Here is a 144179-nt window from a genome sequence, read left to right on the forward strand (position 1 = left end):
AAGTTTATGTTGTGATAAGCTCATCCAAGTATGTTGGTGATTATATAATGCTATGTGCTCAACATATTTGATTAAGTGAATATGATAAGCAAATTTACTTAAATAGATGGAACGTGTGTATGTACATCTGCTTGAATAAGTGAAATTAGTATGTTCATATGATAGAATCTTATGTTTAATTGTTAAATTAAAGATAATAAGATATTTTGTTTTATGTCTAAACCATGAATATTATAATAGTATGAAAAATTGAATTGGAAGTCAAATTGAGTTGAACGCAGGAATGAGTACTTTCGTTCAGTGATATGTGATGAATTGACGGAAAAGACCATGGTTTGACCATGGCAACATGTGAACATGTGATTATGTGATTCCGTGTAAGACCATAGCTGGGCTGTGGCATCGGTAAGTGATATGTGATTTCGTGTAAGACCATAGCTGGGCTATGGCATCGGTATGTGATTTGTGATTACGTGTAAGACCATAGTTGGACTATGGCATCGAGAAAACGAAGTACTCAATTCCGTAAGACGTTCTCTAATTTGGCAAATGTCGGTAAGTAAAATAGAAGCCAAGTATTGGAATTTAATTAGATATTAACATTGAGCTTGAGTAAGTAAATTCGTTGTGTGAAATTGTGAGTGACAGAAAACATTTGTAATAAATAGATGTGTTAATTTGCTTGGAATGAATTACGTGGTTTTGATGGTATTACATTGATGATGAATACAAAATCATATATATATATATATGTATCTATGAGAGCAAGTTGAAAGATTTATGACTTCACCATCACCCCCTTATCAGTATTGTTCTATGACGAAAATTATCTTGATGAGACAGATATGTTTTTCAACTGAGTTAATTCTAATAGTATAGAAATAAATACTAAAATGTTTGAGTGAAAATGTATTGATTATGAGTTGAAACTCATAAAAGTATGGATCAAAGAATAAAACATTTTTTTTATTTGATGAATGTTATAATTATACAAGCATATGAGTTATGATATTTGGATTATGATGCTATATAGAAATTTTGATTGTGAATTAGTGATTTGAGTTAGAATTTTGTGTTGAGAACAAAAGTGATTAAAAGCAAATGTTTATTAAATGCTTTGAGAATGTGAACTTAGTAATGAATTGGCTATTTGTGATGGTATGTGTTATGCGCATTTATGTGTAAGATAAATTTGAGGCTTTACTACACTCACCCCCATATTAGTAAAATGTTACAATGAAATTTGTGAGATTTTGGTTGAATAAACTTACGAGTGTAGTGTTACAGAAGTTCGTGTACGGAAGAATAATAATGTGGTCGGAAAAGTGAATGAATTAGAAAATGAGGACAATATAAAAAGAGAGAAATATTTGATAGTTCTGAAAACTACTCAGGTTATCAAAATGGATATCATTCTATATGGATTGTAATTTTTCGATACTTTGTGTAGCTTCAGATGCTGAAATATCGCTATCCTGATTTTCTTATAAATCTATGTGATTATCTGTAAAAGATATGAAAATCCAAAATCATGTGTGAATTTGAAATATACTGTGGAAGTAAATCATTAACCTACCATCTGGTAAGATTTTCGGGGACGAAAATCCCTAAAGGGGGGGAGAGTTGTAATAGCCCGATTTTAGGCTTAATCGGAACAGTGGTTTCGGGACCACAAATCCGACGAAAAAAAATGTAATGGCTTGAATTTTCAGAGGTGTTGGAACGGTGATTCGAGATCACTAAATTCGACAAATGGGTAGAAAATATTATTAATTTAGTAAGTATAAGTTAAATATGAAGTTAGGAAAATTTTTGAAATAGTGAATAGTGCACTAGAAATAAATATTAAAATAATTAGAATCGAAATGAGGTATCAAGACCTCGGGGATTTTAAACTGAGCCATAAATATTTTTATAAATATTTATGGAGTGTTAAAAAGTTAGTATTAAAGTTTCGTTAAGAAATTTTGAAGTTCCGATAATTAATTGAACTAAAAGGACTAAATTGTAACAAATGCAAAATTTTGGGAAATGATTAAATAGCTTAAATGATAAAAGGAAGAGGGCTTAAAAGGCAAATAGACCCAAGGTCTATTTGGGCTGGACGGCAGAGGCATGAAATCAGCAAGAAAGTAAGGAGAATTAAGGGCAAAATTGGAAAATTGCAAAATTTGCTTAATAAAGTTAGGACCCAAGTGGAATTATCTAGATTTCTCTTCATTTTTCTGAATTCTCATCAGCTAAAACACCATGGAAGGGCTTCTTCAAGCTGGTTCTTCATATTTTATTACAAGTAAGTTCAATTCTTGACTATTTCTTGAAATTTTTGTATTTTTATGACTTTTACAACTAGGCCCACTTATTAAATTCATTAGTTTTTGATTTTATGAAAGAAGTTGAAAGTTGATATGAATATGTGCTGGAAGTATATGATGATTTAGCATGAAATTAGAGCTTTAAATTGTTCATATGCTGATTTTATTGAAAGAATTGAATAGAAAGTGAATGTTTGGGACCTAATAGTAAAAGAGTTTGAAGATAGAGTTATATGTGGAAATTCTGAATTTCAATAGTTGTGTAACAACTTATAATGTCTAGTAAAGTACTAATTGAGAAAATTAGATTAATTGAGGGGTTAATTGAGAAAGGACCGAATTGTATAAACTGTGAAATTTGGGGCAAAATGGAAATCAACATTTTGCACTAAAGCAGTTTTGGACAGCAGCAGTAGTGTAACTTTGAAAAATCACCAAAAATTGTATAGATTGAATTAGAGGATGAATAAAATATGAAACTAAAGCTTATTGAGTCTAGTTTCTTATAAAAGAAATGATGTGAGCAATGGAATTGTAAATCATGAGATATAATAGATTTTGTGAGACAAGGTCAGAATGAATTCGGGTTCCCCTGTTCTGACTTTGGAAAATCATTAAAAATTGTACAAAAATGATTATGAGTTATAGTTTATATGGTTAGAATCCTTAATGAGTCTATTTTAGAAGAAACAAGCTAAAACATCATCCGAATTCTGTACAATGAGATAATTAATTTTTAGTGAAAAGTGGTCGGAACTGTCAGACAGCAAAACAGGGGAAACTTTAAAGAATAAACTGTACTATTTGGCTGAACCAAAAATTATGAAAATTTTATGGTATGAAGATATGTGAGTCTAGTTTCAGGAAAAATTAACGGATCTTAATTTGGAGCTCTGTAGCTCCGGATAAAAATAATTTAGTGACTCTGACTCGGATAAACAGCTTTGAATATACATGTTAGTGAATATTGAAATTATGGTTAATGTTGTTTAAGTGTGTTATACACATTAAGGATGTGGAATGGAGAGGAGGAGGAGGAAAAATTGGGAAATATATGAATGATTCGTGTATAAATGGCCATATGTTTGATTATAACTCATAAACGATGAAATATGAATGATGCTTATTTTTGTGCATTATTGATCATGGTTTAAGCTCATGCGTGAAAATAAAGTTTCATAGTATGTGTGTATGGTATATTCAGTATATGATTTGGCATGAAATAATACCATGAATGGTTTATGAATTAACACATGTTGGTAAGCCTGATATATGAATAAATGATCAAATTGAGCGGAACGCCGGATTTGAGTACTTCTGATCAAGTGACAAAGTGATAAGTGGTAGCTTTAGCTACACTTATCTGATCAAGTGACAAGTGGAAAGTGATAAGTAATAGCTTCGGCTATACTTATCTGATCAAGTGACAAAGTGATAAGTGATAGCTTCGGCTACACTTATCTGATCAAGTGACAAGTGAAAAGTGATAAGTGATAGCTTCGGCTATACTTATCTGATCAAGAGACAAAGTGATAAGTGATAGCTTTAGCTACACTTATCTGATCAAGAGACAAAGTGATAAGTGGCTACACTTATCTGATCAAGAAACAAAGTGATAAGTGGCTACACTTATCTGATCAAGAAACAAAGTGATAAGTGGCTACACTTATCTGATCAAGAAACAAAGTGATAGGTGGCTACACTTATCTGATCAGGGACAAGTGATAAGTGATCATACGTAAGACCATAGTTATACTATGGCAAAGTGAAAGTGAAGTACTCAATTTTCCGTGACCGTTCTCTAATTTGATTAAGGATGGTAAGTGACAAATGGGCCCAAAAGAATTAAAGTAAATGGATAAGTGGTAGTGTATTTATATCAGGACGATGTTGTTATTCAAACTAAAGTGATATTTTCATTGCTAAATTGAGAATTTCATAAATGTGTTATTGAATGGTATAATCAATAAACATTGAGTTAAATGGTAAATACGTATTAGTTTTGAATTTGATGTCATTGAATTGTACGTGAATTAAATGGAAATTGCTAGTGATATGATTTAAATTATGAGCATGAGAAATTGCGAATTGAATGAAATGGAAATGAAGCATTAAATTGCATGAGTATGTATCGGGTCTCGCAGGCCCTAATTATTATGATTATAATATTTTGAGGATATATTGTGAAAAGTTATAGAAACATGTTAATTATTTTGAAAGTTTTAATTTTGATGAAATTTTATAACTCGGTTAAATACGTTTACAAGTGTATGTGTTTTGGTAATGCCTCGTACCCTATTCCGGTGTTGGATACGGGTAAGGGGTGTTTTGGATACGTTTACAAGTGTATGTGTTATGCGCATTTATGTGTAAGATAAATTTGAGGCTTTACTACACTCACCCCTATATTAGTAAAATGTTACAATGAAATTTGTGAGATTTTGGTTAAATAAGCTTACGAGTGTAGTGTTACAGAAGTTCGTGTACGGGAGAATAATAATGTGGTCGGAAAAGTGAATGAATTAGAAAATGAGGACAATATAAAAAGAGAGAAATATTTGATAGTTCTGAAAACTACTCAGGTTATCAAAATAGATATCATTCTATATGGATTGTAATTTTTCGATACTTTGTGTAGCTTCAGATGCTGAAATATCGCTATCCTGATTTTCTTATGAATCTATGTGATTATCTGTAAAAGATATGAAAATCTAAAATCATGTGTGAATTTGAAATATACTGTGGAAGTAAATCATTAACCTACCATCTGGTAAGATTTTCGGGGACGAAAATCCCTAAAGGGGGGGAGAGTTGTAATAGCCCGATTTTAGGCTTAGTCGGAACAGTGGTTTCGGGATCACAAATCCGACGAAAAAAAATGTAATGGCTTGAATTTTCAGAGGTGTCGAAACGGTGATTCGAGATCACTAAATTCGACAAATGGGTAGAAAATATTATTAATTTAGTAAGTATAAGTTAAATATGAAGTTAGGAAAATTTTTGAAATAGTGAATAGTGCACTAGAAATAAATATTAAAATAATTAGAATCGAAATGAGGTATCAAGACCTCGGGGATTTTAAACTGAGCCATAAATATTTTATAAATATTCATGGAGTGTTAAAAAGTTAGTATTAAAGTATCGTTAAGAAATTTTAAAGTTCCGATAATTAATTGAACAAAGGACTAAATTGTAACAAATACAAAATTTTGGGAAATGATTAAATAGCTTAAATGATAAAAGGAAGAGGGCTTTAAAGGCAAATAGACCCAAGGTCTATTTGGGCTGGACGGCAGAGGCATGAAATCAGCAAGAAAGTAAGGAGAATTAAGGGCAAAATTGGAAAATTGGAAAATTTGCTTAATAAAGTTAGGACCCAAGTGGAATTATCTAGATTTCTCTTCATTTTTCTGAATTCTCATCAGCTAAAACACCATGGAAGGGCTTCTTCAAGCTGGTTCTTCATATTTTTATTACAAGTAAGTTCAATTCTTGACTATTTCTTGAAATTTTTGTATTTTTATGACTTTTACAACTAGGCCCACTTGTTAAATCCATTAGTTTTTGATTTTATGAAAGAAGTTGAAAGTTGATATGAATATGTGCTGGAAGTATATGATGATTTAGCATGAAATTAGAGCTTTAAATTGTTCATATGCTGATTTTATTGAAAGAATTGAATAGAAAGTGAATGTTTGGGACCTAATAGTAAAAGAGTTTGAAGATAGAGTTATATGTGGAAATTCTGAATTTCAATAGTTGTGTAACAACTTATAATGTCTAGTAAAGTACTAATTGAGAAAATTAGATTAATTGAGGGGTTAATTGAGAAAGGACCGAATTGTATAAACTGTGAAATTTGGGGCAAAATGGAAATCAACATTTTGCACTAAAGCAGTTTTGGACAGCAGCAGTAGTGTAACTTTGAAAAATCACCAAAAATTGTAGAGATTGAATTAGAGGATGAATAAAATATGAAATTAAAGCTTATTGAGTCTAGTTTCTTATAAAAGAAATGATGTGAGCAATGGAATTGTAAATCATGAGATATAATAGATTTTGTGAGACAAGGTCAGAATGAATTCGGGTTCCCCTGTTCTGACTTTGGAAAATCATTAAAAATTGTACAGAAATTATTATGAGTTATAGTTTATATGGTTAGAATCCTTAATGAGTCTATTTTTAGAATAAACAAGCTAAAACATCATCCGAATTCTGTACAATGAGATAATTAATTTTTAGTGAAGAGTGGTCGGAACTGTCAGACAGCGAAACAGGGGAAACTTTAAAGAATAAACTGTACTATTTGGCTGAACCAAAAATTATGAAAATTTTATGGTATGAAGATATGTGAGTCTAGTTTCAGAGAAAATTAACGGATCTTAATTTGGAGCTCTGTAGCTCCGGATAAAAATAATTTAGTGACTCTGACTCGGATAAACAGCTTTGAATATACATGTTAGTGAATATTGAAATTATGGTTAATGTTGTTTAAGTGTGTTATACACATTAAGGATGTGGAATGGAGAGGAGGAGGAGGAAAATTGGGAAATATATGAATGATTCGTGTATAAATGGTCATATGTTTGATTATAACTCATAAACGATGAAATATGAATGATGCTTATTTTTGTGCATTATTGGTCATGGTTTAAGCTCATGTGTGAAAATAAAGTTTCATAGTATGTGTGTATGGTATATTCAGTATATGATTTGGCATGAAATAATACCATGAATGGTTTATGAATTAACACATGTTGGTAAGCCTGATATATGAATAAATGATCAAATTGAGCGGAACGCCGGATTTGAGTACTTCTGATCAAGTGATAAAGTGATAAGTGGTAGCTTTAGCTACACTTATCTGATCAAGTGACAAGTGGAAAGTGATAAGTAATAGCTTCGGCTATACTTATCTGATCAAGTGATAAAGTGATAAGTGATAGCTTCGGCTATACTTATCTGATCAAGTGACAAAGTGATAAGTGATAGCTTCAGCTACACTTATCTGATCAAGTGACAAGTGGAAAGTGATAAGTGATAGCTTCGGCTACACTTATCTGATCAAGTGACAAGTGAAAAGTGATAAGTGATAGCTTCGTCTATACTTATCTGATCAAGAGACAAAGTGATAAGTGATAGCTTTAGCTACACTTATCTGATCAAGAGACAAAGTGATAAGTGGCTGCACTTATCTGATCAAGAAACAAAGTGATAAGTGGCTACACTTATCTGATCAAGAAACAAAGTGATAGTTGGCTACACTTATCTGATCAGGGACAAGTGATAAGTGATCATACGTAAGACCATAGTTATACTATGGCAAAGTGAAAGTGAAGTACTCAATTTTCCGTGACCGTTCCCTAATTTGATTAAAGATGGTAAGTGACAAATGGGCCCAAAAGAATTAAAGTAAATGGATAAGTGGTAGTGTATTTATATCAGGACGATGTTGTTATTCAAACTAAAGTGATATTTTCATTGCTAAATTGAGAATTTCATAAATGTGCTATTGAATGGTATAATCAATAAACATTGAGTTAAATGGTAAATACGTATTAGTTTTGAATTTGATGTCATTGAATTGTACATGAATTAAATGGAAATTGCTAGTGATATGATTTAAATTATGAGCATGAGAAATTGCGAATTGAATGAAATGGAAATGAAGCATTAAATTGCATGAGTATGTATCGGGTCTCGCAGGCCCTAATTATTATGATTATAATATTTTGAGGATATATTGTGAAAAGTTATAGAAACATGTTAATTATTTTGAAAGTTTTAATTTTGATGAAATTTTATAACTCGGTTAAATACGTTTACAAGTGTATGTGTTTTGGTAATGCCTCGTACCCTATTCCGGTGTTGGATACGGGTAAGGGGTGTTACATTTAGTTAATAGCCTGAATTTTTAGTGGTGTCGGAATGGTGATTCGAGATCACTAAATCTGACAAACGAGTAGAAAATATTATAAATTTAGTAAGTATAAGTTAAATGTGAAGTTAGGAAAATTTTTGAAATAGTGAATAGTGTACTAGGAATAAATATTAAAATAATTAAAATAAAAAAACGAGGTATCGAGACCTCGAAGATTTTCAACCGAGCCATAAATATTTTTATAAATATTTATAGAGTGTCATTGAGTTGGTATTAAAGTTTCGTTAGAAAATTTTAAAGTTCCGATAATTAATTGAACTAAAAGGACTAAATTGTAACAAATGCAAAATTTTGGGAAATGATTAAATAGCTTAAATGATAAAAGGAAGAGGGCTTAAAAGGCAAATAGACCCAAGGTCTATTTGGGCTGGACGGCAGAGGCATGAAATCAGCAAGAAAGTAAGGAGAATTAAGGGCAAAATTGGAAAATTGGAAAATTTGCTTAATAAAGTTAGGACCCAAGTGGAATTATCTAGATTTCTCTTCATTTTTCTGAATTCTCATCAGCTAAAACACCATGGAAGGGCTTCTTCAAGCTGGTTCTTCATATTTTTATTACAAGTAAGTTCAATTCTTGACTATTTCTTGAAATTTTTGTATTTTTATGACTTTTACAACTAGGCCCACTTGTTAAATCCATTAGTTTTTGATTTTATGAAAGAAGTTGAAAGTTGATATGAATATGTGCTGGAAGTATATGATGATTTAGCATGAAATTAGAGCTTTAAATTGTTCATATGCTGATTTTATTGAAAGAATTGAATAGAAAGTGAATGTTTGGGACCTAATAGTAAAAGAGTTTGAAGATAGAGTTATATGTGGAAATTCTGAATTTCAATAGTTGTGTAACAACTTATAATGTCTAGTAAAGTACTAATTGAGAAAATTAGATTAATTGAGGGGTTAATTGAGAAAGGACCGAATTGTATAAACTGTGAAATTTGGGGCAAAATGGAAATCAACATTTTGCACTAAAGCAGTTTTGGACAGCAGCAGTAGTGTAACTTTGAAAAATCACCAAAAATTGTAGAGATTGAATTAGAGGATGAATAAAATATGAAACTAAAGCTTATTGAGTCTAGTTTCTTATAAAAGAAATGATGTGAGCAATGGAATTGTAAATCATGAGATATAATAGATTTTGTGAGACAAGGTCAGAATGAATTCGGGTTCCCCTGTTCTGACTTTGGAAAATCATTAAAAATTGTACAAAAATGATTATGAGTTATAGTTTATATGGTTAGAATCCTTAATGAGTCTATTTTTAGAATAAACAAGCTAAAACATCATCCGAATTCTGTACAATGAGATAATTAATTTTTAGTGAAGAGTGGTCGGAACTGTCAGACAGCGAAACAGGGGAAACTTTAAAGAATAAACTGTACTATTTGGCTGAACCAAAAATTATGAAAATTTTATGGTATGAAGATATGTGAGTCTAGTTTCAGGAAAAATTAACGGATCTTAATTTGGAGCTCTGTAGCTCCGGATAAAAATAATTTAGTGACTCTGACTCGGATAAACAGCTTTGAATATACATGTTAGTGAATATTGAAATTATGGTTAATGTTGTTTAAGTGTGTTATACACATTAAGGATGTGGAATGGAGAGGAGGAGGAGGAAAATTGGGAAATATATGAATGATTCGTGTATAAATAGTCATATGTTTGATTATAACTCATAAACGATGAAATATGAATGATGCTTATTTTTGTGCATTATTGGTCATGGTTTAAGCTCATGTGTGAAAATAAAGTTTCATAGTATGTGTGTATGGTATAATCAATAAATATTGAGTTAAATGGTAAATACGTATTAGTTTTGAATTGATGTCATTGAATTGTACGTGAATTAAATGGAAATTGCTAGTGATATGATTTAAATTATGAGCATGAGAAATTGCGAATTGAATGAAATGGAAATGAAGCATTAAATTGCATGAGTATGTATCGGGTCTCGCAGGCCCTAATTATTATGATTATAATATTTTGAGGATATATTGTGAAAAGTTATAGAAACATGTTAATTATTTTGAAAGTTTTAATTTTGATGAAATTTTATAACTCGGTTAAATACGTTTACAAGTGTATGTGTTTTGGTAATGCCTCGTACCCTATTCCGGTGTTGGATACGGGTAAGGGGTGTTACAAAAGACACTATGGCATTATGTCAAAGATAAATAAGACCGTGGATGGAGACGTTATGACATCTATTGAACAATTGATATTCAGGTAATACGTATCAGATGACGAATGGTTATATGAAATGGTTGTGTGAAATGTTTACAAGAACTGGTCATATGGAAATATATGTACAAAATAGTTGTATGAAATAATTATGAAGATAGATAAACGAAATAAGTATAAGTACATGGAATATAATTTATGTTAAGTTTGATATAAACTATTACCAGAATAAATATACATAAAATATATGGAAATGATGGAGCATGAAATATTGATATAATGAAATGAATGATATATGCTTATGAAGAAACGGTAAGAGCATGATATATTTCATGACATGTACATATATGATTATCTTTGATATGTTGATATAAGGAAATTATGTAAGCTGAGACGACTATTAAACTCAAGTGCGATATGTCGAGAAAATAAGTATATCAATGTTGAATTTAGATGAAATATGTGCAAGTATAATAACAATGATGTTGTTTGACGCTTAGATAAGTGCCAAGCTATTGATTGAATGGTAACATGTTTAATTATAAGGAGCATTGAAATAGTAAGTACTTAGATGAAAATAAAATTTAAGATTTTGCGAAATTTTTTTCTATGATCCCGATTTAATTCCGGTTGGTTTCTAATGTATGTTTGGGGTTTCGAGGGCCCAATAGAGAGACATTATGATTATTTTCAAAATATGAATAATAAATGACTCAGAATTATCTGAAAATATTTAGTAAACTCCGGTAATGCCTCATACCCTATTCCGGCAATGGATACGGGTAGGGGGTGTTACAGTATGACCTAAATTTCTTCATGCCTTATAAGTCAGAGAGTTACACGAGTTAAGAGCACGGTCGTGTGAGCCACACGGCCTAATCACACGGGCGTGTGGGCATTGTATATAAGGAAAATTTTGTAAATTCGCGAAAAATTCTTAGTGTTTCCGTTTTAGTCCCAAATCATTTCTACTGTTCATATTGGGCTTCGAGGGTCCATTTAAGGGACTATATGATTATTATCGAATGTGAATAGTAATTTTGGCTCGATTTATCTGTAAACCCTGACAATACTCTATAACCCTGTTCCGGCGACGGATACGGGTTAAAGGTGTTACAATATGATGATTTGATTTTAATTTTTGTTACTTGTTTAGAAATATAAATTATGTACTATCAAACATAGAATTACAATCAGCTAGCCAAATACGTAGATAATTACAAGAGAATGTAATTACTACCTAATAATTGCACTTTAATTTAATTACTTTATGTTGTCCAAACAAACATTTTAAAAAATGTTAAGCAGCTCTTGTTTATTTAAATCAATGCTGAAGTAAATCTTAATTAAATATAAATCTAATTTTCAAAATTATCTATACATTAACAAATAAGAGTATTAAATGAAGAAAATCGATATAAGGAAAAACATAGATTTGAATCTTGGAGACAATATTGTTGGAAGGGACAACCTCAAACCCCAAATATAGATAGCAAAACAGACATGCATAATATAAAAAATATTGTAAAATAAATTTGCATTTTTAAAGGCTTATTTTCTCAAACTAATGAGAGCCTTGAATATGAAAAATTGAAAGCATAGTGTGAATAGAATAATGTAACGGTTAGGGTTTTTGCTAAGGTAACGGTCGGGTGATCGAAGCAAAACGGTTTTCCTTTAGGGGAGAATAGGATGATGCCAATATTCACACCGCTTACAACGCAAACCGCGCTCACTTTCTTCAACAAGCAATTGCAATGCTTCAAGAAAGTTACTTGCAGACTATTTTTATTTTCGAATTTGTTTATTTGAATTTTGCCTCTCGATGATGATGGGTTGGGTCACCTGTAAAGTCATCCAAAATGGAAGGGTTTGGACAAAATCTGATACCTGAAAAAATATGTTTAGGTATAATTTAAGGCACATTCTTTATATAAATGGGGTCTTGGGCAAAACTTTTTTGCCTAAGCTTGGTCAAGCTTGACTCAAATATATTATGTTATAAAAAAATATTATATTAATTTACTAACCAATAATAATTAAACACATTACCCAAAGCCTAAAAAGAAAACTTACCTAACTAAATAATTCAACCTAAAATATAAAATTTTAAAAATTATATTTAATATAATAAAATATTTATTATATTTATTTTTTTAATAAAATAAAATATTTATTATATTTATCGTAGTGTTTTTTAGCATAAATATTTTTAGTGAATTTTAATGTGTTGGAAAACTTTTAAATTAGTGCTTTTTAGTGGATTTAGTGTACTATATATTTTTTAAAATATATTTTTAAATAAAAATAATTTAAAAAATCGAATATGGGCAGGTCAGATTAGACCTGGATATATCGTTATCAAATTGAGCTAAGCTTAGGAAAAAAGTAAGCCCATTTTTCGATCCGAGCCAAATCTAGACTCAAAAAATTGATCTAAATGCCTTACAGCCCAACCTAAATCCAACCCAATCCATTACCATCTCAATTTAGTGATAGTGTCGCTTCTTTTGATTTGATTTAGAGGTGTCACCATTATTTATAATAAAAAAATTTATATGATTATGCTTTGACTATTTTTTTAAGTTGAATTTTTTATATTAAATAATATTCATAAAATTATTACATTAATATTCTCTTGTAAGGTTAATCATATATTATTAACAATGTACTAAACAATCATTTAATATTTCATTTGTAAGAAAATCAAAATTTATATCACATTACACACTTTATAAATTTGAATATTTTTTTTAAACATAGCACTGTTAAGAGAAAAATTACATAATCCCAAAATTTTTCTATTATAAAAAATTAATTAATTTCCTACCTATTGCTTATTTAAACCCATGCTTAAATAAGTCCTTGTAAGGATTGTGTGTGTTAGGAAATAATTAAACTTACCTTGTTTGTTTATTTTAGTAGCTCATAATTATGTATTCTTTGAAATCAGATGAAAATTCCTTATATTTATTAAAATTTATTAGAATAACTTATAAAAATTAAAATAAAATAATGATAATATCTTAATTTGCTTGTAAAATGGTAAGAGTATCAAAGAGGCCTTTATATTAAGAGTTAAATTATATTTTGCTCTCTTTCTATTCAAAAAATGGGTAAATTAATCATATGCGTTAGAAGAAATAGCAAATTATTAAAAATTGGTATGGCAAATAGAACAACCCGAAGTAACACATGACATGCCATGTGCCTCTCATAGTAACATATAGAAGCTAGTTTTTAACAATAGAAATGAATGAATTTTTGAATAGAATGACCAATTTGTTATTTGATCTAACGCACAATGACTAATTTACTCTCTTTTTTTGTAGAAAGGGCAAAATGCAATCCAACTAATAGTATAAGGGCCTTCATAATACTTTTACCCTTGTAAAGTAAGAATTTTTAACCACACACCATAGAGTAATTGTAAGAAAGTATAATTACAATGAATTTTAATTCTCTATGGTACTGTTTGGAAAACCATCTAGTAATTATTTGTAATTATACAGATGTGACATATTTGAATAATTATTATAAATAGTAAATTTCACTCAATTAAGTGTAATAAGAGCATTCCAATTTTACTTGAACTTGAAATAATTTAAACAAGTAATCTAACATTAGGTAATTTGATAATCATATGCAAATCACTTGAGCTTAGGTCCGTTTATCTATTCTATTAATAAAATCTCTAATTAAGTGGGTGTCAAGAGTCAACCAGGCTCCAACTCAATTAAGGAAATTACAAAATTGTCGTTTCATATTTAAAATAAGTTATATCATTCGAGAGTATTTTAGTCTTTTTTTTAAAAAATAAAAATGTACATTCGATGAGATTTGAACCCATGTTAATTACATTTGGAAAACATTAAATTTACCATTCAATTAAGGTTTTATTTTGATTTGTTTATACATTTTAATTTTATTATGTATACTTTATTAATTTCAAACCATACATTTCATTATTTATTGTGTGATATTTTTAAACACGAATCTATGTTTCAAATACGTAGTTTTCACATGCGTACATGTGTGATAAAGTTTTTAGTATGAATTATTTCTCTGTTATATAGTTTGTCGGCTTTGTATTATTTTTTTTATATCTCATGTGATATTTTATTGTCCAGAAGTGTAAACGAAATATTGTGTTCATAAGTTATTCGAATTATTTTTGAAAAATAATTTAGTTCAATTTGGTGATTGTCAAGTTTAAGACGGAGTAATTTGAGCCATTGAATCATTCAGTTTCAAGTATTTTATTTCTTGATTGAATAGGTCAAACCTTTTTATAATTAGAATTAAAAATTATTCAATTCGAACTCAAAGTCAAGCAAAAACAATTTAATCTATTTGAATTTTTTCTCAAATCAAGCTTAACTTTTAAAAATAAAACTTGATTGAGTTCAAAATAAGTTTTAATCCTTAAATTTCAAATTAAGCGTAAGCTCAATTTAATTTGATTACCTAATAATTACACACGTTCATTTAATTATTCTATGTTGTTCGAATAAACTTTTTAAAAATTTTTAGGCAACTCTTGTTTATTTAAATCCATTCTTAATTAAATATAAATCTAATTTCCGTAACTATATATATCCTTACATAAAAGTTATCCCAAAACCATAAATCTAATTTTCAAAATTATCTATACATTAACAAATATTAATCTTAAATTAAGAAAATTCATATAAGGAAAAAACGTAGATTCGAATTTTTGAGATAATATTATTGGAAGGGGTAACCCCAAACATACATAATATAAAAAAGATTTTAAAACAAATTTACATTTTTAAAGACTATTTTCTCAAACTAAAGAGAACCTTGAATAAAGAAAACTGAAAGCATAGTGTGAACAAAATAATGTAACGGTTAGGGTTTTTGCTAAGGTAACAGTCAGGTGATAGAAGCAAAACGGTTTTCCTTTAGGGGAGATTTGGATGATGTCAATATTCACACCGCTTACAATTGAAACCTCGCTCACTTTCTTCAACAAACCATTGCAACGCTTCGAGAAAGTTACTTGCCGACTGTTTTCATTTTTGAATTTGTTTATTTGAATTTCACCCCACGATGTTGATGAACCGAGTAACCTGTTTAGGTTGGAAAGTCATCCGACAGTGGCGGAGCCAAGGGGGGCTGGTAGGGACCCTAGCCCTCCCTAAAATGGAAAATTTTCCATTTAAACCATTTATAATTTATCAAATTTTAAATTAGTAATGGTAAAATTGTAGTTTCCCTCCCAAAAAGTAATAAAAATTTGATTGAATCTTTTAACAATTATAAAGATATAAATTATTAAAATGATGAAATTTATATTTTTACTAATGTATAAATATACAATTTAATTATGATCCCCAAAAAATTTTTTTTGGCTCCACCACTGTCATCTGAAAATGGGAGAGTTTGGATAAAAGTTGGAGCCTGAAAAATAGAGTTGGATAAAATTTAGACTTGTTTTTATATGAATTGGGTCTTGGGAAAAACTTTTTTCTTGAGCTTAGTCCGGCCCGGCTTGAATATATTATGTTATAAAAAATATTATATATATATTAATTCACTAACCCAATAATAATTAAATACATTACCCAAAACTTAAAAAAAAAATTACCTAACTAAATAATCCAACTCAAAATATAAAATTTTAAAATTTTATTTAATAAAATATTATTATATTTATTTGTGTTTTTTAATACAATAAAACATTGATTATATATTATGGTAGTGTTTTTTTAGTATAATATTTTTAATAAAATTTTAATGTATTAGAAAACTTTTAATTTAGCATTTTTAGTGAATTTTAGTGTACTATATTTTTTTAAAATTATTTTTAAATAAAAATAATTTAAAAAATCAAATATGAGCAGGTCAAGTTAGGCCTAGATTTATTTTTATTAAATTGGGTCGAGCTTAGGAAAAAAATAAATCTACTTTTCAATTCGAGTCAACCTGAACTCAAAAAATTGATCTGAATAGTTTATAGCCTAACGCGAACCCAACTCAACTCATAAACACGTTACTTCTTTTGGTTTAATTTAAGGGTAAGAAAATTTATTTAAGATTATGCTTTGCCTCTTTTCTTTTTTTTTTAAGTTGAATTTTTAGTGTTAAATAATATTCATAAAATTATTACATTAATATTCTCTTGTAAGGTTAATAATATACATTAACAATGTACTAAATAATCCATTTAATATTTCATTTATAAAAAAAATCAAAATCTATATCACATTACACATTTTATAAATTTGAAATTTAATTATTTTTAAACATGGCACTGATAATTTAAGAGAAAAATTACATAATCCCCAAATTTTTTCCTTAGAAAAAAAATTAATTAATTGCCTACCTATTGCTTATTTAAACCCATGCTTAATTAAGTCCTTGTAAGGATTTTGTGTATTAGGAAATAATTAAAGTTTCCTTGTTTGTTTATTTTAGTAGCTCATAATTATGTATCCTTTGAAACTAGATGGAAATTCTTGATATTTATTAAATTTTATTAGAATAACTTATAAAAATTAAAATAAAATAATGACAATATCTTAATTTACTTGTAAAATGGTAAAAATATTAGGGACGCCTTTATATTAAGAGTTAAATTGTATTTTTTTTCTATTTCTAGTAAAAAATAGATAAATTAATCATATGCATTAGAACAAATAGCAATTTATTAAAAATTGATGATTGTCGAGTTAATTTTGAAAAATAATTTAGTTTAGTTTGATGATTGTCGAGTTTAAGATGGAGTAATTTGAGTCATTGAATCATTCAATTACAAGTATTTAATTGTTTGATTGAATAGTTAAAACCCTTTTATAATTAGTATTAAAAAATTTCAATTCGAACTCAAATTCAAGCAAAAATAATCGAACTTGGTTGTGTTGAAACCAAGTTTTAATCCTCAAATTTCAAGTCAAGCATAAGCTCAATTTAATTTGATTACTTCGTTAATTTTAACTATTATTTTGTTCTTATTGTATTTATTATATTTATTAATTTTATTTTTAAAAAATAATTTTATTATAAATTTTGATCATATATGCTATTTTTGACATAATGTCTAGAACTATCGATAGCCCATTCTAACTCATAAATAAGAGAATAATACGCTTCAGTACACTCGAACACATATCCTCCTGTATTGGCAACAATACCCATGCCAATTGAGATAATATTCAAATCGACTTATCTTGAGATAAGTCGTGGACTTGCCTAAATTATTTTAATTTTTCATTAAAATATATTTCAATTATCAACCAATTAAATCTCAACTTAATTATAATTAGGATCGCAATTCAAATTAAAAAAATGCCTAACAAACTTTTAAAAATTAAACCTTTCCTAATTTTCTTTTACCAAAATTTTTAATTATCTTAATTATTTTTAAGTGTCTAAAAAAATTATATATATTTTTTATTTTTTATATTTACTTTATTATCTATATTTGAGATTCACTATTGTCACTTCTAATATTATATGTTTCTCTTGTACAAGAATCTTCCTTTTCTTTGTATTTTATATGATTCATTTTCGAAATTTATGTTTGTCCATTTTCAACAATGTGTCTTTAAAATTTAAATTTACATTCTCTCTTTAATAGGATAATATGACTTAATATTGTACCCAACAAGCTCACTTCTCCATATTCTTTATTATATATTAAAAAAAATGGAAAAAAGCGAAACGACAGCGTTTTATACTTCCAAAGTGTGCATTTATGCCAAAGCATCTTCTTCACCACCTCAATTTTTTCCTCTCTAGAAAAAAGTCATTAAATTGGTTGTTTTTATTATAAACTTCGTTTTCCAATCCTTTCGCCTCCTTCTCTTACACTCTTTTTTCGATTCAATAGTTAAATTTATAGCTGGAAAAGAGAATCGATTCAAATTTTTCAACAAATTCATGGTTTTTACATAAAATTTCCTTTAAAGTTCTCTCTTTTTCCCCTTTTTACCCCCTTTTCTTTTTCTGTGTTTTGAGATATTATAACAAGAACAATAATAATTTATCATAGTAGAGATAAAATTTGGGTTCGTGTTTGATTGATCGATCTGTCGATGGAGGATTGTGCGAGCAGCGATGAAGATTACTATGATTCTTCCGATCGAGATTCCCTCGACGGTCTCGAGAATGAGGATTCCGATTTACAGTGGGCCCCTTCAAGGGGTCCCACTACCAAGGTCAATTCTTTTTCTTCCATTTCCCCCTTTCTAGTATTTTTTTCGGAATTCAATTTCTTGTTTCAATTGTCATTGATTCATGGATTCTTGGTTTTGGGTCTTTTTTTGGTCTTTCGATTGCGTAAAAGGATGGGTTTTTGGGTGTATTGTGGATTACTTGGAAATGATGTTGAAAGAATCTTTGTTAATTGCTCAATTTATTGGGTTGTGGATTTTGAGAAGATAGGGCAATTTGAAGGAGCTTTTAGAATTTTGATTTTTTTGTGGGGATTTAGTTTTTGCATGCTCATTAGGGAGTTCTTTAATTTTACAGGCAGAGGAGCTGCTGATCGTCGAATTTGATCGATTCTTTTTCCCCCTATATGATGTGTATAACCTCTTGCTTATGTTGTGTGTTTTGTTATACTATATAGCATCATGTATATTGAAAATTAAGCTTTAATCTTGATGGGAAAAACCATAAAGAAGAAAAGGTTACATAATTTTCTATGAAGTCTTATATTCATCTTTGCTTTTGGCTCCTATTTGTGCATGATTCTTAGAATGGACTTGTGTTGTAACCCTTTCTGGTATTATGCAGGTTATTACTAAGGAATCACTTTTAGCTGCTCAGGTAAGAATTTATTCCTTTCCCTTTTCCGGGTTTTCCGTGCTCGTGCGTTTTATTTTATAGGATTTACGGTGACTGAATTGATTGTTTTGGTATTTTTTTGGCAGAGGGAGGATTTACGGAGAGTAATGGAGATGCTATCTCTTAGAGAGTACCATGCTCGGACTCTACTAATTCATTACCGGTGGGATGTTGAGAAATTGCTTGCCGTACTTGTGGAGAAGGGAAAAGCGGACTTGTTCTCTGAAGCAGGTGTTTCTGTTGTTGAGAGTGAGGATACAGTGACACCACTGTCATCTTCATCTACAGCAATGTGTGACATATGCATAGAGGAGTTACCTGGTGCTAAGATGACGAAAATGGACTGCGGCCATGCCTTTTGCAATGACTGTAAGCATCCTCCTCAATCTGCAGCTTCTTCTTGAAGCATGCATTTATATCACGTCCCCACATAACATCAGCATGCGAACAATACTGAGAAACTAGACATCGATAATGTGTGCTTAAAGTAATTGAAGTTGTAACAGCTTGCACATTTGAGTCTATTGAGTTGATTTATTTCTCTTTTCTTTTTCCAGGTTGGACAGAACATTTTGTTGTGAAGATAAATGAGGGTCAAAGTAAGCGCATAAGGTGCATGGCACATAAGTGCAATGCTATTTGTGATGAAGCTGTTGTTAGAAATCTAGTTGGTAAAAGGCATCCTGATCTAGCGGAGAAATTTGATCGTTTTCTTCTCGAGTCATACATTGAAGATAATAGGATGGTTAAATGGTGCCCTAGTACTCCTCATTGTGGAAATGCAATACGTGTTGAGGATGATGAATTTTGTGAGGTAGAGTGTTCTTGTGGTGTACAGTTTTGTTTCAGTTGCTTATCAGAAGCACACTCACCATGTTCATGCATGATGTGGGAACTTTGGATGAAGAAGTGCCGAGATGAATCAGAAACAGTCAATTGGATCACTGTTCATACAAAGCCTTGTCCGAAGTGCCACAAACCTGTGGAGAAGAATGGTGGGTGTAATCTGGTGAGCTGTATCTGCGGACAAGCATTTTGGTAAGGATTTCCTTCTATGTTAATTACAGTTTGCCAAGTTCATAATGTGGTGACAATTAGTTCTCTAGATTTAAGTGTTCCATTCTTTAACAAGAGCATAAGTGACTTTTTTCCTCTTCCCTGTGTTAATTGATTTATAATTATATTATTTGGCTTGTTTACATGATTTATACATTTCTCTCTTTTCCAAATAATGCAGTTGGCTGTGTGGTGGTGCTACTGGACGGGACCATACTTGGTCAAGAATTGCTGGTCACAGCTGTGGTCGCTACATAGAAGATCGTGAGAAAAAGACTGAACGAGCAAAACGAGATCTTTATCGGTATATGCACTATCATAACCGTTATAAAGCTCATACAGATTCCTTTAAGCTTGAGAGTAAACTCAAGGAGACTATACTGGAGAAGGTATCAATTTCGGAAGAAAGGGAATCCAGACTTAGAGATTTCAGCTGGGTAACTAATGGACTCTGTAGACTTTTCAGATCAAGGCGTGTTCTTTCATATTCATACCCATTTGCCTTCTACATGTTTGGAGAAGAACTATTCAAGGATGAGATGACAAATGAGGAAAGGGAAATAAAACAGCATCTATTTGAGGATCAGCAGCAGCAACTTGAGGCAAATGTTGAGAAACTTTCTAAGTTTTTGGAAGAGCCCTTTGATCAATATACTGATGATAAAGTTATGGAGATACGAATGCAAGTAATCAATCTTTCTGTGATCATTGATTCCCTTTGTAAGAAAATGTAAGTACAGTAATTAGTTATTACATATGAACAGTTTATGAGAGTGTTCTAAATTCACTTCCGAGGCTATTGCTTGCAGGTATGAGTGCATTGAGAATGATTTGCTGGGTTCTCTCCAACGAAATACCCATAATATCGCTCCATACAAATCCAAGGGCATTGAGAAAGCATCAGAGCTTGCTGTCTGTTGGAATGGTAAAGCCAGTACTACTACTGGTAAATGCCATCCCTCAGATTGTGGCACTAGCGGTAAGTGCACTTCACTCTTTGGAGATCAGCATATGCACAAACACACACTTGCATGCTTTAAAGATTTTACTAACACATTGAAATTTAGGCAAACGTGACCGATCTTTCAGCTTTGGGACTTCAGACGACAAAGGTTGCCCATCACCAAAGCAACCTAAGAAGGAAAGTTATGGAGGTGGTTTCTTTGATCTCAACTTGCCAGCAGAAGTTCTTGACAGGAATTGATCTCTAAGTAGGCTTTTTTTTCTAGATAAGTACATATGTACATATCTAACTAGAGAGACCCTCATTTTATCTAAAATGGGAGTTGATAATTTATGGATTGAGCAGAGAACCGCTTAAATGCTTTTACTTCCCCTGCTTAGCATCTTTTTTGTCCCCCCCCCCATTTTGTACTTCCTTTCTATTTTAGATAGTCTGGAAGATGAATCATGGATGTCCATAGGTTCTTTTGTCTTTCAGAGGTTGTGTGAACTGAAAATCCATTTAATGTACAGAAGCCTTGGGCTTTTGAATATTTGAGTAATTTTCTCAACCCGAGATTTGAGATGTTCCAAAGTTTCCTCCTTTATTTACCATGCTTATGGAAAGATATTGATAATGTGCATCACCCATATATGATCATATAAAGTAAGTAGAGAAAAACTTGCCATATCTTTGACTATTATGTGAAAGGGATTGTGTCATAGGTAACTGGTTGAATGTCTGATATGCAAAATTTCTATAGCTTTTGAAAGTTCTTTAATGAGGAGGCCCATATAGAGTCAAACAACTCGCATGAAAAAGGTTTATGGATAGGTTGGTTGAAAGAAATAGCATGGAAACATTACTGATTTAAAAATTGTCATGGGTGAAATTCGGGTTTGAGGTTTGAGTTTTACTAGTTGAGTTATCGTGGGTTTTAATCATTTCATGTTCAAGTCATTTCGAATACTACTATTTCCAAGTGTGAATTTGGGTTAATTGAATTGAGTTTATGAATTCTCCTATTTCCAAGTGTGAATTTGGGTTAATTGAACTGAGTTTATGAATTCTCCTATTTCCAAGTGTGAATTTGGGTTAATTGAACTGAGTTTTTTCACATTATAATTAGATAAGATTTGATATAATTTTAATCCCTTTTAAGACATAGGACATCTTCTAATCCCTCATTTTCCTCCATTTTCAGACTTTTGATCTAAAATTTTGCAACTAAATCAAATATGTGGTAATAAACCATTAAAAGTTTTTAATTATCAATTACCCAAGAGTCAATTTTTCCTAATTTTTCTCCATTTGTAGCACTGTATCCGAAGAAAACAAAAGGCAACAAACTTTTCTGACAGAATTGGAAAAAAAATAAAAAGCAAGACCCTTTAATGGATTGAATTCTAATCCCCTCCCCCCCTTCCTCAAAGGGATTAAATTCCCACCAAAGCAGTCATTTCATATAAAAAAACATTGATATAATGTGTTTATTCTTTGACCTTCAACTTTCAGCCCTTTTGAGGTCTAGTTTCCTTTTCCTTTTAAGTGCTGACTCCCTTTTGGTTACTTTAAATGAAATGACAAATCACCCTAATTTCAGTTTTACGAGTAATTTTTATATATTTGGACATATAATCCAAACATATATCATACATTAGTGTCAAGAAATGATTTTGCATGCGTTCATGCACTAATTATTACTTTTTTTTTCTGTCATGAATCCATTAAAAACTCGTATAATTTTTGCATGCACAAAGCATTTTTTGGTGGAGACAAATCAAAGTGGATCCCCCTTAGCTTGAATGGTGTGGCACAACACAACAACAAAACTGGTTCACTTCTTTTAATGCAAATATGAAATAAAGGTGTCACCATTCCAAAAAGCTATCTTCAAAGGTGGTAAAAATGGACACCCCTTTTTAGCCTTTTAGCCACACCTAATTAATGCATATAGCTCTTCTACCTATGTAAACTGCTACTAGTTAAATGTTATGTTTTCCATATATCTTCTTAGGTTAATTTGTTTCTATGAGTAGTCTCATTCCATTAGATTGTTTTCTTGTGTACCTTTCTATAAACAGGTTTATATATATATATGTACACACTATATTCTGTCAATATCTGATGGTGCATTTAATGCTGTTTCGGTGAATTTAAAATTACCATTAATGTTACCATGCTTCACTTGAATATGCAAATGGAGTTCATGGAAGAAGCAACAACACACAAGCGCTCTAGCAGGTATCTTCGATGTTCTTAAAGCCGGATAACTCCATTTTCAGCTTGTAATAATGATTGGTATATATATATATTTGTTGAACCAGTTTCCCATTTCATAACACAATAAAGAGCCATGTTGATGCAAACAAGGATCAAATTTTCAACCCCAAAGTTCAACATTCATTAAAGCAAGAGGTAAAATCTGCCATATATATGTATGTATATATGCAAAGCTCAGTCACAATTTTTTTACTGCAGATTCTACAGCTTGAGGAACAATTGCAGGACCAATTTGTGGTTAGGCATGTATTAGAGAAGGCATTAAGTCCTAGGCCTTTTACCTATGATGTAGCAGTTGATGAGTTTCATTCATGTAAATTCCAGGCTGCTAAAGAACTAATCAAGGATATTGCAGTGGTAGAATTGGAAATAGCTTACTTAGAGAAGTATCTCCTTTCATTGTACCGTAAAATGTTCGATCGGCGATTCTCTTGTTTAAACATCATAGAGGAGAATCCAGAATCAACTTCGGTGGCACATGATATTAAGGAATGCAATAATGATGTTTGGGGTATTGAGACATTGTTAGATTCCGGTATTTATCGGAGTCATTCTTCGCTCTCTCGGCAATCGGCGTATACCATTGCTTCACACAAAACCGGTGTTTCCCATCATATTCCCGAAGCACCGAACCGGCTTTCCGAGGAGATGATCAAGACTGTTTCAAACATATATTTCGAACTTGCAGACCCACCATTGAATAACCATGATTGCTTTTCTTCTCCTATTTCATATCCATCATCAGTTAATGATACATGGAGCACCTCACAATGTTTCCATATTGATAACAACAGGGGACCTTACTGCAAAATGTTTAAGGTTCAAGGGATTTATAGAGACAGCAACAAGTTACAGGACATTGAACATAAGTTGCAATATTACAGGTCACCCTTCTTAACAAATCATATCTTTTTTTGTTTGTTTTTAATTTAATTGAAACATATAATTCATTGTTTTACAGGTCACTTGTTTATCAGCTTGAAGAAATCGATGTTAGAACGATGAAACATGAAGAAAAGCTAGCTTTCTGGATTAATGTACACAATTCTCTGGTGATGCATGTAATGTTTCTCAATCTTCATTACATTTTAATGTTTCAAACAAGACCCTTGTTAAAAAATGGGTTCTGCTTTGTTCATTTACAGGCATATTTGGTGTATGGCATTCCCAAGAACAGTACCAAGAGGTTCTCCTTATTACTCAAGGTGAAAACCGAACTTTTTCTAATTACTTTTAACACAAAAAAGATCGTGTAATGGAATCATGGATGATGATGATGATGATGATGATGAACCAGGCAGCATATAATGTTGGGGGCTACACCATGAGCATAGAAACAATACAGGGTTCTATTCTGGGATGTAAGTTGCAGAGACCAGGACAGGTGAAATCAGTTTCCTTTGAATTTTATCAACCGATTCTTATTTTGATTGGAACTGATACAAGTTTTTTTGACATTTTGATCTGTTTGTAGTGGCTATGATTTTTGTTTGCTTTGAAGACGAAATTTAAAGTTGGTGATCCTCGAAGAAACTATGCAATTGAATCCCCAGAACCTCTTCTTCATTTTGCACTTTGTTTGGGGAGTTCTTCGGATCCTGCGGTATACTCTTTGCTCTGAATTGTGATTTACATTATAATGCTTTCTATGCATGGCAGAAAATTAAGTTTTAGGCATTTTAATTCTGAACCAAAACCGAAAATTCTATCCAATTAACTCGATCAATTAAAAATTCAAACACAGAAAAATAACCTCAATCCAAACCATCAGAACTTAAAATGATGAAAATTCAAAATGATGACAAAAACTCAAGATGAGATGAATTTTAGTATTTAAGCCTAAATAACATTACTTGAAATAACTTGAATTTGAAAATTCAACCAATAAACTTCAACATCCCCAACCTTGAAATAACCTAATAAAGACCCCCAGAATTTTAAAATCATAATTAACCCGACTTAGATTAACCTAATATAAAGCCAACTTGACTCATACTTGGATATCCTAATATCTGCTTAAGCTCGATGGTCCGTCCAAAATTAGAGAGAGATTAGATAGAAATATTAGGTTAGAAAAATGGACTTAGGATGAAAAATTAAACACGTTTAAAATATAGGTCGAGCTAGTGCTCAACCATTCAATGCTTGAGCCTAACTCGACACGTTTTTTAAGTTTGTAATATATTGTATTATATATATAATGTAATTTATAAAACAAAAATTAAATGTATAATAATATATAGTATTATAATGAAAACATTAAAAAATTATTAAGTTGAATATATATAAAATTTTTATAAATGTAAAAACAAATATAAAATTATTGAGTATTAAATTAAAAACAATATAAATATTTTTGAAAAAAATTAAAAAAATTAAAAAAATAGATGTGTAAGTGGATAGATTTAACTAAATTTTAAATTCATATTTCAAGCTCGGTTAAACTTGAGGAAAGATAAAGTACATTAATATAATGGTAAGCTCAATTCAAACCCGGGCCATAAACAACTCTAGTTGTACAATTCTTTTAAATTAATTCTCAAATTTTATCACCATCTAGGTTCGAATATACACACCCAAGGAAGTGTTCCAGGAGCTAGAAGTTGCAAAAGAAGAGTACATACAGGCAAATTTTAGTGTCAACAAAGAAGAAAAAATCGAGTTACCAAAGATTATGGACTATTTTGCAAAAGATTCAGATGTTTGCTTAGCTGGTTTATTGCAGATGCTTCACCAATTTATGCCTCAGCCATTGAAGAAGAACCTTCAGCTATCTTGCAATAGGAAAAATGGGAAATGCATTGAGTGGATCCCTCATAACTTTGCATTTCAATACTTATTTTCAAAAGAATTATCATACTGATTCGGGTCAAGTAGTAAGAAATTCGATATAAATGTTATTTGGAATACAAATTAATCCGATATGAGAAATGAAAACTATAAGCAAATTTACTACTTTTATAAAACGTAATTCGATAGAGTAATTTTTTCTAATTCATTTAATATCAACAATATACAATTTATTAGAACGTGAGACGCTTTTTTTATTTTGGAACTTAAATAATTTTTATGTTTATATAGATACACAGAGTTATTTGTTTTACTCAATAATTTTACGATAAATTATATGGTATTTTTCTTAATTGGGATGTGCATTTTGAAATTTACTTGGTAACACGACTTGATGCTCCTTAAGCAAAGTCTCAAATTCGAGTCCTGTATATAAAAAAATAGTGTTGGGAGAGCTTCGGCTCTAACTCGACCCGTTCATAAGTTGGGTTATCCACTAAAACTCGAAAGCTAACCCAAAATATTAAAAAACTTGACAAGAAGTACAAAGCCTAAAAAATGAGCTTGGATAAAAAAAAAAAAACGAGATCCTTTTAATATATGTCGAACTTGAGCTTCAACATTTAAAACCTAAGCCGAGCTTAGCCTGTTTTAACTTTTGTAATATATGTTTGTTTTATTTTTATATATATTATGTAATTTATGGTATATTACATAATTTTAAATATATAACAATATAATACTATGTAAAAATTAAAAAATATGTTAAATTGTCTAAATTTAAAAATTATCTAAAATATTAAATATTAAATTAAAAATAATATATTTACTTAAAAAAAGCTTAGATTAATTATTTACAATGCGCGAATCAAACTTAGATAAACATAATGTGTACTGATATCATACATAAACTCAATTAAAACCAGACCAACCCATAAACACATCTGCCCATATCATATGATCCGTCAGTTGGATTTCAAGCTATAAAAAAAAGTCCTCCATGTGTTTAGAATGAGGTTTATTTTCGTACTTTCTGTCGGCTGGGACGTAAAGATGAGGAGAGGTCAACCCAACCTACGCTAGACCACATAATTTGTCAACATTTTTTATTAATTCCCATAGAAGAAAATTTCAAATTCACAACTCTTATCTAATTGGTCAAAGCCATCAATGTCAAGGCATTCAAAAAAGCTACCAAAAACAATGTTCTGTAAGCCAAGGCAAGCCCCTGGTTTTGAAACGTGGTGACTGATCGTATAATATAATCGATCAACAAAAAACATGGCTCCCCAATGCTTTGAAGAGTTAAGTTTATCACCACAGCATCTACTATATAAACATGGTGCAACTTTACAACTCTACAAATCAAATACCTACTGCAATTAAAATCCCGGAATTACTTAAACAACAATGGCTACCTATGAAGGTAAAGTTTTCACTGAAGAACAAGAAGCTTTGGTGGTCAAGTCATGGACTGTAATGAAGAAGAACGCAGCTGAATTGGGTCTTAAATTCTTCTTGAAGTAAGCTATTTTTGTTTCCTGTTTATGTGGTAAAAGTAGGAGGAAAGTTTGTGATTATCAGATTGCATTTTATATCTTTTACTTAAAAACTAGATAAATTAGTCTCTTTTGTTAAATATATCATCCATTAAATTGACGTGATTGACGGAAAAACTAGTTTCTAATAGAAAATGTATGGAATTTTTAACATAAGAACTATCGTACAATGATTAATTTGTCAATTTTTTTAGTAGAGAGAAACAAAATGCAATTTGACTATTGTTACTATAGCCACCATGAACTTTTACCCTGTATATATATACACGTATATGTATTGCCTTGTTTTTAATTAGGATTTTGATTGAATGGGGGCAGGATATTTGAGATTGCACCATCAGCCAAGAAACTATTCTCATTCTTGAGAGACTCCAATGTTCCATTGGAGCAAAACACAAAGCTGAAGCCCCATGCCATGTCTGTCTTTGTCATGGTAAGTAATAAAAACAGACACCATCTCTTTTACCATATTGAAATTTATCATTGGTATGTTCATGTTTATGAACAAGTTGAACATCCTTGTCGCAGACATGTGAATCTGCAGTGCAACTGCGTAAAGCAGGCAAAGTTACAGTGAGGGAATCAAATTTGAAGAAATTAGGAGCTACCCATTTTAAGTATGGGGTAGTTGATGAACATTTTGAGGTATGAATATATATTTATATATATATATATCAGCAGCATCAATGTTCCAAGGGACAAGGACTAATAAATGTGTGTTTTTGCAGGTAACAAAATTTGCTCTTTTGGAGACCATAAAAGAAGCAGTACCAGATATGTGGTCAGATGAGATGAAGAATGCATGGGGTGAAGCCTATGATCGTTTGGTCGCAGCCATTAAAATAGAAATGAAGGCATGCTCACAAGCTGCATGATTTCACAAGTTCCCTACATTATTGCTTGTTAATTTTGGGTCCAATAAGATTGAAAGTTTTCAATCATTTAAACATGTAATGTAACATAGCTATTGCTCATCACTACTGTTTTTTTCCCCTAGTTTGTTTGCTCCTGTTCTTTTTGTCCCCTTGTATCTTCATAAATAATTGGTAACGTAACATACTTTGTACTCTTCAAATTTTTAAAATTTAGTCCTTTAACTTTTATTTTCAAGAATTTAGTTTTTCCGCGTGTTCGTTAATTTGAGCATATGATGTTTTAATATTCGAAACTAGAAGCTAAATTCCTAAAATTAAAAGCAGAGGGACTAAATATAAAAAATCTGAAAAGTACAGAGGGTAGGGGCATAATTAGGCCTAATCAGAAAATGACAATATGAGCTCTCTTTCTTGGCTCCTACTTGAAGACACTTTCACATGAAATACCCTGAAAGCTTCTAACACCACCCTCTTCTAATCATAATCAAATTCATATTATATGATATTTTATACATATATACATATCATAGTAGATTTTTATAATAAGGGTCCCCTTCAATCCACCCTATACTTGCTCTCATGGCTTCTTTTGCGATAGAATCAAGTGGACTTAGGCACTCAAAGAAGACTTCAAAGCCTTGTAATGATCCTATACTTTTTGAATCCTTTCTTTAATCATCCACATGTCACATGTAACATACTGGAATTAAGCTTTGTCCAAATATGATGTATCTGCAGCTGTTTCTGAATGTAGAGAAACAGTTTTAGCACCCAATATGCTGCAAACAATATTCATCTAAAGTGGAGTTCATATAAACCAACTACCAATTTTATACTATATTATAGAACAGTTGAATCATAATTGAATAAAAGCATTGCACAAGTGAGCTTTTTAAAAATGCATAAAAAATGAAAATACAGAGGATATACAGCACATTTGCTTCTGCAAGATAAGGTTGCCATATAATAATAAATATGGAATGGAATAATTGCAGTAAACATCTCCAAATTATGAATTAGATTTAAACTCCCAAACATTCTAACTATTGATCAAATAGATCCTTCCCTTTTAGCTTGGGCATGGTTGTTCCACTGGATTGGACTAGGAATCAACCGGCATACACCGGAGCAAAGAAACGGTTGAATCAATTTTATAATTTTTATGAATTTTTAATATTTATTTAATTGAAATCGAATTGACAGTCAAACCAAAAATCAATGGCCTAACTAGTTCAATCACCGATCCGATTCCAAAAATCATAAATCAAGGCATCAAATGCCATGTTGGATCTGACATGGAGGATTGCTAAAAAATGTAAATCAAATTCAATATCTATCTTGTATACAAAATGTTTAAAAAATAAAAATCCTCTTAAATTTTAATTGAAGTTTGGAACCAATTTAGAAGTTGAATTATAGTTTAAGGACTCCATGTAAAATTAACCCTCTATATAAAAAAAATTTGACACCATGGTTTTATGCGCAACCATATAAATGAACTTCAATTTTGTGCAATTTTTATACATAAAATTTTAATTTGATCCAATTCTTGTAAATTATTAACATAATACATCGTTTTATGTTTATATATGACAGATAAATAATTATATTTAGCTAATATAAAAATAAATTGATGTACTAATTTCCTTAAATGTATATGATTAAATCAAAATTAAAATTTTAAATATATATTTAAATTACAATTCGAGTTTCACGTGTATAATTACACCAAATTAAAATTCATGTATCCAATTGCACATTAAATCAAAATTTATGTGTAATTTTGAGATTTATCCCAATTTTTAATATAATCTTCTCTTTCATTTCCAAAGCTTTAAACAAAGACTCTAGCTAGCATGAAACAATGGCTTGTGAGAAAATTTAAAAAAATATTTCTAGGGTCTAGAACACAACATTTCGGTTGCCAGACCTCACAGGGTATTTGAACCCAGTGCCAACTTTACAACTTCTTTTGTATGAGAATGGTGAAAATTTTTGTGAAGAGTAAGCTCTGTTCAAAAGAGAGATATATTCACTAGCCTTAATGGCAAGTGAACACAATTCTTGAAGAGAAAGTGTAGCTTCAGATTTAGACAGTGGCAGGAGGAAATAAATCTGATCCAGTTGGAGTAGTTCATCTCCGGGCACATGAGGCAATGGCGAGTTTATGTACATTAACTCTGAGTTGCAAAGGAAACAGCTCGGATTCTGAGAGAGAATAAGGCTGGCTTTAACAGGTTGCCTCAGTTCTTGAAGCTTTCCATCTGGATGTATGATTTTGGTCGTCGGGTGCGGCCACCTCAAGGTTCCGACCTTTTTCATCGAGTATTGAGAAGAAGCACAAATACCCATCCTTTTTCAAGAGAATAAAACAGAGCTTTGAAGATAAGAGAGTGGCTAAGACTGGAATGGAGGAAAAGGATGTGGCATTGAGCTTTATATAGAAAACAAAAAGCAATGGCAAAGATGCTCTAAGACCAATAGTATCTTACATTTTTTTTTAGCAACAAAAAGTTGAATTTGTTTTTATATTATAAAATTCTAGAAATGCATTAAATATGTGATTTGTGGCTGCTAAATAAAGCGAGGATAGATATGGTCAACGATAGGGTCAATAGGCAAAGGTTCTTTCAAGTCTTTTTATTAATTATTGTATTTGATACCATTGCTTTTCTAACTAGTTAACCGTCTTGTCCTAAAATAATGTAGTTTGAAGGTTAAAATAGCTTTATTGACTCCTTAATTAGTGGAAAATGATGTCATCGTCCCTCCTCCTTGAAGAAAACAAGACATCTCCCTTGTTAGGCATAACGGTAAAGCCTATTTTTAGAGGCTCTTTTTAAGCATATGAAAGAACTTAAATATACTTTTTGAATATATGAAAATAGTCATATAACTAACAAGTCTTAGGAAGGACAGTCACGAACTTTAAAAGGTTTAGTCTCATGGACTATAAAATGGACGGAGATTACCTACATTCCAACAAAAAAATAGCCTTGTATTCAGAGAATGTGTTCAATGAACCCGAAAGAACCAGTGATATAACTCTCCAAATCCAAATTCCAACATATAACCAGAAGAATGCATATTCAATTACATGACTAGTTTTATTCCAATAAAGGGACTAACAAGCAAGCACATAAACAACCTAATATGATTATGCATCGACTTCATACTAAAGCAGAAAAGGAACCTGGAACTTGCAAACTCTTTTCGTTCCAATTCCTTTCTCTTCTTGTCGATCAACTGCAACATGTAAGGAGGCAAAATCAGCAACAACCAATACAAAACAAAATTGCTAGTAAAGTGAAAGGACACACGCTAAGGGATAAAATAATGACTTTATCAATGATCCATCATCTAAAAGATAACTCAACTGTGGCTATTAAATATAGACTGAACCACTGTGGAATGGCAAAAGACTTGTGTTTAAGTCTTCATTTGACCAGAGGTTTGATCCCTGGACAACCCTTACCCTTACTTAAAGAAAAAGTGTGCTACTAAATGATTCACATAGTTACCAGATGAAGCAGTATATCTACCCAACCACTAAATTCAAATTAAAGGCATATAAGCAGTCATTAATACTAGCATGGAATCACAAATAGAAAATAGCATGTTAAGTAATTCCTTGAGGAAAAGGCAACTGAAGACAAAGCAACTAATTTTGATAAAGGAATCATTTTGAACAAAAGAAACAAAGAAAAATCTAAAAACAACTTAGACATGATATGTGATTCGTTTACAGTTATGCAAGTTTAGCAAAATAACCAGCTATCATACTATTTGGCAAGGGGAAAGGCACTAAGGCACACTTAGGCAAATAAATGGATAGGAAGAATGGCTTTCATAGCTATTAAAACGCGACCTACAAATAACAAGACAGTAAAAGTAAAACTTAAGGAAATCAACCGGATTGGCGTACCCGCAAAATAATGTTGTAATAGAAGACATCACCCCAAACCAATGAATCTACTCAAAATAACATTCAGAAAATTAAAAGTGCCCTTTGGAAGGCAATCAGAGTCCAGCTGCCGAAGGACAAAGAATATGCCTTTATTCTATCACTTCTTTCTTTCTTTCTTTCTTTCTTACTTTAAGTCTTAATTTCTAATCCATCACCAAAAATCCTTTCAATTACATTGCCTTCCTGAGTATAACTATTTGGAGAACTTTCAATTACATCAAATTAACTATATCCAAAACCTCTCCTTCCATTGCATCACTCAGATTGTCTCCCTAAACATGTCTTGCGCATACAAATATACTTATTCATATATGTAAAAAACCCACATAGCAAACAATACCCAGACCCCAAAATTGGCTCTTTTGACAGGAGAATAAGTCTTGATAAAGATATAGACTTAGATAAAGTCGAAGTCTTTTAACTTACCTGAAAAAGAATGAGAGATGACCTCTAGAACTCAATCTTGAGCTCTTCTTTTTCATCAGAGAGGTAATGAAGAATGTAAGGAGTGACACGAACAACAGCTACCCACACCCCAAACATGGCTACGTGTGCCTTCAACTGCTTCAAGGCTGCAGCCTTGTCTGGCTTGCGCATAAACATGCCTGGGAACATCGTTGCTTCTTTTTGATTTTTGTGTGCGCTGTAGATTGGAGTCTGCGTCAATGGAGAGAGAGGTTAAAACCCTAGATATTGTTGGGGTTTTAGTGCTACAGAGAGGAAGAAATGTGGCACCTCAGGTGTTCATGGGCTTGGGTTTTGTTTTTTAAACCTAGGGTCGGATTGGACTGACCCCATCTATTGTTCGAAAATTAAAAAATTATAAAAAATAATTTTATATTAATATTTATATATTTTTATTAATTTTTTAATTGGGAAATAAATTGTTTTAGCAAGATGATTGAGCTGAAGCTCGGTTTATAATCTTATATTTGATTTAAATAACAAAATATTATTTAAATTATATATTTTTCTAAGTTGGTATCTAAATTTTTCTTTTGTCATAAGTGGTCCGTTACCTAAATTATTTCAAAAAGACAATCCTTGTTAAAAAATTATTTTAATGAATTATTTTATGACACCTAACACTTTTAAATTAAAATTAATTTTTTTAAAAAAATCAAATCAAATCAAATTAAATTAAATTAAAACTTTTCAAATATATATTTTTACTCTCCCCTCCCACCACGATTATTTTTTCTCTTTTAATACACCTTTTTAACTGTTAAATAATTTTGATCTATAAATATCTAAAAATAAATAAAGAAAGTTATTTTTTTAAAAATAATACAGAGTAAGAAATGAATCGAAATCAGCGTTATAGAAAAAAAAAAGCTTACTGGAAATTAAGTTTTATAGTTGAAAACTGGATTTTGATAAAAAAAGATTTGACAGATTCTAGAATTTTTCATTATTAAAGTTCTTGTCTGAGAACAGAAAAAATGTATGTGTTTTTTAGTTTTTTTTACCTTTAGGATATGATTAAAAAATAACAATGGTTAACTTTTTGGGAAAATTTGGATAACCAACCCACTTATAATAATAAAAAGTTTTAATTACCAATTTAAGAAAAAAGATAAAAATTTATAAGTATCATTTTAAAACTTTATATATATCCTAAAATAATGTAATCCTTCTCATGATTATAGGCTATGTATAATATTAGTACTTTTTATGCTTATTCAAGTCTAATTTCATTTAAAATATGAGCATCAAAATTTATCCAAATTCACTTATATTTGTATAAATAATTAATTCAAATCCATTTTAAGCTCACCCATATTTGTTAAAATTTGCAATGTAGTCTTATATATATTTATTTTATATGAATTACATAATATATACTGTAAAGTAGAAAACAAAACATGCTGTACTTGAGCTTTGAATATTGGAGCCTAAGATGAACTCATATTTTAAACGGATCTAATTTTTTTGTCAAGTTCATTTTTCTAGTCTCATACTACTGTCCAAAACTCTCATATTTTGAGCGAGACTATGGGCTTAGACTCTAGCATAGGCATAATGGTAAGCCCATTTTTGGAAGCTCTTTTTAAGTACATGCAAGAACTTAATATACTTTTTTAAGTATCTGAAAATAAACTGTAAATGGTAAGACACAACACTCTAGGGAGAGAAGTCAAGTTTGAGTTCCCTCCTTAGAAATGACATTATTAGGAGAGGCAACCACAAATCACGAAAAGTTTAGTGTTGTAGATCATAAAATACATATGAAGAATACTTTCATTCCAACAAAAAAGATAGCCATATATTCAGAAAAGTGTTAATCTTAGGCTGTTAGATCTCAGCATGTGAAAATCTGGAACATCACTGCAATATCCAGTGCTATCACTCTCAAAATCCAAATACCAACAGATAACCAGTAAAATGCACATTTAACTAGATATGACTAGTTTCATTTCAATGAAAAGACTAACAAGCATGACCAAAGCAAGTACATAAACAACCTAATGTGATTACACATCGGCTTCATACTAAAGCGAAAAAGGAACCTGGAACTTGCAAATTCTTTTCATTCTCCAGTTCTCTACTTGTCAATCTACTGCACCATGTGAGGAGGTAAAATCAGCAACAAACAAACAATACAAAACAAAATTGCTAGTAAAGTGAATGCAGGACACACACTAAGAGCAAAAATAACGACTTTAACAATGATTCATTGTCTAAAAGATAACTCAATCGTGGCTACTAAATATCGACTGAACCACTAGTGGAGTGGCAGAAGACTTGTGTTTAAGTCTTCATTTGATTAAAAGGAAAAAATTTCAGCAATAAACAATATAAAACAAATTTGCAAGTAAAGGCAGGACACATGCTAATGGCTAAAATAACGACTTAAATAAATTATTCATCATCTAAAAGATAAATGTAGCTACTAAATATCAACTGAACTACTGGTGGAGTGGCAAAAGACGTGTGTTTAAGTCTTCATTTGACATCAGTCCTAGATTCAATCCCTGGACAACCCTTACCCTTATGTTTATAAAAAAGTGTGCTATTGAATGATTCACATAGTTACTGAATGGAGCAAAATGTCTTCCCAACCACTAAATTCAAATTAAAGGCATCAATTGACTGATTATCTTAAGCAAGGGTCACAGAAAAAAGCAAAAAACAATATTCCACTTTAATTGCCACCATAAAGTTGTCATTAATACTAACATGACATCATAAACAAAGAATAGCACATTAGGTAATTCCTAGAGGAAAAGGCAACAAAAGACAAAGCAACTAATTTTGATAATGGGATCATTCAGAACAAAAGAAACCAAGAAAAATCTAAAAACCAGCCGTCATACTATTTGGCAAAGGGGAAGGAACTAGAGCACACTTAGGCAGATGTATAGGAAGAATGGCTTTCATAGCTATTATAACACAATCTACTAGTAACAAGACACTAATCGTAAAACTCAAGGAAATCAACTATTATAATAGAAGACATCATCCCAAGCCAATGAATCTTACTCAAAATGACATTCAGAAAATTAAAAGTGCCCTTTGGGAGACAATCAGAGTCCAGCTTCCTATGGACAAAGAAAATGCCATTATTCTAGTAGTCCTTTTTTTCCCCCTTTCTTCCTTTCTTTCTTTAAGTCTTAATTTCTAATCTATTACCCAGAATTCCTTTCCAATTACATTGCCTTCTTGAGTACAACTATTTGGAGAACTTTCAATTACATCAAATTAACCATATCCAAAACCTCTCCTTCCATTGCATCACTCAGATTATCTCCCTAAACATGTCTTGAACATACAAATACTTGCAAAAATAATTCATATATGTAAAAACCCACATAGCAAACAATACCCAATCTCCAAAATTTGCCCTTTTCTTAAATTACCTGAAAAGAATGAGAGGTGGCCTCTAGAACTCAATCTTGAGCTCTTCTTTTTCATCAGAGAGGTAATGCAGAATGTAAGGAGTGACACGAACAACAGCTACCCACACTCCAAACATAGCTACGTGGACCTTCAACTGCTTCAAGGCCGCCGCCTTGTCTGGTTTGCGCATAAACATGCCTGGGAACATCGTTGCTTCTATTTGATTCTTGTGTGTACTGTAGATTAGAGTTTTGATCGATGGAGAGAGGGACTAAAACCCTAGATGAATTGGGGATTTTAGCGCTACGGAGAGGAAGAAATAAGCACGTGCCTCTTTTAAATTATCTAAATTTGTTAGTTTGTTATCTTAACCAACATTATCTAAACCTAACCACGAATAAATTATTAAAAATTATAATTATTAAAAAAGAATTATCTGTTAATTAGTTAAATTGTTCATTGCATCAAGTTTAGCCTGAGTTTGAGTCGCACTAGTTATATTGCTGATAGGACTTTATCTTGTCTTATAATTTTTTATTCAACATATATTAGATATTAATAAATGAAAAAAATAATGGAGTGGAGCGAAACCCAACAAAGAAAAAACAAATTACTCAATGAGGAAGCATTGAGAGATAATTTCGTTTAGAACAAGACTAAATTGACACAATATATAAATGTTGAGGGTTAAAGTTGTTATCAGGGTTGAAGTCAGAAAATTTTTTTATGGGGGGCCAGATGAAATTTTAATTTTTTATAGTTTATATTTTTATAATTTGTAAAGAATTAAATTGAATTTTTATAATTTTAGGGGGGCCAAAGTGTAATTTTACCTTTACTAATTTAAAATTTTTAAAAATTTCAAAAGCCTAAAATAAAAATTTTCATTTTAGGGGGGGGCAGGGCCCATGCCAGCCCCCCGGCTACGCCCCTAGTTGTTATTATATCAATTTTAAAAGCTGTCACGGCATCTTACTGTCTCAACTATTTAACAATTAGTTACCAAAAAAAAACGAATAGTTGAATAATCAATTTATAAGTTTTTTATAATTGAGTGATAAAAAAATTACTATATTGTTTACCCTAAAATACTTGAATAGTAAACATACCAATTTGACTAAATAGGGAAAAAACAATTATTCCTAAAATGTGTCAATACAAGAACCAATACATTAAACTATAATTGTAATAATATACAAGGAAAACAATGCAATAAAAAATACAGAACCTATAGGATTTCAATAAGCAAAGCCCAAGCAGGATAGACCAAAAGAAGAAGAATCCCAATTGTGTTTGATATTCCATGTGCCCTTGTGAATGAATTTCTGAACCCACCTGACGCTCTAATATGTTGTTGAAGTAAGTAACAAGCAATGGCAAGGCATATTATTACCCCAACCAAGCTGCTTCTTAATGTGCTTGAGAATAAGCTAGGAGCAACCACTATTAGAAGAACCAATGCTGCTGGTAATTCCAGCCAATCTGCACCAAAGTTGGGCAATTATCAAAACAAGACAATGTGGCCAACAAGTACCTCGATCAACCGAGGATGCAGAGCTAACAAACTAGTCACTAAGTAGATCAAGTAGACCCATGCACTAGTTGGGCCAAATGCTAGGTATAAGTTCGGCTCTCATTGGGAATGAAGCTAAAATTTTGGTTTAAGAAGGGCTAGAGATGAATCATAAATTTTGAGATTAAAATGTAATACTAATATATAATTTTATAAAAATTTAAGAGACTAAATGACAAATCCACCGCTACTTCTTTGCCCTTGCCCTTGGCTCTCAAATCTAACCATCTATACTTTTTGCTTGGTCTTGTATTGTAGTAAAATTCTCACTTTGGCCTTTTTACTATTGTCTACATATTCGTATTTGATTGGCTTAAATTGCCATATGGATTTTTTAAAGAAAATGATTAAGAAATTAACATGATGAACGGAATAAAAGCTAAAGAGGCAAAATGACTTTAAAGGGACCAAAATAGGTATTAAGTCTTTTTATTTCTTTATAGCCATAAACTATTTTATTTTCTTATTCCTATTTACTCACAGCTCGACCCATTTAGGAAATGGGCTTTATTTTTTATTTAAATTTACTTTTTATTCTATATTTTTCCCCAAAATCTCTCACTTTTCGAGTGAATTTTCAAGTTTAGACAGATAACTCGACTCATGATCAAGTCTAACTTAAACATAGGAGTGTATCTAGAAGCACAAGCTCCAACTCTTTCGAAGTTCACAGGGATATTCGACCCTTTGAACTTAATCTTCCATATCCTCCCGAAAGTTATATTCAAGCCAGATCCGTCATCAAGAAAGACATCGATATAGTGAAACAAGCATTATAAGTACCCGGGAAACGTCTAGGGAAGAACAAGCGCAAAACAACTGCAACAAAAGCAATCCATTTTCCAATGTCTCCCCTGCAACGACCAAAATAGTTCATTAACACTTGAGGTACAAGAATGAATCGTGTTTTTGCTCAAAACATGGATTTGTTTTACCTGAAGGCGCTGAAGAGTATCCCAGGAAGAGACAAGAAAATATATGGGATTAATAGTGTTGTAAGGATATTTGTTTTCCAATGTGTTCGGTCCAAGATTAATAAGTAACTGCATTAAACCACAAGGAAGAGCATAGTAAACCATTAGAATTCCTTAACCAATTGAGAAAAGGATCAGAAGAAATTCAAACTTGACTTAACTCGATTTGACTTAACTCGATTTGATTAAGTCAATCTAAATATGAATTAATTCACACCCAAACTGACCAAACTTGAAACTATGCAAAGGCAAAATAATTACAGCCTGAAATGACCAAATCTAAAACCCTAAACGACCTAAACATAAAATGATACGAACTTGTAACATTCGGCTTAAAAAACTTGAACCTCAAACCAGGGGCAGGAGATGGCAATGGCCCTGACTCTCTTAAAATGTAAAATTTCACTTTTGAACCTTTAAATTTTACAAAATTTTAATTTAGTAAATAGTAGAATTACACTTTACCCAAAAATGATAAATTTTAATTTAATCCTTTAAAAATTATAAATATATAAATTACTAAAATCGTAAAATTATATTTTATTTCTAATAAAAATATAAACTTAATTCTGGCTTCCACAAAAAATTTTCTAACCGAATAACTCTAATCTAAAACGATGTGAACTCGAAACAGCCCTTTTCAGAAAATTGAAACTCAAGCTCGAACAAACTCAACTTGATCCTAGAAAGTCAACCTAAATTGAATTAATTCAAACCCAAATTGACCAAATTTGAAACTATCCTGACCCAAAACAATCCAGCTAGAGTAACCGCAACTCAAATTGATCCAAAACTTGTAAAATTCGACTCGAAAAACTCAAACCTCAAATTCGAATAACCTAATAAAAAACAAATTGAATCCAAAACAAATTCAAAAAATTTTAAACTCAAATTCATCAGAGTAAAAAACAACAGAGTATTACAGAGTATCAAACTGTTAAATCTGTGTAATCCTTTAATTCATACCAAAACCCATGAACTATTATATTCAATCTAACAGCAGAAAACTACCAGATATATTAGGATTTAATTAAGCATAGAGAAAAATTTGGGAATAAAGTTATGAACAAAAGAAAGAAATAAAAAGAGAAAGTGGGCATACATGGCAGCAAAAGAAGCGATCCATTCAAGAAATGAAACCCCAAATCCCAAAGAACCCAATTTGATGGCATGATTTGCAAGCTTTTTAGCAGCAAAGACTAGCTCTTTGTAATCAGAACTGAGCTGATAAGTTGCTTCTTGCTGAGTCCTCATTGCCAAGTAACTCATCTTTTTCCAATCACTATTGATTGACAAATAGTTTCAGTGATTTACAAAGAAAGGAAATTGGATAATAAAAAAACGAAGAAGCGAAGCTTACAAGTTATAATGGGTATGGAGACGACAAAGAGTTGACAAATGGAAAGCCTGCAAAGTGGTGACCAATGCAAAGCAAACAAGTGTTATGAGGGAAAGTATTTAGGTAATTTTGGCAACATTAGGTGCCACGTGGAGAGAAATGGTGACTTTGGATTTTTTTTGGACGATTGTACTTTTTTTAAAATATATTTATTACACGTGGAAAGAGTATAAGCAAAGACTCAAAAAGGCTCAGGAAAAAAAAACAAGGAATAAAGAGCTTAAGCCACGCCCAAATCCCTATCCAATGAGAGGACAAATCGTAGCCTCCCTTATCCACCGGTCACCGTCGTGAGCGACGGAAGAAAGTGAGAGTGATTAGGGCCGTCCAAGAAAACAGAGGCTGTTGTACGCACCGTTGGTAAGTCTACCACCAACAGGGAGTCGAAACCCTGGCAAAGTCCAAAAGAGGGCCAGCACCAAGGCTTTAAGAATTAGGGTGATCATCAGTTTTTAGGACGTCCATTTAATTGATTTTTTTAAAAAATAAAAATATATATAGAAAATCAGTTTAATCAATTAATTGATTCAATCTCTTATTTCGAACTAATACTTCGACTAGTTCTCGATTCAATCAACCGATTTAATTTTAAAAACAATAGCAAGCATCATCGTGGAGTCAATCGGAACTATCAATGGAGAGGTCACGACAATGAGAATAATAACAACAACTAGGCAATTTAAATATGAAGCATCTAGATTAGCGTTCATCAAAGCGTAAGCTATTGAAAGTTAAGCAAAGGTGGTGGCATTCTATTGAAAGCACGAGAGACCTTGCCTGAGAGGTGTGCCTTAAGTATAATATTATTGTACAAGTCAACTCGACCTGAGATATGAGTTTAAAATTTTACCTAAACTCATTTTAAGCATGTCTACATTTTTTATTTAAAAAAGTATTTATATTATTTTTAATTGAATATATAATAATTTTATATATTTTTATTTATTAAAATTTTATATAGTCATATTAACATTTTTTAAAGTTTAGATTATAGTATTGCTATATATTACTATAGATTTAATTTTTATATGTTATAAACTCTATAATATATAAATTTTAAATAATATAAAATATTACAAACTGGCAACAACTTTTTGACCTAGTGACAAAAGTATTTGCGTTGTGACATGAAAGTTTGAGTTTAATCATTAGCAATCCCATCCCTACCCCATTTATCAAAAACTTAAAAATAGATCAGGCTTGGCTAGGCTTTAACCTTAAATGTTCAACCCCGAGCTCGACTCATATTTTAAATGGCCCTATTTTTTTTGTTCAAATCTATTTTTCGAGCCTAATATTTTTACCAAAATTTTAAAGGAGTGTTTAAACTTGGACGAGTAGTCCAACCTATAAACAGATATAGAAGAAAGTAGATAAAAACCTATAGAGATAAATAGTTATTTTTTTTATATGTCCAATGTATCTTTCATGTCCATTTTATAATACATGAAGACTAATTTAAGATTAACCCTTTTAACAATCTGGTTTTCAAAGTTAAAATATAAGATGTACATGAAAATGAAAATGGTACATTCCTAACCACCATACCCAAGTGTGCTTCACAACATAATCTTATGGCAAAAATTAAAAATTAATGTAAGGTGAATGTTAAAACTTCAAAGAGAAACTACTTGCATCAAGAGATACGGTTGCTTCACGTTGACTATATTATTGAACCCCATTTTAAAGAATGTGCAAGTACATGAAAAAAGGCAATATGTATCTGCAATGTGCTGTACATGAAAAGGGAGCTGGACGATGATGCCACAAATAAATATTCCTACAAACAATATTATATTCTATGTTGTTAACAACAGGGTACATGATCAAAGGTTGAAAGAAGGGTCGTAAACAACAAAAACAGTTCTGGCCTACTTCCTGTTGATCTTTGGCATAAGTCAAAAGCATATATAAAGGAAACTTACCATGAAAAGCACTGGGATTTAATCACAAAAATAGTTTAGATGCTACCTCAGCCAAATGGAAAGCATCATGCATATTGTCCGTGTTATACAAGGTTGAGATTATGGTGGTTCGTGACGGTTCATTCAGAAGGCAAAGAGTCATAGGTGGTTGTGGGTAGCCGAGGTTTTGATTCCTTAAAAAGTAAGAAGTAATTGAGTGTATGAGTGTAAAAAGAGAAGAGAGAGATTCAATTTCTTAATCTCTGAAACTTTTAAAAAAGGGTGTCGTCATTCATTCTTAAAACACCATATATCATTTTTGGAACTTAATTGACCTATTCATCTACTTACCTTGTAGATATAAATTTTCATATCAGAGCAATAAATAAATTGATGTATGATTGGCAAGTATTATGTTCATACCAAGAGTGTTGACACTATATATATACAAACTTCAAATGTTGTTGACTATGTATACAAACTTCAAGGTATAGGCCCATAAGCCTCGTTTCCATTGCAGGGGAAGCACAAATGGATGGTTCTCTATATATCCTAGTCTCTTTGCTTTCATTGATGACACACAAACAAACCCAATGCTATGTAGCTGCCCCCACGTTCATGAGGTTGTTTTAGTAGAGGCTTCGTTTCTTGGGCCACTTTGCTTTCCAAGTTTGGTGAAGAAGGCATTCTAAGGTTGCAAACTTGGTCTTTTAATAGGGCATTAAAATTTGACTTATTTTAGGTTAATTCATCCGACATCCTTAAACTATATTTTATAGGTACAATAGAGTGTATTTATACGTACAATACAGTATATTTATAGGTACAATACAAATATATATTTTTAACCAATTATAATATAAAATCAAATTAGTATAAAGTATAACAGACGAAGAATCAAATTGAATTGAAAAGAATAGGACAAAACCACACATAGCATACACACAATGTGATAATAGAGACCTATATATCATAGTTGCATATGGTGGGACTCAAACCTGAGTATTCAAGCAGAGATTGGCAAGGGCTTTGCCCCCTTACTAAATGGTAGAATTGCTATTTAAGGATTTCCAATATGTTAAATATTAAATTTAGGCATTTTAAATATTTAGTTAAATGAAAAATGTTAAAATTTTGGTCCCTCTAACTTATACTTAACTTTAGTTCAATATGCAATATCATACATAAACTTTGATTTGGTACAGTTATACAAATGAAGTTTAATTATGGTTCATAGGTATAAACGAAACTTTTATTTTAATTCACTTGTACACATTTAAAGAAACGAATACATATATATATATTCATATTAAATTAATACAATTGTTTGTGTATACAATTTATCAACATAAAATTATGTTAATTCGATGATGTTACTAGTAGGGGTGATATCAGTTTGGTTTGGTCGGGTTTTTGGAATTTTTTTAATCATCCATCACAATTTGGTTGGGCCCAGTTCGATTCTCGATTTTTCTATATTAATTTTTGGTTTTGGATTTTTAAACTTATTTTGACAAAATGAGTTTTGTGTTATGACTTTTGAATATTATTCGATAAAATTTATGTCTTTTTCATAAATATTTCTAAAAAAACAACATTCAAGAATTTTTTAATTATTTTCACTATTATATATAATTATTTATTTTTTGTATCATAAAAAATTAAAATTAATTATATATTAAATAAAAATAGAATTCGATTTGGTTTTGAGTAACCGTGATCCGTCCAAATACTTCGATTCGGGCCGGTTTTCGTTTTTTCTTGCTCAGCCCTAGTTATTAATGATTTTTAAAAATTGAATCAAATCAAATCAAAATTTCATGTATAAAATTATACAAAATCAAAATTCATATATAACATTATACATTAAATCAAATTTCATATATAGTTTTAATGTTTATACTTAACCAAAGTCACCATTACCATTAATAATGCATGAAAAAGATATATGAAACCCTAAATTAATCAAAGCGAATTATCTTCCTCTTATTTGTGATTGTGAGGATGAAGTGTTGATTAGTCCGTGATTCTAGAATTTTGTTTGTTTCTAAAGTTTGAGAAGAGAAGCAAGCCATGTGTAAAAGCACCAACAATGGCTCCAATTCCTTGAAGATCAAAGAGTATGGTCCAATAATTTAGCTGCAAAAGAGAGACAGTTGTAGAGCTAAAAGTGGATCTTCCACTGGTGCTAGGGTTATTAGGGATCTCTTCTTCTCCATCTGTGGATCAATAATAGATCAATGTTGGGACCCCATTTTTTTTTTTTCATTTGCTCAAGAGATATAGAAAGAGCTGTAAAATGGGTTTTTGGAGAAAAAACATTTGAAGCCAAATTGTTGGGGTGGGACCTAAGTTAGTGCACTAGTGAAGAGTGGCAAGAATTGTAGGGATAGTTTGTGTTGTTTAATGTTGATTTGTCTCTTTCATGTTTTCATTATTAATGTCTATTTCTAGAACAAGGAAAACATGATGGAACGGATAGTAATTATAATACTTTATTGGTCAAATTTTGTTTCTGTCCCTGTATTATGCTCAAATTTGATATTTAACCCTCGTATTTACGTACTATTTTAATTAAAATTTTGACAATTTTTTTTTCGTATGATCAAAGTTTCCTTCAAGTTTGTTTCATGAACCATGAAAATTAATCTTTTTGTGGTTCATGGTTGCCTTTATTTACAATGTTGTTTCCAAAGTTTGAACCCTTAAGAATGCAATGAGCCTTACCGCTACATCTAACACTGGTCTGATTATTAATATTGTTAATTATTTGAAAATAATCGAATTATATCAACCAGGATTAAACCAGGGGCGAATATGAGGGGCGTAGACTCCCCAAATTTTTTTTATTTAAGTCCCTTATAAAAATGATTAAATTAAAAATTAATGTATGATAAAATTGTATTTTGTCTCCTTTCAAAAATGATAAAATTATGTTTATTCCCTTCAAAAATGATGAAATAATAATTAGTACATTATAAAATTATGTTTTGACCCCTCAAAAATTTATTATTCAATTCTACCCCCCTAAATGAACTTTTAAATTTGCTCCTGGACTAAATCCCAAATTTGAGCATAGTAAAAGAGCCAAAAATCATAATTCGACCTACTTTAAATTTTTTTAATCAGGTCCCTACTTTATTTCTAAATATCTATCTATATATAATATGTTTTGGCCTATATATAATATCATACGATTAAAAATGATTTGTCTAGTTTGGAAAGCAAATTACAGTGATGGGCTGACCACCAAACAATTTTGCACCTCTTCTCTATGTTTCATCAAATGAGAGAAAAAAACTACGGCAGAAAAAAGTATATGTGAGTACGTAATGTCATGGAGTTGTTCAAAAGTGGAGTAATGTGACAATCATTGAAACTAAGCCATCACTCCAAAAGGATCTTGATTGCCAAATTATGGCTAGGATTGAATCATCCCAATAAACCCCATTATGGAGATCTCTTTTAAGGTTTGAAAATGATATCAACGAACCATTAAGGTTCATCCATCACTTACTTTAGTGACAAGCAAAAAAGAAAATCTCCCTCTATGATCATCAAACATGGGTTTTTTTCTTAGATTTTGACGTAGCAATATGCATTCTTTGGATTGTAATGGTTGATTCATTAGCTTATGGTATTATTATGAGAATTATTGAATGTTTGTCATGTAAACATGATGTAAGATAAGTCTATCTATCCACTAATGACGGATGAAAAGGCTAGGAACCTTCGAGAGAAGTTTCAGCTACACAACTTTGTTAAAAGGTTGAAGGGTAAGTATAAATGTTTATAGGTTGGGCCACTTAGCTCGTCCGGAAAGTGAGAGTATTTGAGTAAAAATATAGGTTCGAAAAATGGGTTTGGATAAAAAATAAGACCCGTTTAGAAAATGGGCCAGGTCTTGGGTCAGGTTTTTTGGCCCGGACTTGGCCCTAATATGCAAAAAAGAAAAACTGATGTTTTTTTTTACTGTTTTGTTGCTATTTTCTTGTTTTTTTTTTCACTATTTTGCTACCATTTCACTATTATATTGCTATTATTTTATTGTTATTATTTGGATAATGTATAACTCTTGTTTTATTGTTAATTTTGTTACTATTTTAGAGGCGTTTGCTTGTTAATTATTTGGACCTATCTTAGTGTTATTTAAGTATACATTTTTAAAAAAAATTATTTTAAAAAAAAATATAAAACATCACTATAATTTTTAAAATTATTTTTTAAAAATTTATATAAAAAACTAATATGTGTGAGCTGGATCAGGTTCAAGTTTTAGTATTTTTATCCAGGTCGGGCTTGAACAAAATTTTAAGCCCATTTTTCGAGCCAGGCCTAGCAAAAGGGCCTAAAATTTTGGTTGGGCCCAACCTGACCCATGGACACCTCTAGGGTGAAGTCATAAAATTGTTTTAGGGGGTTAGAAATGAATAAAAAATTTTGGAGGGCCAAAATACAATTTTACTATTATGTTAACTTGTGATTTTCTAAAAATTAAATGGACTATATGGAAAAAAAATTCATTTTGGGAGGCCAAGGCCTGTGCAATATTAGTCAACCATAGACCCCCAGTTAGTGGATCTAATCCTCCACGAAAAGTAAGAAATTTGGCATATTTTGACCAATTCAAGGTAAAAAATGGGGTTACTCCCTCGGCAAAATCGGAATAAAGTTGAGCTAAAATATCACAATTCAAGATAAATTCATGGAGAAGTGGGTTCTCTTTAGGGTCTACTCTAATATTTAAAAATTGATTTATCGATAAAGATAAATATACTTAATGTCCCGCCCAAGAAAGGGACCCAAGCCCCAGTAACCCAACTAAATGGTGATTTAATTGCCCCCTCCCCTTGCCCCTGAGATGTAGATGCTACATATAAAGGTGAAGGTAAAAGATTTTAGTTTTATAAAGTTTTGGATATAATAACATTTGAAATTTATTTTTAATAATATTTCTTATACCATTTATGTTGAAATACAAAAGAAGTATTTTATAAAAAAATTTCAAAATCTAAGACAAAAGTAAACAACACTTGTTTAAATTAATTGCAATCTTACCATATGTCTTGAGTTAATTAAAAAGTATTGGAAATGTTTTAAAGTGTTCATAGAATAAAAATAAGCATTTTAATGCTTAAGTATTGATACCTCATTAGCCTTGCTAGAGTGGTAAAATATTGATACATGTTTTTGAGGTAGTGATATCTAACCCAAATGTATTGATATTTGCCTTAATGGTATCGATACTTTCTTATGTCTAAGAGTTGTTTTTATCAAATATATTAATATATGATTGTGTAGGTAGGGATGACAATGGAGCAAGGCGAGGACAGATGTTGTTAAATCCACCATCGCTCTATAGTTGGCATGCTTTAATCCACTATCTGCCCTGCTCCACTAAGGATGTATAATCTTAAAAACCACTACCACCTCCATTAGATGTCGAATGCATTTGTCCTTACCCCAACTCACTCCACTTTGATTCAATTTAATTTCTACTACTTATTTTTAAATTTTTTTTAAAAATCAACTAAATAGTTAAACATAATTCTTTAAAAAAATTTAACATAATATATATAGATTTTTTCTATTATATGTTATTACATTTTTAACCTTTTAATGGTTATATATGTATAAGTATAAAATAGTAATTTCATATATTGGAATGGCTGTGGGTGAGGTAAGTAGTTACTATAATTGCTCCATACCCACTTTCCAAAAGAAAAAATTCCATCTCGTCCCTCCCCTGTACACACTTTTCAAAAAAAAACCACTCCATTTGGAGCGAAACAATTCGAAATTCATTAGACAGTTCGAATTTTGCCATCCTTATGTGCAAGGCTATAATAACTCACACATTTAATGCTCCAAAATGAGTAAAATCTACCTTTAGCTAACCTAAACAACTAGAGTCTCGTAACACTCCAATAAAGACAGAAGACAAGTTTCAAAGATCAAAGCGCATATATTTTATGATTTATTTATTTTTGTTCTTCTTGTATCCAAACTTTGTACATAAACACTTGTTGGGTAAAGTTTCTTTTCTTTTATTCAAGTGTTTATTTGTATTTAAGAGAGCTTAAATTTGGCACAACCCGATATGATCTGAACTTGAATCCAAATTTATCTATACTAAAACAATCCAAACCTAAAATGATCTGAAACCAAAACAAACTGGATTGGAAGTGTAACACCCCTCACCCGTATCCAACGCAGGGACAAGGTTCGAGGCGTTACCAAACTTAAACATTCACAAACATACAAAACCGGGTCACCAAATTCTACCCAAAATTAAAAAAAACCTTTCAAACACATGCATATCGTCCCTTATACAGGCCTTCGAGGCCTAAAGCATACATCGGGGTGGTTCGGGACGAAACCAAAAACATTCGATAAACTTTGGGCAACTTAATAAATTTTCTTACTTTGGAGAGTCACACGCCCGTGTGGGTGGGGCCGTGTAACGACCCGAAATTTACCGTTACCGAAAAAGTGTATTTTCGGGTCTCTGTTTCTGAAAAATGGATTCGTAAATATTTATTAAAAATATTTATGAAGTCAATTGAGTGGTTAATTAGAGTTTAATTAAGTAAATTTAGTTTAATTAAGAGTAATTAGGAAAAATGACTAAATTGAATAAAGGATGAAAGTTGAATTGTAGAATAAAAGAAAATGAAGAGGACCAAAATGAAACATAAGAAACAGAATGAAAGCAAACGAAACAGAGAAGAAACAGGGGAGAAAGAAAGAAAGAAAAAGAAAAAGGAAAATTTTGGTTTCAAGGCTCAAAGTTTAATTTGGTAAGTCAATTAAGTCATTTCTTCTTAAATTTTGATGTTTTAGAAGCTTTGGAACAAGACTTTGATGAAATTAAGTTGATATTTTGAGAGTTTATAGATTTTCAAGTATAGTTCATGTTGAATAAAATAGTGAATTAAGGGTTTAATTGAGTAAATTTCAAGCTAGAATTGATAATAGGATCAAATTGTAAAGTAAGTTATAAGTTTTATGTTGTAGGGACTAAATTGATGAAATTTTGAAATTAGGAAAGTATCCTGGAAATTTAATATTTAAATGAGAGTATGGATGAAATTTGAATAGAAATAAAGTATGAATTAAGATAGAAAAGTAAGTGAATTTAGTTAGAATTAAATTGAAATTAAAGTAAATCAACATTTTGTACTAAGACTATTTTGGACAGCAGCAGTAGTCTAAGTTTGAAAAAAATCACCAAAAATTGTAAAAATTGAATTAGAGGATGAATAAAATATGAAATTAAATATTATTGAGTCTAGTTTCTTATAGAAGAAACGATATAAGCAATTGAATTGTAAATTATGAGATATAATGAATTTTGTGAGACAAGGTCAGAATGAATTCGGGCTCCCCTGTTCTGACTTTGGAAAATCACCAAAAATTGAATAAAAATAATTAGAGGCTTAAAGTTATATGTTTAGAATCCCTAATGAGTCTATTTTCATTAGAAATCAACGAGAATGTTATCCGAGTTCTGTACTGTGAGATAATTAATTTTTAGTGAAGAAGGAACGAAACTGTCAGATAGCAGAATAGGGGTGAATTTAAAGAATAAACTGTACTTAATGGCTAAACCAAAAATTCTGAAAATTTTATTGTAAGAATATTTGTGAGTCTAGTTTCAGAAAAAATTAGCGGATTTTAATTTAGAATTCTATAACTCAAGATATGAATTAGTAATGTATTAATGATTATAAATTGTATTAATTTCGTAGTCAATGTGGTACCAGAAATCTCGGCTAAGAAAGGACAAGACAAAGTCAACGGGAGTTAGCTCAGAAATTACGGTTTGTATTTCTATAATCCGAACCTAATACTTAATTGTTGAATTTATTTCTTAATATGTATATTAAGTGTTTTGAAGTAAGAATTATTGTGTTTTGCAAATGAAATGGATTGATATAGTATGTGATGAATTTATTGAATTTATATTGATTGAATTGGCGCATATATATATATATAAATATATATATTGAATATTGAATATATATTGATTATTTGAATTGAATTGAAATATAAATTGTTTGAAAATTTTAAATATGAGATTTGTGATATTTGGATATTTGTTATTGAAAAGTGAATTGAATTGTATTGAATTATGAATTTATGTGATTAATTAAAATGTGTATTGATTGAAAAAAAATTGAAAGTGAATTGAATACCCTATTAACAGTATCGGGCTGAGTCGGATATAGTTGGCATGCCATAGGATTGGAAGTGTTCAGGGATTCTTCGACCTCGAGTCGATGAGACACTGGGTGTCACTATATTTCTTCGGATAGATTCGATGAGGTACTGGGTACCAACTTTACTTCGGCTAGGTCGATGAGACACTGGGTGTCAAATATTGCTTCGAACTATCCGATGAGGCACTGGGTGCCATATTGGTGTGTTTGGTTGGATCCGTGTATCCGCCAAGGTCCTAGTCTTGTTAATAGGGGTAAATAAGTGAAAAGATAAGTCGAGTGAATTTGATTGATTGAGCTATTGGAATGAAATGAGAAATTGAAATTGAGATATGAGATTGAAAACATGAACCAAAAGGTTCATGAAATGAGTGAAGTTCAAATGGATGATGATTGATGTTAGAATGAATTAAAATGGTATATTGTTAAGAAATAAAGTGTGAAAACAAGTGAATTGTGAATATATTGTATAGAATTTATACGGTAAGTAAATGAAAAGAATTGAACAAATATGTTATTTTGTTTGTTATATGACTTGTATAGAATTTATATGGTAAGTAATTGAAAATTTATCTATAAAACAAATAAATGAATACTTATAATTGTTATTGTGATTTTAAGTTTAATTGTTATATTATTAAGTGTTCGGATTATGGAAATACCACTGAGTATACCATACTCAGCGTACGGTTTGTTTCCGTGCGCAGGTTTAGTAAAGATAGAACGTTGAATCATCATCCCAGTTTGATCCCGAATTCATTAAGGTAAAGTGTGTTAATTATTGGTAATGGCATGTACCTAGGATGTTTTATGAGAGTCATTTAGGTTGTAGATGTACTCATGAAATGAGTAAATTATGGTTGGCAACGGTATGTAGTATGAATTTTGAAATTTACTAAAAATTCGTAGTGATTCTAAATTAGTCCCGAATTGAATTTACTGTTCATATTGGACCGCGAGGGCCCATTAAAGGGACGCATCTTAAAACTAGGATGTGTGTAAATATTTATTTTAATTAATGACCGAAATTGGACTGTACTGACTGGTAATGTCTCATAACCCTGTTCCGATGACGGTATAGGGTTAGGGGGCGTTACAGGCCGTGTGGTCCCACACGCCCGTATGGCTTAGGACACGCCCGTGTCCTCAGCCCGTGTAATTCTCTATTTATGACGTTAGCAAAATAATTTATACCACACTACCAGGCCACACGCCCGTGTACTAGGCCGTGTCCTCCACATAGTTGAGACACGTGGCCGTGTCTCTGCCCGTATAGCTAACACTTAGGATATTTTCCAAGCCTTATGTTGACCTTATTTTTTCCCCCATACTTTTACACATCATAGATACAAATTATAACATCAATTTAATGTTTAATCAGCCTTTGGTGAAATTCAATTAAATAATTTGCATGTTGTCATACATGTGTTAATTACCCAACACTTAATCTCTACACATTCAACAATTGTCCATGTTCAATCATTATCATCTTACTACCATGCCATACATTCACTCCATGGCCACAACCATCTCGAATGGTCCTGCGGCATTCATCATGTACATGTGCCATATACTTCTCATGTATAGTGAACAAGCATAATCGCATAACCACATCACAAGACATTAACACACATACCATGGACAAATAGGCTTACAAGCCAAAATCATTATAAGCCACATCTCATGGCTATATACAATGAATTAATATAAGCCAGCATCTTGGCCAAAACATAAGAACACATATCAATAATTAAGTCCCTATACATACCACTCACTTGAAGAAATTAAGTTTCAACAATACTTCAAGATGATAGCGTGATAGTGTGAGGTTGCCTCCGACGATCTCCAACCTCGAGCCGACCTGAGGACACTCAGTTTCGAGTACGACTATTTATTTCGAGTTTGTACTTAACCTTATTCAACCTCGTTCTAAGCCCAAATCTTGTTTTCCTTGATTATTGAGCTTGGGAGCTTGGCCAAACCCTAACCATGGCTGCTCTTGGTACATTCGGCTGAAGCAAGAAGAAAGGGACACATTTGGGTTTTAAAATTTGTCTTTTAATTCATTGTACCCTTAAATGACCAAAATGCCCTTTTTACTATTCTTTCAAATTTTACCCAACCAGGGTCATTTTTGTCCAAAAAGTTATAAAATGGTCTAATTACCATTTAAGGACCTCCCATCTAAAATTTCATAACAATTAGACACCTCTAACATGTGGAACTCAACTTTTTCACTTTTTACAATTTAGTTCTTTTGACCAAATTGAGTGGCCAAACGTCGAAATTTTCGAACGAAATTTTTACAAAATCATTCTGTGAAATCGTAGACCATAAAAATATAATAAAAATAAATTTTCTTATGTCGGATTTATGGTCTCGAAACCACTGTTCCGACTAGGCCCTAATTCGGGATGTTACAGGAAGTGATTCGAATAAACAAGGGCTAAGTCTGAATTCTTTTTCTAAAAATTCGAATTTGAAATATAAATTTTTGAGAGAACTAAAATGTAATTTTATTATTATCTTGACATAAAATTTTAAAATTTCTCAAGAGTTAAACTATAAATTTTTCAATTTTTTGGTGTCAAAATTGAATTTTGTATTTTAAGGGAGATAACTTCGAATTTAACCATTGGATTATTTTAAAATTTTTCTATTTCTAAAAAGACTAAAAGAATAAATTTTTATTTGAGGAGGGCCAAGGTCTCACTTAGAGATGTTGGTGCGCCTGACCAGGCTAAGTCCAAGCCCATCCAAATAGCTCATTTTATTATTCAAAAAATAAAAAATAAATATTTAAATTTAATTAAAACATATAATAATATAAAATTATTTTTAAACAATAAAACGAGTCAAACTCAAGTTTAAAAGTTGTGTACACTTGTACATTATATATAATAATTGTGATTTGTCTCACTAACAAGATATTTGTATACACTGCCATTAATTTCCTTAAAATCAGAATGATCATATATTCCGAAATTTTGCCTCACACGTTGCTGATATAATATATATATATATGAATGATTATGCAATCAAATCGTGTAAAAGATAAATAAGTATATATATAAATATGCAATTGGGTTTGTGCAAATCTTGTTCAGGGTATGGGGACATGTTATTAGAAATTGATGACCATCGCACTTCTAATTATGTATATTATCCTTATTGATACTGTCTGTTTTTTTGCTTACCATTTCTTCATCTTATAAACACTTCAAAATATAATATATTTATGCAAATGGAATGATATGAGGTGACTGAGTGCCACATGCCATCATCTTTCTCATATCCATTTCCTCATATTTCACTTATTTTCTTGCTTCATTTAGCAGATTTGTTGGATGCATGGCAGACAATTACGACCTAAGCTTTCTATATACTATAAACAGTAGCCAAGTGTCCAAGATATATTTATATATATATAAAGTTTTCAATATGACATCCGTCGAGAGCCAATGAACCTTGATAGGTTGGTATTGTTTTTTATTTTTGACTCTGTGGAGAGACTGAATGTTTAGGTTTGTATAAAGAAATGATGGGTTCAATAAAGAGGAAGCACCTCACCGGATCAAACCATACATGGTGCATGACTACCTATCAAGGAAATGTGAGCATTTGTATTTGGTAGAATTTGAACTTATACCCTTATATGGTATTGTTAAGTATTCAGTACTAATTAATCTATCAAAACCATGTTCGAGCACAATATTAACCCGTTGAAAGATTCGTCAACTCCTGAAGAACAATAAAAAATGCCCCTTTTTATTGAGGAGAGGTTGAATCCTTCCAAAAATGTCTTCGAACTATCATCACACACACAACCCGATCCAACAAGATTCTTCCGTCCATATTAAACCTTTTTCAAGCAATCAAACTCTCTACAAAGCCTAAAAACACCCAAACTAAAAATAATACCAACACGTTAAGAGATTTATCAACTTTCAGTTGACGATATTTCAAAAGAAATTAAATCCCATTCAACAAACCTCTTGCTTTTTCATTTCATTTGATTAAAACTATACTTTTTATTTGCCCCCAATAAAAGACTGTATACTGGCCAAACAATAATTAATATGCTATACAAGGCTAAGCCGACCATTTACTTTATATTCATGACTATAAACATGCACATAACTACTAGGTATCCTTTGCATGTATCTTTTCCTTTCCTTGTAAATTCACACCTTAATATTGGCATATGTTATGTTGATTATTCAAAGTCGGTCACCAACAAATGTTACTACATTAGTAATATATATTGCTTTTCTAAATAAAGTGTTAATATTTAAATATTGGATATAATGTTGTTATAGAAAAAATTGCAAATTTCGAAAAGATTAATTTTTGTATATACTTCATTACAAAAAAAAATCTAAGCATGATGTCAGATTGGTCCTCAACTTTTAAAAAAAATCATATTTGATTATCAATTTTTTAAAAAGAGTCGAATTGTTGCCTTTTAACGTAAATATTAACTAAAATGTTAAAATTTCAAGCATGGCAACCCGCACGACAATTCACATGTACTTCATGCTTTTTTTTTTGAATTTTTATGAGCTTTTTACATTTTTTGAAATTTGATTTTTTTTAAATAAATATTTTTATAATTTTTAAATTATTTGTCAGTGTGACATATAATATAAATAGTATTACGTCAACATGAAATAATACAAATGGATAACCATACAGGTTGCCATGCCAACATTGTTAGAAACAATGTTTAGTCAGTATTTGATTAAAAAAAAGCGAATTGACTCTTTTTTAAAAGGTTGATGTCAAATTTAGTTCAAAAAAAATAATAGTCAAATTGATAAAAATAAAGTGAATAATAAAAGCTAAATTTGACATTATACCAAAAATCTCTAGTGAAATCATTTGAGAAAGAATAACTTTAAACATTAGTAACACATGATTTATTTAGAATATAAAAATACAAAAAGAAAACACCAAAAATTTTATTTCTCAGTACTTTTCAAAAAAATATTTTTGAGGTTAAAAGTGCTTTTAAATCCAAATGAGATACAATAAAATAATGTTTTTACCTCTTATTTATCATCCATATGTAATATTGATATTGGATTTACAATTATTTTTCTGTTGAAATTTTTTTCAAATATATAACCTTATATATTTGGATTTGTATTATATTTTAATATTTAAAAAATATTTTATAGATTCAAATTAAATTGTACAAATAATTAATATTAATGGTTAAAAATATTTAATATTTATATTTCATGTACCAAAATATTAATAATGAGGTACAATTATTTTTTTATATATTTTTCATCGTATGTAAAATGGATATTTTAACTTTCAAAAATACTTTTAACAACAATACAAAACATTTAAATATATCTGTAGTATCAGGATTTTTAATTTTTATTTTTTGATATAATGTCTAAAACTACCCAACCCTTAAAATAAGAGGATAATGTGCTTCTGCGTACTCGAACCCATAGCTTATTATACTAATAACAATATCAATACTAACTAAGCTAAAATTCAATTGGAATATTTAAATAATACTTAGATTTTCAATTAATTTATTAGAAATATAGTTGGTGCAATAATTGAAGTAAAAAACGGGTGGACCCCATTTGGCCGAATGTGGCTTCATTTCATTTGTTCCATTAAGAGCCCATGATAACTCCCTTACCCTAACTCCCATTTTAATTGCAGCACAACGGCCATTACGTGGTGCGACGTATGTCAAACACGTGTACACAAAGACAATGGGCACAAAACACAAAGCATAACCAAAATTTTAAAAACTCGATAAATTGGAGGTTAAATTACACAATATGATGCAGGGCCTTTTACACGTGTCGCTCGTTTATTGGATTAATACCTCTTCTCTACCAATCATGATATTCGCAGAAGCAATGGATATTTTCGTCACAATGATGACGAAGAAAATACAAATATAATTTATCTTGAAACATATTTAAATTTAAATTAAATTGAATTTGGATAAGACCTAAAATGATGAAATTTAAATTTATAATAAATTTGTATAATATTTACATAAAGTGAGACTCGATATCAAAGCTTTTACTTTTCAATATAATATATATTAAGTTATAATAGAAAAAAATTATATAAAAACCAAATGAATATTTGACGGTAATATTGTCTTTTTATATTTTTATATAGAAAAACATGTGTATTCCAAGATTTAAATTTGAGACTTCAGTGCATTTATAAACTCAGCTTTACTATTTTAACTAAATCTAGATTTGTTTTTTATTTTAACTTTGGTTTTATAAATTTGTTACATATAATTTTTTTTTACCCACATCGTGGGTATATAATAATCTAGTAATAATAATTTATTTTGTTAAAATATAATTATTTTATTCATTACTCAATTAAGTTGGTGCTTAGTTAACTTATGATACTACCTCAATCAAGGGTTTTGGTACATAGTATTGTTATAACAATTAAGTTATACAAAATGTTTCAATAGGCTATGGTGGTGGTTTCAAGGAAGTCAATTTCGTAATGGTACCTTACGTATCGACCGAAATATCTTGTTCCTCCAGTAAACAAGAACAATAAGTTCTAGTTTTCTTTGGTATAAAATTTTGATCAATAATGACCATATTGGTCCGATCTATATTGATGGAAATCAACAAGTATTGATTTGTTTAATATTTTAAACTATTTTTTAATATTGTTTATCATAACCATTTTTATTTTTTATAATTATATTTAAAAATAAAATATGATCATTTAATTAAGCTATTGAATCAATAATTTTAAACTCAATATGCTAGTATAAACATATATTTATAAGTGTGTAGTTAAGATATATTTAAATGTTATGTAATATATATGAAAAATATTTAAAAATATCAATAGACATAAAACAATACACTAAATTATATTAATATTAGTATATACTAGTAACAAAACAAAAATAATACATTCATCGGTGCAATATTGACTACCTTGGGTGGTTTGCACTATATATGTTGCGGCAGAGCAATACAATTAGGCTATATAAGGTGGTTGGGAGAGAATTTTTACAGGGTGTGATTGAATAATTAGTGGTTGAGTTCTTCTTTGTCCCTACTTTAGTGTTGAAGGGAAACATTTACAGAGGGAGGTTGACTTGGTGTGAGTCCCAGTCACCAAACACTCTATTCCATAGGTATAAACAATAGAATAATATGTTGTCAAATAGATATAATGTTGGAACCGATGTAAGGTGACTAGGCTAGCGATGTTAGGCTTAGAATGTGATAGATTGACGAATGCTGACAAGCGTTTTTCCCTATATATCTTTTTGAGGATTGCATGGGCTCACTTTATGTGACATGGGAAGCTGAGCATTGCCAAATTCTATTTTTAAGCATTAGGTGATACGGTGAATGTCTAACTTACTTATGTATAACAATTACCCTTAAATGAGAATTAGGTGAAATATATGATGTGAAACTAAGTAATATTAATAACATACAAAATATGTACGATGTTAAAATGAAAAAATAGATTTAATTGTAAGTAAAATGTAATTTAAACACAAAAATATATTAGATTAAGAATACAAAATGAATATAAATATATAACAAGTATATTGGTTAAAGTTTCATATAAAAAAACTAAATATTGCTTTAGTTTAATCGGTAAAAGAAAAGGTTTTATGATGGCGTCCTTAGTTCAAATTTCATTATATATAATTTTTTATTGATTTATAAAAATATAAAAAGTCAAAAACACCCACATAATCATTTAATTTACTTTGCAAATAAAATGGTTTTTTGATAATTTTCTAACTGAGCTAGGACGCGATTGATGGGTGACAACAATTTAATAAAGGGCTTTATAATTAGCATCAGACATATTTGATTATGGATAAAGTTGAGAAATGCTTTTCAAAGAAGGTGGAATGGGTTCAAATGTTTAAAAAACAAACTCAAGTTTAACTCAAATGAAATATAGTTTTGTTCAAGGGAGGTCGGTCTCGAACCCTTAACGGAAAAGGTATTGTTTTTGAGATGTCTATGCTCAATTTTAGCTTTGAGTTTTGTCTCCCTATTTGCTTGGTGGGAGCGCCTAATCCACTAAATGCCAAAAATATTTCCTTGGTGAACGCCGGACTCCATTAATTTCTTTAGACTCTTTTCAGAGTCGAAAAACTAAAACTAAACATAAACACCTCAAGAATAATGCCTCCGTTCAAAGATCCATTCGAGTGGTCCACATTCTAAAAGTACCCCAAAATACACATCTCATATAAACATTATTAGTTCACTTCCTCATTAACTGATCAAACATGTTATAAGTACAATAAGAACCATAATTAAATCAAAATGATGGTGATTAGTGATAGAAGATACTAGAGAGAGATCAATGTATACTTAAATGGATGGTGATGGAAGCTAAGAGTGTCAACTTCCAAACACACTAAAAAGCAAACCAATCGTCAAAACAGTTGCTTTCAGTTGTTTTCTTGTTTGCCACCATTGTAAAAATTGCACTATTGATATCCAACACAATTGCCTTTTACTATAATTGAGGTTAGGTTGGTTTTAAATAAGTAAATCAATTCAATTTCTTAATTTTTTTGAATTATTTTAGGTTTTAATTTCGTGTTGTTTTACGATAATCTAAGTTTAGTTTTAAAGTTCAATTTAATCATTGACTTTTTTTTGTTTCAATTTGATACTTATATTTAGTTTCAATGTTCAATTTGGTACTCAAACTAAGAGACATTATGTGACTTAATGAATGTTTGATATGTGTGTTCTAACAAAAAAAAATAAGTATTTAATCGAGAAAAAATAAACGTAGGTACTAAATTAAAAATTAAAGCTAAATTTTTATCATTACAACATGGATAACCAATTTTTTTTATAGACTAAGAGATATCCCTATCCATAATTATCTAAGAGAAGGCGATATCCTAGATGGTATGAGGAATTCTTTGCATAGAAAGTTTTTTTAATTAAACAATTCTTCATTTTTATCTTAGAAAAAAGGTGATATTAAGTCTTGGATCGATACCAGTATCAAGAGTAATAAAAATATTTAGACTATGGTTAATAATTATCAAATAATTGATAAAATAGATGTTTTTTATTTCTCAATTTATTAAGATCAAGAAAGCAATCCATCCAGTAAAAAAAAGATAAACTTAAGTATCAAATTAAAGAACGAAACTCAATTTGGTATAAAATAATACATTATCCTATAATTTATAATAATTTTTTTATTTATTATAATATAAAAATAAATATTCAAAAGTACATAAATTATTTTAGAAGAAAATTAAAAAATTGAGTTGGATTCGATTTCGAAAATCAAAATATCCCCAATTCGTAATGATGACATCACATCCTACCACGTGTCAAAAACCCAGAGCCTCACATTGCCTAACAGTATTTTAATCTCATCTATATATAGTCTTCCCAAATTCCTAGAAAATCTAAATCAAACACACTAAAAATTTCGATCATTTCACCGTTTAAATACAGAAAATTCTTATTAAAAAAAATTCAGTTTTCTTTCTCCCTTTCCATTGTTCAATTTGCCCGGAAATCAAAATGAGAAACGACGAAGGTGGAACCATGGTTATGGAGCAGCAAACCGGTCTCCATAGCCGACCAAATATGGGGACTCTGTTCCAACAATCAGAACCTCCGTCGTTTTCTGACGACGATGACTTCCATAATCGGAAAAGCAATGCTTCATTGTCTAGTCCGAGGTATTCCACCACAACAAGCGGCGACGGTGAAGTCTCTCCTTATATGATGTCACCATGGAACAGCCAACCTTCTTCATGGCATCTTCAACAACATCAGCCATGTCCATCGGAGAACGATTTTGGTCAAGACGGACTCATTGGGTCTATCGTAAAAGAAGAAGGTCATATTTATTCATTGGCTGCTTCCGGTGATATGTTATATACCGGAACTGATAGTAAAAACATCCGTGTATGGAAGAATTTGAAGGAATTTTCGGGTTTTAAAGCTAAAAGTGGATTGGTTAAAGCTATTATTATACTGGATGATCGAGTATTCACCGGTCATCAAGATGGTAAAATCCGTGCATGGAAGGCTTCACCGACGAACCCTACCGTTTATAAAAAATTCGGTAGTTTCCCAGCTATTGGCCATGTCATTAAAAGCTCTGTTAAACCTAAAAACTACGTTGAAGTTCGAAGGAAATGCAGTGTTCTTCGAATCAAACATTTTGATGCAGTTTCATGTTTGAGTTTGAATGAAGAACAAGGTCTGTTATATTCTGGGTCTTGGGATAAAACCCTGAAAGTTTGGCGGATATCGGATTTTAAATGCATGGAATCCATCGACGGTGCTCATGACGATGCGATAAACTCCGTGGTGGATGGGTTCAGTGGCTTGGTGTTTACCGGATCGGCCGACGGGACAGTCAAGTCTTGGTATCGAGAATTACAAGAGAAAGGAACGAAACATTCCATGGTACAACAGTTATTGAAGCAAGAAAACGCCGTCACCGCCTTAGCCGTCAGCCGTGAATCGGACACTTTATATTGTGGATCGTCTGATGGGTTGGTGAATTTCTGGGAACACACAAACCGTGGTTTAGCTCACGGCGGAGTATTAAGGGGACATAAAGTGGCGGTTCTCTGCATGGCTACGGCGGGGAAACTGGTGTTTAGTGGCTCCGCTGATAAGAGTATATGCGTGTGGAGGCGAGAAGAAGGTGGTATTCATGCTTGCTTGTCGGTTTTAACGGGTCATACCGGCCCATTAAAATGCTTAGCCGTTGAAGAAGATCATCAGATGTCGACTGAGACTAACCGGAAATGGATTGTTTATAGTGGTAGCTTGGATAAGTCCGTCAAGGTGTGGCGCGTGTCTGAACACGCGCCGACCCTGAATGAGATTAAGGAAACTTACCATATCCACTAAGCTGTCCTTTCGTTCATGGACCACACTGATTCAATCTCGGCGGGTATGGACGGTGCCACGTGTTAAAGAGCTAAATGATTTTAACCAATGCCATGATGCCACGTCAGAAAAAGTGAAAGAAGGTATTTTTCGATTTTCCAATGTTTTCTGATTTGGTAAATGGCTTTTTTTTCTTAAATTTGTTTTTTTTATTTCAATTTTTAATGTGGGAGATTTCCATTAATGTAAAATCCAATGTTTTTGCATGAATAATGGAGCCTTAATGTGTGTGGTATGTTGCCTTAAGTTAAGGGTTCTATCTTTGTATTGTTGTTTTTCCTTCCTCTTGAATGTATTTAATTGATTATATTGAAAAAGTGTTTTTTTGTTTTGAAAATTTTACTATTTGCAAAGATCAACAATCAAAAACAATAGAATTTCGCGTGTTGACTTGATATTTAGGGTGTTTACCAATTCAGATGTGAATTGAGTTCGAGTTACACTTTGTCACATTCTATTTTAATCATTAAACTATAAAAAAAAAGACTTCAATTTAATTACCAAATTATTCGAAAAACATATATGGCGTGAAAACATGAATTTTACCATATTATCATCTTTCTTATTAACAGTAGGCCTTGATTAATTAAATGAAAACTTTCGAATAGTTTAGTGATGATTTTGTAATTTTTAAAGTTAAATGACTAAAACGTAAATATACTAATAATTTAGTGACTATAGGTGAAGTTTACCCAATTAAGATGAGAAATTTAGATGGATTGAGTTATAGAAGTATCAACTATGAACCCATGCTGCCCTAAGGAATAATGGGCCTCAATTTTTGTATCTATCATGAAGGCAAGATATAAAGCCGCAATGTAGATCCAAACCAATTAAATAGCAGAATTAATGGGTTGGGTCGGATGGGTTTGGAATTGATTTCAAAGAAAATTTTAAATTTGAGATTGGATTTGGTTCACCTTAATGGCTAATTTTACTATTTAAAAAAATAATATTTTTATTTTAATTTAATTATAAAAATATATAAATATTTATATAAATTATTTTTCATATATTTATTATTTTTTAACAGTGATTCAGTCGTATTAGGCCACCTGGACTAGGCTTTGAATATTATAGTTCAAATTTAACCTATATTTTAAATCAATCTAATTTTTTATTTAAATTTATTTTTAGATATAATATTTTTATTTAAACCCTTTGAATTCAGTGTCAATTTTAACTTGATTTCAACATTAAACCAATAGCTTATTTGCAATTTTAAAAAATATAATTCAAATATCAAAATTTAACCTTTTAATGCAATTAAAATTAAAAAACAGAAAACAACTCTAATCATTAATTTAATTTTTTTAAAATAATTTCATTATGAGTTCTGATCACATATGTTTTTTTTGACACAATGTCAATAACTACCCATAGCTTTTTCCAACCTATAAATAGGAAAATAATACGTTTCAGTGCACTTGAACCTATGTCCTCCTGCATCGGTACAAATTGAGTTAAGACACAATTGACACTATTAATGTCAATTTTATTTTTAAATTCTTGTTTGTCATTTTACTTGTATGTCATTTAATTGAAAATGAAAATTTTAGCATTTAATATTCGAAATGCATTTGATAGTTATTTTAATTTTTAATTTAAATATAATTTTTTGAATAATATAAGTAGGAAAGTAGCTATTATCACTAAAATGTAGAAAAAAATTAAGAGCTATTTTTTCTAAGACCGTAACATTGTCATTAAGCAAACGACTCATTGATAAATGGCTTATTTTTGTTATTTTAGTACATAGTCATTGAACTATTGTTTTAAAGTCAACGATTTAATTTATAAGTGTCGAAACCAACAAAAATAAATTTCTACTAAACAATACAAATATGTATAGGTAACTTGTTTAGAATAAGATCTAATCGGGTTGTAGTTTGTAATTTAAACTCTTGATTAAGTGCCAAACTTGTACTATGATTTCAACCCAAAGTCATTTCGATGTTCAAACCAATGTAGTTTGTTTGCACAATTAAGCAACTCTCGAACCATATTGCTTTGTCGAGCCTAATATTTCAACTATAATTTCATAATCATTATAGACCCTTATTATTATTTCAGTTAAAAAAGATTCGACCAATAAAAACCTGTCATGTGTATTTTTTAATCTACATCATCATTTACATGAAAGTAAAAAAATATATTAAAAATAAAATAAAATAAATTGTTTTTATTTTCTCTCTCTACTCCTCTTCTCCTTATTCTTCAAATCATTCATGTTTTTTTTTCTTTCTCTTTTCTTCTTGCCTCATAATTTTTATTATTTTTTATTTTTACCCCTCTTTTTCCATTTTTTTTCTTGTTGTGAATTAAGGGAAGAGAGAAAATACAATGTTAAATAATAATTTAATTATTTAATGTTAAATCTAAATTTTTTATATTATTAAAAATGCCAAATGTCTACTTTTAATTGGTTGAAAGAGTTTTAAACGAAGATAACAGTAACAAGTCATAATGAGATATAATCTGTGGATTGCCAATTGAATTAAACCAGTTTTAAAAATAAAAATTCAGATCAATATTAATTTTAAAGTGTTGTACGTTAGTAAGGGTCCCTTTGGATGGCGGTGCGTTTACCTACTATTAGTGTAAAAACAGTGGTGATGATGAGATTAGATACTGTATCGAAACTATAACATAAGACGAAAAGAAAACTAAACAAACCACGTAAAAAAACTCCCACAATATCACTATTTCTTTTTCTTCCAAGAGCAAACAAAACATATCAGTTGGAAGTCAAAAACATACAAATGACGTATTCAATCCTTCCATTTAGAAGAATGTTAGAAACTTTTAGGGTAAAAAACATATAAAGTCCAATTCAATACTTACCATTATAAAATATTAGACCCAAAGTTTTCCAACTTATTTTAATTAGCCATTCAAGTATTACCAAAATATTTTGGTTTAATTCTAAATTTTATCCCTTTTTTTTGTTAAAATTAAAACGTTAGTCCCTTTATTTTCAAATGTCGGAATTTAATTTTTATACTTTATGAAAATTAAAAATTTATTTCAATTATTTGTACATTAACCTGAATTGTTATTTTTCATTTTTGAAATTATAACAACTCCCAATGCGTTGTTACATTCCATGTATATAAATTATTGAACTATTAATTTTGAAGTCGACGATTTAACTGTAGAGTTTACTAATACTACTTAATTAGATTAACTTCATAATTTATAAAAACTAAATTTTAACAAATTAGAAGGACTAACTTTTGGATTTTCCTTAAAAATTAAAAATTCATGGCATTTGCATTATATAACGTGAATTTGACAACTAAGTCCACTATAGTATATATATTTAATATATTTTGGCATCTGAACTTGACAAATAGATTTATTTTGGCCCCTAAACATAAAAAAATAAAAGTTTGATGACATGATATTTGAAAATTAAAAAAATTATATAAATTTTCAAGTGTTAACTTATTACAATCTTAGATTACTACATACAATGTTACAATAAGTAAACCGGGATTAAATTGATCAGACTATTAGTTCTTGATTCAATCAATTTAATTAGATCAACTAGACAAATTATAATTAAATATTTAAAAAAATATTAAATTGCTTTAACCTATTTAACTACTTAGCTTTCAATTTTTACCGATTTCGAAATTTGATCTGTTTAACTCTTTTAATTGGACTAATATATTGATTGGTTTTCAGTGCAATCAGTTTAACCGACTAATTCAGTTATATTTCAATAATACTAATCGCATTTTCAAATCTTTAATGACAAAAAATTATATTATCTCCTTTCAATTACTTCAATTTTCTCGTAATCCAAACATAAAATAGTCAAACTAATTCCGAATTTCATTTAGACCCAAAAACCATTAAAACCAATTAGCAGCCGGTAATGGTCGTTTATCCACGTTTAATTCTTAATTACTCTTTTTATTATTGACCAAAAGTTCAAAACATAACAGTAATGGTAGTTGGCTGACGCAGGCCATGGCCATGGCCATGTCTGACTTCTTCAACATTCGTTGTTTCCCGGCAGGTTCTTCATAAGCGTGTTGACGTGGAAAAAAAAAGCAATAAACTTTAGATAAGTTAAGACCGATAATGTCTCACAGTCGCCTCTCCGGTCTCTATCGTTTACTGGTTAGAGAAGACTCACCATTTTTCATTCTTCTTTATTGTTTGCTTAGTTTTTTCCCAGAAAAAAAGGAAATAAAATTGCTTTCTTTTGATTGTTCGAAAGTGTTATTAGCAAATTGTTGATTTGGGGATTAATGGGTTTTGTTCTTGTGTTTTAAAGTTTGATTCTTTTGGTTTTTGATGGATTGTTGAGATATATTTAGAGGGTTTATGTGAGTGTTTTGAAGTTTAATTTTTTTGGAATTTGGGGATTTTGATAGAAACTATGGCTGCCCTTTTACGAAAAATCCTTCCTGTTGAGAAATCAACTCCAATAGATGATGATATAAATGTTGAATACTCTTTTGCTATTGAGTATCATGGTCCTCCGATCACTTTTGATATTCCTAAATTAGTTCCTGTCGACGTCGACGGCCTTCCGACTGCTGCCGAAGTTTCATCTTCCTTTTCTTTGAATGATATTTCATTGCCTGTTATCCAGCCTATTGTAAAGACCAATCTAGTGAACCAAAAAGGTAAAAATATTGGTTCTGAGCCTAGCTTGGCTCGAAAATCCATTGTTCGTGCCGGTTTATCAAAGGAATTGTCGATTAAAGTTGATAGTTTGGATTCATTAAGTAAGAGAATTGATGATGGAATTAGTGGAAGAGGAAGTTGTGAAATTCAGGAAGTTTCTGACGTTAACAATGAGACTCCTTGTCATGTGAGAAAACCATCTGTTGTAACTTTTGTTGAACCTGAATCATGTTCTACCGAAGAGTCCGAGTATTCGGAGATTGAAAGCGTCATCCATGATGAACAACCTCTTGTAAGGAATGGCAAAAAAGGGACATGTTATAGGTGTTTAAAGGGAAACCGGTTTACCAAAAAGGAGGTCTGCATTGTTTGTAATGCTAAGTATTGTTATAAGTGTGTATTAAGAATGATGGGGTCGATGCCAGAGGGACGGAAATGTGTTACATGCATAGGTGGGAAGATAGATGAGTCGAAACGAGGAAGTCTTGGAAGAACTTCTCGCTTACTCAAGCAGTTACTCAGTGAGTTCGAAGTTAAAAGGGTAATGAGGACTGAGAAAACTTGTGAAGCTAACCAGTTACCACCTGAGCTTGTTATTGTGAATGGGGAGCCTTTGTGTCAAGATGAGTTGCAGGTACTGCAGACGTGCCTAAACCCACCGGAGAATCTAAAACCGGGATACTATTGGTACGATAAATTATCCGGCTTTTGGGGAAAGGTAATAACCGAACTTTGCTCTTCTTTTACATGATATAACTACCATTCTCTTCCATTAGTAATTAAACTATTGCTCTGTTGAAAATCAGGAAGCGCATGGACCGTGCCAGATTATTACTGCACAGCTGAATGTTGGGGGTCACATCAAGGCTAATGCTAGCAATGGAGATACAAACATAATCGTAAATAATCGAATCATTACTAAAAAAGAGCTATGGTTGCTGCAGGTTGTTGTGCTCTTCATGATATTGAGTTCTTTTAAATTAATGTTTTTATAGACATGAAATGTAAGTTCAATCAATGACATTCCATTAAATATTTGCAGTTAGCTGGAGTTCATTGTGAAGGAAATCCTAGCTTTTGGTTAAGTGCCGACGGATCCTACCAGGAAGAGGGTCAGAATAATATAAAGGGGCCGATATGGAACAAGGTATATTTGCATATTACGTAGGCATAACTACTTTTTGTTATATCCTGTACCAGTATTAACACGGATGTAACTTATTTTCAGATGGGAATCAAGATCTTTTGCACTCTCTTGTCTTTGCCGGTTCCTCCTAATACCATGAATCCTGCCGGAGAGGATGTCAACCAGCCAACTCTAGAGCAGCAACTACTTCCCAAAATTCTTCTAGTTGGCTATCAAAAATCTGGCACAAGTACAATATATAAGCAGGTAATATACCACTTGAGGCAATGTATTTCAATCAATCTTTTCCCTGCGTTCGGTTTTATGAAACTGGAAATGCGGAATAGGCTGTCTTACGGATTGCTGAATTTGTTACTTCCTTATTCCAGGCCAAGATTCTGTATAATATTCCTTTCACCGAAAATGAATGCCAAAGTATCAAATTGATTATCCAAAGAAAATTGTATGGTTATCTTGCTATATTGCTCGAGGGACGGGAACGATTTGAAGAAGAAATATTACTTGAGAATAGAAAAAAGCAGGCTGCTGATGGATCTGGTTCTTCAGGTACAATAATAGTGATTTATTCTTTATAATGACACTTTTGCAGGTCTTTAACCGATTGAGTTTGCCATTCTGATGAGTTTACGTCTTTAATGGATTATGTTTAGCTTTCCTGTAATATAATTGTCTAGATGAAATTGTCATAGAATAATTTATTTTATTCTGGAGTAGGTTTTGAGCTTTGTTGTTGACAACAGGCAGTACTAGCCAGGTTGACCGAAAAACAAAATATTCCCTTTCCCCAAGACTGAAAGCTTTTTCAGATTGGCTTGTTCAAGTGATGGTGTCCGGCAATTTGGAAGTCATCTTCCCCGCTGCTACTCGTGAATATGCACCATTCATAGGGGAGCTGTGGAATGATGTGGCTTTTCAGGCCACGTATAACCGGAGACATGAACTAGAAATGCTGCCTCGAATTGCTACTTATTTCCTAGAACGGGTAAGCCTGCTTGTTCAATAGTAATATCCAATGTTCCAACCTCCAGTTTCCCTTTCGACTTTTTGCATTAAGGTTTCTTTGTAACTCTAATAGTTTAAAATAACCTTCTTCGCAGGCTGTTGAGATCTCAAGGATGGACTATGAGCCATCCGACATGGATATATTGTATGCTGAGGGAATTACATCATCGAATGGACTCTCTTGCACAGAATTCTCTTTTCCCTCCATAGAACGAGAAGCTTCTATCGATGGTTATCAGCATGATCCATCATCAAGGTTAGTTTTATTCAACCCCGAGGAACTGATCGGTGCATTATTACAATTTCAACATCATATTTATCTTGTTTAGCATTTCTTGCTTTGAATCAGCAGCTACCAGCTTATTAGATTGCATCCCAGTAGCCTTGGGGAGAACTGTAAGTGGGTGGAAATGTTTGAAGATGTTGACATTGTCCTATTTTGTGTCTCATTGACCGACTATGATGAGTTTTCACTAGACAGTAATGGGGTTCTCACAAACAAAATGATGGCAAGCAAGCAACTTTTTGAAACCGTAATAACCCATCCAACCTTCGAGAAAAAGAATTTCCTTCTAATACTCAACAAAGCTGACCTGCTCGAGGAAAAGATCGAGCAGGTTCCTCTAACTCGATGTGAATGGTTCAATGACTTCAATCCAGTTATCAGTCATAATTACTATAACAACTGCAGCAATAATAGAAATAATCACACTTCACTCTCGTTAAGTGCCTTCCATTACATCGCGGTGAAGTTCAAGAGATTGTTCAACTCTCTTACTGACCGTAAGTTGTTTGTTTCAATGGTTACCGGCTTGGAGCCTGATTCTGTTGATGAAGCTTTAAGATACTGCAGGCACATTCTTAAATGGAATGAAACCGAGAATAGCTTAGTTAACAATGAGTTGTCGTCTACGGATATTGAGGCAAGCTCAACCTCATGAACCATTCTATTCTTTTTTTCTTTTTTGGTCTTTAAACTGTAAAATTGTAGAACCCCATTGAAATTAGATGTAGAAAAAAAACTGATTCTTTGCATAGAACTCAATTGTGAAGCAATATATGATTTGTTCTTCTAATGAATCTTATACATATATGTATTCAACTAAAATAAATTGTGAGCAAAGCTATATGCAGCTTGCACCAGTTACCTATAGAGCATGGAAGGTAATTTTGGTGTAATAGTAACCTCTAATGGTGTAGCTTTAGGAACAGTTATTCCAGGGCTTTCACACATGTCAACGGCTTTATCTGAGACTGTTCCCCTTTTGAATCCGTGAAGCAGTCGAGCCAAAGTTAAGTGCTGGAAATGAAGCGCGAAAGTGATACCGGGACAAATCCTTCTACCAGAACCAAATGGTATAAGCTCAAAATTTTGACCCCTTACATCTATGTTAGCATGGTCACTGAGGAATCTCTCAGGGAGAAAATCTAACGGTTTATGCCAAATTCTGGGGTCACGCTGCAGCTTCCACAGGTTAACCAACAGTCGAGTGCCTGCTGGAATGTGGAAACCAGCTACTGTGCAGTCCTCCATAGCTTCTCTCGGTACCAATATGGGCGTTGCTGGGTATAACCGCAATGTTTCCCTGATAATGGCTTGTAGGTATACCAAGTTAGCTATGTCTGATTCTTCCACTTGCCGTTGATTTCCGACATGGATATCGAGTTCTTCTTGAGCCTTCTTTAGCACATGTCGGTTATTCAATAGCAGGGAGATCGCCCATGTAAGTGTGACCACGTTTGTATCGATGCCACCGAGGACAAGACTCTGCAGTCACCATTTCAATCAAAGATGATGCTATAAGTTACATTACATGATTCTACTTAACAGTAAAACATACCAGGCAAGTAGCTTTAATGGTATCATCAGCCTCTTGTGTTGTAACATTGTTTTCATCCATGATAGATAACATGACATCAACAAAATCTTGGTCCCCTTCGATGCCTTTATTGAGCCTCCTTTCGCGATGCTCCTTTACCCAATTTTCGAGTACAAAATCCAACTCCTTTGCTGTCCTCTTTATTTTGCCTATGTTACCCATCACAACATCAAGACAACCAAGAAAAGGAATCAAATCCGAGACCAAGAACAACCCTGTAAGATAAAAGAAATCACCCAAGGCCTTTTGCCATCGCCTTGATTCCTCGCTACAACTTTCTTTGATACCGCAATATCTTTTCCCAGCAATCATCCGAACTATAATATTGGTTGCTAAGTCACCAATTCTCTCCTTGATTTCCAAAACAGCACTGCCTCCGTTTTTCATCGATTCTTCATACAATTCCTTTATAAAACTACTGATTTCGGTGTCGTGAACATGCTTGAGTAACTCGAGCCGACGACTAGAGAGGAGCTCAACCGTTGCTAGTTTCCTCATACGACGCCAATATGGTCCGTAAGGAGCAAAGCCTAACAGCTTATGGTCATACCCCATATACTTTACGGCTAACGATTTTGGACGTGTAGGGAAGACCTTATCGTTGGTCGTAAAACATTCTTTTGCAACTTCCCAATTAGTTACCACAAGTGCTCGATGAACCCCTAGACGGATCACGAAGGCTGGTCCATACTCATCAGCCATGTCTGCAAATTTTCTATGTAGCAACTGGCTTTTTCCAAGAAGATGAAGATGACCAATAAAAGGTAACGCCCCAACAGGCTCAGGGGGTCTCCTCTGCTGTTGCTTGTTGCCATTAACAAGGATGACGGTCACTAGTATGGTGATAATTAATGTGAAAGGAAGTGCCAAAAGGAGCTGTTCCTGAAATTGTTCGGACAATTCCATAGTGTAATGAACAAATTTGCAAGAACCACAGTAATTGCTTCTAAATAATGGCAAGCCTTGTTTGCAAGAAATGCCAAGCATAAACTACAATAAAACATCTAGAATAAAATCAAAATTGGAAGTATCTGTTCAAGCCTTACTGGACCAAGTAATCTATTTTTAAGAAAACAAGTGGTCCGATTGCCACCATACCATTTACTTCCAATAGCCTTATCCAATCATAGTGGTCTTCCCTAACCAAAAAAAATCCAAAAGTCGATCTGTATACAACAATCTAAGAAAATAAGGGGTCCTCTACCTAACTGAGTACTGCTTTAGATGTCGTGCATGTTGAAAACATGGGGGTTTTCTTTTTGGGTTATAATTTAGTTGGAAATTGAAAAGAAATTTGTAAATATTGAGATTTTAATCCATTCTATTATTTAATATAAATTATTTTTAAATATATATGTGTTTTAAATATGTAATTTTCACACATATATACTTGTGATAGAATTATTAGTATTGATAATGTCGATTTAGTTAGTGTTATAAGTCAATTCGATACTAACTCAAGAAGGATGACATACCATGATAAGCAATTGATTTGACGTATTTACCCATTAATTTTTTTACTCACAATTATATATACTATAGTAATATGAGATTACAAAAAGAAATAAATAATTATGTTCACATTACAATTGTTTTTTTTACACGTGACACTCTTTATTTGAAGCATTTATTTATAATTTTGATAAACTACTCTTTTAATTCATGTCTTTTAATATTTTTAAGTTATTTCATGCCTTTTGTTTAAAATTTTCTTTATAACTTTTTATATGTTAAATATAAAGTTAATTTAAAATAAATTATCTCTTTATTTTAATATTTTATTTAATTGAATTATCTTTTAATGTTATAATATTAAATTAATGAATATCAAATTGTTAATTTTAAAATATAATTTAAAAAAAACACATTAATAACATTTATCAAATTAAATTTATATTTTTTAAATATAATAAGAGCTAATTAAATTCATTGATTAAAGTAGGATAATAATAAATAAAAAAATATATAAAAAATTAAATTTTAACAATTTTAACATTAGAACAAATTAATTTATCAATATATATAATATATAACCTAAATTATTAATAATTTTATTTAAATTATGATATATTAATATTACTATTCAATAATATATGATGAATTTTTGTATTATTTTAATATTAAATGTTTTAAAATTAAGTAACTGATTTTAAATTAGTTAAATATTTTTATAATAATTTTATAATTACATTAATTTTTCAATTTATTAATGATTTTTTTGAAATATTTATTAAATTTAAAAAGGAAAACTATTGTTATAAAATATTATGAATTGAATATACACAATGGACACATGTATCTTATGAGAATATAAACTAGTTTAAACATTTTTTATTTTTTTTATTTTGGTGAGTTACAAGAATAAGATAAAGTTCTAATAACAACAATATTAATGTAACTCGAACCCACACTATACCTAGGGCGATAAACATTCTGACTATAAGACCAACACAAGTTAAACTAATTTTTTATTTTAATTACATACATAAGTGGTGTTATTATAAGTTATTTTAAATACACACTTACCTTCTAAATTCGTAATTTTATTCATGAGATCACATTATTGGACGCAAGCTTACTAATAACATACAGAAGGCAACTTTGGTGTAAGAGTAACCTTTAATGGTGTAGCTTTAGGAACAATTATTCCGGGCCTTTCACTCATGTCGACGCCTTTATCCGAGACCGCTCCCCATTCGAATCCATGAAGCAGTCGAGCCAAAGCTAAGTGTTGGAAATGAAGGGCGAAAGTGATACCAGGACAATCCTTCTACCAGCACCAAATGGTATAAGCTCAAAATCTTGACCCCTCACATCAATGTTAGCATGGTCACTGAGGAATCTCTCAGGGAGGAAATCTAATGGCTTATGCCAAATTCCGGGGTCACGGTGTAGCTTCCACAGGTCAAGCAACAGTTGAGTGCCTGCCGGAATGTGGAAACCGGCTACGGTGCAGTCATCCGTAGCTTCTCTTGCTACCGATACTGGCGTCGCCGGGTATAACCGCATTGTTTCCTTGATAATGGCTTGTAGGTATACCAAGTTAGCTATGTCTGATTCTTCCACTTGTCGTTGCTTCCCGACATGGATGTCAAGTTCTTCTTGAGCCCTCTTTAGAACATGGCGGTTATTCAATAGCAAGGAGATCGCCCATGAAAGTGTGGCCACGTTTGTATCGATGCCACCCAGGGCAAGAGTCTACAATCACCATACCCCAATCAAAGATAATGCTATAGCCTATAAACTACAGGATTCTACTTAACAATTAATAACATACCAGGCAATTAGCTTTAATGGTAACATCAGCCTCTTGAGTTGGTACATTGTTTTCATCCATGATAGACAACATGACATCAATGAAATCTTGGTTCCCTTCGATGCCTCTGTCGAGCCTCCGTTCGCGATGCTCGTTTACCCAGCTTTCTATTGCAAAATCCAACTCCTTTGCTGTCCTCTTTATTTTGCCTATGTTCCCCATCACAATATCAAGCCAACCGAGAGAAGGAATCGTATCCGAGACCAAAAACAACCCTGCCAGATAAAAGAAATCACTCAAGGCCTTTTGGAATCGTCTCGATTCCTCGCTAGTACCATGATATATTTTGCCAGCAAACATCCGGACTATAATGTTGGTTGCTAAGTCACCAATTCTCTCCTTCATTTCCAAAAGAGCAACGCCTCCGTTTTTCACCGATTGCTCATACAATTCCTTTATAAAGCTACCGATTTCATTAATGTCGCGAACATGCTTGAGTAACTCGAGCCGACGACTAGAGAGGAGCTCAACTATTGCTAGTTTCCTCATATTACGCCAATAAGGTCCGTAAGGAGCGAAGCCTAACATCTTATAGTCATACCCCATATACTTTACGGCTATGGACTTTGGACGTGTGGAGAAGACCTTATCGTTGGTCGTGAAACATTCTTTTGCAACTTCCCAGTTATTCACCACAAGTGCTCGATGAACCCCGAGACGGATCAAGAAGGCCGGTCCATGCTTGTCAGCCATGTCTGCAAATATCCTATGTAGCAGCTGGTTTTTTCCAAAAAGATGAAGATGACCAATAAAAGGTAATGCCCCATCTGGTTCTGGGGGTCTCCTCTTTTGTCTCTTGTTGCCTTTAACGAGGATGGTGACCACTGATATGGCAATGGTTATGGTGAAAGCAAGTGCAAAATGGAGCTGTTCTTGAAATTCCATAGCGTGTGTTTCAATGAAATGAACCAATTTGCTGCATGAAGGGCCAATCATAATGGTTTAGTTTATCTTTTGCTTGTTTTAGGTATCAGAATGTATTTTGTTCCCTTCACTCAATCAAATATGAGTAAATTAGTTTATGTATATTAAATTAAACGGTAAACTAATTTTTTTGTTAAAAATTTTATCCATTTCAACAGTTAAAAATTGATCCATATGAGTTGACATGAGGTATATATAGTATGCTACGCATCATTGATTAGTTATTCCATCAACCACGCTGTTTTTAACCGTATAAATAGATGAAATTTTTAATAAAAAAAGACCAAATTGTTTTATAATCTAATGTACAATGACTAATTTGTCCATTTTTAATTGAAATGTCAAAATGCAATTTAATTCCTAGTACATGTTTTCAATGATACTTTTACCAGCATTTAATTTTTATCGAGAATCGATACATATCAATCAACCATATTTTTACTTATGCACATAATAATAAAATTTTAATTCAAAAGTAAACCAATAAATTTATCATACTTTTCTTTATTACAAAGTTTTATTCTAAATAAAAGTTAATTGATCTCTTTCACAACTCCCTTTCGGATGAAAATAAAAAATCAACTTGAAAAGTATTTGAGAAAAATATGATAATTTTGAGGACTAAAAAACAAGAAGCAAAAACGTTTAAGGATCTAGCATAAAATATTCACTTTTCTGTTATTCCCATTTTTTTCGTGAAATTAATGTCTCTTTTTAATTTTTTTTAATCCTTTTAATATTATTCAATCTAACATTCTTTTTATATTTTCTGTTATTTATATTTTTTATATAAAATTACAGAAATCATCCAATATTAAAACATACAAAAACTAAAATATCTAAATCATCAAATATCCATAATAATGAATATATATTTATATATATACACTATTGGAACCCACCATTGTTTGAAAAGTCAAATGGGGTGGGCACCGAAAGTAGAAAGTAATATTGGTTGGCAAGTTGGGTTAAAAGTTGGCATGGGATAATTGCAATTTTGGTCCCTAATTGTATAGGGACATTGCAAGTTGATCCTTGAACCTCAACTATAAATAGGCCTAACCATTGCTTACTTTCTTCATCCCATAATTGCCATTCTCTACTTAAGGCATTATTCTCTCTCTCTATTTGTAAATTTCACTTGTAATTTTTGGAGTGAAATATATTTGGTAGTGCCCGAGGACGTAGGCAAAATTTACTGAACCTCGTTAAAATTCTAGTGTTCTTTATTATTTGTTTTGCATATTTTGTGAATGTGATTGTAGTGATTTATTGTGCTATTAAATTACGATAGAGGGATATTCTGGCTAGGAAAGACTTGATATTTAAGTGATCTTCGTGATCTACCTCTCTTTCCTGGGAATTGAACTTAGTGTGATTTTTCAATACAATAATTTTACTCTTTCACACGCTTCCGCGCAACAATTGGTACCAGAGCCAGGTTCGTACTTGGGGAATACGACCGTTTAAGGTACTATTCACGTATACGGTACTATTCACGTATACGACACTATTCACGTATACGGTACTGTTCACGTATACAGTAGTTGGGATTGAGGAGAAAAATGGTAGCAGCATCGTCATCAACAAGGACTACTGTGACAAATGCAAAATTTGAAGTAGAGAAATTTGACGGTACCAATAATTTTGGTATGTGGCAATGTGAGATCCTGGATGTCTTATGTCAGCAAGAGCTAGATATAGCCCTTGAAGAAAAACCTGACAAGATGGATGACAAGGAGTGGGCCAAGATCAATAGACAGGCATGTGGTACAATCCACCTATGTTTGGCCAAAGAGCAGAAGTACTCTGTCATGAGGGAGACATCAGTGAAGAAGTTATGGGATACACTGGAAGAAAAGTTTCTAACGAAAAGTCTTGAAAATAGGCTTTATATGAAAAAGAAACTTTATCGATTCACGTATGCACCCGGTATGTCGATGAATGACCATGTGAACTCATTCAATAAAATTTTAGCAGACTTGCTAAATTTGGATGAGAAATTTGAAGATGAAGACCAGGCATTATTGTTGTTGAATTCCCTTCCTGATGAATATGATCATCTTACCACCACATTGCTTCATGGGAAGGACACGATCACATTTGATGCAGTCTGTAGTGCGTTGTATAGATCTGAGACTCGAAAGAAAGATAAAAGAGATCACAAAGATACAACTGCAGAAGTCTTAACAGTAAGAGGTCGTTCACACAGCAGCAAATCTGGTAGAAGGGGAAAGTCCAAAGGGAGACCCGCCAAAGATGAATGTGCCTTTTGCCGTGAAAAAGGGCATTGGAAAAAGAATTGTCCTAAGCTACAAAAGGGCAAGGCTATTTCTAATGCATGTGTAGCGGAGCATGATGAGGAGTCAGACTTTAGCTTGGTTGGCATGGCAATGGCATGTCAAACGGATGAGTGGATTTTGGATTCAGGATGTACTTACCATATGTGTCCTAATAAGGACTGGTTTTCTAGTCTTAAAGAGCTAGAAGGTGGAATTGTTCTTATGGGCAATGATAGTGCTTGTAAGACAATGGGAGTGGGTACAGTCCAATTGAAGAATCACGACGGCTCAATCCAAGTCTTGACAGATGTTCACTACGTACCTAGCCTGAAGAAAAATCTCATCTCATTAGGTGTCCTAGAATCTAAAGGGCTCACAATCACTTTGAGAGATGGATTACTAAAAGTAGTAGCTGGGCAACTGACGGTGATGAAAGACACAAGAAGAAATAACTTGTATTTTTTAAATGGAAGTACAGTTATTGGATCAACATCAACAGTTTCTACAAAAGATGTAGATTCAGAGGCTACCAGATTATGGCATATGCGATTGGGACATGCTGGTGAAAAAGCTTTGCAGACATTGGTGAAGCAAGGCTTATTGAAAGGTGCAAATTCTTGCAAAATGGAATTCTGTGAACATTGTGTTCTGGGCAAGCAGAAGAGGGTAAAATTTGGTCCAGCAATTCACAATACGAAAGGAATTCTGGACTACGTTCACAGTGATGTGTGGGGACCTACCAAAGTAGCTTCTTTGGGAGGTATGCACTATTTTGTTACTTTTGTTGATGATTATTCAAGAAAAGTATGGGTGTATCTAATGAAAAGAAAAAGTGAAGTTTTGGATGCATTTCTGAAATGGAAGAAGATGGTGGAGATTCAGACTGGTCGAAAGGTCAAACGACTTCGATCAGATAATGGTACTGAGTACAAAAACGATCCATTTCTACAAGTATGCCAAGATGAGGGCATTGTGCGACACTTCACTGTTCGGGATACACCACAGCAAAATGGGGTGGCAGAACGAATGAATCGAACTATACTAGAGAAAGTTCGATGTATGTTATCCAATGCTGGATTGGGCAAAGAATTTTGGGCTGAGGCAGTTACATATGCGTGCCATCTAATTAACCGTTTGCCATCAGCTGCAATAAATGGAAAAACTCCTATGGAGATGTGGACTGGTAAATCTGCTACTGATTATGATTCTTTGCATGTATTTGGTTCCACTGCATATTATCATGTAAAAGAATCTAAGTTAGATCCAAAAGCAAAGAAAACATTATTCTTGGGTATAACTGATGGAGTAAAAGGATATCGTCTCTGGTGTCCTAATACAAGGAAGATTGTTTTCAGTAGAGATGTGACTTTTGATGAATCAACCATGTTGAAGTACAAGGATTCACAAAAGGATGACAAAACCAGTAGTACTTTGCAGCAGGTGGAGCTTGAAAAGGTTAACGATGATCCAGCTAATATTGAAGGGACAAATGATGAAGAGGTTCCTACCCAAGAACCTCTACAGCAACAAGATTCAATTGCATATAGAAGGCCAAGAAGAGAGATTCGTAAGCCTGCTCGCTTTGATGATATAGTGGCCTATGCACTTCCAATTACAGATGATGATGTTCCTTCTACTTACACAGAAGTAATAAGTAACCCTGATGGTGTAAAGTGGAAGCAAGCAATGAATGAAGAAATGCAGTCTCTTCATAAAAATAAGACCTGGGAGTTGGTGACACTACCCAAGGGAAAGAAGGCAATTGGATGCAAATGGGTATATGCAAAGAAGGAAGGATTTCCTGATAAAAATGAAATTCGATACAAGGCTAGATTAGTAGCAAAGGGTTACGCTCAGAAAGAAGGAATAGACTACAATGAAGTGTTTTCTCCAGTTGTGAAGCATTCGTCTATTCGGATTTTGCTAGCCTTGGTTGCGCAATATGATCTTGAACTAGTTCAGCTTGATGTGAAGACCGCGTTTTTACACGGTGATTTGGAAGAGGAAATCTATATGACTCAGCCAGATGGATTCAAGGTTGCTGGAAAAGAAAATTGGGTTTGCAAACTGACAAAGTCGCTTTATGGATTGAAGCAATCTCCGAGGTAGTGGTACAAGCGATTTGATCAGTTCATGAAAGGGCAAAGGTACACAAGAAGTAAATTTGATCATTGCGTGTATTTTCAGAAGCTACAAGAAGGAACTTTCATATACTTGCTCTTATATGTTGATGATATGCTAATAGCATCTAAGAGCAAAGTTGAGATTGAAAGATTGAAGACTCAACTCAATCTCGAGTTTGAGATGAAAGATCTAGGAGAAGCTAAAAAGATTCTCGGCATGGAAATATGGAGAGATAGAGCTCATGATAGAGTTAGCTTGTCTCAGAAGCAGTATTTGAAAAAGGTACTACAGCAGTTTGGCATGAACGAGCAGACAAAACCTGTAAGTACCCCGTTGGCTTCTCATTTCAAGCTTTCTGCACAACTATCTCCTTCGACGAATACGGAACGAGAATACATGTTGCAAGTTCCGTATTCTAATGCAGTGGATAGCTTGATGTATGCAATGGTGTGTACAAGACCCGACATTTCACAGGCAGTTAGTATAGTGAGCAGGTATATGCATAATCCTGGAAAAGGACATTGGCAAGCTGTGAAATGGATTCTACAGTATATTCAGAAGACCGTGGATGTTGGATTACTGTTCAAGCAGGATAATACACTTGGTAAAGGTGTTATTGGGTACGTTGATTCTGACTATGCCGGTGATTTGGACAAGCGAAGATCAACCACCGGTTATGTGTTTACACTTGCTGGAGGACCAATAAGTTGGAAGTCTACACTACAGTCTACAGTTGCATTGTCAACCACAGAAGCCGAGTACATGGCTGTAACAGAGGCTGTAAAGGAGGCTATTTGGTTACAAGGTATGGCTAAAACCTTGGGGTTGGTTCAGGAGCATATTAACGTGTATTGTGATAGTCAAAGTGCTATTCATTTAGCAAAGAATCAAGTCTATCATGCACGTACAAAACATATCGACGTACGATTCCATTTTGTGCGGGAAATTATTGAGGAGGGGAAAATTTGTCTTCAGAAGATCGAGACTGCAGATAATCCCGCAGATATGATGACCAAGGTGGTAACAAGCAACCAAGTTCGAACATTGTTTGAACTTGATTAATATCCTGCAAGTTTAACAGTTGAAGAAGGCACTATCAAGTATTGTTGTCAAAAGCAGAAAGAATTGTGTGAAGATAAGATTATCGTAATCAAATCTTCAAGGTGGAGATTATTGGAACCCACCATTGTTTGAAAAGTCAAATGGGGTGGGCACCGAAAGTAGAAAGTAATATTGGTTGGCAAGTTGGGTTAAAAGTTGGCATGGGATAATTGCAATTTTGGTCCCTAATTGTATAGGGACATTGCAAGTTGATCCTTGAACCTCAACTATAAATAGGCCTAACCATTGCTTACTTTCTTCATCCCATAATTGCCATTCTCTACTTAAGGCATTATTCTCTCTCTCTATTTGTAAATTTCACTTGTAATTTTTGGAGTGAAATATATTTGGTAGTGCCCGAGGACGTAGGCAAAATTTGCTGAACCTCGTTAAAATTCTGGTGTTCTTTATTATTTGTTTTGCATATTTTGTGAATGTGATTGTAGTGATTTATTGTGCTATTAAATTACGATAGAGGGATATTCTGCCTAGGAAAGACTTGGTATTTAAGTGATCTTCGTGATCTACCTCTCTTTCTTGGGAATTGAACTTAGTGTGATTTTTCAGTACAATAATTTTACTCTTTCACACGCTTCTGCGCAACATACACAAACAAGAAAAACCAGAAATCACATAATCAAACTTAAATCATTGATAAAAGTACTATAAAAGTTTTTGTACTAAAAATTGGATTGCATTTTATCTCGTCTATTTAAAAAGTGAGTAAATTAGTCTATGTACATTAGATCAAAGCGCAAACTAATCCTCTTGTTAAAAATTTCATCCATTTCTATTATTAAAAACTGATCCTTATATGTCAAAATGAGATACACGGGCACGCGATATGTAACTGTTTGGTTATTATGTCAGTTACTCCAATTTTAATAAAAATGGATGAAACCTTTACCCAAAACATTTTTCTTTTTGTCATTAAGAAAACCTTAAAACGATATACAAATAAAACTGAAATCAAAACAACTTATAAGGTAAAAAATATAATACCATCAAGAGCTTCTCTCTCTTTCTCCTCTCTTTCCTTTTTTTCTCCCCTTGCCTTGAGCTTCCCAACTTTGCTCGAGCTCTCTCTATTATCATGTAGCCACGAGGCTATTTAAAGCCAAAAATTGACTTGTCATCTGAATTATTTAAATGTTACAATGATTTTTTGACAGAGCTAGGCGGTTGGTAGAATCTCCTTATCAAGTATATTGTAAAATGTAGTAAAAAAACCTTTAAAAACTAATTCTATAAATTGCCCATAATATAATAAAATTTAAAATTATAATATTTATTACACCCTTAATTCGCTTTTAGCGTATCAAATAATTACCCATAACATAATAAACTTAAAATTGTGGGTGCATGAAATAAATTTAAAGCCTTATGTGTGTTTTCGTCCAATTTGTTAGCTTTAGTCTGAATTCTATTAGTTTTTATTTTGATTATATTGTAATGATTTGATTTTACTTTGTGATTTTTGAACAGTTCATGTTGTAATAATTTGATATTTGTGGTTTTTCATACATGTATTTGTGTGTGTTTAACTTAGAATTACTTATATTGTCAACAATGTTTTTAATTGACGTATTTTAAATTAAATTAAAATAATAAATAGGACTTATCAATTTAATTAATTCAATCTTTTTCTCGATTTAACTCGATTTAATCATCCATGCCAATGGTTGTTGGGGTTGAAAATGAGAAATATGGGCCAGCAAGTTTAGTGATAGTCCAAACTACAAAATGTTGAAACAACTTCACTTGCTCTAACAGTGAATACATTCATTACTTTATAAGCCCAGATTTAAGTGTGAATTTACAAAAGTAAATCTATATAATATATAAAACAAACTCCCCTTTAGCCATTAGAAAAATTTAGGGTTTAGAAATTAGAAATAGAGGCAATTTAGGTATTAAAAATAAAGAGAATTTAAATATTTTGAAGAAAATAATTAAAAAAATTAAATTTAAGTTATATATTTTTAATATTAAATGAAATTATTATGGTGTATTGATTTATTTCTTAATAAATTATTATTAGATAAATATTTTTGAACATTAATTTCATATAGGTTATTATCATATCTGTTATTTTTTTATAATATGCCTAGAATTACCCACAATCCCTTCCCAACCCTTAAATAGGTTATTATCATGTCCTCATGCACTGACAACAATGTCGATGCCAGTCAAGTTAGGCCATGGACAAAATTTTTTTACTTAAACTTGACATGAATATATTATGTTATAAAAAATATTGTATTAATTAATTATATATGTTAAATAATAATTATATATATTTATATTAAATTACTAACTCAATAACAATTAAACTCATTACTCAAAACATAAAAAAACTTGCCCAATTAAATAACCCAACCCAAAATATAAAATTTTAAAAATTATATTTAATACAATAAAATATTTATTATATATATTTAATATTAACACTCTTTAATGTATTTTTAATGGGTTAGAAAACTTTTATTTTAACATTTTTAATGCATTTAATATATTATATTTTTAAATAAAAATAATATTAAAAAAATAAATATAAACAGATCAAGTCTGGTCTAAGTTTATTTTTTTAATAGAGTTGAATTTGGAAAAAAAAAACCTATTTTTCCAATTCAAGTTTGACTCAAACTTAAAAAATTGGTCTAACTTTATATGGCCCAACCCGACCCGACCCGACCCATTAAAACCTCTACATATTGTCAATATTAATAAGCAACAATTTTGCGTGCGTTTTCAAACCCAAAAATCAAGTATTTTGCGGCTAATGTCGAAGAGCGAGCAAAGCATTGGTTGTAAATGTAAACCATCACTGTCGCAATTTTACGACTATCTTTTTGTTGGTTGAAAATAAATGGTAAAATATCTCTTCAGTCCTTCTCAATTTAGGAATTAAATAAATTGATACATTTAAAATAAAATAAAAAATTTTAATCTTTATCAATTTCAAAAATGAATAACTAAGGACAATTAATCGTAACGTTATTGTTTTCCATAAAATTTACATGATTTTGATTGTTATATTCTTCTATTATTATTTAAAGAAATTTAATATTTTACAATCCAATCCATGCATCTCGCAGAACTATTCCTAGTAAAAATATAAAATCGAGGGTATATATATTAAAATTTCATATATTATCTTGTTTGTGGTTTTATTTTTATTTTTTTACAATTATGATTCAAACTTAGACTATCGGATTAGGTACGTGTAGTACAGACAGAGACATTTCGGGAACCAAAAGTCAAGAGTGATATATTAATGTTTTGACCCCTAACATCTATGTTAGCATGGCCACTGAGGAACGCGAAATATAATGTCTTATGCCAAATTCCAAGGTTATACCGCAATTCTCAACAAGTCAACCTGCATTACACTTAGACAACATGCAGTGCAGGTTGACTTTTTGAGTATAATTAAAGAATAGAGCGGCATAGCTTTGGGAAACTGATGGTGGAACATAAACATGCTTGTTACTCTGCTTCCCATATTGAATTAAAGGACATATACATCTTCGAACTTGTGGAACTAAACTACATCAATTCCATTATATTTTTGTATTTTTCGCTTACATAAAAATATAAGATAAAATAGTGATGCATTAGAAATTAAAAGTTGAGAGCCAATTTGTTGCAAATAAAATAGTAGGGGGCTAAATTCAATAAAAGTGTAAAGGTTGAGGGATAAATTTGTTATTATGCCATACATGTAACACACAAAATAAGCATTTTAATGGCATAATTTTAACATAATACCATTTTGCTCATTCATCTAATTTGCAGGGACTAATTTACCTATTTTTTTAATAATAGGACCAAGGATTTAATATGGAATATAGCACATGGACTTGTACAATAAATTAAAGGGGTAAATTCTACAGCCGGTCACCCAACGTTCACAAGTTTTCGTTTAGGCACGAAAAAAAATTGCACTTTAAGCACTACCATTTAAAAGTGTTTCATTCTTATCCGTTACCATTAATTCAATGTTATTGTACACTCATTTTAGTCATTTTTTTTTTAGAATTAGATAATCTTTTTAGCAAACAAAACTTAAGTTTTTATATGAAGTCAAATTATTTAGGTACGGATATGAAATCGAAGTTTTTCCATGTAAAAGCTCGGGTTTTAAATGGTAGTGCCTAAATAAAAACTTTTTTTGGTGCGCAAAATAAAAATATATATAAGTTGGGTGACCCAATTATACAGTTTACCCTAAATTTAAAAAAAAAAAAAAACCACAAAGTCGCACTTCTGCGCCTAAATCCAACCAAACCTCAGCTTTATAAATTCGTCATCTCCTATGTTTTCTCTGTCGGGCGAAATAGTTGCGCGATATATATGAAAACAGAGTTTGAAAACATGAATCTCGAACCCCTGTTTTATTTTTTTGAAGGCTACAGCAGACCTCATCTCTAAAATAATAATAATAATAATAATAATAAGAAATGGCTTTGGGGATTTTTAAGCATCTCACTACCAAGATAGCGATCTCGCGTTATTACAGATTACGATATGCAGACATGCAAGAAAACTTTTAAGGATGAGTATCGAGATTTTAGTTCTCCCAATCACCAAAACAGAACCTTCTGGATTATAACCTCACTCACTGCCGCCGCAATATCTTTGAATTAAACAAATTGATGATAATAAAGAAAACCTATTCAATCGTACGTCAGCCCTTTTTCTGTCCTTTAGTAGAAATTAAGGTTGTGTCTTATCTGTGGACTATACATACATAATTAAAAAAGAACCTGGCACTCACTCGTGTGTTTTGGGCGAATCTCTTCATCTTTAAAATAAAAAAGTAGAAGGCTTTAGAGATTTCTCAAGCAAGCTATGGAGCGGTCTCGTGAGGCTTTCACTGTTGGGTAAAAAAGCTGCGCAATACTTGAAAGCCAAATCACGCTATAAAATGATATGATACGCATGAAAACTTTAAGGTTGTCGACATTTTAGTTCTTGCAATCACTAAAACAAAACAGTGGAGTAGAAAGAATGTAGTGAGCATTTAATCGCGATAAATGTACATTGTTTAACATGCATTTTTCATTGTAGCCTCGACTAAGTAGAGCCGGTTGGTTCAGCTATAAAAAACACACTCAAGGGTTGCCAGTGCAATCACATTACATTATTCTTCTGAGTTTTGAGAAAAGAGTTGTATTAGTGGAGTTGAAAAAATGGAGGTGATCATGGACGAAGTTAATCTTGAAGCACGCCATGTACTAAGGTGGAAGTTTCGTGATCGTAGCGGTACACTTCCTGCTGGCCGGATTGTTTTAAGGGTTACGGAAGACGAGAATCAATGGTGGCGGTTTGAATGCTGCCGGATTGAAGGAGGCATGCAGTGCATCAGTGGCAGTGCATGGAGCGACTTTGTTGGACCAAGGGTCCATGCTAGGCTCACTCTTTATGCTAAACAAGACGGTGAGAACTTCAACAGAGTGTGGGTGAGAGCAGGGTAGAGAGAGAGCTTATTTGCTTAAGGGATGAAGTATATCATGGTTTCTGGTTTTCTTTCAAAAAATATATAAGTATTAACTGTCTGCTCAATTTACAACTTCATGGCAGGCAGCGTTCTTCTTCTTCTTTTTCTGTTGCATTGTTAAAAAACTGTCTTCTTCTGTAATCCATCAATTAAATCTAAATAGAGAATGCTATATGTCTATAATGGAGCTCAAACTCCTAAATTTACAATTGTATGCATATTAATTGAATTTAACTAAATAAATTTAACTGTTATTATTTAGACTTGATAAATTTAAAAGGTACAAAAACTAAAATTGATAAATTAAAATATATGGACTAAATCCATGATTTCTACAAAGTGGAATTTAACCTATATTAAAAAAGGGTTTGAAAAATGAGCATCGCACCTCTCAAGCTAAAGGTTGCGAGAGATTTCGTTATTGCAGAGGCTTTCTCTGTTTGGTGAAAACGTTGCCAAATATCACGCTATATACTCACTATTTGACCAAGTTTATACATACACACCATTTTACTTGAATTTTCTATTTTGGTAAATAAAAATTAACACCTTTTTATATAAAATTTTTAAATGTTTAAAATTTTAAAAATTGAAATTCCTTGGGATTTTTATTTTATTTCTATTTTTAATAATGTTTGGGATTATAATTTTTTTAACTTTTTTTTTTGAATTTTTGTATTTTTCACTTACATGAAAATATAATATAAAATAGTGATAAATTAGAAATAAAAAGTTGGAGACAATTTGTTGCAAATAAAATAGTAGAGTATAAATAAAAAAGATGCAAAGGTTGAGGGTTAAATTTGTTATTATACTATATATGTAACACACAAAATAAAAATTTAATGGCATAATTTTAACCAAAGACCATTTTACTCATTCATCGGAACCAATTTGCTCATTTTTTTCAATAATAAGACCATAATTTAAGCTGGGTTATAGTACATGGGCTTTTAAAATACTTTTACCTTGATTAAAAATATATAAATTGAGGGGTATCTTGGCCTCCAATATTTTTAACTTTATTCACTCCAAACTTTTAAAATTTCTAAACAAAAAATCATTTTCCATTATCTTAGATTATACCATTCTTCTCAAAGTTAGCTGGCTCACTTTTTTAACTTTATTCACTCCAAACTTTTATAATTGTATCTCTACCTCCAAAATAAAATTTCTAACTTTGCTCAGACTAATTACGAATCAAATTTTAATATCTAAACTTCTAAACAAAAAATCATTTTCCATTATCTTAGATTATACCATTCTTCTCAAAGTTAGCTGGCTCACTTACTCATGCTCTCACAACATGACCAGAAGAGGAGAAGCGATGGTGCAATATGTACATATATATGGTCATATATGTTATTACAGTGACGTGCAACCCAAGAACCAAAATACTACATGGTCGAATTTAATATTCAGTGGGAAGAGTTAAGGGCAAGCAAATTAAGCACGTGGCTGTCACTGTCGCAAAATCCTTCCGTCAAACAACTAATTTTGTTGGTTGAAAATGAAAAGTATTCAACAATTTTTCCTTTAGTAGAAATTATTGAGGTTGTCTCGTCTGTGGATACTATATTATATATATGAAGCGTTGAAAAATGAAACTCGCGCTCCATGTTTTTTGGCGTGTTCTACTTGAGCTTTAACATAACAATTATAATGGCTTTGGAAACTCACCATCTCTCGACCAAGCTGGTGAGCCTCCCATATCTCTTTCACTCTGAGATTTTATCTGTCGATTGAGAAAAAGCTTTGCGCAACACTAGCAAATTGAGGCTAGCTGTTTGACCAAGTGAATTAAGGTTGAACATCTAGTTGTCCTTCTCGCGATGACCAAAACAAAGAAACTAGAAAGATTTGCAGTATTTGCAAGAATGCCACAAGATATTTAGCCTTTTTCACGCAATGCAAGAATGCTTCATCGAGCAAGTAGAGGTGGTGAAACCCCCCATCCCATGGTGGGTGATAAATTAACCCCACTCCTTATTCAATCACACACAATTAAGAGTTGATTTGTGAAGTGCAATCATAGACATATCCTATTAGGGGAGCTGAAGAAATGGCGGAGATAGGGACCGTTACTCTTGCAACACAGCATGCAGCAGGGTGGGATGTTGACACTCCACTTCCAAATGTTTTCACGGTTGCAGTAGGGTCTCGACGGTTCAGATTTCGTTGCAGACCTCACGGAGGCAGGTATCGCATCTATGGCGATGAGTGGCACAGATTTGTTGGACAAAATAGGGAAGCAGTGGTCACTGTTTATGCCGGAGAAGGGGATAACGCCACCCACAGACTCGAAATGAGGCGGTGAGCTTCATAAGCGTCTACAAATGAAAGAAATGCTACCCGTGGAGCTTCATAATATATATATATGTGAATTTAATATTTGTTTTGTGCATTGTTTGTTTGTTTTTAATTTCTGGGAAAATGCAAAATGCTTTTGTTTATCATTTTCTCAGGATTAGTAATGTTTAATGATTGTGTTGTAGTTCTATTTTAAATGGGATTTTCTTTTTTCTCTTACATTGGCACCTTAGGACTTCATGGCTCTTCTTTTTTGTGCATACGGTCATCCTGTTTATCTTAATAAACTCCAATGGTAGCTTGGGTATCAAATTTTCGTTAATTCTAATTAGTTAAAATACGAATTTAATCTAATTATTGAGTTATATACTTATGCTAATAATTTAAATCAAAGTAATAAGCAATCGGGTCGTCTGGTAATAAGCAGGGTAGCATTCTTCTTCTTCTTCTGTTACATTGTTAAAATGGTCGTCTTCGTTTGTGATCCATCAACTAAATCTAAACAGAGAATGCTATATATTATGTTCAAACAGCAGCAAAGAATTAAGATGAAGAATGGCTGAATCAATTCATCATTCAATAATGTTACAGCTTTACATTATATACAATATCCTTCTAACTCTATTATAACTAACTGCTTATTAACAACTTTCTACACTCCCCTCAATTTGAAGGACCCCTTCATGGACATCAGATACTCAGCTATTTCTGCCTCCACATGTTCAAGTAATCTTTGATCAAACGCGGAGCTCGAGCAAACATTACCAAGAGTAGTTCCAACTAGTCCTATATCAGCTCCTGGTTCGCCTTCACCAGTTGACTATTCTATTTCAACTTGAGACTTAGGATCCGTTGCTGCATGCTTTCCTTCATGCCATTTATTATACTATTTCAACTCAAGACTTAGGTTTCTTTGTAACTCTAATAGTTTTAAATAACCTTCTTCGCAAGCTGTTGAGATCTCAAAGACGGACTATGAGCCATCCGACATGGATATATTGTATGCTGAGGGAATTACATCATCGAATGGACTCTCTTGCACATAATTCTCTTTTCCCTCCATAGAACGAGAAGTTTCTATCGACGGTTATCAACATGATCCATCATCAAGGTTAGTTTTATTCAATCCCAAGGAACTGATCGGTGCATTATTACAATTTCAACATCATATCGTAGGTGAATAAATAGACGAATGGAATCTGTTTCAGGCAAAAAGATTAAGTATAGACTAAGATAATTGAGTTTTAAGTTTACCATGTTGCAGGTTTCGGTTACAAGGGAATCTAGCTTAGACTTGTATTTTTGCTTGATTTAAGAGAGTCTTTGTAGTATCCTGATTTTGGGCCTAGTCGGAATAGTGGTTTCTTGACCATAAAATCCGAGATAGAAATAACTATTTTATGATTATTTTGAGGTCTATGATATGATTGCATGATTGTGTGAAAATTTCGTGAAGAAATTTTATGCATAAAGTGCTTAAATTGCAATTAGGGACTAAATCGAATAATTTACAAAACTTGCATTCTAGAAGTTTCTAGTATGAAATTGTTTTGAAATATTAATTAGGAGGTCTTAAATAGAAATTTTACCAATTTCTAAGTCTATGGACAAAAATTGGACATGGATGGAATTTTTGGAAAGTTTAGTAGTAAGGGCATTTTGGTCATTTAGGGGTAAAATGAATTAAAATACAAAATTAAAAGCCAATTTTGCTCATCTTCAACCCCATGGCCGAATATAGCAAGGAGAAACCATGGCTAGGATTTTTCAAGCTTCCAAGCTCGATTAGCAATCAAAACTGAAATTCGGACTAAAATGGGGAAAATACCAAGTTGAGGACGAAATGGTAAAAGTAGTCATTTTCGCATACGAGGTAAGTTCATATGTAAATTTTGGTAACATAGTTATTATTTTAAATGTTATTATGTTATTTAAATGATATGATAATTATTATGAAATATTATACTCGTGATAATTGTTTGATAATATGTCAAATTATGTGATATACTTGGAAAATGTGAAATACTACCGAGTATCGGTATCGGTATTCCGTAGAAGATGGTTGAGACACATGATTGGGAAAAAGGTCCCGTTGAACCTTAGGAATGGATTAGGATACAAGTGACATGCCACTGGGATATTTGGGCATCCGAACTCGTTGAGTTGAGTCCGAGTTCATTTATGGATGCGAATGTCCGAACTTGTTGAGTTGAGTCCGAGTTCGTGAGATGTAACTAGGCATCCGAGCTCGTTGAGTTGAGTCCGAGTTCACTTATGGATGCGAACGCCCGAGCTCGTTGAGTTGAGTCCGAGTTCGCTTATGGGCGGGTTACATAGTAGCTTGGCTACATATGTGGCACTTATGTGCAAACTTTCCATGTATCCGAATTATATTCCGATGCGTTCAACGGGTAAAGTTCTACTCAAATGGAGGAATACTCAAGATGAAAGGGACGTATTGGTAAGTGTTGTGAAATAGATACTTTGAACAGGTATGTACTTAACCCTCGGGTTGAAAACTCGATATAACAACAATATGGTAAGATAATAAATAAAAATATGATATGAATGTCTTGGTGATGATTATGCAAATGATGTTTTATGTTTGCTTATATGGTTATGTTACTTGATATTTGCATGTGAACTTACTAAGCATTTATGCTTACTCCCTCCTTTTCATTCCTTGTAGTTTTGACAAGCTAGCTCAGAAATCGGGAACGGTCGGAGGCACGCTCACACTATCCGTATACCATCTTGGCATAATGGCTTGTATATTTTGAGTATGGCATGTATAGCATTATAATCATTTTGTATATATGGTCTTATGATATGGTTATTGAGTGGTATAAAAATGCTTGGTAATAATTAGCCATTGGAATGGCTAATTATGATTATATTTGGTGTTATGTATGTCAAATTGCTAGCTAATCCATGGAAACCATGAAATAGGTAAAATTTATCATAAAATAGATTCAGACAACAGTAGTGACGTGAATTTGAAAAATCACTAAAAATAGTAGAAATGGAATTAAATAATGAATAAGTTATGGAATCGAAGCTTGATGAGTCTATTTTCGTATGAAAGAAGCGAAATAGGTATATGAGCTATATTTTATGAGATGTTTAAATTTTTGTGAAACAGGGCCAGAGAAATTTCTGAATCCCCTGTTCTGATTTTAAAAATTTACCATAAATTGTACAAAAACAATTAGGATTTGTGACTTACATATATGAAATCCTTATTGAGTCTAGTTTTATGAGGAACAAATGGCATAGTCATTGAAATTCTGTACAGGGAGATATCTGATTCGTAATACAAATGGGTCAGAGTAGTCGAACCCTGAAACAGAGGAAATTTTAACTAAGAAACTGTACTAATTGGCTCAACCAAAAATTCTATAAAAAATTAGTAGATAGATATATGAGTCTAGTTTCATTGAAAATTTATGGATCTTAATTTCAAGTTTTGGAACTCGAGATAGGAATTTTCAAGCGACTGTTAGGGCTGTGCATTATTCGGTTAAAACCAAATTTTTTCGGTTAACCGACCGAGTTCGGTTAATCGGTCGGTTAACCGAAAAAATTCGGTCGGGGGTCAGTTAAGGTTTTTTGATTTGTTCGGTTAACGGTTAAATCGGTTCGAAATGGGTCGGTTAACCGAACAAATTCGGGTAAACCGAATTTACAGTTTAAGGGAGTTGGGCCGAATAGGACAGCCCAAATGTAAGTATTCAACAGCCATAGGCCCTAGCCCAAGAAGGGTAGAACTTGGCCTGCCGTGTGCTGTCCATTAGACCATTACCGTTTGGTCCATTTCTCAGCAGCAGAGTGAGCAAACACCCCTAACAACACCCCTATTCACAACACACCTCCAGCTCTCCTCCCTAATTTCACAAATTTCACAAATTTCACTTTCACACTCACACTGTCACAAACACAGTCCCAACAACACCCATAGCCCTAAATCTCAGTCTCAGTCTTAACTCTTAACACCCAACACCCAACAAACACTCAATAGTAGAATCGGGAGTCGCCGAGTACCAGGTTTGCTTTCTTCTAACTTCTTACCTCTTCACTTCATCTTAACCAATGCTATCCATGGTTGCTGACTTGCTGTCTTCTTTTGTACATATGAAATTTTAATATATATATTAGATTTTACAAGCAGCTATGTAAAAAAAAACCCTAAACAGTAAAAATTGTAAACGTACATGAAAATTGAAATCATGGGGAGTGAGGCAGTGAGCAATGAAATGAAATATATAGAATTGCTTTTTCAGTTTTTCTGTGGTGGATTGAATAATGAATAGAGTCATGACCATTTCTTCTTGGGCCTTTTTTCATCATTATAATATCAGGGCCATAGGAAATTTTTTACTAATATTATAATTTTCATCATTACCCATTTCCAACATTCAATTTAGCTTGTTCTTTTCATGGCGAATTGTGCTGTTTGTATTTCGATTGAACTAATAAAAAGCTTTTCTATTGCTATTCGAGTTTTTAATGAAATTCTTTTAATAGTTGTTGACTAGATACAGTTAAATAGACATTATCTATTGTCTAATTCTGATCTTAATATTATTTCGTAATTAATAATTATTATTTTTTGTTATAAAAAATATCTAATTAAAAAACCACCAATTTGGAATTTAAATAATTCAAAGTCTTTGCGTCATTTCTATTTGATTTAGTGACAACATCTATGACTATGCTATTCATTTTTAGAAATTGAAAAACAGAAGGCCAAAAAGCATTAGAATTGTTTGATCTACAATATAGCATTTTTTTAATATTTTACCAATTAATATCTTAAATAATTTTAAACTTAATGGTATATATTTATATATGGAAGGATAATTATATATAAAGAATTTGATTAAATTAGTGTAAAAAATATTTTTTTGAGAATATTTCTATTTTTTATGTTTTATATAAAATATAAATGTATGGTAGAAATTAAACTCAAAATACCATAACATACCATTCACTCATCAATTTTCTCATTTCGATCAAAGACATGTTTAATTAAAATATAAATTGAATGTTGAAAATACCAAACTTGGTCTAATACCTAATTTCATTGGTAGCAGTAGGCAGTAACAATCAATGAACATCACCGACAAGCAAAATATGGAAATTTCAGCACCATGATCTTAACTTGGTACATGCGAACAACATATATGATATATCTAGAAACCATAACATAAATTTAATAATTTTAGTGTTTTGATATCTTAACTAAACTTGTATATGTTTGATACTTTAATTATTCATCTAAACCTTAATTTTGTAATGGGTTAAACTAAACTTGTATATGCTGCTCTTGATCTTGCAGAATGTCAACCGAACCAACATCTATTGAGGGTAGTGTTACACCTCCTACTTCGATAGATTCTGAAAATTCGGGAGTTGGAGCTTCAATCCAAACAAAGGGGACTACTGGGAAAAGAAAAGCCCCTCCTCAAAGGTTAGAAGTTTGGTCTCACTTCACTAAGTTTATTAATAGTGAGGGTGCAAGTAAGGCTAAATGTAATTATTGTGAAAAGGAATTTTGTTGTGATATGAAAAAAAATGGTACGGGGTCATTGAAATATCATATTGGTTCATGTAAGAAAAATCCTAGTAATGTTGTTGACACTAGTCAAGGACAACTAGTTTTACCTAGAAAGGGAGTTGAAGGGGGGGAAGGGAATATTTCAACTTGGAGATTTGATCAAGAAGCATGTAGGAAAGGATTAGCACAAATGATTTTGATTGATGAATTACCTTTCAAGTTTGTTGAAAGTGAAGGTTTTAAGAAATTTATGTTTGTGGCATGTCCTAGGTTTCATATTCCTTCACGAACTACTATGACTAGGGATGTTTATCAATTGTATCTAGATGAAAGGGTCAAGATAAAACAACTTCTGAGAAGTTCTTGTTCTAGAGTTTGCTTAACTACTGATACATGGACATCTTTGCAAAGAGTTAATTATTTGTGTCTCACTGCTCACTTTATTGATAACGATTGGAAATTGAATAAAAAGATTTTAAACTTTTGTCCAATTTCTAGTCATAAGGGTGAGTCCATTGGGATGGTGATTGAGAAATGCTTGTTGAATTGGGGGATTGATAAGTTGTTTACTGTTACTGTTGATAATGCAAGTTCAAATGATGTTGCTATTGGTTATTTGAGAAAGAAATTTAACCCTCGAGGGGGTTTAGTTCAAAATGGTAAATATCTTCATATGAGATGCATGGCACACATTGTGAATTTGATTGTTGTTGAAGGCTTAAAGGAAATGAATAAATCTGTTGAACGTGTTAGGGGGGCTGTTAGATATGTGAGACAATCTCTAGCTAGATTACAAAAGTTTAAGGAGTGTGTTGTGGTGGAAAAGATAGAGTGCAAGAAGATGTTGTGTCTTGATGTTTGTACTAGGTGGAACTCGACCTACTTAATGTTAGACACTGCTCAGAACTTTGAGAGAGCTTTTGAGAGATTTGAGGAGCAAGATACAAATTTTAGGGCTGAACTTGAAAGGGGAGAGGGTTGGCCTAGTGTGGATGATTGGGATAATGTTAGAAACTTGAGGGATTTCTTGGAACACTTTTATGAAGTCACTTTGAGTATATCTGGCACTTCATATGTCACGTCCAATAATTTTTTTGACGAGCTTTCCGAAATTGATATTCTTTTACGTGATGCTCAGTTAAATAGTAATATTGATTTCAATGTTATGGCCATCAAGATGAAAGAGAAGTATGATAAGTATTGGGGTGATATTGATAAGATGAATTTGCTTATGTTTGTTGCTTGTGTTTTAGATCCTAGACAAAAACTAAAGTATCTTGAATTTGCACTTAGTGAAATGTCTAGTTCTGAAAAAGCTTGTGAAATGATGCAAAAGTTGAAGGAATCTTTGTATGAATTGTTTGATGAGTATAAGCCTCCACTCCATAGTACTTGTAGCCAATCGAGTGTGTCAACACATGTTTCTATTGGTGAACCACAACAAAAAATGAAAAGGCGAATGCAAGCTTTGTATAAAAAGCGTGAGTTGGAAATTTGTGGTGAGGATAAAAATCTGAGTTGGATAAGTATCTAGCTGAGGCTAATGAAGAATTTGTTGAAGATTTTGATATTTTATTGTGGTGGAAAGTGAACAGCCCTAGATTTCCCACTCTTTCAAAAATTGCCAGAGATGTGTTAGCTATACCGGTTTCTACGGTTGCTTCAGAGTCTGCATTTAGCACCGGAGGACGTGTGCTTGATCAATATAGGAGTTCTTTAACTCCTAAAATTGTACAAGCTCTTGTGTGTACTCAAGATTGGATTCGAAGATCATCATCACAAGAAGACATAAAAAAGATTGAAGAACAAATCCAAGAGCTTGACAAGATTGAAAATGGTATGTTTATTGTTTTATTTTAATAGTTTCAATTTTTTTACCATATCACTCTTACTTATTTAATTGATTCAATGTTTAGACATTTCTTGGAATGCATTAGAGCCTACCCTAGATTCATGAGCTTTCGTGAGTTATAGGGTATGCTTACTACTATCTTATTCATGTTGATTTATAATCTATTCGTTTGTTTATATTATTTGAGTTTTTTTTAAATGCGTATATTTTATTATATGCTAAATTTTTGCTCATGGTTTTTTTTAGGTTTAATGCAAATGGAGATATTTTGGAGAGATGAAATGAATATATTTTGGAAAGATGAAATGGATATAAATGGAGAATGTTAAAAACATACATTTCAATTATGTTTTAATTCAAGACTTGTGTAATATTTTTAATTATGTAGTGATTCAAAGACTTATGTAATATTTTTAATTATGTAGTGATTCAAAGATTTATGTAATGTTTTTAATTATGTAGTGATTTAATTCGGGTAATTCGGGTAATTTTCGGGTAATTTTCGGGTAATTCGGGTAATTTGGGTAATTTTCGGGTAATTCGGGTAATTCGGGTAATTCGGGTAAGTCGGGTAATTCGGGTAATTCGGGTAATTCGGGTAATTCAGGTAATTTTTAACCAAAAATGAATAACACATATTTTTCGGTTAATTCGGTTAACCGACCTTATTAACCGAAAAAAATTCGGTTCAGTTAATTATTTTTAAAAAAATTCGGTTCGGTTAACGGTTAAAAAATTTGAAAGGTCGGTTAATTCGGTTACAAGAATTTCGGGTCGGTTAACCGGTCGGTTAACCGACTGAACACCCCTAGCGACTGTGATGCAGATTGCTAGCTTGTCTGGAAATTTTAAAAATAAATTGTTTGAGCTGTTTAAGTAATGAATTAAGTCTGTTAACACCTCGTGTTCGACTCCAGCGACGGTCTCGGGTACGGGGCATTACATTTGCTGGTATTAGAGCAGGTTTAGTCGGTTCTCGGACTAACCTAGCATGTGTAAAATTTTAGCTATACATGCCACTGATCTGTGATAGTGTGATGTCTTCCGACACGTATGAGTACCGTCTTATTTAGACAGGGTACTCTCCAACCGAGCTGCGCCGACCATATTCAATGTTATGTGAAGGTATTTGAGTAAAATTATGATTATGATAAGTATCGGTTCAGAAAAGTATGAATAAAAGTTTATGATACATATGTGATAAATATTCATATTTGCTTAATGCTCATATGATGTAGTGTATATGACTTACTTGATAAGATGAACGGAATAAATAGAAAGTAGTAGAGGAATGAATAAAGGTCATAATATTATGATACGAATGAAAATGTCCTTGTCTTGATTTGGACGTCGAATGTTGATGAATGCTAATGATATATAATTTTTTATGAGATAAAGGATTACAATGAAATGAACTTATCTATGTTAAATTGTTGGACTGAATTATATGATTGTAATGATATGTACATGATGATGCACGAAATGAAAGTTGTGATTGTGATGCAAATATCTATGTTTGTTTGGCCTTTATGATGTCATGAGCATGAATTAATTTAATTAAATGAATGGATAAGTAAAGCTATCTAGAAAACATAGAATTTATGCATAAGTATATTGTCTAAATGAGACAATAGGAACATTTGTGTAAGCCAACATGAGTGAATGACATGATTTTAATGATGTTTCTATGATGATGGAAGTTGTGTCATATGTGTATGTATAAGAAAGTCAAGTCAGAGGTCCTACAACCCCTCCCCCTTACCGAAGTGGCACTTATAATGGAATTTCATGAGATTTGTATTGAATAAGTTTCCGGTTGAGAACCCAAAGAGTTCAGTGATAGAATAATTATAAACATGATCAGAGATTGAAAATGAGCTGATAAGTAAAGTCAGAGCCAGTAAAGTATCGGATTGACGTAAAGATTATTGGAGTTATGCACTGTCCCAATTAGAGAAGGAATTCTCTTTGGTAAATCGAATTACCCAAGTGCAAGGTCGAGAAAAGTGTAAATTGAAATTTATTCAGAACTGGCCTTCTTTAGTGAATGGTTTAATATGAAAATTTGTGACGGCAGAACTAGTTGGGGAAATGATATTTGAAATATGAACTATCTGAGTGTGACAGTTATGACTGGACAGATTTAGCAGTCTCTTTTGAGATGTTCTATGTGTTTACCCGTTCTCAGAAATATTTCTATAGCTATTGATCTTCTGAAGAAATTCTTGTTATATGGGAATGTCTTCTAATTCTAGTGTTGGATGAAAGTATTGGTAGTCTGATTGGTTTATAATTTATATTGCTCTATTTCATCGGGTATTCTATTTCATTCGTCTGATAAGAATTGATGAGAGAATACATATGATATTATGATTCTGTTTCTTCTACTTGATGCTTCATCTGATATATATGTATGGGAAGATATATTGATCTTGTTATATTTGATTTCAGTGGGATTAAATGATGTTTTCTTCTGGACTTTCTTTCTTTGAAGAATTACTGGGGTATTCTATATTTTCTCTATGAGTTTGGTTTTCGATTCTCCAGCATAGTATCGTATCTTGGGTTTCTTTATTCTGGATTTCTCTATCTTGGATTTCTTTATTTGGTTTTCTTGTTATTTTGTTCCATAATTTGTCAATTATGACTCGTGATAATCATGTCAAATATGACTATACTTCTAATTTGATCTTGGTAATGTGGTGATTTTAGTATTGGGGGTTTTTTTTTCTAATTTCTGTGTAAGGATTTGACATCAGTAAAGGCATAAGTGATAAAAGCGCGAGTTTCAGTCGGTATGGTGAATTATCTATTTGAAAGATTTCATGCGACAATTATTTCAGGATTATTTTTCCCAAGTTTGATAATAGAATTTCATTTTGTATGGATAAAAGAGTAAATAGTATGAACGAGAAGTGTATATTTATTAGAAAAAGTTTGATATTAGTTAAAGTCACTACGAATGATAAGGTTTTCATTTTGTGAAAGCTAAAAAGTTCATTACATGTTGACAAAGTTCGGATAGATGAGAATATTGGTAACCGAAGCGTCTGAACTAGACTAGTCTACATTGAGTAAAGACTTCCTGACTTTCAGTAATGTACTGTTGTATGAATTGTGATGTGTTTCAAGACAGTGAGGTAATGTGATAGTTTAGAGCATTCGATGTTACATAAAATCGGAGTTGTTAAAGGGGTTAAAGCCGAGCATTGGGATCTATCAAAATTATCCTTGTCAGTGTTGATATTGGGATGGAAATGAGAAGGATTATTCTTGAGGCCATATCAGAATTATTTCCATGGCAGAAAGAGGAAAATGTGATGTATCCTATTGTTAAATGTTTGGCGAGATCTATAAATCATATCTGTATTGAATGAATTCCTACTCATCAGATTCATGGAATTTCAGGTCTCTTTGATTGTTGGACTTCTTGGAATTCCGATATCCATTAATCAAGTTAAGATTTGGGTTTTATGTCATGATATCATGGGAAACTGAGAAGGGTTGAAAATTTAAGAACAGTTGAGAGTTGAGACTGTAAGCTTTCAGATCATATGAGAAATTAAAGAGATGTATTGGAGGTACAACCTAAGTGAAAGTTCTTCGGCACCAAATATGAGATTAAAAGTGATGACCACTTTTCTGGTAAGATTTTCGGGGACGAAAATCCCTGATGGGGGGGAGAGTTGTAATATCCTGATTTTGGGCCTAGTCGGAATAGTGGTTTCGTGACCACAAAATCCGAGATAGAAATAACTATTTTATGATTATTTTGAGGTCTATGATATTATTGCATGATTGTGTGAAAATTTCGTGAAGAAATTTTATGCATAAAGTGCTTAAATTGCAATTAGGGACTAAATCGAATAATTTGCAAAACTTGCATTCTAGAAGTTTCTAGTATGAAATTGTTTTGAAATATTAATTAGGAGGTCTTAAATAGAAATATTACCAATTTCTAAGTCTATGGACAAAAATTGGACATGGATGGAATTTTTGGAAAGTTTAGTAGTAAGGGCATTTTGGTCATTTAGGGGTAAAATGGATTAAAATACAAAATTAAAAGCCAATTTTGCTCATCTTCAACTCCATGGCCGAATATAGCAAGGAGAAACCATGGCTAGGATTTTTCAAGCTTCCAAGCTCGATTAGCAATAAAAACTGAAATTCGGACTAAAATGGGGAAAATACCAAGTTGAGGACGAAATGGTAAAAGTAGTCATTTTCGCATACGAGGTAAGTTCATATGTAAATTTTGGTAACATAGTTATTATTTTAAATGTTATTATGTTATTTAAATGATATGATAATTATTATGAAATATTATACTCGTGATAATTGTTTGATAATATGTCAAATTATGTGATATACTTGGAAAATGTGAAATACTACCGAGTATCGGTATCAGTATTCCGTAGAAGATGGTTGAGACACATGATTGGGAAAAAGGTCCCGTTGAACCTTAGGAATGGATTAGGATACAAGTGACATGCCACTGGGATATTTGGGCATCCGAACTCGTTGAGTTGAGTCCGAGTTCACTTATGGATGCGAATGTCCGAACTCGTTGAGTTGAGTCCGAGTTCGTGAGATGTAACTAGGCATCCGAGCTCGTTGAGTTGAGTCCGAGTTCACTTATGGATGCGAACACCCGAGCTCGTTGAGTTGAGTCCGAGTTTGCTTATGGGCGGGTTACTTAGTAGCTTGGCTACATATGTGGCACTTATGTGCAAACTTTCCATGTATCCGAATTATATTCCGATGCGTTCAACGGGTAAAGTTCTACTCAAATGGAGGAATACTCAAGATGAAAGGGACGTATTGGTAAGTGTTGTGAAATGGATACTTTGAACAGGTATGTACTTAACCTTCGGGTTGAAAACTCGATATAACAACAATATGGTAAGATGATAAATAAAAATATGATATGAATGTCTTGGTGATGATTATGCAAATGATGTTTTATGTTTGCTTATATGGTTATGTTACTTGCTATTTGCATGTGAACTTACTAAGCATTTATGCTTACTCCCTCATTTTCATTCCTTGTAGTTTTGACAAGCTAGCTCAGAAATCGGGAACGGTCGAAGGCACGCTCACACTATCCGTATACTATCTTGGCATAATGGCTTGTATATTTTGAGTATGGCATGTATAGCATTATAATCATTTTGTATATATGGTCTTATGATATGGTTATTGAGTGGTATAAAAATGCTTGGTAATAATTAGCCATTGGAATGGCTAATTATGATCATATTTGGTGTTATGTATGTCAAATTGCTAGCTAATCTATGGAAACCATGAAATAGGTAAAATTTATCATAAAATAGATTCAGACAGCAGTAGTGACGTGAATTTGAAAAATCACTAAAAATAGTAGAAATGGAATTAAATAATGAATAAGTTATGGAATCGAAGCTTGATGAGTCTATTTTCGTATGAAAGAAGCAAAATAGGTATATGAGCTATATTTTATGAGATGTTTAGATTTTTGTGAAACAGGGCCAGAGCAATTTCTAAATCCCCTGTTCTGATTTTAAAAATTTACCATAAATTGTACAAAAACAATTAGGATTTGTGACTTACAGTATGAAATCCTTATTGAGTCTAGTTTTATGAGGAACAAATGGCATAGTCATTGAAATTCTGTACAGGGAGATATCTGATTCGTAATACACAGGGGTCAGAGTAGTCGAACCCTGAAACAGGGGAAACTTTAACTAATAAACTGTACTAATTGGCTCAACCAAAAATTCTATAAAAAAATTAATAGATAGATATATGAGTCTAGTTTCAGTGAAAATTTACGGATCTTAATTTCAAATTTTGGAACTCGAGATACGAATTTTTAAGCAACTGTGATGCAGATTGCTAGCTTGTCTAGAAATTTTAAAAATAAATTGTTTGAGCTGTTTAAGTAATGAATTAAGTCTATTAACACCTCGTGTTCGATTCTGGCGACGGTCTCGTGTACAGGGTGTTACAGTCTTTGGCTGTGTGTTGTTTTTGCTTGTTGTGTGAATTAATTGTTGAAGTTTCGAAATCGTTAGGACCTTCTATGAGTTAAGAAAAAGCTAATTTCAGCTTTTAGCATCTAGGCGAAAGTGTGAACGCTGAGTGTTTGGAATCACTACTTGTAGGCACAATTCATTGCGTTAATTGGGAATTTAGAAATAGTCTAAACCCCTACTCTAAATTTCGAGTGTAAACGTTCTCATACTCTTGATTTAATATGTGATTGTGTGTTGTGAAATTGTAGATTAAAATGTGATACTATGACATGTGAAATAAGCTTATGATGACTATTGTGAAAGAGTTGATTGTAGGCATGTTATACGTGCCAAATGGAAATGATTATGTTGTGCTTATAGTGTGAATTTGCAGAGAAAAAGTGCAAAAAATGGTAAGTAATGTGAATGTTTAATAACAGATATTTTGGCCTTGTGATCTTTGAGACCGTTGGATATAGTTGGCATGTCATACGATTGTGAGTACTCACCTTTATTTTGTGCTTTTGGGGCGTTAAGGCTCGAGACTGTTTTGGAGAGATAAGGGAATGTGAACTAAGCTCCATTCACCAGGATATGTTTGATGTGTTGGAGAGTACTAACTACATGCTACACTTTTGGGACATGTTCGACTTTATGAATCATTTGGTGTGTTGGAAATTTGTGTATCCGATGTGTGGTGATAGAGCCCACTTTTATGTTTCATTGCTCAAGTGCCAAGTTATCATTAAATGTGTTTGTGTGTAATGTGATATATGCCTAAATGAGTATGTGATTAATATGTAAATAAACCAATGAATGTTGCATGAACAAGTATAATATGAATCTAAAGGTGGAACATAGTAATTGTGCTATATGATTGTTTCGAAAATGCGTGATGACACGTTTGTGTGGTAGTTATTCTGATCGTTCATTGAGCTTGTAAAGCTTACCCACTCCTTTTTAAACCTTTGCAGATTGTTAAGCATTGCGGTGTGAGCTGTACGAAACATTTTCCATAGAATTGATCCAAGTAGTTAGCATTTAAGTATGGGTTAGTAGTTGTTATTTTGAGATTTGTGGGATATGTGAAAAATAAAATAAAATAAAATAAAGAACACACAGATTTCTACGTGAAAACCCTTTCGGGAAAAATCATGAGTAGAGGAGAAGAAAATTTACTATGTTGAATTCAAAAAATTACAAGAGGAATAGACTATGTCTATTTATAGGCTTGTAAAGCCATATTCTAGTAAGACTAAAACACCTTATTCTAATCAATATAAAATAGATGAAGTTTAATAAGGTTTAAAAAACTTTATTCTAAAATAAAATAAAAGAATTGTAGTTCTATATGGATTTTACTTTTATTTTATTTTACCACTGTATTTTATTTAAATAAGGATTTGGGTCATTTAATTCTAGCAATCTCCACCTTGGCACGAATTCTCAATGAACAAGTTCTTCGTCGCAAACTCTTAACAAACAAGTTCTCCACCTCTTCCATAAAACCCCTTAAGGGTTTAACTTCAACAATGGACACCAACCAAGTCTAAGCAATGCTCAAACTTGGCTATAGGAAGTGATTAAGTCATCATAACTGCATGATTTTCATGAGTACTAATTTTGCTCACAACAAGATCACCATGAGCAATAATATCACGAACAAAATGATACCGAACATCAATGTGTTTTGTTCTCTCATGAAACATTTGATCTTTTGTAAGGAAGATTGCACTCTGGTTGTCACAAAATACTGACTGATTTGAAGGTCTTCATTGAGTTTACTAAAGAGTCCCTTCAACCATATAGCTTCTTTACAAGCCTCAGTAATTGCCATGTACTCAGCTTCAGTGGTAGACAAAGCGACTGTAGTTTGCAAAGTGGCTTTCCAATTGATTACACAACCTCCGATTGTAAAGACATAACCTGTGAGAGATATTCTTCTATCAAGGTCTCTAGCAAAATCAGCATCAACATACCCAATGACTCCATCTCTAGTTCTTCCAAACTGTAAGCAAACATCAGTAGTACCTCGTAAGTATCTTAAAATCCACTGAATTGCATTTCAGTGTTCTTTACCAGGATTCGCCATGTATCTGCTAACTGCACTGACTGCATATGATAAATCTGGACGTGAACAAACCATAGCATACATGAGAGATCCTATTGCACTAGGGTATGGAACATGTGACATGTACTCAATCTCATCATCTGATTGTGGAGAAAAAGCCGATGAAAGTCTAAAATGGGCTGCTAAAGGAGTACTAACAGGCTTAGCACTCTGCATATTAAACCTGCAAAGAACTTTCTCAATGTACCCCTTTTGACTTAGGTACAATTTACTTGCTTTTCTATCTCTGAGAATCTCCATACCAAGTATCTTCTTTGCTAGTTCTAAATCTTTCATCTCAAATTCTTCACTTAGTTGGGCTATGACCTTTCTTATCTCTTCTTTATATTTTGCTGCTATCAACATGTCATCAACATAAAGAAGTAGATACACAAAAGAACCATTACTGTTTTTCTTAAAGTAAACACAACTGTTAAAACTACTTTTTTTGAAATCATGAGAAGTCATAAAGGAATCAAACCTCTTGTATCACTGTCTTGGTGACTGTTTCAAATCGTAAAGGGACTTTTTCAGTAAGCAAACATAGTCCTCTTTTTCTGAGACTGTAAAAACCCTCTGGTTATTGCATGTAAATATCCTCCTCAAGTTCTCCATGCAAAAATGCAGTTTTTACATCTAACTGCTCAAGCTTCAAATCATGCATGACCATAATACCAAGCAAAGTTCGAATCGAACTATGCTTAACAACTGGGGAGAACACATCTGTAAAGTCCACTCCTAGAATTTGACTGTAACCCTTTGCAACAAGCATTGCTTTATATCTGGGTTCTTCAACTCCTAGAGTCCCTTCTTTCTTTTTAAACACTCATTTACAATGAGCAACCTTTTTACCTTTAGGAAGTTTCAGAAGATCCCATGTTCTGTTTTTGTGGAGTGATTCCGTCTCCTCTTGTATAGCAAACATCCACTTTTCTGAGTCTTCATAGCTAACCGCCTCAGAATAATTAGATGGCTCTTGATTCGCATCTATATCTTCAGCCACATTTAAAGCATAAGCAACTAGATCAGCCTTAACATACTTCTTTGGAGGTTTAATTTCTTTTCTAGTTCTGTTTTTGGTGATAGAGTATTGCGGTGAAGAAGCAACTCTATTCTCAATTTTTATACTGGCTTGAGGAGTAGACTCTGTATTAATCTGATGCTCCACCTATTTTTAATTTTCTTTATTGGAAGAGTCTTTAAGAGATAGGTTAGGTAGCATAGCAGTTTCATCAAAAACAACATCTCTGCTAATCACAACTTTTCTATTTTTAGAACACCATAACTTTTACCCTTTTACACCAGCTTTATAATCAAGAAAAACACATTTAATGGATCTCGGTTCCAATTTTCCATTATCAACATGGGCATACGCAGGACAACCAAAGATTTTTAAATCAGAATAATTAGCAGGATTACCAGACCATACCTCTTGTGGAGTCTTTTTCTCAATGGTAAGGGATGGGGATTGGTTGATCAAAAAACATGCAGTAGAGACTGCTTCGGCCCAAAACGACTTTTGTAAGTTGGCATTGGATGACATACATCGAACCTTCTCCATGATCGTTCTGTTCATTCGTTCTGCAACGCCATTTTACTGTGGAGTATGGCAAACTGTCAAGTGTCTCACGATCCCTTTTGACTTGCACAATCTATTAAACTCATCAGAACAAAACTCTAAGCCATTGTCTGTACGAAGGTATTTTATTTGTTTTTCCGTCTGTTTTTCAATCATAATTTTCTAATACTTAAATGCAGAAAACACATCGCTTTTCTGCTTCAAGAAAAACGCCTAAACTTTTTTGGAAAAATTATCAATAAAGGTAAGCATATAATTAGCTCCACCTCTCAAAGGCACTCTAGATGGCCTCTACAGATCATAATAAATATACTCCAACGTTTCCTTTATGTAATGGATTCCTCTGGTGAATCGAACTCTCTTTTGCTTCCTAAAAACAAAGTGCTCACAAAAATTCAGTTTGCAAATTCCTTGCCCATCAAGAAGTCCTCTTGTGCTCAATTCTGCCATGTCATTCTCACTCATATGCCCTAAGCGCATATGCCAAAGTTCAGTAATATCATCATCTGACAAGGAAGAGAAAGCGACAGCTGCAACACCAGTAACAGTAGAACCCTGCAAAACATATAACTTGACAGTCTTTCTCTGCCCTTTCATCACAACAAGGGAACTTTTGGAAATATTTAAAACCCCACTTTCAGCTGTGTATCTGTACCTTTTTGAATCAAGAATACTCAACGAAATTAAATTTTTTTTCAATTCTGGAACATGTCGTACGTCACTAAGTGTTCTGACAACTCTATCAAACATCTTAACTTTAATTGTTCCAACACCTGCGATTTTACACGAAGCATTATTTCCCATCAAAACAACACATTCAGACACTGTTTCGTAAGTTGTAAACCAATCCCGATTGGGACTCATGTGGAAGGTGCAGCCTAAATCAAGTATCCATTCCTCGCTCACTTTAGAATTGTTGATTGAAGCGACCAGAAGTTCACCATCGCTGTAGTCTTTTACAACAATAGTTTCACCGGAATTTTCTGGTTGTTTTCCCTTTTGATTTGCAGCCTCCTTTTTGATCTTGTTCTGTAGCTTATAACACTCAGATTTAATGTGCCATTTAGTCTTGCAGAAGTTACAAGTTTTACCTCTGTTTGAAGACTTTGATCTACCCTTAGATTTACCGCGAGGATTTCGTTCCTGTGTCCTTCCACGATCATCATCAGCATTCCGATCTTGTCTCTCACGAACAATGAGACCCTCTCTCTGAGTGTAATACCCTGAAAATTTTTATAGTAATATATTATCCTTGATATAGTAAAATAAGGAAATAAAGTGACAAAAAGGGAAAATTTGAGTTATGTCAATATTGAGAAGTATATTATGATATATTAATTCAAGAAAGGACTAAATTGTAAAAGTGAGAAAAGTTTTGTTGCACAAGAGTAAATACTCAAAATTTGAGGGGTTAAAGTGTAAATATAAAAAGTTAAAGGACCAATTGTGTAAATATTTTAAGAGTGGAATGATTTAGAAACTAAGGAAAATGGATGAATTAGGACCAAATTGAATAGGTGAAGAACTATGAGAGACTAAATTGTAATTTTACCAAATTAAATGATGACTCAAGGATGGAATTTTAAAAGATAATAAAGGGCAAAATGGTCAATTGGAAGAGAGAGAAATCTAGAAAGTAATGATGATGTTGATGATATTTTATGATTATTTAATTAGATATATATTATTTTAATAATATATTTTATTATTATTTCATTATTATTTCTTTATTAATTATTTAGTATAAAAGGAAGGAAAGATGAAGAATTTTTATAATCTTTCCATGCATGACAACCAACGTTAGAAGAGAAGGAAAAGAAAGAAAATTTTTTTCTTTACAATTTGGTCCTTCCACCAAAAATTCGCCATTTTCACCTAGAAATCAAAAGAATTTCCATAGCTATTAAGAGAGAAAATTGTTAAGGAGACCATGGGGAGTTAGAATATCAAGTTGGATTCAAGAAATAGAAGCTGGAGGAGAGATAAAATCAAGTTAAAGATTAGTATCAATAGAACAAGGTAAGTATATCAAGATTCCAATATGTTTTTAAGTTTGTTATTATTGACAAAGCATGGAAATAATGTTATAGTAGAGTTTTGTTACATAAAGTCCTATGTTCTTGATATGTTAGTGAAGAGAAAATAAGAGAAAGTGATGAGAAATGGTGTAGAAAAAGAAAATAAGGGTGTTATAACATGGTAATTAATATCTTGTACTAAAACAGTTTTGGATAGCAACAGTAGTATAAATTTGAAAAATCATAAAAAATTGTAGAAATCTAATTATAGGATGAATAAAATATGAAATTAAATCTTATTAAGTCTAGTTTCTTATAGAAGAAATGATGTAAGCAATGGAATTGTAAATCATGAAATATGATGAATTTTGTGAGACAAGGTCAGAATGATTTCGAGTTCCCCTGTTCTGAATTTGGAAAATCATAAAAAATTGGATAAAAATAATTATGGGATTAAATTTATATTTTTAGAATCCTAAATGAGTCTATTTTCAATCGAAATAAACAGTAACATCATTTGAATTCTGTACAAGGAGATAATTAATTTTTAGTGAAGAAGGGTCAGAACTATCAGACAGCAGAGCAGGGGTAACTTTAAAGAATAAACTGTACTTATTGGCTACACCAAAAATTCTTAAAATTTTATGGTAAGAATATATATGAGTCTAGTTTCATGGAAAATTATCATATTTTAATTTTGAGTTCTATAGCTCCAGATATAAATAATTTAGTGACTATGATGCAGATAGATAGCTTGAATATTCATAAAAGTAAATACTAAAAATTATGGATAATGTTACTTACAAGTGTGTTATCTACATTAAGGATGTGAAATAGAGAGGAGGAGGAGGAAAAAACATATATGAATATTCATTTAGCATGGCTAATTTGCATATTTTAGGCTCAGGGACTAAATTGAATAAAAGTAAAACTCTATGGGCAATTTTGTAAAAATGTCAAAAATGACCAAATTGCATGAAATGGATTAATTTTATTATTTAAATTACAAAATTGAATGAAATTATTAATTTAGTTCAAGATAGGGGAAAACATGTTTTAGAGATTAAATTGAAAAGTGTTGAAATTATGGAAAATTATGATATTTTATAGAATTCATGAATTGTTATCAATATGTATGAGAATGATAGCTGGAAATAAGGATTAAATTGCAAGAATTTTATTTTCATGACCCTAAGGATGAAATCGTCATTAATTAAAAGTTTAGGAGCAAAATGGTAATTTTTCCTAGAGCATTAATTAAATGCATTAGAATATGAAATGAATGAAAATGATGATCAAATTTATTTATAAAGATCCGGACGACTCAAATATAAGACTTGATCGTGGAAAAGAAAAGATATCGGATTAATGAAATTATAGACACAAACAAGCAATGAGGTAAGTTTGTGTAACTTGAATTGTATTTTAAATACTTGAAATATGTGGTTATGTGATGAAAATATGATTTGAATGTTCAATTCATGATAATTGATGAAATATTGCTAATACTTGATATATATTGAAAATAAATCCCGGTTGAATGAAAGGAAAATTCGATGGATCTCTGAAAAGGAATTGACGGTAAAAAGGATCTAGCCCAGACGGGTGATCCTATTTTGATATAGCCCTCCTGAAGAATAAGTGTAAAATAGATTTAGCCCGGATGGGTAATTCGAATTAGGGTCTGAATTTAGCCTGGACTGGTAATTCAGATCCAAGCTCATTAGAGTAATTGTCGTTACAGGGGATTTAGCCTGGACTGGTAACCCCGACAATACTCTATGAGTTTATATTACAGGAGATTTAACCTGGATTGGTAATCCCACTGTAAGGATGAGGTTCGCGGGAGTGTGCTATTTGATATGAAATGTGTAAGACCATGGTTGAAAGATACCATGGCAACCTGATATGAAAAGTGTAAGACCATGGTTGAAAGATACCATGGCAACCTGATATGAAAAGTGTAAGACCATGGTTGAAAGATACCATATGAAAAGTGTAAGACCATGGTTGAAAGATACCATGGCAACCTGATATGAAATGTGTAAGACCATGGTTGAAAGATACCATGGCAACGTGATATGAAATGAACAAGACCATGGTTGAAAGATACCATGGCAACATGACGGAAAATGAGTAAGACCATAGTTGAAGGCACTATGGCATCATGTCAAAGATAAATAAGACCGTGGATGGGAGATGCTATGACATCTGTTGAACAATTGATATTCAAGTAATATGTATCAGATGACGAATGGTTATATGAAATGGTTGTGTGAAATGTTTACAAGAACTGGTCATATAGAAATATATGTACAAAATAGTTGTATGAAATAATTATGAAGATAGATAAACGAAATAAGTATAAGTACATGGAATATAATTTATGTTAAGTTTGATATAAGCTATTACCAGAATAAATATACATAAAATATATAGAAATGATGGAGCATGAAATATTGATATAATGAAATGAATGATATATGCTTATGAAGAAACGGTAAGAGCATGACATGTTTCATGACATGTACATATATGATTATCTTTGATATGTTGATACAAGGAAATTATGTAAGTTGAGACTATTATTAAACTCAAGTGCGATATGTCTAGAAAATAGATATATCAATGTTGAATTTATATGAGATATGTGCAAGTATACTAACAATGTTGCTGTTTGATGCTTATACAAGTGCCAAACTGTTGATTGAATGGTAATATATTATTTATATGATGCATTGAATCGGTAAGTATTTAAATTTTTTTTAAGTGATCTGCAAATAGTAGTAATGCTCTGAAACCCTGTTCTCGCAACGGATACGGGTTAGGGGTGTTACACTGAGAGTCGGGTTTAACCACAAAATGCTTCATCTTATCATACGAGGTCAAAAAATCATAAACCTCATCAACTGTGAAAGACTCGCGGCTATATAAAATTGTGTCTCTAAAGGTTGAATAAGACGGGGGCAACGAACAAAGTAGAATCAACCCTAGATCCTCCTTGTCATACTGAACCTCTATGGCTTCCAAGTTTGAGAGAATTTCTTTAAACACTGTTAAGTGTTCGTGTAAGGATGCACCTTCCTCCAAACGGTGAGCATAAAGACGTTGCTTCATATGCAACTTACTTGTTAGAGTTTTCGACATATATATTTGTTCTAGCCTCTTCTATAATGCAGTGGCGGTCTTCTCTTTCATCACATCCTGCAAAATTTCGTTGGACAAATGTAGATGTAATTGTGTTAACGCCTTTTGATTCTTACGCTTCTTTTTTCATTTGTTAATGTCGAAGGCATCTTATCTATCCTTAGCAGGGCATCCTTCAGATCCATCTGTGCAATAACTGCTTGCACCTTAATCTGCCACAATGCAAATTTAGTGTTACGATCTAACAGTAAAATTTCATACTTTAAAGACGCTATTATCGTGATCGAGATGAACAACTCAGAAGCTCTGATACCAATTTGTGAAAAATAAAATAAAATAAAATAAAATAAAGAACACACAGATTTTTACGTGAAAACCCTTCGGGAAAAAAATCACGGGCAAAGGAGAAGAAAATTCACTATGTCGAATTCAAAAAATTACAAGAGGAATAGACTATGTCTATTTATAGACTTGTAAAGCCATATTCTAGTAAAACTAAAACACCTTATTCTAATCAATATAAAATAGATGGAGTTTAATAAGGTTTAAAAAACCTTATTCTAAAATAAAATAAAAGAAGTGTAATTCTATATGGATTTTACTTTTATTTTATTTTACCACTGTATTTTATTTAAATAAGGATTCGGGTCATTTAATTTTAACATGATAAGACAATGTGGTAGAATTGTTGTATAAATATTTCCATGATGTTTTGGATGTTTTCTTAGTTTATTTATTTTTTGGATTTAAGTATTTGGACTTTGGTATGTTGATTCTTGCTCGGACATATTTTCGATGTTTAGAATTGTTACTATAGTCGTTTTGATGTTTGTTTGATGTGATGAAAATTGCATGACGGACTTAAGTTAGATTGAACTAATTGCTTAAATATGTTGTATTTTTGTCGTTTGGAGCAGAAGTATCGATATTCAGGTTTTAAAATCGATACCTCCACGATTTTTGAAAGTGTAAGAAGTCAAAATGGTAATTTGGTATCGATACCATATCACGAGTATCGATACTCAAGATAATAAAATCGATACTTTTTAAAATGTACCGATATTTTCTTGTGACTTGATTTTAGGCGAGAAACATAATACAATTTTGTTACTAATTTTTCAAGTGATACCGATACCATATAAGGAAATTATCGATACCTCAATTTCAGTACCGATACCTACGTGAATTGTATTGAAATTTTGCTGTGTGGTTCATATGCATGTTGCAATTGTGTAATAAGCTCAATTTTTGTTTGTATAGCTTAATTTAATGCTACTTTTTGTATTCGTGACTCAGGAATTCTATATATGTGTAAGATTAATAATGTGACATTAATTGCATGTTTGATGAGACATTTGACTAAGTTTGTTGATGAAACGGTGGTGTGACATCCTAATATTTGGGCTCGACGACCGAGCCTTATATAAGGTGTTATATTAGACCTACTTATGAGTCGGACCACCCGTTTAGGTACGAAGGCTCGCCCAAAAAATAGGAAGGTTTAAATACAGAGCTCGAAAAATGGGCTTAGGTAAAATTTAAGGCTTATTTTTCTATATGGGTTAGGCCTTAGGCAAAATTTTTTTTGCTCGAGTTTGTCCTGAAGATATTATGTTATAAAAAATATTAGATTAATTATTTATGTTAAATAATAATTACATATTTATATTAAATCACTAACTCAATAAAAATTAATTCCATTATCTAAAACCTAAAAAAACAAAACAACTCAAAAAGCCAACCCATAATATAAAATTTTAAATTATATTTGATACAAAAAAACATTTATTATATTTATTTGTGTTTTTTTAATGTCATACTTTTCAATGTGTTGAAAAATTTTTATTTTAACATTTTTAGTGTATTTAGAGTATTTTATTTTTAAATAAAAATTAAACTTAAAAAACTCAAATATGAGTAGATGAAATCGGTCCAATTTACTTTTCTTAAATTGGGTTGGACTTGTGACAAAAAGTAAGCTCATTTCCCACAAAAGTGAAGAAGCGATTATGCTACGTGTTTAAACTTTTGTGTGCGTTTTCAACCCCCCCCCCCCAAAAAAAAAGTATTTTGTGACTAATTGTCTAAGAGTGAGCAAAGCATCGGTTCTAACTGTAAACCATCATTGTCGCAATTTTACATATAATTATTTTTTGTTGAAAATAAATGGTAAAAAATCTCTTTAGTCCCTCTCAGTTTCAAAATTAAAAAAATTGGTTCCTTTAAAAAATCAAAGCAATTTAATCCCTATCAATTTCAAACGTAAAAAACTAAAGACAATTAATCACGATGTTAATGTTTTCTATCAATTTAAGATGATTTTGATTGGTATATCAAAAAATTTAGCCCTCAAAGTTTACACATTATGTCAATTTGATATTAATTTAACAAATTTATCCAGCAATATTTGAATAAATATGTAAACATTAAGGTTGAATTTGTTGAATTTTTTAGATTTAAGGCCAAAATAACAAAATATATATACATTGATGGCTAAATTTATTATTATACCAATCAAATTATGTACAATTGATGGAAGACATTATTGTCATGATTAAATATCTAAATATATCTTTCGATTAAACAAACTAATTATGTTCATTGACAAATTTTTATAAACATTGAGTCCAACTTTTTTGAATTTTTGTAGATTTAGGATGAAATTAATATAATTTATAAATATTAAAGGGTTAAATTTATTATTAAGCTAATAAAAAATAGTTTTTGTTAGTTTTCTCATGTGCTATATATTTATAGGAAATGATTATATGAAACAGTAACGTCATATCATATATATCCCTTTCCAATCATTTAATAACATGTCAGCTAATTTTTTACATGTCATTCACACCTCATTTAAATTAATGTTTTAACCATTAATCCCTAAAATCTCAATTAAAAATTACTCAGACCTAATTAAAATTTTCTCTTCATGTCTCTGCAACCGTTCATTGGTGCTATTATTTTTAGTTTTTCCGGCAATTGCTATGCAATTGCTGCCTATTCTGACTCAGCTCTTTTAACTCGAGCCAATAAAGAAAAATGCATGTTAAAAAATGTACATTGATCGCGATTACAAGCTTTGTTTTTTTTAGAAGGTTTGTTTTGGTGATTGGGAGAACTAAAATCTCGATGCTCATCCTTAAAGTTTTCTTGCATGTCTGCTGGTCTGGCTATCTTGCTATGCCTAGTGAGATGCTTAAAAATCCCCAAACCCATTGCTTATTATTATTTTAAAGATGAGGTTTGTTATACCCTCAAAAAAGAAAATTAGGAGTTCGAGATTCATGTTTTCAAAGCCTGTTTTGATTTGTATATATATATCGCACGACAAAGAAAACCTCTACAATAACAGGGGAAATGACAAATTTACAGAGCTGAGGTTTGATTTGCTAGCTTTGATATAAGAATATGAGGGGTCTAGAGAATGGTCAGTGCTTACAGTGTTTTTGTTTTTCTAGACCAAATTTATACCGTAAAAAAAGGGCATACACACCGTAAATAGTGCCTCAAGCCAGCTGGGTCTGCCTAACAGTTAAGGATAGAGAGTTATACTTGATAAGTTTATGACTTAGTTCTCTAAGCTGTCGTCTAGATATGAGAATCTCAATCTTGCGAGAGCCTATTCCTTCTGCTTCACCGGTGTGCCCTCTCTTGACTATGGTTACTAGATAAAGGCCTTACGCTTCTCTCTCTATATCTCAAACCCAGAAAGTTTTTGAAGAAAAAAGGAAAGGATTTTCTGAACAAATGCCAAGTTTTTATCACTTCGAATGAAATTACAAAGCAATAAATAAGTCTCTCTCTCCCTTCCTAATTGCTGCCTAATGAGAGACATCTGAGTTCATTATATAGAGGCTCGGGTGCTTCATTGGGCCCCATCGACAACCTAGATATAAGTTACGAGAGTCTTCTTTCACAACAATCGATAAATATGGGTAGGCCCGTGCTTCCTAAAGGCGCTTTTCCCGAAAATAAAAATTTAAAATAAATACAAATAATATGCTTTTGGCTGAGCATCTGCAACTTTTATCTCGTGACTCTCTTTACATTTTTATAGAGGCCACATATTGTTTTAGGGCTCCATCTCGGTATTCTTTGTCTTGGGCTTCTGAAGTTTTTGGGCTTTCTGGAATCTTTTCTATTATGTTAGCCCGACATGCCATCTCGAGCCACCATTGATCCCATCCTTCAGAGGGCCTCTCATCAAATTGGTTTAGCCCACTTATGACGGTTGATAAGTCTTGTTGAATTTCTGAGAGTCTTTCTATTATCTTGTCTTCTTTTGTTATAGGTTGTCCGGCGGTGGCCCCGGCGTTTGAGATCATTTCTTCTTTATGCTTGGCTTCCATTTGGAGATCTTCCATCCTTTTTATGAGCTCTATGTTCCTTACTCGCTCGGTCTGGAGTTGTTTTTCCAGTAGGAGCTGCTGTTCTTTGTGTTTTATAATTTGATCTTGGAGTGTTGCCTTTTCTGCCGAAGTTTCCATTTCTAGTTGAGAGTTTTCATATATTTCTACCCATTTCGTCTTGAGTTTCTCTGATACATTATATTTGTGTCCAAGGTATATCTGGGCATCTTTGTATGCAGCTGATAAAGAGCTGTATTTTTTATATTTTGGGTTTTTCTGGGATTTTGTATAATGGATAATTTCAGTCCATTCTTTGTATATCCCTTTATTGTCTCCTGTGAATAAGATATAACATATCTCATTATTATGGATGTTATGAAAATATAAGGAGAGCCCATTAAGGCAGGCTATTTGGTGTTTGATATCTCCCCTTTTATGAGCTATGAATATATTATCAATGAGTATTCTTTCTGCAGATGTTATAATCGTATTCTCTGCCAAGTTAAATTCTTGACCAGAGCCTTTATAATCTGTGAAGGAAAGTTTCTCTGAAAGTATAAGCGGCTTTCCCGTAGGTTTCCAGAGGTTTCTTGCTCCTTCTGGAAATTCTTCTGAAGATGTATAGGGGATTATAGCTTTTGTTGTTGATTCTGATTTAGAAGATTCCAGGAATCTTCCTTGTCTTTGAGTGGTCATTCTGCAATCAATATCCATTAGTAACTTTTCTTCGAATTGTAATAATCTAGATAATATATCTGCTATTTTATTATTTTCTCCTGTAATATGTTCTATATGAAGTTTTAATCCTCTTTCTATTATATAACTAGTTAGGTTATGCCATCTATTAAGAGAAGATCTTTTCTTTTCTATTTTCATTTTGTTATAATATTTTACAATTGCAATACAATCAGAGTTCTTATGGTAAATTCTTCTTTTCCTAGTATAAAGAGTTCGAATGATTCTAATGCATATCTTATGGCTAGTAATTTGACATCCATGCTAGCTTTATTCCTAGTAATATAAGTTATTTGTTGCTTATACCATTCTAGTTCTTGGTTTGATGCAAGTATAGCGTTAGCTCTTATTTCTCTTCCTAAGGGTTGAGGTAATTTATTTATTAACTTGTTTTGCAAACAGGGGCGAAGCCAGAGCAAATTTTTAGAGGGGCCGGATAAAATTTTAATTTTCTATTGTTTATATCTTTATAATTTGTAAAGGATTAAATCAAATTTTTATAATTTTAGGGGGGGCCGAAGTACAATTTTACCTTTACTAATTTAAAAAATTTTAAAAATTTTGAGAGCCAATAGAGCAAATTTACATTTTAAGGGAGGCCAGGGCCATGCCAGGCCCCCTGGCTTCGCCCCTGTTTGCAAATCTTCATTATATATGTTCTGAGATGTAGCAGTATAATGTGTGTAGTCATTTAAGAAATATATTACATGTGACCAATCATCTATAATTGCTTTAATTTTCTTACAGCTTCTGATTGTTGTTACCAGGATCCCATTGATGGGTCTGATGCAGTTATTATGTTGCTTACCGCATATACAAAATTATTAGAATTTGCTCCCAATTGTATAAGTTTTCTATGTTCATTTTCATGACTACTTTTAAAAATATCCCTATTTCCTAAAGTAGTTTCCAAGTATTTATACATCTCCTCTGAAGTATGCTTAAAATTATGTTCTAAGTATTTTTTATCATCATATTTTTACATTGTTGTATTACTTCTGGCCATAGCTGTGGGCTATATTTTCCAAGGTTTAGTAGCTGATCTTCAAAAAAACATCTAAAGGTTATCTTTGGCCTTTATTTTTGTATGGATATTTAGGCTCTTCATAGTTTGAATAAGGCCTTGGTGGTATACTACCGTAGTTATACGTATTTGAATAAGATCTACTTCTACTAACTCGTTGTCTATTTCAAAGTCTGATTTATACTTTTAGCTGAAGTTGGGCATTCTGTCGATATTGAATGTCTATGGTTATAGTCTGTGAATCTTATATTTATATTTCCTAGTAAGTCTTGAAATATTTCTCCTTCTTGGGGGGTTAATTTGGGTCTTTGTTCTTCAAATAATTTATTTAAGTTCCATATTTTTTCTGCTAGAAGCTCTGCTGAAAATTTTGGAGGTTTTATGAACCTTACTCCTTTTGAGGCTATAGCTTCTATGACATCTTTTATTCCGCATTTATAATTAATATTAGTATTTTGAGTAGCTTTTCCAATAAATCCAAGAGTTATTACTAGGTTGTCTCTATTAATTAACCCATATCCTGAAGATATTACTCCTAACTTTATGTTATGAATATCTTTTGTTCTGAGGAAGAATTCTGGGGCGCAATAAAAGAGTCCTCTGTTGTTATTCATGTCTACATCCATAAAGCTTATTATCTTTTTCTGTTTGTCTTCTATTGAGTCATCAAATAGGGTCATTATTACATGGGCTCCTAAATCTAGTCGTGTCATTCCTTTTATCCCGACTACTATTAATCCTAAATGAGTATAATTCATTTTATTTTCTTGAAGCATTTTACATGATTCTTTTCGTAATAATGGTATTATAACTGTGTCATTATCTCCACATTTTATAGGAGTTTCTGCCATTTTTTGTATGAGTTGGGTTTTTCCCTGAATTTTCCCTTTTCATATAGGTTATGTGGGTTAAAATGTTTATGATTTGCTTGTTTAAAGTTTTCTAGATCCTTTTCTATATCTATTGTTTCTGCTAGTTCTATTTCTTCGTTTTTCTTTTTGGTGCTAAATACTCGCTTGAATATGTTATTCTCTTTTACTTTATTGGTTCCAGAACTACTAGAACCTTCGTATATAGTCTTTGACTGTCCTGTAAAAGGTTTCAACATCTTAATCGTCTTTTATGATTTCGTTTTTATCGTTTATTATGAAGCTGTGTGGTGGGTCGTATATGTTAAAGTTCCTACTGATCGTGCTTTGGTTGTTTTGTACTAGTTCCGTAACAGTAGTTTATTTTTCTAAAGCTTGTCTAAACCAATCCTGGATATTGTTTATTAGATTGTTACTATTTTTTTTATGAACATTAGGTATAGCAAGATTTAAATAATAGAACATACACACCGTAAATCGTGCCTCAAGATAGTTAGGTCTACCTGACAGTTAGAGAAAGAGAGTTATACCTGATAAATTTATGACTTAGTTCTCCATGTTGTTGTCTAGATATGAGAGTCTCAATTTCGCGAGAGCCTGCTCCCTCTGCTTCACCGGTGCGCATTCTCTTAGCTATGATTACTAGATAAAGGTCTTACGCATCTCTCTCTATATCTCAAACCTAGAAAGTTTTTGAAGAACAAAGGCAATCTAGAAAATTTTTGAAGAACAAAGGCAAAGATTTTCTGAACAAAGGCTAAGTTTTTATAACTTTGAATGAAATTACAAAGCAATAAATAAGTCTCTCTCCCCCTTCCTAATTGCTGTCTAATAAGAGACATATGAGTTTTTTATATAGAGGTTCAGGTGCTTCATTGGGCCCCATCGACAATTTGGATGTAAGTCACAAGAGTTTGCTTCCTAAAAACGTTTTTCTCAAAAATTAAAATTTAAAATAAATATAGATAAATTATATTTGTCCTCCTGTTATTCCAAAATGTTAAAATTTTATCTTCTTAAATACCAACTTGGGCGGATTTGTGTTTTATATGAATCAGGTTTCGACGTAAAGAACCCACAACGTCGCACTCCTGGGCCCAAATCCAACCAAACCTCAGCTTTGTAAATTCGTTATCTCTCCTGTTATTGCAGAGGTTTTCTCTGTCGTGCGATATATATACAAATCAAACAGAGTTTGAAAACATGAATTTGGAGCCCCTGTTTTATTCTTTTGGAGGGTATAGCAGACCCCGTCTTTAAAATAATAATAATAAGCAATGGCTTTTTGGGGATTTTTAAGCATCTCACTAGCAAGATATCGGTCTCGCGTTATTACAGATTACGATACGCTGGTAAGTTTATGAAAGCCAGACCAGCAGACATGCAAGAAAACTTTACGGATGAGCATCGAGATTTTAGTTCTACCAATCACCAAAACAAAACCTTCTGGATTATAACCTCACTCACTGCCGCCGCAATGTCTTTGGATTAAGCAAATTGATAATAAAGAAAACCAATTCAATCGTACGTCAGCCCTTTTTCTGTCCTTTTGTAGAAATTAAGGTTGTGTCTTATCTGTGGACCATACATACATAATTAAAAAAGAACCTGGCACTCACTCGTGTGTTTTGGGCGAATCTCTTTATCTTTAAAATAAAAAAGTAGAAGGCTTTAGAGATTTCTCAAGCAAGCTATGGAGCGGTCTCGTGAGGCTTTCACTGTTGGGTGAAAAAGCTGCGCAATACTTGAAAGCCAAATCAGGCTATAAAATGATATGATATGCATGAAAACTTTAAGGTTGTCGACATTTTAGTTCTTGCAATCACTAAAACAAACCAGTGGAGTAGAAAGAATGTAGTGAGCATTTAATCGCGATAAATGTACATTGTTTAACGTGCATTTTTCATTGTCGCCTCGACTAAGTAGAGCTGGTTGGTTCAGCTATAAATAACACACTCAGGTTGCCAATGCAATCACATTACATTATTCTTCTGAGTTTTGAGAAACGAGTTGTATTAGTGGAGTTGAAGAAATGGAGGTGATCATGGACGAAGTTAACCTTGAAGCACGCCATGTACTAAGGTGGAAGTTTCGTGATCATAGCCGTACACTTTCTGGTCGCCGGATTGATTTAACGGTTACAGACGGGAATGAAAGGTGGCAGTTTGAATGCTGCCGGAGTGAAGAAGGAGACAACACCTACTGCATCCGCTGTCCTGCATGGAGCGACTTTGTTAGACCAAGGATCCATGCGAGGCTCACTCTTTATGCTAAACAAGCCAATGAGAACTTCCACAGAGTGAGGGTGATACCCAGGGACTAGTCTGTCTATGAGATGTAGGATCATGGTTGGTTTCTGCTTTTAATTCATAAAATAAAAAGACAAGGTGCAACTTTGCTCGAGCCAGGCACCATTGCTCTATTCTGTCGCAAGGTTAAATCAAATGTCATTTTCTTTTGTAATCCTTAAGCTTATGAATGAAATCTAAATAGTAAAATGTGTCATTATTGGTGATGTTTAATTAATGATTGTGCTGTATTTCTGTTTTAAGTTGTATTAAATTTCAGTATTAGACAGGTTAACGAGAAATGATATGTACTTCCTTGGACGGGTAAGCTTGGATAGCAATTTTCAATGTTCCCACCTCCTATTTCTCTTTCAAACTTTCAACATTGTGCTATTTGGTCATTAAAATTCACTTATCTATCCTACATTTATTAGTTAAAGCTTTTGTCTAGCACTTAAATTTTATGGATATTGGTCCAAATGGAATTTATCACCTTTTATAATGGGTGCAAAGAACGAAATTGGCTGGCTCATGAGAGAGTTGATAAAGAGATAAAAATGATTTTTTTAAAAAAATAGAACTAAAACTAAATTGAAAAAATCTGTGAACGTCAAGCGCTAAATTTATTAAATTTTTTAGAATTAGAATTAAAATATTTTGCTTTTAAAAAAAAGCCTAAAGTGATAGATTTAGTCCATGTTGTTGGGGATTGACTTGTATAAACAACGAGATAGTAAAAATAGAGAAGAACGAATACAAATATTTTACGTGGAAAACCCTCAAAGAGGAAAAAAACCATGGGCAAAGGAGGCTTCGACTTTTCACTAAATAAGTAAACAAACGAGAGTACAATATAGAGAAAATGAACCTAGATGTACAACCTATACATTATTCAAAACCCCAAATACAAAGCTTAAAATCCCAAAGAGCAAACCGGTAAACAAAACCTTAAATCTCATAGGGCACACAAAAAAAGTTATAAAATACTCTCTATAATTACCACGAAACTCTCACAAAAACTCATATATGATTAAATCTTATCGCTCTCAAGAAAAGAAACTCTTACTTATTGGTATGTCGAAACAAAGATGGGAAAAATAGCAGAGTTTAACTGGAATAAGAATATGAGGCACACCCCACACATGTTCACCAATTAGATTATTTATTAGTATATATTTTTCGAATTTTAAAATTTCAATATTGATTAAAATTATAGCCTTTAAATCAACAATTAACTTTTTCGTGAGTAATATATAGAAACAGCAAGCTGACATGACATTATATATGTAATATTATGTTCGCCACATCAAATTTTAAAAACAACATAATTTAATCACTTAGTAGGATTGAATGTTTAAAAGACATAAATTACTGAGGCTATAGATGACGAAATAAAATCATAGGGACTAAACCTTATGTGTAGTACAAGTACTAGTGGCAGAGTTTAACCATAAGGGTTTATCAATGTAGTTTTAAAAATTATTGGTCAAATTCAATATTCATTCCTTCAAGTTAAAAAGCGAGCAAAGCACATGAGTATAACTGTAAACCATCACTCGCTGCCGCAATATCTTTCAATTAAGCAAACTAATTATGTTGATTGACAAATTTTATAAACATTAAATTAAATTTGTTGAATTTTGTAAATATAAAATTAAATTGATAAAATATATAAATATTGAAGAGTTAAATTTATTATTAGGCCAATAAATATTGGAGAGTTAAATTCGTCATCTCTCCCGTTATTGCAGAGGTTTTCTCTGTCGTGCGATATATATATATACAAATCAAAACAGATTTTAAAACATGAATCTCGATCCTCTGTTTTTTTTTGAGGGTATAGCAGACCACATCTTTAAATTAATATTAATAAGCAATGGGTTCGGGGGATTTTGAGCATCTCACTAGCAAAATACCGATCTCGTGTTATTTACAGAGGTTTTCTCTGTGGGATGCGCAATCTTTTGGGCAAACAAGCTAGAAATCACGCTTCCATATGATCACTATATCCTGTGTAAGTTTATGAAAGCCAGGCCAGCAGATATGCATTAAAACTTATCCAGTTTTCAGTTCTCGCAATCATCAAAAATAAAACTTCTGGAAAAAAAAAACAGAGCTTGTAATCGCGATCAATGTGCATTGTTTAACATGCATTTTTCTTTGTTGGCTCGAGTTAGAAGAGCTGATTTGGGCTATAAATACGCATTCAAGGATTGCTTGAGGACTCCAAATCACATTACACTCTTGTTCTGAGTTTTGGGGAAACAAAAACTTGTTAGTTTTAGCAGAGCTGAAGAAATGGAGGAGATCGACACAGTTAATCTACAAGCAAATCATGTGAAAAGGTGGAGGTTTCGTGATCATAGCGGTACACTTCCTGCTGTTCGGATTGTTTTAAGGGTTACGGAAGACGAGAACCAATGGTGGCGGTTTGAATGCTGCCGGATTGAAGGAGGCATGCACTGCATCAGTGGCAATGCATGGAGCGACTTTGTTGGACCAAGGGTCCATGCTAGGCTCACTCTTTATGCTAAACAAGACGGTGAGAACTTCAACAGAGTGTGGGTGAGAGCAGGGTAGAGAGAGAGCTTATTTGCTTAAGGGATGAAGTATATCATGGTTTCTGGTTTTCTTTCAAAAAATATATAAGTATTAACTGTCGGCTCAATTTACAACTTTGTTCAGAGCAGGCAGCTTTCTTCTTCTTCTTCTTTTCCTGTTGCATTGTTAAAAAGGTCGTCTTCTTTTGTAATCCATCAATTAAATCTAAATAGAGAATGCTATATGTCTTTAATGTAGCTCAAACTATAAGATTATTTAGACGTATATTATTGATATAAACAGAGTTCACCCATGACACAGCCCATTCACCTCCCTGAAAACGTTTTCCCATTTTATTAGAGTATGAAGATGGTACTAATGAGTTGAAAGAGTTAGGCATTGTTTTCGGTAGCTTTGTTTGTTACATATGCTTAGCTACCATGCTAAAACAGCGGCAAAGAATCAAGATGAAGAAAACTGAAGAATGATTGAATCAGTTCATCATTCAATAATGTTACAGCTCTACATCATATACAATATTATGGTAACTGCCTGCCTGCTTAACGAGACATTTGCCTTTACCTCATCATCATGATCCATGTGTACCCTCTCATCATACACTGAGGATGTCAACTTTTGATTTTGTTCTAAAGGAGTGACAACTATCTTTCCTCCCCCTAGCCCTGTGTTTGAACTTAAACTCAAGAGCATACTTGCGTTGGTTTAATATAATACCAGGCTGTGATCTTGCTATTTCAATGCCAAGGAAATACTTGAGATCCCCTAAAACTTTAATCTTGAAATTGTGATGTAAAATACTTTTAAGCTCATTTATGATTTTCAGAAATCAATAAATCATCATGACAACCAACTTATCACCTTTCTTCTTGGTAAAATATCAGACTACCGCATCAGTCATATGGACCAAAATTGACATAAGTTGCCAAGTTCTTGGACTAATATGAGAAAACGTATGAAATTCGAATACCAATATGGACCAACAAACGTTGAGGGACTTAATTGAGAAAATTGTTAAGTGAAAGGACTAAATGTTACTTTATCCCAAAAACAAAAAAAAAATCGAAAGTTAAAGACGAGCAAAGCACGTGGTTGCAACTGTAGCTCATCACTCTCTGCTCTCCAGCCGCAAGATCTTTCCATTAAACATATAATATTTTGTTCATTTAGCGGGTATTAAGGTTGTCTGTCGATTGCACATAAACAAATACATATAATTTGTCCCCAAAAAGCACACTACCATATGGAATGAAGTACATTTCAAAAGCTAAATGGTATATTAACTTGTAATTTTTATGAGCTAGAAATATCAAAGGGGGGTTGAGGGTTGATCTCTTACTATCTATTTCTTTAAAAGAAAGAAACTTATTTATTAGGGACACTTAGCTCTCTGAATATAACATGACGACCTGTAATATTATATTCTTGAATGATGTTATAGTGTTTGAATTTCAATATTCCAACCATTTCATAACCTCACATTATGAACATCCTGTAATATAAAGTGTAACATCATTCCTTATGTATCATTAGATTACGGGCATAATATTAAATTTTGAACTAATTTTCCCTTTGTTTTTATTATTCTAATCCACTTAAGTTTTTTCTTAAATAAAAACAAAATATTTTTTCTTAATAGTGAATTATGGTTGGTGATACAATCCCTTCTTATTATAATTATGATTTATAAATTTATTTCAACACAATATTTATTTATTAATATATAAATTGTAATAAAAAATAAGAATTGTAATAATTTATCATAATTTGATGAAAATTGAGCCTAAAAATACTAAAAGAACTAGACTTGTTTAAAAAAAATCTTTAACAACTGAAAATGAGTAAAATGTGTTTCTGGGTAATCTTACATTTCGTAAACCAAACACTTGAATATTACATTTTAACAAAATGAACCAATCTCACGTTGCATCCGTAATGTTACTCCCCAGTTTCAAAGAAAAAATATATAAAATTAAATTTTAATCATAAAATTCAATCAAACTATTCTATCGTACGATAACGTCTGCCAATTTTTCTTCTTTTTTTTCATTTAGGAGATATTAAAGTTGTTGTTGTTCCAATAGGGTCGGAAGCGTGTAAATTATTGTACTAAAAAATCACACAAAGTTCAATTCCCAGGAAAGAGAGGTGGATCACATGGATCTCTTAAATACCAAGTCTTTCCTTAGACAGAATATCCCTTCTATAGTAATTTAATAGCACAATTAAATACTACTATTATACCCTCAAATATTGAAAGAAAAATAGGACAAGAAAGAACACAAGAGTTTTAACGAGGTTCGGTAAATTATACCTACGTCCTCGGGCACTAACACCAGATGATAACTTTACTATCTCCAAAGTATTACAAACAAATAGAATTCCTTAAGAATTCTCAAATGGGAGAAGAGAGAAAACTAAGAGAGAAAGATTGGTTGGGATGGTTGAAATGAGAAATGGTTAGGCCTATTTATAGTTGAGGTTCAGGGACTAACTTGCAAATGGCCTAAAAAATTAGGGACCAAAATTGCAATTATCCCATTCAACTTTAAACAACTTGCCTATCACTTTTTTTTTCTTTCGGTGCCACTTGCACCTCCCATTTTTTACTTTTCAACCCCTTTTTAATTTGACTTATCAACAATCTCCACCTTGAAGATTTGATTAGGATAATCACATCTTCACACACTTCCTTCAACTCCCCAAATTCGATAAAGCTATCTTTTGTAGTGCCTCCAAATGCGCTCTCGAGCGCCATACACCTAAAGGTGCTCAAATTCTCAGGATGTTAATCAAGTTCAAACAATGATTAAACTTGATTGTTGTTACCACCTTGGTCATCATATCTGCGGGATTATCTGCTGTCGGAATCTTCTGAAGTAGAATTTTTCCTTTTTTAAAGACTTCCCGCACAAAGTGATATCTTACGTCGATATGCTTGGTTCTTGAATGATAGACTTGATTTTTCGCTAAATGAATAGCACTCTGACTGTCACAATATAGACTAATGTGACTTTGAACAACTCCCAAGTCTTTCAATAATCCATTAAGCCAAATAGCCTCTTTAACAGTTTCTGTAACTGCCATATATTCTGCCTCTGTAGTAGACACAGCTACTGTAGACTGTAAGGTAGACTTCCAACTCACTGGGGCTTTCGCAAGAGTAAACAGATACCCCGTAGTTGAACGACGTTTATCTAAATCACCAGCAAAGTCGGAATCAACATATCCAACTACAAACTGACCAAGTGCTTCATCCTGTTCAAAAATTAAACCAACATCTATGGTTTTTCGAAGATACCGTAGAATCCATTTCACAGCTTGCCAATGTCCTTTTCCAGGATCATGCATATACCTGCTCACAACTCCAACAGCTTGTGAAATGTCAGGCCTCGTACACACCATCGCATACATCAAACTCCCAACTGCATTAGCATATGGGACTTTCGCCATATATTCTCTTTCATCTTCAGTCTTCAGAGATAATTGAGCACTAAGTTTCAAATGAGAAGCAAGTGGGGTACTTACATGTTTTGTGTTTTCATTTACACCAAAACATTGTAATACCTTTTTCAGATATTGCTTCTGATTTAAACAGAGCTTGCCTCTCGGTCTATCTCTACTTATCTCCATGCCAAGAATCTTCTTGGCCTCACCTAGATCTTTCATCTCGAACTCTTGATTCAACTGAGCCTTCAGCTTATCTATCTCATTTTGGCTCTTCGAAGCGATTAACATATCATCAACATACAAGAGTAGATAAATGAAAGATCCGTCATGCAGCTTCTGCAAATATACACAATTGTCATATTTGCTTCTTGTGTACTTCTGCCTTCTCATAAAGCTATCAAATCGCTTGTACCACTGCCTCGGGGATTGCTTCAATCCATATAGCGACTTGTTAAGCTTACAAACCAAATTTCTACCACCAGCATCTGTGTATCCTTCTGGCTGAGTCATATAGATCTCCTCTTCTAACTCACCATGCAAGAAAGCCGTCTTAACATCAAGTTGAGCTAGCTCCAAATTCAACTGTGCTACCAAGGCCAACAAAATTCTAATGGAGGAATGCTTCACAACAGGGGAAAATACATCATTGTAGTTAATTCCCTCCTTCTGAGCGTAGCCTTTAGCTACCAATCTTGCCTTGTAGCGAATATCCTTCTTGCTAGGAGATCCATCTTTCTTTGTGAATACTCACTTGCATCCGATTGCCCTTTTACCTTTCGGTAATTGCGCCAACTCCCAAGTATTGTTCTTCCGGAGAGACTGCATTTCTTCATCCATGGCGCTTTTCCATTTATCACTTTCTAAGCTTTGCATTGCTTCTTGATAAGTGATAGGAATATCATCAACAACGGGAAGGGCGTAGGCCACCATATCAGTAAATCGAGCAGGTTTACGAATTTCTCTCCGTGGCCTTGCAACTGCAACTGGTTCTGGTGTACTTAGTGGTTCTTGGGTCAGAACCTCTTCAACCTCTAATTCCTCCATTGTGGCTGGAGAATTAGACTTATTAACTGGGCAAATCCCCATCTGCTCAAACTCCACCTGTTTTGGAGTACACTCCACCTACTGTGGAGTATTGCTCGTCTGAATATCTTTATCTGCTACCTTTTTCAATGTGGCAGATTCATCAAAGGTAACATCTCTGCTACAGATCATTTTCTTTGTGCTTAAACACCAAAGACGAAATCCCTTCACTCCAGAAGTGATTCCCATAAAGAGAGCTTTCTTTGCCCTCGGATCTAACTTTGACTCCTTCACATGGTAATATGCAGTGGTTTTAAACACATGTAAGGAATCATAATCTGTAGCCGGTTTTCCAGACCATATCTCCATAGGAGTTTTTCTTTCTAATGCAGATGATGGCAAACGATTAACAAGATGGCCAGCGTATGTCACAGCCTCAGCCCAAAATTGCTTGCCCAACCCAGCATTGGACAACAAACATCGAACTTTCTCCAGCAATGTTCGATTCATACGCTCTGCCAATCCATTCTGCTGTGGTGTATCCCTAACTGTGTAGTGTCGAACAATACCATACTCTTGGCACACATCGAAGAACGGATCACTTTTATATTCCCCTCCATTGTCCGTCCTAAGCCGCTTGATTTTCTTGCCAGTCTGGTTTTCGATCATAGTTTTCCATTTAAGAAAAACTCTAAGCACTTCATCCTTAGTTCTCATGGTATACACCCAAACTCTTCTGGAAAAGTCATCAACAAAAGTAACAAAGTAGTGTTTTCCTCCCAATGAAGGTGTCTTGGAAGGCCCCCACACATCTGAGTGAACATATTCCAAAATACCTTTTGTATTATGGATAGCAGTACCGAATTTCACTCTCTTTTGCTTTCCCAGAACACAATGCTCGCAAAATTTTAATTTGTAAGCCTTTGCACCTTTCAACAATCCTTGCTTTGCCAGAATTTGCAAGGATTTTTCGCTAGCATGTCCCAACTTCATATGCCACAACTGTATTGAGTCCAATTCTTTGTTGCCGGAAGCTGCAGCGACTGCTCCAATAACTGTACTACCTTGGTAGTTATACAAGTTATTTTTCCTGATGCCCTTCAATATCACAAGTGCGCCAGATGTCACTTTCAAAATCCCATCTTTCATAGTAACAACTGAACCATTGGATTCCAAGGCTCCCAATGAGATGAGATTTTTCTTCAAACTGGGCACGTACCGAACATCAGTCAGAACTCTGGTTGATCCATCTTGATTCTTTAATTGGATTGAATCTATCCCAACAGTTTTACAGGCATTGTCATTGCCCATATAAACAACTCCTCCATTTAGTTCTACTAAATCAGAGAACCACTCCCGGTTAGGGGACATATGATAGGTACAACCCGAATCCAATATCCACTCATCTGAATGGAACGACGATGATGATGCAACCAGTGATAGTTCAGAGTCACTAGTATCATGTTTTGCAACACAAGCATCTACAGCAGCTTTTCCCTTATTCTTCAGCTTTGGACAATTTTTCTTCCAGTGGCCTTTCTCATGACAAAAAGCACATTCATCTTTCCCGAGTCTGGACTTTGACTTTGATCTCCCCTTTTGATTTTTCTTCCGAGTGTATGAACGACCTCGGACTACTAAAGCTTCTGTATCTCTGATTGAGTTTTTCTGTTTGTCCTTCTTTCTCTGTTCATAACTGTATAAGGCCGCACAGACTTCGCTCAGAGATATATCACTCCTGCCATGAAGTAGAGTAGTTTCTAGGAACTCAAACTCCTCAGGAAGTGACCCCAACAGCATCAAAGCCAAATCTTCATCTTTGAATGTCTCATCCATATTCAGCAAATCAGTGACTAACTGATTAAATTTGGTGATGTGATCATTCATTGTGGTACTTGGGACGTATGTGAAGCGAAACAGTCTTTTCTTCAAGTGGAGCTTATTTTGACTGTTTTTCTTCAAAAATTTTTCTTCAAGTGCCACCCACAACTTATTTGCAGAAGTCTCCTTTGAAAAAGCATACCTCTGCTCTCGAGAAAGGCATGATCGAATTGTGCCACATGCCAACCGATTGATCGCCTTCCAATCTTTCTCCTGTACATCATCTGGTTTCTCTTCATCAATGGCAATGTCTAGACCCTGCTGAAAAAGGGCATCTAGAACCTCACTTTACCACATACCAAAATGGCCTGTGCCATCAAAGATCTCCACGGCCAGTCTTGCATTTGCAATTGTCGGTCTTGTCCACATGGACGATGTTGAAGCTCCTACACCGACCGTTTTCTCCATAATCTTTCAATATACCTAAGGAAATCTTTTCTGATGTGGAAGATCAGTTTAAACTGCAACCACAGAGCATACTACGATTAACCTTCGGCTCTTGATACCACTTGTTGTTCCAATAGGGTCGGAAGCGTGTAAATTATTGTACTAAAAAATCACACAAAGTTTAATTCCCAGGAAAGAGAGGTGGATCACATGGATCTCTTAAATACCAAGTCTTTCCTTAGACAGAATATCCCTTCTATAGTAATTTAATAGCACAATTAAATACTACTATTATACCCTCAAATATTGAAAGAAAAATAGGACAAGAAAGAACACAAGAGTTTTAACGAGGTTCGGTAAATTATACCTACGTCCTCGGGCACTAACACCAGATGATAACTTTACTATCTCCAAAGTATTACAAACAAATAGAATTCCTTAAGAATTCTCAAATGGGAGAAGAGAGAAAACTAAGAGAGAAAGATTGGTTGGGATGGTTGAAATGAGAAATGGTTAGGCCTATTTATAGTTTAGGTTCAGGGACTAACTTGCAAATGGCCTAAAAAATTAGGGACCAAAATTGCAATTATCCCATTCAACTTTAAACAACTTGCCTATCACTTTTTTTTTCTTTCGGTGCCACTTGCACCTCCCATTTTTGACTTTTCAACCCCTTTTTAATTTGACTTATCAACAGTTGTCTATTGATTGCACATTCATAATTTTGGGTATAGTAGCGAGCAGTGTATATATTTACGAGGTTTTAGCTGTTAGGTAAAAAAGCTGCGTAATATTTGACGGCCAAAAGCTAAAAATCACGCTATTATATGATTATGGTATGCTCGGTATTTGACTAAGTTTATGAAGCCAAACCAGCAGATATGCATGAATGCTAAGGTCGATTGTGGAGATTTTAGTTCTCGCAATCACCAAAACAAAACATTCGACTAGAAAGAATGTGGTGAGCGGTTAATCGCGATGAATGTTACATTGTTTGACATGCATTTGTCTTTGCTGTCTCGAGTTAGCAGAGATGGGTTCAACTATAAATAACACAATCAAACGTTGCTTGAGGAGTGCAATCACATTACATTCTTCTTCTGAGTTTTGAGAAAGGAGTTCTTTTATTGGAGCTAAGAAATGGAGGTGATCATCAACAATGTTGTTCTTGAAGCACACCATGTACGAAGGTGGAAGTTTTGTGATCATAGCCGTACACTTCCTGGTGAACCAATTGTTTTAACGGTTACAGAAGACGGGAATGAAAGGTGGCAGTTTGAATGCAGCCTGATTGAAGGAGGCATGCACTGCATCCGCTGCCCTGCATGGAGCGACTTTGTTGGTCCGAGAATCAATGCCAGGCTCACTCTTTATGCTAAACTAGACGGTAAGAACTTCCACAGAATGAGGGTGATAGTGAGGAGGAACTAGATAGCTTATTTGTGTAAAGGTGATGGGGTGAAGTATATCATATTATCATGGTTGCTTTTTGCTTTTATTTCAATCAAATAAAAACACAGAGTGCAACTTTGTTCAAGCCAGACACCATTGCTCTATTCTGTTGCATGGTTAAAAAGAATTTAACTTCTGCAATATCTTTCAATTAAACAAACTAATTATGTCGATTGACAAATTTTATAAAAATTGAATTTAAATTTGTTGAATTTTGTAGATTTAGGATCAAATTTCAATAAAAGGCTCGTGTTGGTTTTCTGTCGGGCGAAAGAGTCGAGCGATATATATACACAAATCGAAACAGAGTTCGAAAACATGAATCGCGAACTCCTGGGCCTAAATCCAACCAAACCTCAGCTTTGTAAATTCGTCATCTCCCCTGTTATTGCAGAGCTTTTCTCTGTCGTGCCATATATATACACATACAAATGAAAACAGAGTTTGAAAACATGAATCTCGAACCCCTGTTTTTGAGGACTTTGGGGATTTTTAAGAATTTCACTAGCAAGATAGCGATCTCGCGTTATTACAGATTATGATATGTTGGTAAGTTTATGAAAGCCAGACCAGCAGACATGCGACAAACTTTAAGGATGAGCATCGAGATTTTAGTACTCGCAATCACCAAAACAAAACCTTCTGGAAAAGAAGAAGAAGAAAAAACAGAGCTTGTAAACGCGATCAATGTGCATTGTTTAACATGCACTTGTCTTTATTGGCTCGAGTTAGAAGATTTGAGTTTGCCTTTAAATACCCATTCAGAGGACAAATCCTTCTACCAGAACTGCAAATCACATTACATTCTTGTTCTGAGTTTTGGGGAAAAAAACTTGTTTTAGTTTTAGCAGAGCTGAAGAAATGGAGCAGATCGACGCAGTTAATCTAGTAGCTAACCATGTGCAAAGGTGGAGGCTTCGTAATCGTAGCGGTACACTTCCTGCTGGTCAGATTGTTTTAACGGTTACGGAAGACGAGAAACAATGGTGGCGGTTTGAATGCCGGAGTGAAGGAGACATGCACTACATCACCGGCACCGAGTGGAGCCGCTTTGTTGGACCAAGGATCAATGCTAGGCTCACTCTTTATGCCCAACGAGACGGTGAGAACTTCCACAGAATGAAGGTGATAATGAGGAGGAACTAGAGAGCAGTGGTCACTCTTTATGCCGGAGAAGGGGATAACGCCACCCACAGACTCGACGTGAGGCCGTGAGCTTCATAATATATATGAATTTAATATTTGTTCTGTGCATTGTTTGTCTCTTTTCAATTTCAGAGAAAATGCAAAACGCTTTTGTTTTTCATTTTCTCAGGATTAGTAATGTTTAATGATTGTGTTGTAGTTCTATTTTAAATGGGATTTTCTTTTTTCTCTTACCTTGCCACCTTAGGACTTCATGGCTCTTCTTTTTTGTGCATACAGTCATCCTGTTTATCTTAATAAACTCCAATGGTAGCTTAGGTATAAAATTTTCGTTAATTCTAATTAATTAAAATACAAATTTAATCTAATTATTGAGCTATATACTTATGCTAATAATTTAAATCAAAGTAATAAGCAATGGGGTTGTCTGATAATAAGCAAGGCAGCATTCTTCTTCTTCTTCTTTTTCTGTTGCATTGTTAAAAGGTAGTCTTCTTTTGTAATCCATCAACTAATTCTAAACAGAGAATGATATATATATAAGAATGTCTTTAATGTATCTCAAGCTAAAAGAAATTTAGACATATATTTTTTATAAAAATAGAGTTCACCCAAAACAGATCACATTCACCTCTCTGAAAATATTGGAAAAAGTAAATGATTGTATACACATGTTGCAAAATTCCAAATGATCCTTTCATGCTTTCTCCCTTTGAAAACTTAGATCAGCGGCGATAGGCTTCAAAAGGATCAATGCTATCTTCCTTTCTTACTTTGTGCTATTTCGTTATTAAAATCCACTCATCTAGCTAAGATTTATTTGAAGAGTTAGAGTTCCTGTTCAGCTATAAACAACACATTCAAGGGTTGCCAATGCAATCACATTACATTATTCTTTTGAGTTTTCAGAAAACAATACACTCATTTTGCCAAAAGAGGAGAAGCGATCGTGCAATATGTATCATATGTATTATTACATTGATGTGCATCCCAAGAACCAAATTTCAATTGCGGCGGACTTAAAGAGCAAGCAAATTAAGCACGTGGTTGTCACTGTCGCAAGATCCTTCCATTAAACAATTAGTTTTGTTGGTTGAAAATGAAAAGTATTCAACCCTTTTTTTCCTTTAGTAGAAATTGTTGAGGTTGTCTTGTCTGTCGATACTATATATATATACTTGACCTTTAATTAATGGCTTTGGAAACTCATCATCTCTCGAGCAAGCTGGTGAGCCATCTCGTTATCTCAGGGATTTTATCTGTCGATTGAGAAAAAGCTCAGCGCAACACATGCACTACCAAAATGAGGCTACCAAGTGAAAATGTATTTTGAGGTTGAACATCTAGTTGTCCTTCTCGCGATGACCAAAATAAAGAAACTAGAAAGATTTGCAGTATATGCAAGAATGCCACAAGATATTTAGCCTTTTTCTCGCTATGCAAGAATGCTGCATCAAGCAAGTAGAGGTGGTTCATTCACCTATATAAGCCCCCCATCCCATGGAGGGTGATAAATTAACACCAATCCTTATTCAATCACACAATTTTTTTAGAGTTGATTTGAGAAGTGCAATCAGAGACACATCCTATTTGGGGAGCTGAAGAAATGGCGGAGATAGGGATCGATACTCTTGCACCACAGCATGCAGCAGGGTGGGATGTTGACACTCCACTTCCACATGTTTTCACGGTTGCCGTCGGGTCTCGATGGTTCAGAGTTCATTGCAGACGTTATGGAGGCAGGTATCGCATCTATGGCGATAACTGGAGCTCTTTTGTTGAATCAAATGTGGGAGCAGTGGTTTATCTTTATGCCAGAGAAGAGGATCAGGACTTCCACAACCTACAAGTGACCGGGGGGGAGGGAGGGGAGGAGCTTGATAAGCGTCTACAAAGCTTCATATTAATATATATTAACTAAGTTATTTTTGCTTTATTTTCTTTTTTTATTTCTGAGAAAATGCAAAATGCATTTTTTTTGCATTTATATTTAATGATTGTATTTGTATTTCTTAATTTATATTTTAAATGGGACATTATGATTGTAATGGGCCAAATTTGCCCGACCCAAGCAAACATAAGAAAACCAAAACAAAATATAAAATAAAACAAACAAATAAAAAACCACAGTCCATTACAGTCCAATTACAAAAAAACCAAGCCCAAATTAATATTAAACCTAGACCCAACCCCAAAAGTACACCGGCCCAAATGGCCCAAAATTTTTAGAACGAACAGAACCCTAGGGTTCTCTCTCTCGCGCCGCAGCCAAGCCCCGGCCCTGGCCTCCGTACCCTTCAGCAGCCACGCACACGCACTCCAGCCTAGACCCGTACTCGAGCGCCAACGCACAGCCCCGTGCTCCGTACCTGCAAAAGAAAACAAACAAAAGCAGCAACAAGCCAATACAAAAGCAGAGGACAAAAATTGTTGTTTTCTTTAGTTATTCGGCAATAAAGCCTTTGATTTTCAATTGTAAAAGGAGACTACGAACAGATTACACAAAAAAAGAGGAATCAAATACAAAGAAGTTGAATATTCTGCAAAGGTTATTTTTTGTCCCATAAACCTCCACTACTATATATTAGGATATGTCATATTTGTGTTCTTATTTATCCCTTTTTTAGCCATCCTAGCCATCCGGTGTTTTTTGGTTTTGGGCGCAGCATATATCTGTCAAGTGGTTCAAATTCAAGATCTTTCAATGCAATAGTTATATGACAAGTGGGTCTTTTTATCAGATAACTCCATTCTCGAGCTCGAGGTTTTAGTCTTTTCAGAGTAGTTCCCTCATTTACTGCGACTTGACTAATGATTAAACTCGCTTCATTGAAACCCCTATTGTGACGCCTTTATTTTCTTTTTATTTTGAAATCTTCTCAAAAACAAAAAAAAAAGCGAAAGAGAGGTTTACCTCACGAAACTAGCCGTCGTTCCCCCTTCACTTCATCGAAATCGAAGTCTGAATGGGGGTTTCAAAGACGAAAACCCCTCCTTTAGGGATCGAACGCGCAGATCGACGCTAATGGTGGCGCATTAGTGCTGAGAGGAGCACTTGAGGGTCGATTAAGCAATGAAAGAGGGGAAGGGGCTAGGGTTCGGCCGAGTGACCTAGTTTTTAGCCTTTTTAAAAGGCCAAATGCGACGTCGTTTCAAGCACAGTTCAATGGCTCAAAAACGACGTCGTTTGGTGGAGCCCAGACCCGATCCGTTTAGCTGCCCCGATGACTCGCACATTTTCGCGACGAGGGTCTATTTGCAGCACCGGTCCCTCCCTGCTGCACCATGTTTCATTTGGCTTTCATTTGTATTTCTTTTTTTATTAATTTAGCTATGTAGTTTACGCTCGTTTGCAAATGGATCCGCGCCCAAACGCAGTATTTTGGGATCTGGTATATTACCAGTTTTAGTCCCTAACTGTCTTCGCACATTGATTATTGGTACTTTTATTGCTATTGTTTTATTTTCGAATGGTCCCCGCTGTTTTAGTTTAATTTTAATTAAGTTTTTCTTTGTTTTATACCCATTTTTTTATTCTTAATCAATTATTTTACTTTTTAAATCACTTTAATAATTGTTTCTTCATTATTTTAAATGTTTTTTTTGTAATATTATTACCACATTTTGTACACTTTAAATATTTACTTCCTTTGTATTATTGTACACATAAGTATATATTATAATAAAGTTAATAGTATTTCATACACCTAATGATGTGTTGATTCTATCCATGCATTTTAACCTATATTTTGTTATTCTAATATGTTTTATATGTTTCGCGTAAAATTAAAATTGTTTTTCTACTTACTTATATTAACACACATATTTGATTTATGTACATTAATTTAAGTCTACATATTATCATTTCCACGTTATCTTATGTACATTTGCTTTTTAAATTTATATGTATCATCTTTATAATGTTTATACATGTTCTTTTTGTGCCTTCATTTTATAGCACCTATTTTAAAATTATTTATATCTTATTTTTTACTAATTACCTCGAATTCTAATAAGTGCGGTTTTCTCACCAATGCATCATTCTCTAGGAGTTCTATTCGGTATTACTTTTATGTCGTTTAGTCTCATGGGTTTTATTCTTTTTCATAATTATTTCATGTGTGTTATGTCAACTATTCTCCATGCATGCTTGAATATTGAGTCATGGATTTTAGATTGATCATAGTTAATTGCCTTGTTAGTTGATTAAATAAATTGTTTCGCCTCCATTCCTTCATTGTCGTGTTTTACGCGTACACATATCACCCCTTATCATCGTTTTCCACTTAATTTTTGAAATGTGATTTTAAAACCCAATTTTTTTTATAATTAATTTCATCTTATTTCAAATCGAATTAATGTGTTTTAAGCTAGCTTTACGATTATTTAAAATTCTTCAAAACGAAGACGAAATTTAATGTTCGGCAATTCGCGGAATCGTGCCCTAACGTGTTGGGTTGCAATTTCGTATTTGCTCAAAATAATCAAATTTCCCTTCGAAATTCCATTCATTTCTTTTAAAATCCCTTAAACGAAGATGAGATTTGATGTTTGGCAATTCGCGGAATCGTGCCCTAACGTGTTGGGTTGCAATTTCGCATTTGCTCAAAATAATCAAATTTCCCTTCGAAATTCCATTCATAAAATCCCTTAAACGAAGATGAGATTTGATGTTTGGCAATTCGCGGAATCGTGCCCTAACGTGTTGGGTTGCAATTTCGCATTTGCTCAAAATAATCAAATATCACTTTGAAATTTCACTCGTGTCTTTTAAAATCCCTAAAACGAAGGCGATATTCGGTATTTGGCAATTTGTGGGATCATGCCCTAACGTGTTGGGTAGCAATTCCTCGATTCTTTAAAATAATCAAATATCCCTTCAAAATTTCACTCGGCTCTTCTAAAAATCCTTTAAAACGAGGGCAATGCTCGGTGTTCGACAATTCGGGAATTATGCCTTATCGTGCTGGGTTGTGATTTCCCGTTTGTTCAAAACGATCGAGTATTCCTTTAGGTCTTTATTCATAATTATTAAAAACCTTTCAAAACGAATGTGATGTTCAATGTTTGGCAATTTGAGAATCGAGCCCTATCGTGCTGGGTTGCACTTTTTCATTTGCTCAAAACCATCAAAGATCCCTTCGGGATTTCACCCTTATTTTCTAAGGTAAGGCAATGGATAATGTTTGGAAATTTGAGGAATCGTGCCCTACTGTGCTGGGTTTCAGTTTTTTGTTGGACCAAACAGTTGGGCATCCTTTTGTTAATTTCAAATTATAAACTTTTGGACGTCGAAACAAGAAGATTTTTGGCAACCAACTCGGGTTATTCAAATGTTATTAACAAGAACCACATTTCAAAAACTTTTTTGATTTTAGACATAAGGACAATATTTAATCGATTTGGTACCAATTTTGGGCGTAATGAGGGTGCTAATCCTTCCTCATACGTAACCGACTCCCGAGCCCGTTTGCTCATATTTTCGTAGACCAGAATCGTTGTTTTAGTAAACCAAAAGTGTTTTATTAAAATAATCAAATTCTTAGGTGATCCGATCACACCAAAACAAAAGGATCGGTGGTGACTCCACGTATTTGTTTTTTCAAAAGTCGATTCCCCCATTTTTCACTAAATTTAAAATTGTAAAATCCAAAAAAGGGATGGTTTCGACAGCTTGGCGACTCCGCTGGGGACTTGAGAGTCGAGCCATGAAAATCGATTATTTATTGTCCTTTTGTCAAAAACCGAAAATGTATTTTAAAAATCATGTATCTTTCGATTGCATTCGATTGTATGATTGTTTTGGTGCGGGTATTGTATAATAGTACTGCATTTCATTGCATGACTACCGTGGTCACACCTTCTAAGTGGGAGTAAGAAACTATGCTTTCGTGAGGTTTTCACCTCCGCATGGGCTAGTGGATTGCTTCCGGGGTACATCCGTACCTATGATTTCGTGAGATTTTCATCTCCGCATGGTCATAGGGAAATGTATCCCCCCGAACCGAACTCGATCTATATGAGCCTATAATGGGTGAGGATTGAGGAATCTGCTGGTTCGGGTACCCTTACTCTATAACTAAGCAACATATAGAGAGACCTAGGAGCTTACCCTAGGTAGAGCCACTCCGAACCCCTAGTGATCACCTGATTAGGTACTTTGTTGGTTGTTTATTTTTGTACTAACGTGTTTTGTTTTTTCATGATTGCATTGCATTATATCATCATAGAAAGGAGGTGTTGATTCATATTCAATTGTTAAGTAAAACAATTTGTCATAAGAAAACAAATTTCTTAATAACGCAGATTACAATACGGTTGTCCGAATTTGGTCCAAGTGAACACGACAGAAGAAGGCTAACAGTTCGTGGAGGAAAACAAAACTTTACCTAAGAATTCAAGCTGATAAAGATTATCCAAAAGCCGTCGCATCCCGACTTTCTTAAAGGAGCTAATTAACATTGCGAGGATAGTAATTCGTGGCCTGGATCAAGCAAAATGAACCAGTAGAGGCATGCATTGGAAGCTTGCAAGATTTGATTTTCACGAAGAAAGGGGATCAGTGCCTTCGCCTCGAATATGAAAGCAAGGCCGTATACGTAATTCGTTTTATGAAAAAGAATTTGTTTTATAGAACAGTTGTTCTAGGGGAATTGAATTCAAAATCAACATCTTCCTTTCCTTTGCATTCATCCCATTCATTTACATTGCATTGCATCATTTGCATTGCATCATTTGCATCATTTGCATTGTATTGCATTGCATCATTTGCATTAAATTTCCCAAAAGGACCCTAATTAGGTAAAGTTATTTCAGAACCGAAAAAAGATATGGACCAAAGGTTGGAGAGAATGGAGCAAAGGCAAGTACAGATGCAAGAGCAGTTGATCGAAATTCAACAAGATATGCGAGAAATGCTAGAACTCCAAAGAAATATGATGGGCCAGGTAACCCATTTATTGGCCGGGGAATTCAAAAAAAGGAGTGGCCCAGTGGTCAATGGTGGGGATAATGTTGAAGAGATCATTTACTCCCCAGGCTTTACCCCAATAAGCGTCCCGACCCAATCAGACATGCAAGGGGTACCCGCTGTTATCGGACACCAATATCAGACGGATACATCAACACTGATGAGTTTCTCAATGGGTTCAGGTTTTAACCTGAAAGATGATCAAGCCAAGCCAGTTGCTCTGGCAGAAACAAAAGCAAGGGGAGAGCGGACTTTAACGGCCCCGAAAAAGAAAGAAAAGAAGGTAAATACTACAAGTAGGTATAACAAGGGTCGTTCGGAGCCGATTATAGCAGGCCGGCCAAGGTCAGTAGCTACCAGCCATCAGGCCTCCTTAAGGCAAGAACCCAATCGAAAATCAAACTCAAAAAAACCCCAATACACACCCATTCCAATCACATACGGAGAGTTGTACAGCGTTCTGTTCGACACACGTATTGTATCTCGTTTTTACATAAAACCAATACAACCTCCGTACCCTAAATGGTATGACACAAGCAGCCAATGTGAATACCATACGGGAATCACGGGGCATTCTATCGAAAACTGTATCGCTTTTAAGAAGCTAATCGAAAGATTTATTAAATTGGGTATTGTGGAATTTGATGGTCCCTCTGGAGCGGAAAATCAGTTATCCAACCTTTCTGTTAAAGAGGCGAATGTTATGAGTTCCATGCTAGATTGAGGTACGAGATTTAAGGGTGCATCGAGCTCGGGACTCTAATGCAAGGCCTGGTATTGGGGAACCCGACCATCAACGATGTATCAGAAGAGGGAACCCGTGAGTAGACTTTTCCAAGCTTCTGTCTTTACGTACTCAGGGTGTTTTGAACAATAGGACTGTGAAAATGATCTTTGTATTTTTTAGAGCTAATCTAGAGTAATATTCAAAACACACTTGTTGTTTTAAGCCTAGAAGCAACAAGAATCCTTTTGTGAAATAGGCTTATATCCAAAATCTTTATTTCAATGAAATACATGTTTGAGTAAATATTCTTTTATTCTTTCTATTTTACATGTCTATTCTTAGATTCTTTCATTCATGATCATACCATACAAATAATCATTCATAGAATCATTTATTCTTTGAAATATGCCTTCGTACCTATAACAGGTCTCCAGATATCAATGACGTGAGCGACAATATCATTAATTTTGAGTCTTTTTTAGCAAGATGTGTGTCTAGAGGGATCTCAGGACTTTGAAGATGACAGAGATTGTGACTTATTTCCTGATTTGTTAAGGACGGTAGAACAAGATGAAAAAACTGATCCTACTTTACAAAGGGTCAATGGACATTGTGAACAAAGGGCAAAGATTCAAACCAGAGTCACCACAGAGACAAAATGAATTGTCTTTGAGTTACTTCAAGAAATTCAAAGATGTTTTCACATGATCATGTCGAGATATATTTGAGATATTAAGATCTGTGGATGATACAAAATGTCTATATAGTGCCAAAAGGACATATGTTAAAGGTTTCATAGTAGCTACGCTAATCATGAGGTTTAGATATTGTTGATCTACCATGGAAGATGATTACATTGGTTAAAGCCACATTCATTTCTTCACAAACTTTCCCTATATGAGGCAAGGATGTTATTAGGCCATTCTCATCAATTCATCTTGGCAGCCACGAAGGGGGTGAGGCTCACTTCATGTGTCAATAATTACAAGATTAATAGTCGTCAAATTTCAAATTTCAAAAAAAAAGAAGAAGAAAGAAAAAGAGAAGCGGTTGCTGACAAGTAATGTAAAAAAGGATTATCTTCAAATATATTTGCACAATGTCAAAAGTTTGCAATTTGTTCAAGGATCAGACACCATATTACAGTGCAGTAAAGGCATCCAAAAAGAAAGACAAAAAGTTCAAAAATATAAAAAAAAGGGAAAAGCAAACAATAGAACAAAAGCCACAGTGAAAAATGACCGAGTCTTGTAAATATTGGCATAAAGAAGTTATCATTTACCCTCTATATTTGTCAAACATCGGCCAGAACCTTCGCCGGGGCAATACATTGTTCGATGGATTTTGAAAGAAAGATATCTTTTGGTGAAGTCTTAACTGAAGTTGGATTAGGTAGAATAGATTTAACCCTGATATGGTCAGTTGAATTTGAAGAAATGAGGTTGAAAGCCATATGACATGACCTAATGATGCAAGCTTACATCGCAAAGGTTCTTCTCAAATGATTCCACAGGGGGACTTGGCATTGAAAAGTTCACTTTTACACAAAAGGACCTCCAAGGAAAGTGAAAGGCCACGGCGAAAACCCTCAAATGATGCTTTGAGATATTCAAAAAAAAGAGAAAGAAATAAAGAAGAAAAAGAAAAAGAAGAAAAGAAAAGAAAAGGAGAGGCCAAGGCGAAAACTCGCAAAGGGCGCCTTGAGACCAAAAGGGATTTTGAGTTGAAAACCCGAAAAGGGCGGCTCAAATTTGAATCAAGATGGGGCATACAGTAGTCTTGCTATATCTGAATTAACAATAAAAAATTATGCTACATCTTGGGGCATCGACAAAGTGCCGCGGATCCCCTAAACACATATTGAGATCAGAAAGGTCCTCTAGAAGTTAGTACAGAGAAGCTCAAGCTGCGATATCTGGGGCACTTAGTTTCCATTTTGCTCATTTTGAATTTGTTACCTTTGATTGACTTATTCTTTTCAAGATACATCCCAATAAATTTCCTTCTTATTGCATCGCTATCTTTGATTAACCCATTCATGTTGAGTTAATTGCCTTCTTGTTGCATTTGCAATCTTTGATTAACTTATTTGCTTCGAGCTGTGCTCTTACCCAATTTCCTTCTTGTCCATTGTTTTGATCTTTTTCGAGCATGTTGCATTGAAATAAAGATTAATGGACCAATAATACTTTCATAAAAGAAGTCTTGCATATTACTCGAGAGGCTTCTAAATAGTACAAGAACCTGAAACAAGACTGTTGTTGAGAACCCACCAAACCTAAGGGATGAAAATGTTTGAGAAGGAGGAGTCTAAATTATGGCTATCTCTTCGGATTTTCTATCAAAGGTATCGGTTGAATAAAGAGGCAAGATATTTCATCGGTGATACAACCTTGACAAATAACGAGCAATGTCAACCCAAGTGTAAAAGGGGGATCGTTATCAGGAAAAGAAAAATGATATTCCGCATTCACATGAATATCAGACATGCACACAGGGTCATTACACCCGAAGGATGATCAAATTGATCCTATACCTTGAGTTGCAGTGGGTTGGATAAGTAAAAACTCAATAAAATTTCAGTAGGGCAAGCTTGTCGAGCAGATTGAGAGTGTTTCTTTGGGTTTTCTGTCAAGAATACCAGCTGAACAAGGTGGCCGCATAATACGTCAGTGATAATGTCCTGACGAACGAACAATGATACCTAGGTCTTTTTCATTTCTATATCATTCATAACACATCTAGTTAGAAGCATTCGATTCATTTCAATCATAGCATTCTAATTATTTGACACAAACATCACATCTAGTTAGGAACAATTGATTTATGTTGATCATAGCATCCTAATTATTCGGCATAAGCATGGGCCTATGAGGCTAAAATTTTAGATCTCGTTTCCCTGAAGTTGCAGTGAAGCAGATCGAAAACGGCGAATTTGAGCTTCCTGAAGTTGCAGTGAAGTAGATTTAAGCCACCAACCTAGCTCCCTAAAGTTGTAGTGGAGTAAGCTAAAATTTCAGATCTCGTTTCCCTGAAATTACAGTGAAGCAGATCGAAGATGGCGAATCTGAGCTTCCTGAAGTTGTAGTGAAGCAGATTTAAGCCACCAACCTAGCTTCCTAAAGTTGTAGTGGAGTAGGCTAAAATTTCAGATCTCGTTTCCCTTAAGTTGCAGTGAAGCAGATTTAAGCCACCAACCTAGCTCCCTAAAGTTGTAGTGGAGTAGGCTAAAATTTCAAGATCTTGTTTCCCTAAAGTTGCAGTGAAACAGATCGAAGACGGCGAATCTGAGCTTCCTAAAGTTGCAGTGAAGCAGACTTAAGCCACTATCCTAGCTCCCTAAGGTTGTAGTGGAGTAGGCTGAAGATTATAGATCTCGTTTCCCTGAAGTTGCAGTGAAGCAGATCGAAGACGGCGAATCTGAGCTTCCTGAAGTTGCAGTGAAGCAGATTTAAGCCACCAACCTAGCTCCCTAAAGTTGTAGTGGAGTAGGCTAAAATTTCAAGATCTTGTTTCCCTGAAGTTGCAGTGAAGCAGATCAAAGACGGTGAATCTGAGCTTCCTGAAGTTGCAGTGAAGCAGATTTAAGCCACCAACCTTGCTTCTTAAAGTTGTAGTGGAGTAGGCTAAAATTTCAAGATCTTGTTTCCCTAAAGTTGCAGTGAAACAGATCGAAGATGGCGAATCTGAGCTTCCTGAAGATGCAGCGAAGCAGATTTAAGCATCCTAGCTCCCTAAGGTTGTAGTGGAGTAGGCTGAAGATTATAGATCTTGTTCCCTGAGATTGCAATGGAGCAGATCGAAGACGGCGAATCTAGGCTTCCTGATGTTGCAGAAGCAGATTTAAGCAAGTCCTACCTCTATAAAGTTGTAGTGGAGTAGGCTGAGGATTGTAGATCTCGCCTCCCTGAAGTTGCAGTGAGGCAAATCAAAGACGATAAATCTTGGCTTCCTGAAGATGCAGCGAAGCAGATTTGAGCATCCTAGCTCCCTAAGGTTGTAGTGGAGTAGGCTGAAGATTATAGATCTTGTTTCCCTGAGATTGCAGTGGGGCAGATCGAAAACGGCGAATCTAGGCTTCCTGATGTTGCAGTAAAGCAGATTTAAGCAAGTTCTAACTCTCTAAAGTTGTAGTGGAGTAGGCTGAGGATTGTAGATCTCGTCTCCCTGAAGTTGCAGTGAGGCAAATCAAAGACGATAAATCTTGGCTTCCTGAAGATGCTGTGAAGCAGATTTAAGCAAGTCCTAGCTCCCTAAAGTAGGTGGTGAAGTAAGCTGAAGATTGTAGGTCTTATCTTCTCGAAGTCGCGATAGAACAGATCAAGCTAATTACAGAAGAATAGATTAAAGCAACAAGCCTCAAGTAGCTGCAGTGGAGTAGATCAAAGCAACAGTTCTTATACCTTTAGAAATACAATGGGGCCACTTGAAGAAGAGAAGCACCAAAGAAGTAAAGATCCTACAAGACCAGACATATTTGGCGTCTCTGTAGTAGCGGAGAGCAAATCGAAGATAGCAGATTTGGCATCTCTGTATTGGCGGAGAGCAGATCGAAGATAGCAGATTTGGCGTCTCTATGTTGGCGGAGAGTAGATCGAAGATAATAGATTTGGCATCTCTGTATTAGCGGAGAGCAGATCGAAGATAGCAGATTTGGCGTCTCTGTATTGGCGGAGAGCAGATCGAGGATAGCAGATTTGGCGTCTCTGTGTTGGCGGAGAGCAGATCGAAGATAGTAGATTTGGCGTCTCTGTATTGGCGGAGAACAGATCGAAGATAGTAGATTTGGCATCTCTGTATTGGGGGAGAGCAGATCGAAGATAGTAGATTTGGCGTCTCTATATTGGCGGAGAGCAGATCGATGATAGCAGATTTGGCGTCTCTGTCTTGGCGGAGAGCAGATCGAAGATAGCAGATTTGGCGTCTCTGTGTTGGCGAAGAGCAGATCGAAGATAGTAGATTTGGCGTCTCTGTATTGGCGGAGAGCAAATCGAGGATAGCAGATTTGGCGTCTCTGTGTTGGCAGAGAGCAGATCGAAGATAGTAGATTTGGCGTTTATGTATTGGCGGAGAGCAGATCGAAGATGACAGATTTGGTGTATCTATATTGGCAGAGAGCAGATTGAAAATAACAGATTGGTGTTCTCGAGTTTTCAAGAAGCAAGTCGAAAATAGCCAATTTGACACTCCTGAAGACATTAGAATACCTTTAGGGAAGATGAGGATCAAGACTTTGAGA

At 33.0% G+C, this 144179-nt stretch overlaps 10 protein-coding genes, 1 long non-coding RNA gene and 1 pseudogene across 14 annotated transcripts; 6 read left to right on the top strand and 6 right to left on the bottom strand.

The window, feature by feature from the left end:
• Positions 1-18173: 18173 nt before the first annotated feature.
• Positions 18174-21809, top strand: LOC107942148 (probable E3 ubiquitin-protein ligase ARI2). The gene is made up of 7 exons (XM_016875788.2): positions 18174-18626; positions 19207-19239; positions 19344-19626; positions 19815-20295; positions 20495-21043; positions 21123-21292; positions 21381-21809. The coding sequence occupies exons 1-7, from the start codon at positions 18504-18506 to the stop codon at positions 21515-21517; spliced, it is 1776 nt and encodes a 591-aa protein (XP_016731277.2). The 5' UTR covers positions 18174-18503; the 3' UTR covers positions 21518-21809.
• A 1409-nt stretch (positions 21810-23218) lies between these two features.
• On the top strand, positions 23219-26630 carry LOC107942149 (uncharacterized; annotated as a pseudogene).
• Positions 26631-27610: 980 nt separating this feature from the next.
• Positions 27611-28998, top strand: LOC107942147 (non-symbiotic hemoglobin 1-like). Its single transcript, XM_016875786.2, has 4 exons — positions 27611-27852; positions 28207-28321; positions 28417-28533; positions 28617-28998. Exons 1-4 carry the CDS (start codon positions 27740-27742, stop codon positions 28761-28763), a joined length of 492 nt encoding a protein of 163 aa, XP_016731275.1. The 5' UTR covers positions 27611-27739; the 3' UTR covers positions 28764-28998.
• A 1564-nt stretch (positions 28999-30562) lies between these two features.
• On the bottom strand, positions 30563-33482 carry LOC107942142 (mitochondrial import receptor subunit TOM6 homolog). 2 transcript variants are annotated; one of them, XR_005925830.1, is made up of 3 exons: positions 33157-33482; positions 31957-32009; positions 30563-31116 (listed from the first exon to the last, which is right to left on the bottom strand). XR_005925830.1 is itself a non-coding variant. In XM_016875781.2 (2 exons), exon 1 carries the CDS (start codon positions 33343-33345, stop codon positions 33181-33183), a length of 165 nt encoding a protein of 54 aa, XP_016731270.1. In that variant the 5' UTR covers positions 33346-33477; the 3' UTR covers positions 31783-32009; positions 33157-33180. The 2 variants fall into 2 exon arrangements, 1 of the variants encoding a protein (XP_016731270.1); XM_016875781.2 differs by lacking the exon at positions 30563-31116 and having other exon boundaries at positions 31783-32009; positions 33157-33477.
• Positions 33483-34953: 1471 nt separating this feature from the next.
• Positions 34954-36906, bottom strand: LOC107942143 (mitochondrial import receptor subunit TOM6 homolog). 2 transcript variants are annotated; one of them, XM_016875782.2, is made up of 2 exons: positions 36591-36906; positions 34954-35287 (listed from the first exon to the last, which is right to left on the bottom strand). In XM_016875782.2, exon 1 carries the CDS (start codon positions 36776-36778, stop codon positions 36614-36616), a length of 165 nt encoding a protein of 54 aa, XP_016731271.1. In that variant the 5' UTR covers positions 36779-36906; the 3' UTR covers positions 34954-35287; positions 36591-36613. The 2 variants fall into 2 exon arrangements, with proteins under 2 accessions (XP_016731271.1, XP_016731272.1); XM_016875783.2 differs by having other exon boundaries at positions 34954-35290; positions 36591-36897.
• A 786-nt stretch (positions 36907-37692) lies between these two features.
• On the bottom strand, positions 37693-40912 carry LOC107942145 (cold-regulated 413 plasma membrane protein 2). Its single transcript, XM_016875784.2, has 5 exons — positions 40478-40912; positions 40220-40399; positions 39079-39186; positions 38927-38997; positions 37693-38052 (listed from the first exon to the last, which is right to left on the bottom strand). The coding sequence occupies exons 2-5, from the start codon at positions 40384-40386 to the stop codon at positions 37799-37801; spliced, it is 600 nt and encodes a 199-aa protein (XP_016731273.1). The 5' UTR covers positions 40387-40399; positions 40478-40912; the 3' UTR covers positions 37693-37798.
• Positions 40913-47149: 6237 nt separating this feature from the next.
• Positions 47150-47825, top strand: LOC121228273 (uncharacterized). Its single transcript, XR_005925831.1, has 2 exons — positions 47150-47308; positions 47722-47825. It is a non-coding gene; the product is annotated as an uncharacterized lncRNA (long non-coding RNA).
• Positions 47826-60101: 12276 nt separating this feature from the next.
• LOC107942146 (protein JINGUBANG) lies at positions 60102-61925 on the top strand. The gene has a single exon (XM_016875785.1). The coding sequence runs from the start codon at positions 60200-60202 to the stop codon at positions 61547-61549; it is 1350 nt and encodes a 449-aa protein (XP_016731274.1). The 5' UTR covers positions 60102-60199; the 3' UTR covers positions 61550-61925.
• A 3610-nt stretch (positions 61926-65535) lies between these two features.
• LOC107942150 (extra-large guanine nucleotide-binding protein 1) lies at positions 65536-69457 on the top strand. Of its 2 annotated transcripts, none has more exons than XM_016875790.2 (8): positions 65536-66950; positions 67039-67176; positions 67275-67379; positions 67461-67625; positions 67748-67925; positions 68120-68361; positions 68477-68637; positions 68734-69457. In XM_016875790.2, exons 1-8 carry the CDS (start codon positions 65982-65984, stop codon positions 69320-69322), a joined length of 2547 nt encoding a protein of 848 aa, XP_016731279.2. In that variant the 5' UTR covers positions 65536-65981; the 3' UTR covers positions 69323-69457. The 2 variants fall into 2 exon arrangements, with proteins under 2 accessions (XP_016731279.2, XP_016731278.2); XM_016875789.2 differs by having other exon boundaries at positions 65548-66950; positions 68731-69457.
• On the bottom strand, positions 69393-71512 carry LOC107942151 (xanthotoxin 5-hydroxylase CYP82C4). Its single transcript, XM_016875791.2, has 2 exons — positions 70223-71512; positions 69393-70149 (listed from the first exon to the last, which is right to left on the bottom strand). The coding sequence occupies exons 1-2, from the start codon at positions 71246-71248 to the stop codon at positions 69526-69528; spliced, it is 1650 nt and encodes a 549-aa protein (XP_016731280.2). The 5' UTR covers positions 71249-71512; the 3' UTR covers positions 69393-69525.
• A 1311-nt stretch (positions 71513-72823) lies between these two features.
• On the bottom strand, positions 72824-81046 carry LOC107898698 (xanthotoxin 5-hydroxylase CYP82C4). Its single transcript, XM_041111685.1, is given in 4 exon segments — positions 72824-73027; positions 73030-73459; positions 73539-74493; positions 81011-81046. Coding segments are annotated over 3 exon segments (1542 nt in total). The 5' UTR covers positions 74463-74493; positions 81011-81046; the 3' UTR covers positions 72824-72839.
• Positions 81047-113367: 32321 nt separating this feature from the next.
• LOC121228274 (uncharacterized) lies at positions 113368-117921 on the bottom strand. Its single transcript, XM_041111686.1, has 2 exons — positions 117588-117921; positions 113368-115126 (listed from the first exon to the last, which is right to left on the bottom strand). The coding sequence occupies exons 1-2, from the start codon at positions 117680-117682 to the stop codon at positions 114124-114126; spliced, it is 1098 nt and encodes a 365-aa protein (XP_040967620.1). The 5' UTR covers positions 117683-117921; the 3' UTR covers positions 113368-114123.
• Positions 117922-144179: the final 26258 nt, after the last annotated feature.

This window comes from Gossypium hirsutum, chromosome A04 (assembly GCF_007990345.1).
Source record: "Gossypium hirsutum isolate 1008001.06 chromosome A04, Gossypium_hirsutum_v2.1, whole genome shotgun sequence".
Classification (NCBI taxonomy): Eukaryota; Viridiplantae; Streptophyta; class Magnoliopsida; order Malvales; family Malvaceae; genus Gossypium; species Gossypium hirsutum.

Excerpts from the sequence above, each read along its gene's own strand:
- LOC107942148 (XM_016875788.2), top strand. The coding sequence starts at position 18,504 with ATGGAGGATTGTGCGAGCAGCGATGAAGATTACTATGATTCTTCCGAT. Across the intron at positions 20,296-20,494 it reads ATCTGCGGACAAGCATTTTG|TTGGCTGTGTGGTGGTGCTA; the intron begins GTAAGGATTTCC and ends CAAATAATGCAG. Across the intron at positions 21,293-21,380 it reads CTCAGATTGTGGCACTAGCG|GCAAACGTGACCGATCTTTC; the intron begins GTAAGTGCACTT and ends ATTGAAATTTAG.
- LOC107942147 (XM_016875786.2), top strand. The coding sequence starts at position 27,740 with ATGGCTACCTATGAAGGTAAAGTTTTCACTGAAGAACAAGAAGCTTTG. Across the intron at positions 27,853-28,206 it reads GGTCTTAAATTCTTCTTGAA|GATATTTGAGATTGCACCAT; the intron begins GTAAGCTATTTT and ends GAATGGGGGCAG. Across the intron at positions 28,534-28,616 it reads TAGTTGATGAACATTTTGAG|GTAACAAAATTTGCTCTTTT; the intron begins GTATGAATATAT and ends GTGTTTTTGCAG.
- LOC107942142 (XM_016875781.2), bottom strand. The coding sequence starts at position 33,345 with ATGTTCCCAGGCATGTTTATGCGCAAGCCAGACAAGGCTGCAGCCTTG.
- LOC107942143 (XM_016875782.2), bottom strand. The coding sequence starts at position 36,778 with ATGTTCCCAGGCATGTTTATGCGCAAACCAGACAAGGCGGCGGCCTTG.
- LOC107942145 (XM_016875784.2), bottom strand. The coding sequence starts at position 40,386 with ATGAGTTACTTGGCAATGAGGACTCAGCAAGAAGCAACTTATCAGCTC. Across the intron at positions 39,187-40,219 it reads ATCGCTTCTTTTGCTGCCAT|TTACTTATTAATCTTGGACC; the intron begins GTATGCCCACTT and ends GGTTTAATGCAG. Across the intron at positions 38,998-39,078 it reads ATACTCTTCAGCGCCTTCAG|GGGAGACATTGGAAAATGGA; the intron begins GTAAAACAAATC and ends TGGTCGTTGCAG.
- LOC107942146 (XM_016875785.1), top strand. The coding sequence starts at position 60,200 with ATGAGAAACGACGAAGGTGGAACCATGGTTATGGAGCAGCAAACCGGT.
- LOC107942150 (XM_016875789.2), top strand. The coding sequence starts at position 65,982 with ATGGCTGCCCTTTTACGAAAAATCCTTCCTGTTGAGAAATCAACTCCA. Across the intron at positions 67,380-67,460 it reads AGGGGCCGATATGGAACAAG|ATGGGAATCAAGATCTTTTG; the intron begins GTATATTTGCAT and ends ACTTATTTTCAG. Across the intron at positions 67,626-67,747 it reads CAAGTACAATATATAAGCAG|GCCAAGATTCTGTATAATAT; the intron begins GTAATATACCAC and ends TCCTTATTCCAG.
- LOC107942151 (XM_016875791.2), bottom strand. The coding sequence starts at position 71,248 with ATGCTTGGCATTTCTTGCAAACAAGGCTTGCCATTATTTAGAAGCAAT. Across the intron at positions 70,150-70,222 it reads CCATTAAAGCTACTTGCCTG|AGTCTTGTCCTCGGTGGCAT; the intron begins GTATGTTTTACT and ends TGGTGACTGCAG.
- LOC121228274 (XM_041111686.1), bottom strand. The coding sequence starts at position 117,682 with ATGCGCACCGGTGAAGCAGAGGGAGCAGGCTCTCGCGAAATTGAGACT. Across the intron at positions 115,127-117,587 it reads CTAAGTCATAAATTTATCAG|AATGACCACTCAAAGACAAG; the intron begins GTATAACTCTCT and ends TATTGATTGCAG.